We start from the raw sequence: 105,526 nt of genomic DNA on the forward strand, positions 1-105,526 counted from the left end.
GCAAGAGATTCTGATTACTCTCAAGCAAGCAGTGCCATTGATGTTCAAATAATTTGATTATTAAAAATTATCAATACAAATTAATTGCTTCAATGCTTATCTGTAATCTTCTTAATGTGTTAAAAGAAGTGAACGCGAGACCGGAAATGTAGGCTTCAGGATCATATATTAAAGCTGATGGAACAATAACATTGTTGGAAAACCATGCCATGGTCCCTGGGCTTTGAGAGGATTAATTTCTAGTTCTCTATTTGTCATTGTCCGTATGTCCTCGCCGATCCGACCTGCTATTTCTACCAGTCAACACCGGATTGTTGTATGACAAACACTGGTGAAACCCTGTTTCACAAGTTAAAGACCGTTTTGTTCTTTGGAAGATGTTCTCCTTTCTGTCCAGGAAACCTGTGAAGCAGTTTTGAAGACAGCACAGACACCTCTTTGTAAATATTTGGGGGTAAAGTTGCAGAGAGAGTTTAATAATAATGATAATGGATTGCATTTATATAGTGCTTTTTGGAGACCCTCAAAGCACTTTACAATTCCACTATTCATTCACTCTCACATTCACACACTGGTGGAGGCAGCTACAGTTGTAGCCACAGCTGCCCTTTGGCAGACTGACAGAAGCCAGGCTGCCATATCGCGCCATCGGCCCCTCTGGCCATCACCAGTAGGCGGTAGGTGAAGTGTCTTGTCCAAGGACACAACGACCGAGACTGTCCGAGCCGGTGTGGGCGTTAGAGTGGGATTAACACAAATGTGGATGTCACATTATGAAACTGTTTTTATTGCACCTTGTAAATAATCTCACTGTCTTTGATTTGATTAAGAAGTCCTGCAGTTGAGTCCTGCTTTTCCTGACAGCATTTATGGACTTTTGTTTATCAGTGTCTTTTCTTTAGACGCTCTTATTTTAAATGCTAGTTATTTGCTTAGTCATTAGGTTTGTGTTTGTGTCTCTGTGTTTGTCATTTCCTATTTTATTTCAATGGTCTCTTGTCTCTGTTGCTTTGTATTTTGTGCCACTTCCTTCCCTCATTACCAGGTGTTTGTTTATTATCCGAGTCGCTGCTTGTCATTTGTCACATCCACTCTCAATGCTGTGTGCTCCTTTGTTCTGTTTCCCTAGATTGCTAGCCTTCCTGTCATGTTTGGGTCAAATCTGAATGATTTACAACTTAAAACACTCATAAATATTGTGTTTTACATGTGATTGCCTCAAGGTATTATGATATCCTGGGCTCCGATGCTTTGGAACAACCTTCCTCTTCATATTAGACCAGCGTCTTCAGTGCAGGTCTTTAAGTCCAGATTGGCTTTTACCTCGGCGGGAAACTGACATCCTTCCTTATTATTTTATACTCTGTTTTGCTTTTCTTTGTTTCTGTATTGTTCAGCACTTTGGTCTGCCTGGCGCATTTTTTAAAGTGCTATATCAATAAACGATGATGATGATGATGATGATGATGATGATGATGATGATGATGATGATGATGATGATATCCTGGACACTATGCACTTGAACATATAAACGTGATGATCACCGCTTTCATTGAATTTTGTATGTTTTAATCAACCTTGTTACATCTGTGGTGTTCCCGGTCAAAAGGACCACCATAGAAAATGAATGGGAATCCACTGATGAATGGATAATAAAGTGAGCACTGGGAATGAAAATCTGTAGCTGCAACACCAGAGGCCACAAGAGCACACTCAAACCTCATGATACTGACTCAAGACCACAAAGAAAATTCAATTTGTTTTATCTATTAAATCCATTACTTTTATCTTAAAATTGGCTTTCACTTAAAGTAGTGGTTTTCGGTACATTTTCAATCAAAATTTAAATTACAAGTTAATAATAATAATAAGAATTTTCCAAGACCTACGACCTAAAATTTGGAAGTGAACTCTTTTAGCCAGTTATTGGAGATTATGTATCGGAATTTCAGGAGCAGGACCACGCCTCCAACAGTGACTCCCACCTGTTCCTAAAGTTGAAAGAATATTTGTCCAGAAGGTGATTGTGTGGCGCCAGCAAGCGGGTACGACATGGGCATTGTAAAACTGCCACAGCATCTGCAAAAATGCAGCGAGTGAAATGGTGATTATGTAGAAAAATAAATAATTCTTCAACCTTTAAAATGATGTAAATATTTCTAAAACGATAGGTGACCTTACTTTTGAGATTGCCCTCGTAGGAAAAAACCCCAAACCTTAAATACCCTGAATTAGTTTAGTTACTTAAAGTAGTCCTGAGTTTCTCTTTGGAGAGAAAAAAAAAGCTGTGTCCATGTTCTTCCAGTGTTCTTTGTTTCTTGCACATGTTGCTCCTTCTATCATCTCCACTTATTTATTTTTTTATTCTCTTTTCTCTGGTTTCCTGTTAATCTTTCTCCTCATTTGTTCTCTCCTTCAGTGGTGGAATCTCTGCTGACCTGCAAGACAAGAGGAAAAAGTTCCAGAACAAGAGAAAGAACCAGATCACAGACTCTTCTCAGCTCAAGACCTTCCCCTGCAAGAAGTTCAAACAGGTCAGATTTACTAAACACAACCTAAATACACCATTTTTTTTAACATTAAAAACTCTTAAATAGCGCTTTTACCTGCATCCCACTCAACTGAAGGTGAAGATGGTGACTAGCTGGTGAACATAGCATAACATTTTGGTAATGACTTGGTGGAGACCAAAATGATGCTGTTCTTGTGGCTGCTGGGCATTTAAAGCTAAGAGGCCATCTGTGCAAAAGGCTGCCCACCCCAGGCATGGTTCTGCTCAGAGGGGTTTTCTCTGTATTGCTGTAGGATCTTTACCTTGCCATGTAAAACGTCATGAGGTGACTGTTGTTTAAAAGAAACAATGTCTTGTTGTATTATTTAATGTAAAGGATTATATTTGACTGGTGCAGATTAGGCTGTGATATCCATAACTATTGCTAGGTTCAGTGAAGAGACAATAAAAGCTAGTTAGTTGTTGTTTAATGCTGATAATTAAAGCAAACAGTACAAGCTTAAAGTGCTTTTAGTGCTCAGTAGTAAGGCAAGAATAGAAAACGGCAATATAATTAGCAATTCATTTACCATCACAAGAGTTTTAAATTTTTCTGGACAGAAGCTAAAAGTGAGAAAGATTTATACTCTGTGTTGATGGAAAATTCTATTGTATTACTCCACTCTAGACTGCTTCCTGTAGTGTCAAGTTGACTGCATTGTAGTAGGTTTACTGTTTATCTTTTCTGAAATGTTTTTACCTTCAGGTTTTTTTGTGGCCAGCCAGAATCTAGCAAGGTCCTTCAGTGTGTCGGCACAAAGGGACGGATTCAGTAAGTGCTGCTACAACACAACTCAATTCAAGGGCTTTCAGAGGCTGTACCACGATATTTTCATTCACACATGGACTTCAGACAGTTTTAGAATTTAGTTCAGGATGTTTTCCTTAGTTGGGCTTTCCTCACATTCTTACATCCTGAAGAAGGATGTACTCAGCTTCACTTGATGAAAAAACAAAAAAGATTTATGAATTACACTGATATTTTACAGTTTACACTCATGTAAATTGGGCGTATTACCATTATTTTGTTTTGGCTGTGTGTGTGTGTGTGTGTTCCTTTCTTTGTCTACATAAGAGTATGTGAATGCTCAGGAGATCCCTGTCGACATGAAGTCCATCACAGACAGAGCAGCACAAACACTGCTATGGACAGAGCTCTTCAGAGGTCAGTTGAATGTTTCTCTGTCCTGTACGAATAATTGGATCTTTGTGTTTTCCTTTACCAGTGGAAGTAGTTGGGGTACTGTCACTTCATGGAAAATGTTCTTTGTATTTGTTATCTTACAGATCAGGGTAACATTAGTCCCCCCATGATATTTTAACGTTTTTGTCCCAGTAGGTTGATTCTGTGCATCTGGATGTTACATTTCAATGGTAAATGGTTTGAAATAAAACCTCAAGCAGTTAGCAGCAAAACTGGGTCTGGAACGTCAATTTATCTTCCAACACGTCACCGACCACCAACACCTAATCCCTGCCCATGATCAGGTACCCTGCTGGGATAATAAGCTAGCCAAAGGAGGAGATGCAAACTGGACCGAAAGACAGCACAGTGTAAAGATGCCCCTGAGACAATCCAGCACATAAGTAGGGTGCAAGATGCTAGCAGGCAGGGCACACTTTGAACGCCATAACCAAGTGGCCGGCATAGTATACTGTGCCAAGTATGACCTGGAAGTCCCGAGGTCAAAATGGTGGTCCTGTAGGACTTCCAGATACAAACGGATAAACTGGTGATAGCTAACCAACCGGACGTAGTAGTGGTAGGGAAGCAGAGGAAGACAGCTGTACTGATAGATGTAGTGATACTAAATGACAGCAAATCAGAAGCTGGACAAATACCAAGGGCTCAGAAAAGAGCTCGAGAAGATGTGGAGGGTGAAGGTAACAGTGGTCCCAGTGGTAACTGGAGCACTCGGTGCAATGACCCCCAAACTAGGCGAGTTTCTCCAGCAGATCCCTGGAACAACATCTGAAATCTCTGTCCAGAAGAGCGCCGTCCTAGGAACAGCAAGGGTGCATGACCTTCAAGTTCCAAGGCCTCTGTCAGGGGACCTGAGCTTGAGAGATAAAAGATGGGGAATTTTTTTTTTGATAGATGGGGAATTTTTTTTGATACAGATGCATAAAATTTTCATGGAGGTGTTAATAATTGTAAGCGTTCTCATTTGAAAATGTGGTTTTATTGTAATGCCAGGTCTAGGCATGACAATGAGCTACCTGTTCAGAGAGCCTGCCACCATTAACTACCCGTTTGAAAAAGGACCACTGTCGCCACGCTTCAGAGGAGAACATGCGTTGCGCAGGTGAGGATGATTATTTGACAAACACCAGTCAGTGTAATATGATTGGTAGCAATGATAAGATGTCAGAATAATAAATTTGATAGTCATTGATTGGTGCTTTGATATATATATACACACACACACACAATACAGTGTGTTTGTGTCTGTTTAACAAATCGACCAGTAACTTCTTATATAAGGAGGATCATATGCAATGCAAGAAAAACATTGTAACTTTTTAGATTTAACTTTTTTTCTAAACTATTAGCATCTTTGAATAGTATCTGAAAACACCTCCATACATCTGAGATTTTATAGGAGGCTCTGAGATGACACTGTATTAGTAATCAAACCTCACCAAGTTTTTGGAATGTGTCAAAACAGGTATCCCTCAGGAGAAGAGCGTTGCATTGCTTGCAAGCTGTGTGAAGCAATCTGTCCTGCCCAGGTATAAACAAATAGTCATACCTATGTGAACAAATATGAATGAGGTAAAAACAACTTTGGCTATAGATTAGGGCTGCCACGATTAGTCGACTAGTCACGATTACGTCGACTATCAAAAGCTGATTATCAGAACTGTGAGATGCTCGAGAATTTATTAAGATAAGATAAGATAACCTTTATTAGTCCCACACGTGGGAAATTTGTTTTGTCACAGCAGGAAGTGGACAGTGCAAAAGTTATGAGGCAAAAATTAGAATACAATAAGAATAAATACAGTACACAACTGTACAGAATAAAATAAAATACTATATACAGTAGAATAAAATAAAATAAATATACAATAAGATAAGAATAGAATACAAATACAAATACTATATACAACTGAGTAAAAATACAACAATGACAGATAGGATTATTGCACTTAGTATTATTGCATATGTATGGATGTGTGTGTTTGTTCAGTTAAAGTCTTTGTTGTGGAGTCTGACAGCAGTGGGGAGGAAAGACCTGCGAAATCTCTCCGTCCCACACCGTGGGTGCCGCAGTCTCCCACTGAAGGAGCTGCTCAGTGCTGTCACAGTCTGCTGCATGGGGTGGGAGATGTTGTCCATCAGGGATGACAGCTTAGCCGCCGTTCTCCTGTCACTCACCACCTCCACTGGGTCCAGAGGGCATCCTAGAACAGAGCTGGCCCTTCGGATCACCCTGTTCAGTCTCTTCCTGTCCCCAGCAGAGATGCTGCCGCCCCAGCAGACCACGCCATAAAAGATAGCAGAAGCCACAACAGAGTCATAGAATTTCTTCAGGAGTGGGCCTACCACCAGTTCCTTGGTTTTACTGGCGTTGATCTGGAGGTAGTTCAGCTGGCACCAGTCCACAAAGTCTTGGGTCAGACCTCTGTACTCCTTGTCGTCCCCATCAGGGATGAGGCCGACTATTGCAGAGTCATCAGAGAACTTCTGCAGGAAGCACTGGGTGGAATTGTGGGAGAAGTCTGCAGTGTAGATGGTGAAGAGGAACGGAGCCAGAACCGTTCCCTGTGGGGCCCCCGTACTGCAGACGACCCTGTCCGACACACAGCCCTGAGTCCTCACATACTGTGGTCGGTCGGTGAGGTAGTCCAGGATCCAGGTAGTGAGGTGATGGTCCACTCCAGAGTTCACCAGCTTGTCCTTTAGAACCGAGGGAAGAATGGTGTTGAAGGCACTGGAGAAATCAAAGAACATGATTCTCACAGTGCTTCCAGCGGTCTCCAGGTGAGCGAGGGAACGATGTAGGAGGTGAATGACGGCATCATCCGCTCCAATGCCAGGCTGGTAGGCAAACTGAAGTGGGTCCAGTGATGAGCTTATTAGGCGCCGAAGCTGAGCCAGGACCAACCGCTCCAGGGTCTTCATCAGGTGGGATGTCAGAGCCACCGGCCTGTAGCTGTTGAGGTCCTTGGGGCGTGAAGTCTTTGGCACTGGTACAACACAGGAGGTTTTCCAGAGCTGTGGGACTCTTCCCAACCTCAGGCTCAGGTTGAAGAGGTGCTCCATCACCCCACACAGTTGGTCCGCGCAGGACCTGACGACCCTCGAGCTGATGCCATCTGGACCCGCTGCCTTCTTGCCATTAAGTACTCTGGTGTCCTGTTATATCTTAGATAGCAAGGAGTTTATTAAACTTCACCGAAACAATCTGCAAATTTCATTAAAATTTAATAAACTATCATCTTGTCTTTATTTTTAGTTAGCACATACCTTAAACACTTAAAGCTGTAAGCTAATGATAGTTATATAAGAGCAGATGCTGCTGGTGCAATAAGCTGAACGTTTTACGTCCAATGGATGATGATCTGATTAGTCGACTAATCGCAAAAATAATCGGTGACTAGTCGACTATCAGAATAATCGTTTGTGGCAGCCCTACTATAGATACGTTTGCAGCATAACTGTCCTCACAGGACCTCAACTGTATAACTGAACATGTATATGATACAGTGCAAAAGTCTTGAGCCACCTATCATTTCTTTGTATTTTGCTGGGAAATTTGGAAATATGTGCAGAGATTTATTCAAACATGTTCGAGCATAAATGGAAATACAATAGATAAGTCAAAAACATAATTTGTACAATTCTAATGAGCTTGAAAATCAATATTTGGTAGGAGCAGCTTTGAATTCTCTTTGTGTAATTTCTTTAAGCAGTCTTCAGGAATGGTTCACCAGGCTTCTTGAAGGGCATTTAAAGCTCTTCTTTGGATGCCACCCTCCACTGCGAGCAATTCTGAGGCTTTGGCAAACAGTAGATGGTGAACCATGGGAGTCAGATGCATCTATCAGGTCATGTGTCAGGTCTATGCTGGATTTTTTTATGACTTTCAGATACCTGCCACTTTTTTTTTTTTTTTTTGTCCCCTAATTGTCCAATTTCCTCAAAGCTTAGCCCACTTAGCTGAGATATGCCAGGTTCTTGGTTAGCAGTTCTTAGAACTAATCTTGTTGCTGTAAAAATCGTATTTCATGCTTCTCAAACTGTTGTCTTTGAAATATAGGACTAAATAATGGATTTATGTGACAGGCTGAAAGGATGCAATCTAAAATTGTTTTGTTGCTAAGTTGTCTGTTGTGTGTAGACACAACACTGGTTCCCAGGAGTTAGGTGCCTTTTTATTGCTTGAATGATTCAAAAGTCAGTGTTAAAAGTGTCTTAAAAAACTTTTGTCCTCTGAAAGTCATTTTCAGCCAAGGACTGGACTGAAAAAGCGCACCTGAATATTAGCCGCACAAGCTAAAATTTGGGGAAAATCCTGTTTTGTACATACATTAGCCGCACCTGACTAAAAGCCGCAGGTGTTTTAATGTTTACTTACCATATGTACGAGAATGCGCACAAAGGGGATTGTCAGGAAAGAGATGGCTGTTTGGGACCACATCCCTTTTATTAATATTTTGAAAAACAAGTTACCGGTACATATTTGCATAACTTTTTACGTATATGCACAAGTACCGGTAATTACAAGTACGAAACATGTGCTGTGCTTTATAAACGAGTAACAAATGTAGTACATAACAATAACCTACAGCACACCAGAAAAAGAGATTTGGCCTACCTTTTAGGCTCAGGTGCAGTAACACGGCTTTAACAAGAAGAAAAGTCAGTCATTCACCACCATCTTTCTCTTCTTCCTGCGCACTAAAACCCATAAAGTCCTCAGGCTCAGGATGGCTTCGTCATCCACTCTCCGCTACTCCCCTTCGTTGTCACTTTCAAAACCAAAGAAATCCTCGTCAGTGTCGGAGTCGAAAACCCTCTGAAGGGCAGTGGTGGTGTCCCCCTCTCCATCATGCAGCAGTCCAGCCCTTCGAAATCCTTTGGTGATCGTGGATGCTTTTACACTTCTCCACGCTGTCAGAATCCACTGGCAGACTTGGGCAAAACTTGCTCTTCGCATGCGACCAGTTTTGGTGAATGATTTATTACCGCTCGTCATCCATGCCTCCCACTGAACGCGTAGTGCTACTTTGAACGCACGATTCACACTGATGTCGAGTGGCTGCAGGTGCTTCGTTGTGCCTGCAGGAATCAAAGCTGGAATCGAGTTTGTGCTCTTAATGGCTGCTTTCACAGAATCTGTGATATGGGCCCTCATGCTGTCCAAAACAAGCAACGCTTTTTTTTTTTTTTTTTTTTTTTTTTTTTTTGGCGAAAGAATCCTCCAGGCTGCTTCCCATAGCACTCTTGCAGCCATTCCTTCATTACGCTTTCCACCATCCACCCATTCTTGTTGACCTTAACAGAGATGCCGCTCGGGATCTCTTCTCTTGGCATAGTCATCCACTTAAAGATCACCATTGGCGGAAGTTGAAACCCTGATGCTGTGCAGCCCAGCGCACAAGTGAAATTCGTTCTCTCATGGCCAGTGGTTCTCACCGTGGTGGTTGATTCGCCTTGCTTGTTAACAGTCCTAGTGAGGGGGCAGGTCAAACGTCAATAGCACTTCATCCATGTTTATGATCTCGTCCGGTCCGATGGAATATTCGTTTATCTTTCTTAGTGTGAATTTGCGGAAGTTTGTTATTTTCCTCTGCGTAGTCGGGAGGGAGTTGCTGACACACAGTCGTCCGTGCCCTCATGGACAGTCCTTTTCGTTTCATAAATCTGTGACACCAGGATGGCCCACCTCTGAAATTTTCTATCTTCATTTCGTTGGTGACTGTTTTGGCTTTTAGTTGGATCTGCACAGTTTAAACACCTCGCCCGTTTGCTCTCTGCGTGTTCACCCAGTCTTCAATACAGTCTTCAAGTTTGGGCCATCTGCTCTTATTTCCTCTGAAAGCTTTTTTCGTCTTTTTGCACAGAGCCAGTTCGTCTCCAACGTCTCACCATTGATTCGTTTATACCAAGGGTACGTGCAGCAGCTCTATTTCCCTTGCTGAGTGCCAAATAGACTGCCTTTAATTTGAAAGCTGCATCATATGCATTTCTTTTGTTTGCCATACTGAGGGTTTTTGAATGATCACATGCCCTTCCACCAGGCAACGTAGTGCCGTACAACAGCGGAGCAACCAAAACAAATCCTCTTACGATATCACAAAAATCATGGACGATCCATAGAAAAGCCGCGGGGTTCAAAGCTTGTGCAAAAAGTAGTGGCTTATAGCCCGAAACTAACGGTAATGTCCAAAGAAACCCTGGAGAACTATTACTCAAGACCACTCATTAAGGATGCGATCAGAGTAGAGCCTTGATTTGAATGTATCGCTCCATGGAAGCAAAAAACACAAACAAAAGAAAAGATAGGAGGGTCAAGACGTTTGCACAGTACTGTATACTGGGGAATGAATGTTTGTATTCATTATTAGTACAAATACCAGATAGCGCTGTTGATATCATCACTAACAATTTTCCTTTCCAGGCCATCACCATAGAGGCAGAGACGCGTGCTGATGGCAGCAGGAGGACAACTCGCTACGACATTGACATGACCAAATGTATCTACTGCGGTTTCTGTCAGGAGGCATGTCCTGTGGATGCCATTGTAGAGGTGTGTCTTTTTCCACAACATAGACAGTCTTGGATAGTGTGGGTAGCCCCACTGCATGTTTGATTGATTGACTGATTGATTGATTAATTGAATGATTGATTTATTTTGAACATGTTGAAAAAGTACAACAACATAGAATTAAAAAGAGATAAATAAACAAAGCAAAACAAAAGGAAAACGAGCAACCACAACTACAAATAACTTTGATGTTCAAAAAGGAGCAGGAAGAAGCATAAGCTTATTTAATCCCACCCCTTTTCCACTATCTAGTAATCAATAGACTACAGAAGTACCTCCTTGCAATTAGTCAAAGGAGCTTGCAAAGAAAAGCGTCTGGACTTCTTTAAGTTGCTTGAAGACGTTTCACCTCTCATCCGAGAAGCTTCTTCAGTTCTAAGGTCAATTACATTATATGTTACATGTATTTTTTTTAAATATATATAAACCACCCAGCTCACCCCTGCGGGCAGTTTATCCTTCAAGCTCGGGTCCTCTACCAGAGGCCTGGGAGCTTGAGGGTCCTGCGCAGTATCTTAGCTGTTCCCAGGACTGCGCTCTTCTGGACAGAGATCTCCGATGTTGTTCCCGGCATCTGCTGGAGCCACTCGCCTAGCTTGGGAGTCACCGCACCTAGTGCTCCGATTACCACGGGGACCACCGTTACCTTCACCCTCCACATCCTCTCGAGCTCTTCAGGATCAGAATACTTTATTAATCCCGAAGGAAATTAGGGTTACAGCAGGCAGCACGCTAATGGCGCATGCGCACTTACAAAGGAACCTTCTGACCAACTTTACACAAACATCATGTCACAGACATGTCAGAAAGGTAGGCTGATAGGAAAAAAACAACGAAAATGAATAACATGAGGTAAGAGGAGGAGAAAAAAAACTCCACTCAGACTGAGCTCCTAGTGGGAGAACAGTTTGATAACAGAAAAAACATCTCAGCACAAAAAGCACATGACTATCAATACACCATAGAAACACAAGACAAGCAACAGGGGTGGGTAAAGGGTAAGAGAGAGCCGGTGTAGACAGGGCATCCGCTCCTGCAGCATGTCTGCGCTGGTCCAGTCGACTGCCATCTTCCCCAGTAGGGCACAAGCATCGAAGGTGTTTGGAAAGGGAGGGGGGATCTGTGTGTGTGTGTGTGTGTGTGTGTGTGTGTGTGTGTGTCCAGAGTTCAGCTGAGACAGTGTCCTTCGCCCCGCCAGGCTAGGTAAACAGTCTTCCAGCCAACCCAGGTGGCCTTGCATGGAATGGGGGGAACAGTCTAAACACAGTTGTTGTCAGGGTGTTTTGTTCAGCTCCAGCCTTGAGGCCGCAGCTGGCGCCGAAGGGGTCTCCGCATGAAGTGATGATGGTTTTTCCTTTAGTGCAAACAACTCATATGAATTTCAAAGCTGTTCTAACAATCCAACACTGGTCTCTTAATCTCCCGTTGGAGAGCCGTGAGCTTTCTATGATGTTATCCAAACTTAGGTTCCGTGATGTTGTCATTCTTTTTGCTCAAAGAGCAGGTTCTGAGAACTCACGACCGCAGTGCACTTCCCCAAGATGTGATCGAATTTGCGCTCAAAGGTGTTATTCGAGCTAGCCCCTCCAGATGTAATCGAGTATTTCACTCAGAGGTCTTGTTCTGAGTATTCGCGGCAGCCGTGCGTTCTCCAAGATCTTCTCCGTGCTGCACTCAATGAGCCCATGGTATTTCTCCAGCTTCTCGTGTTCCTTCTTTCTGATGTTGCTGTCATTCGTAACCGCTACATCGATCACTACGGCCGTCTTCTCATGTTTGTTCACCACCACTATGTCCGGTTGGTTAGCCACCACCATTTTGTCCGTCTGTATCTGGAAGTCCCACAGGATCTTAGCTCGGTCATTCTCCACCACCCTTGGGGGCATCTCCCATTTTGACCTCGGGACTTCCAGGTTATACTCGGCACAGATGTTCCTGTACACTATGCCGGCCACTTGGTTATGGCGTTCCATGTATGCCTTGCCTGCTAGCATCTTGCACCCTGCTGTTATGTGCTGGTAGGATATATATATATATATATATATATATATATATATATATATATATATATATATATATATAAACACCCAGCACGCCCCTGCGGGCGGTTTATCCTTCAAGCTCGGGTCCTCTACCAGAGGCCTGGGAGCTTGAGGGTCCTGCGCAGTATCTTAGCTGTTCCCAGGACTGCGCTCTTCTGGACAGAGATCTCCGATGTTTTTCCCGGGATCTGCTGGAGCCACTCGCCTAGCTTGGGAGTCACCGCACCTAGTGCTCCGATTACCACGGGGACCACCGTTACCTTCACCCTCCACATCCTCTCGAGCTCTTCTCTGAGCCCTTGGTATTTCTCCAGCTTCTCGTGTTCCTTCTTCCTGATATTGCTGTCATTCGGAACCGCTACATCGATCACTACGGCCGTCTTCTTGTGTTTGTCTACCACCACTATGTCCGGTTGGTTAGCCACCACCATTTTGTCCGTCTGTATCTGGAAGTCCCACAGGATCTTAGCTCGGTCATTCTCCACCACCCTTGGGGGCATCTCCCATTTTGACCTCGGGACTTCTAGGTTATACTCGGCACAGATGTTCCTGTACACTATGCCGGCCACTTGGTTATGGCGTTCCATGTATGCCTTGCCTGCTAGCATCTTGCACCCTGCTGTTATGTGCTGGATAGTCTCTGGGGCATCTTTACACAGCCTGCACCTGGGGTCTTGCCTGGTGTGATAGACCCCAGCCTCTATGGATCTTGTACTCAGAGCTTGTTCTTGTGCTGCCATGATTAGTGCCTCTGTGCTGTCTTTCAGTCCAGCTTTGTCCAGCCACTGGTAGGATTTCTGGATATCAGCCACCTCCTCTATCTGCCGGTGGTACATACCGTGCAGGGGCCTGTCCTTCCATGATGGTTCCTCGTCTCCCTCCTCTTTCTTGGGTTTCTGCTGCCTGAGGTATTCACTGAGCACTCGGTCAGTTGGGGCCATCAATATCCATATATATATCCATAGGTCCCTGAATAGGATGAGGGACCTATGGAGATATATATATATATATATATATATATGCAACCCATAACGGCAATGCTCAGTGGCTAGAGGATCTGAGGGCAGACCACAGCGACCTCCCTGAACAGGGTCCAGTAACCATCACAGTGGCAGATATCCAAGAAAGGGTCTCCAGTATGAAGAGTTGGACAGCACCAGGGCCCGACATGGTTCACGCCTACTGGCTGAAGAAGCTGACTGCACTCCACGAGCGTCTGGCAGCACAAATGAACCAGCTGCTAGTTAACGAGAGACACCCGGAATGGCTAACTGAAGGCCGGACAGTCCTGATCCCCAAGGACCCCAAGAAGGGACTGGTCCCCTCCAACTACCGACCAATAACCTGCCTCAGTACTACATGGAAGCTCCTGTCAGGCATCATATCGGCTAAGATGAACAGGCACATGGGTCAATACATGAGCGGGACACAGAAAGGAATTGGCAAGAATACCAGAGGCGCAAAACACCAGCTACTGGTAGACAGAACAATCAGCCGAGACTGCAAGACCAGACTGACCAACCTGTGCACTGCCTGGATTGATTACAAGAAGGCCTATGACTCAATGCCCCACAGCTGGATACTGGAATGCCTAGAATTGTACAAGATCAATGGGACCCTAAGAGCCTTCATCAGGAACTCAATGGGGATGTGGCGTACAACACTAGAGGCCAACTCCAAGCCCATAGCACAAGTCACCATCAAGTGCGGGATCTACCAAGGAGATGCTCTGTCCCCACTGCTGTTCTGCATAGGCCTGAACCCCCTCAGTGAGATCATTAACAAGACTGGCTACGGATACCGACTACGGAACGGAGCAGTTGTCAGCCACCTCCTGTACATGGATGACATCAAGTAGTATGCCAAGAGTGAACGAGACATCGATTCACTGATCCACACTACCAGGCTATACAGCAATGACATTGGAATGTCGTTCGGACTGGAGAAGTGTAGTCGGATGGTATCAAAGAGAGGGAAGGTAGTCAGAACTGAGGGGATTGAACTACCAGAAGGCAACATTGCAGACATAGAGGACAGTTACAAGTACCTGGGGATCCCGCAGGCAAATGGGAACCATGAAGAGGCCGCTAGAAAGGCTGCAACCACCAAGTACCTGCAGAGGGTCAGGCAAGTCCTGAGGAGTCAGCTGAATGGTAAGAACAAGATCCGGGCCATCAACACGTACGCCCTGCCCGTGATCAGGTACCCTGCTGGGGTAATAGGCTGGCCAAAGGAGGAGATAGAAGCCACTGACATAAAGACAAGAAAGCTCCTTACCATGCATGGAGGGTTTCACCCCAAGTCCAGCACCCTGAGGCTGTACGCTAAGCGGAAGGAAGGGGGCCGGGGACTGGTGAGTGTCAGCACCACAGTCCAGGATGAGACAAGGAACATCCAAGAATACATTGGGAAGATGGCCCCAACTGACCGAGTGCTCAGTGAATACCTCAGGCAGCAGAAACCCAAGAAAGAGGAGGGAGACGAGGAACCATCATGGAAGGACAGGCCCCTGCACGGTATGTACCACCGGCAGATAGAGGAGGTGGCTGATATCCAGAAATCCTACCAGTGGCTGGACAAAGCTGGACTGAAAGACAGCACAGAGGCACTAATCATGGCAGCACAAGAACAAGCTCTGAGTACAAGATCCATAGAGGCTGGGGTCTATCACACCAGGCAAGACCCCAGGTGCAGGCTGTGTAAAGATGCCCCAGAGACAATCCAGCACATAACAGCAGGGTGCAAGATGCTAGCAGGCAAGGCATACATGGAACGCCATAACCAAGTGGCCGGCATAGTGTACAGGAACATCTGTGCCGAGTATAACCTGGAAGTCCCGAGGTCAAAATGGGAGATGCCCCCAAGGGTGGTGGAGAATGACCGAGCTAAGATCCTGTGGGACTTCCAGATACAGACGGACAAAATGGTGGTGGCTAACCAACCGGACATAGTGGTGGTAGACAAACAGAAGAAGACGGCCGTAGTGATCGATGTAGCGGTTCCGAATGACAGCAATATCAGGAAGAAGGAACACGAGAAGCTGGAGAAATACCAAGGGCTCAGAGAAGAGCTCGAGAGGATGTGGAGGGTGAAGGTAATGGTGGTCCCCGTGGTAATCGGAGCACTAGGTGCGGTGACTCCCAAGCTAGGCGAGTGGCTCCAGCAGATCCCGGGAATAACATCGGAGATCTCTGTCCAGAAGAGCGCAGTCCTGGGAACAGCTAAGATACTGCGCAGGACCCTCAAGCTCCCAGGCCTCTGGTAGAGGACCCGAGCTTGAAGGATAAACCGCCCGCAGGGGCGTGCTGGGTGTTTTTTTTTTTTTTTTTTTTTTTTTTTTTTATGTATGCATGTATGCATGTATGCATGTATGTATGCATGTATGCATGTATGTATGCATGCATGCATGCATATCGAACGGTTCAATATCGATATGAGTATCGTTGCACCCCTAATATATATATATATATATAAAATGTACAAATATACAAGCTGGTTTCTTTAAAAAAAAAGTAATATGTAATAAATAGTGTTGTGTATATACAGTTGAGTTATTGCACATAGAATTGGTATTGCACAGTGGTGGTCCATAGAGGAAGTGGGAAGAAAAAAAAATTGGGGGGTGGGCTGTGTTATCGGTGCATGTGTGAGTTCAGGGTGTTTATGGCTTTGGGGAAGAAACTTTTTGAGTCTGTGGATTTTTGTGCTGATGCACCTGTAGCGCTTCCCTGGGGGAAGCAGGCTGAACATGTTGAAACCAGGGTGGGAGCTGTCCTTGATAATGTTTGCTGCTCTGCTGAGGCAGCGGGAGGAATAAATGTCCATCAGGGAGGGGAGAGGGCAGCCGATGATCTTTTGTGCTGTCTTGACCACACTCTGAAGCCTCACTCTTTCCGCCTTGGTGCAGCTGCCGTACCATACTGTGATGCAGTAGGTTAGCGGGCTCTCAATGGACGAGCGGTAGAAGGTCAGCAGCAGTTAAGCAGTTTTAATTGGCATGCAGTAGCTCTAATACTGTGCTGTCTGTAATGGGACAGCAAACATACTGTTATATAAACCAGGCACAAAAAATGAGGAAATTTGGTTGATTATTTCTGGGATTTAAAAATGTTTCTTGGGAATACATCATGTCTGGTTGGAAAGCCTGTTTATTTCCTCTTAAATTTGTCACATTTGTAAACAATTGCATTTGTGGGTTCAGCTGCAGAGTTGAGTATATGGGTTGTACCCATGAAAAACCAACTCGTAAGCATAGACCCTGCACATTAGTCAATTGTGTCTGCAGTATTTAAAGTGAAAAACAGGTTGTCCAATGGTATGCAAGTTATTGCTGAAAAACATTGTTACAACTAAGAACTATTCAAACAGAAATATTAGCTGTATATCTATATCTACCCATCTCTATCTATATATCTGTCTCTCTCTATCATTCATGTATAAGTAAAACGAGTGTTGAACACGTCACATGTACTTCTAAAGGTACTATTGACATGAAATTCTCATCAGATGTCAATAACGATCCATCCAATCCACATATACTAAGAAACCTTAGTTGTCCATAAATTATGTGTAATAATGAGAAATGTCACAGGGAAAAATACTGAACACAAGAAGAAAGACAATGGGGCCAAATAATGTCAGCTGGTTCAGTCCCAACTGATGGCCTAAAAAACTGTCTCATTACCAGTGATTTACACAAGAAATAGCTCATGATGGATCAAACCAATGAGCTTTCTCAAGACCTTTACAAGATTATTGTTGCCAAATATACTGATGTCATGTTACAGAAGAATTTCTAAAGTCCTGAAGGTTCCAGTGACCACTGGCCCATAATCCAGAAGTGGAGACAACATAATTTCGCTGTAAAGCAACCACAACCAGGTGCTCACTGCAAGACTTCAGACAGAGAAGTGAAAAGAATTATCAGTAAGGGTTGTTCAAGAGCCAAGGACCACTTGTGAAGAGCTACAATAAGACCTGGCATCAGCAGGTACACTTGTTTCAAAGAAAACAATAAGCAATGCACTTAACTGCCATGGCCTGTATGAATACTCACCATGCAAGTATCTATTGCTTAAGAAAATGCATGTTGGAGAGTACTTAAAGTTTGCTGAACAACATTCAGACAAGCTTGTGAAATACTGGGGGAAAACAGTCCAAAACTGAACTCTTTGGATGCCATAATACAGACCCTGTTTGGAAGTTAAAAGGTACTGGATATCACCCCAAAAACAACGTACCCACAGTGACGTTTAGAGATGGGAACGTCATGATGTGGGCCTGTGTTCAGCATACAGTACTGAATGAATGCAATTAATGGAAAAAATGTACAGAGGCATTCTTGATAAAGATCTGCTGCTATTTACCAGAATGATGAAGATGAACGTAGGGTGGAAGCTATAGCAGGACAATGATCCCAAACACACAGCCGAGCCAGTTGCACAGGAAGAAAATAAAGCTGCTAGAAAGAGAGCATGTTTCTCCTGTTTTGGCTTCCCTTCATTGGCTTCCTGTTAAATCCAGAATTGAATTCAAAATCCTGCTCCTCACATACAAGGTCTTAAATAATCAGGCCCCATCTTATCTTAATGACCTTGTAGTACCGTATCACCCTATTAGAGCACTTCGCTCTCGCTCTGCAGGCCTACTTGTTGTTCCTAGAGTATTTAAAAGTAGAATGGGAGGCAGAGCCTTCAGTTTTCAGGCCCCTCTTCTGTGGAACCAGCTTCCAGTTTGGATTCAGGAGACAGACACTATCTCTACTTTCAAGATTAGGCTTAAAACTTTCCTTTTTGCTAAAGCATATAGTTAGGGCTGGACCAGGTGACCCTGAATCCTCCCTTAGTTATGCTGCAATAGATGTAGGCTGCTGGGGATTCCCATGATGCATTGAGTTTTTCATTTCCAGTCACCTTTCTCACTCACTATGTGTTAACAGACCTCTCTGCACTCAATCACACTTGTTATTAATCTCTGTCTCTTTTCCACAGCATGTATTTATCCTGTTTTCCTTCTCTCACCCCAACCGGTCGCAGCAGATGGCCCCGCCCCTCCCTGAGCCTGGTTCTGGACATTTCTTCCTGTTAAAAGGGAGTTTTTCCTTCTCACTGTCGCCAAAGTACTTGCTAATAGGGGGTTATATGATTGTTGGGTTTTTCTCTGTATCTATTATTGTACGATCTACTGTGCAATATAAAGCGCCTTGAGGCGACTGTTGTTGTGATTTGGCACTATATAAATAAAATTGAATTGAATCGAATGGCCCAGCCAATCACATGACCTAAATCAAACTGAAAGTCTATGGAAAGAAGAGTTCATAGAATGGGCCCACAGAACCGTCAGGATATAAAAAAAAAAATGGGCCAAAATCACCTTTGCAATGCCTGCGACTAGTTTCTCCACACAGAAGGAGCCTTGAAGCTGTTTTACCAACAAAGGCTTTTGCACAAAGTGTTAAAACAAATTTCAGTAAAGCATGTTTAATACTTTTTTCATTATTACACGTAATATATGCACATCTGTGGTTTGAGTTTTTTGCGTTTGTAGATTGGATGGGTTGTTACTGATTTCTAATGAGTATTTCATGTCAGTATCACCTTTAGAAATATATTCTGGGAGCGGCCGGCCCAGGTCTTCCCTTCTCTCTACCCCTGCTTTCCTGTCCTCTCATCACTGTCTATTGACTAAAGTCCCCCCCCAAAAAAGAATATTTAATTAGTTACACTTTGTGAAAAGGGCTGAAATACGGGCAGAGTCATAATAAAAGTTGGCAGTAATTTTTATTGCAAAGATCTTTATCTTTTTGTTTGTGCTTTCATTATTCTTATTCTTTGCGGTCTCTTTTCTCCACGTTTTGTTTCTGTTATTTTCTTCGGTTCCTCTCCTCGTGTTTGCAGACCTGTTGTAATCCATTTTTCCTTTTTTTTCAGGGTCCTAACTTTGAATTTTCTACTGAAACTCATGAAGAACTGCTCTACAATAAGGAAAAGCTCCTCAACAATGGAGACAAGTGGGAAGCAGAGATTGCTGCCAACATACAAGCTGATTACCTATATCGATAGACATCACACACAGACATGCAGGTGTACAAATGTACAGTATACACAAACCATCTTTTGCGCCCCACACACATTTTGACTCAAACCCAGAGGAAATGGATGGTCAGTTTAGATTTAGTTTTGTTGTCCATTCTTATTTTAAACATAACATAAATATCCTCAGTATCATATTATTCGATATTTATTGTAGAACAATCAATACCCCACTGGCTATTTGTGTAAGGAGTCTAAAGCTGTCACAGCCTGGTCTAGTATATTATCATTCAATGAAGACTATACTTTGTGTGGAAATTGAATTTAATAACATGTAGACTGAGTCAAGCTATGTCAGTCTGAGCATGTACCCCGAGGGTAGACTGCAATCTGGATTTCATCTTCACTGTCAGTGTAAGGGTGCATGGATTATCATCTAGCGAGTTGTATGTTCGTCATGCTGCTTCCACTTTCAAGCAAATAAAGAACCATCTGGGAGAAATTTGTTTCAAGTGTTGAAAAACGATGTACAGAAAATGTTTCAATGCAATTTTTATTTATATAATGCCAAATACAACAACAGCCGCCTCAAGGTGCTTTATATTGTAAGGTAAAGACCCTACAATATTGCAGAGAAAACCCCAGCAATCAGACGACCTCCTATGAGCAAGCACTTGGTGACAAGCTTTATGTTAAAAGCTTCCTTTTAGGCTACGTTCACACTGCAGGCGAAAGCGCATCAAATCCTATTTGCGACCCATATCCGATCATGGTATGACAGTGTGAACGGCAAAAAATCCAATATTTTCAAATCCGATCAGGGTCACTTTCGTATGTGGTACTGAATCCGATACATATCCGATGTTTTAGAAAGAGACTGCTGTTTGAACGGTCAGGTCGCATTAAATCCGTCTTTTACGTCACTGACACAAGACAGACGCCAATTATCAGCAATTATCCAGTGTAGATGTCAGTGAAACTGTTGGGAAGACAACGTGAACATTTTATTTGTACTGTATAATCTGCAGATTCTGACGGAAATCTGCAGCTATCCTTTGAAGCACCGCTTCTCTAAAACAGCAATAAGGATAATTATTAGGTTATCTACATTATTATGTAAATAACAAAATAACTTAAAGCAAAAATTGGGAAACGTAAAGTCCGAAGTCTTTATATTAAGGGCCATCAGTCAAACAATACTGTTTGGTCTGGGTCTAAACAGAGCGCGTTGTGTGTGACGTCTTCTTTTGCGCATGCGGGCTGCTTTGAGCGTTCACACTAGAGCGCGTTTGCTGTTGCATTTTATTTGTAGTGTGAACGAGGAGACAAAAAAATCGGATTTGATCAAAAAATCGGAATTGAGCATTAAGACCTGCAGTGTGAACGTAGCCTTAGAAGGAAAACTGGCAAAACCAGGCTCAGTGGAGGCCAGTCATCTGCTGCGATCAGCTAGGAATGAGGGCAGGGGAGATGGGACAAAAAACCACTGTGGAAAACAGCCAGAGATTAAAAATAACTGATTAAATGAACAGTAGTGTATACACACAGTGTGAAAAAAAAAAAAAGGTGAGTGAAGAAGAAGTAGTCCATTCCCTGGGAATCCCCCAGCAGCCTTGATCTACTGCAGCATAAATAATCACCTGATTGAGCCCAGATTAGAAGCATTAACAAAACTGGCTGTGGTTACCAACTGCAGAACGGATGACATCAAGCATTATGCCACGAGTGAATGAGATATATATTGACTGACACGACTAGGATCTACAACAATGACACTGGAATGTCATTCAGATTGGAGAAGTGTATTTGGATGGTAACAAAGAGAGGAAAGGTAGTCACAACTGAGGGGACTGCACTAGCAGAAGGCAACATTGCAAACATTGAGGATAGTCCTAAACAGTCAGGTAAATCTGAAGAACAAGATCTGGGAAATGAACACTGTCTTGGAATTTCCTGTTAGTAAAGTCTGCAACGCAGTCAGCTGTGGCCAAAGCTTTTTAATTACAGGATGCAAGAGAGAAAACAGACTGCAAACATCACAGTTATGCAGTCAGGATAGCTCTGCCCTTGAGACGTCGCGCCGCCTCTTTTATACCTTCACACACAACTCCTGGTGCATCACTACAGTTACAACAGCTTCTTGTCTCAACCCTCGCTGGGCAGGGAGCAACTCCTGCTATCCATATTCCAGGAAGCACCTGGAATATGGTTTCCCTGGGAATTTCATCCTTCTATGCCCTAACAGTAAGCAGATAACATAGTGAAACGTAGTTAAGCATAGTTACACCAGGTCATATTGACACACAGACTCACCTAAGAAATACAAAAAGTTCCAAGCACCTACTAGTTCATATAAGAATGAACTAGAAACTTTCCATCACAACACCTACCCTCTGATGGCTGTTGGATGCCCTGCTGGGAGAATAAGGGACAACTGAATCTTTCTAATTATGTGCAGTACTACTTTAATTAACCCTTGTGTTCGTTTTATGTTAAACTATTTTGTGTTCACAGTTAAAAAAATGACTGTTTCATTACGACTCATCATAAAAGCTATAATAATAGATATATTTCCTTTCTTGTCATGTTAGATTGTTTTATCAACTAAAGTTTTTGAACTTCTGTTATTTATGATGTATGTATGTCTCATTAATATGACTTTATATGCCTTATATTTGAGTCAAAACACATCATTTCTATTTTGACTATAATAACCAGATCAAACATAGTATACTGTTTATCACAGCTGTCAAAGTGACCAGGAATATTTTAGCTGTGTATGGACCAAATGATTCCAACATTATACTAAAATGACCTCTTTTCAGGAACACCATCTATGGGTGCCTGAAAGATGGGATATAGATGAGTGGCTGGCGCTCCACAAACCTGTCAACATGTAAAATTTATAGAGTAACATGGTGGCCCAAAAAATTGTCCGACTGAACTCTACATCCATAAACTGTTGGTAGATTCATTCTCGGATCTCCACTGAAAATAAAAAAAAAAACCCTCATGTATGCTTTGATGTCTTTCTGTCTTACCTCCATGTTTACCACTATAGTTTACCATTATTTTCAAATTAGGGTTTCAGCTGAAAGCCCAAGTTGATTCTCAGGTGGGGATAAGTTCCCATTCTTTGACTGTTGACATGACAACAGATGACAACAGTCGTCATGGCGATCCTCTTCCTCACTGAATTTGTCCTCATCAGTTTTTTCTTGGTCTCGGTTGCATGGATTATATTCCATGCCATCTTCAGCTTCTGACACTTCCTCTCTAATCCATGCTCACCGTGAGTTTCCTGGTCTCTCTCTAGTCATGGGGCAGGCTGTGTGGTGGGCAGTGTAGGACCAAAATACAATACTTGGCACACAGACATTAGACTCAAAATGCAGCTGTATTGCTGGAAAAAACGAAATAACTAAAGATATCAGGAAAAGACTCACTGGCAAAGGAGCATGGATATGGATAACGTAATCGGACAACATGACAAAGAATGAAGGAAAACTGAGGGCTTAAATACACATGGAGTAGCCTTTCCCTGGTGACAGTACTGGGTGTTAAAACTCAAGCAGCTTGACAACATAAGAACAGTGTTGGTCAAGTTACTTGAAAAAAGTAATCAGTAACTAATTACTGATTACTTCCCCCAAAAAGTAATCCCGTTACTTTACTGATTACTTATTTTCAAAAGTAATTAATTACTTAGTTACTTAGTTACTTTTAAAAAACACGATTTACAACCTGAATAGGTGATAAAGCGATAGATCTTTCAGCCCAATTCTACTTTTTCTACATAATCCATCATACAAAATGTAATCAGATGGAAAAGTCTGTTTTTAAAACTTGTTTTATTAGTTTTAATCTTTTAACTTTATGCATCAAGCAAAAATTTAATTATATGCAACATTCTCTGAGTGGAAGAAATTTGTTTAATATTTAAACCTATTTTCTGCACATTCCAGCGCATAAAATATATATTTTTTTGTGTTTACACTCACTCTTTCAAATAGATGCAAGTAAAACACAGCAGAAAATAAATAAAGTCAAAGACTAGCGGTCCTTTTGCTCTATTTTCACCTGTAAAGCAGGAGTGGGGTAGGCGGAGGTTTTCCCTGGTGCACAGTAGCGTTTTTTGATACGGGCGACACGGGCGGTTGCCCGGGGCGGCATCGTGATGGGGGGCGGCATCACGGGCATCGGCAAAAAAAATTTGCTCATACTCATGCTGCCCGACATCAGCCGGCGCATATCGGGAATGGCATAGGCACCGATCGGTTTTCTATCGCCCATTTGCTGGGAGTAAGGGCGCCCTCCGTTTGCCAGGTGCGCCTGCTGCTTGCGGCACAGGGAGGAGAGGGCGGGGCGGCGGGGGATTCTCTGACTGGCTGGAGCAGCATCTAATAACCAACTTGCAAAATAAAACAAAATAAAAACAAAACAACAAACACGAAAACACCAGACATCATGATACAGACTTATAATGTGCACTGATGTTTTTTGGAAACGTCAAAAGTGAGCGCGAGAGCCCTCGGTGCGCCTGCTCGCTGCTGAAGTCAAAGTAAACTTTGTCATCTCCGCTACAGTCCAGTACATAGAGAAGAGACGAGACGAGGTTCCAGTTACAGCAGTGCAAGTAAACAAACAATATATATAAGAAGAGTAAGAAAATAAATATAAACTTTGGGACTCGGGCTAAAGGGATCAATAACAATTTAAAATGTATATTGTACAGTTTGATGATTTAAAGTCTCACACACAACCCGTCGAAAGGGGAGGGGGGGCGGCTGCTTCCAAATAGAACACATTTCATTCATAATATTGTAAATCCAATTCCATTATGTATTCATGATCTGAATCCTGGGTTGTGTGAAATCCCAGAAATACACCTTAGACAAAGTGAATCTGTGAACTAAGGTGTAGGTCTATTAGGTTATGTTTTGGCGATCCTCGAGTTTGTGGATTTGTGTTCATACTGGAGTGCAAAATTAAAACCAATGTAAGATGGACAAGAAAAGTTCAAAGCCATTAGGTGCTCAATTTAGAAAAAAGAGAAAAGAAGAGGAGGAGAAACGAGCAAAAGATGCAGGTAAGCAGATGTGTCATTGGATAATGGCAGGTCATCCTGAAACAATCAGAATCAGAATACTTTATTACTCCCTAAGGAAGTTATGTGGGTTACAGTTGCTCCAAAAAAAAGGGTAAAAATAGTAACAGACTAAACTCCAAAAAATACATTGGGTTACAGATTTTAATATTAGTTAGTCATTGTCAATTGTTGATTTGTCCTGTTCTCATTGTATGACGAATTATGATGGCTGTTTGGTAGCCGTTTGCATGTAATGCATACCCTCTCTCTCTCTTATGCGTGTGTGTTTCTCTGGTGAAATTCAGTATGGTTCCGACAACAGTTTTATGTTCATGTACAATCCTTAATATGTTTTATGTATGTGTGTGTGTGTGTGTGGGAGGGGTGGCACCAGAGGGAGTGTTCGCCCGGGGCGCCAAACAGGCTAGGACCGCCACTGCTGGTGCAGGTGTGCTGCAGCGGTCAGTGGAAGGATCCGCGAGTTTCTCTGAATTTCCCATTACGTCGTAGCGCACTTGGTGCTTGCTTGGAAGTTTAGGGGGTGGTTTTTTCGCTGTAAAAAGAAGTTTTCTTCCCACGCACAACGGACGCTAATGTTTTTGTCACTTTTTATGGAATCAACAAGTAAGGTCAGTACTTCCACGCTTTAAACGCTGCACGTTCACACTCTCTCCCGCACTCCATATATGAGCCATTGTTGATCTGCATACAGCTGTTGTCACGAACGTCGCACTCGCTTACGTCACTGTCATGAGACATTTTCGCAAAAAAAATCACGGTTTTAGTAACGCAGTAATGCAGTGTTCCTACGGCAATGTAACAGTAATCTAATTACCGTTTTTGCAATAGTAATCCCTTACTTTACTCGTTACTTGAAAAAAGTAATCGGCTTACGCGTTACTGCCCATCTCTGCATAAGAAGTGCAAGCGGTGTGTTTGTGGTCAGATATGTGGGCGGGGTTTGTTGCAGCAACTCCACCCCAAATCACTACTACACATACTGTGGCAGTAAAAATGCAAGATGGCAGTTTTCTTCACATTAGTACAGAGGGAGGAAGTGGAGCCAGGCCATCCCTCTTTTATATAAGCATAGGCAGAAATGCAGGACCCAAACCAAGCATCCAAAACGTTTTGGCTGTAGACAGTGACTGTTGTTCCTTGCTGACAACCTCCTCCATTCATAATCCATATATATTGCCAACAATCTGAACCAAAATTTTCACATTTGGATTCATCACGGCATCAAACATTTTGATAAAGTTTTTTGTTGTTGTTGTGTTTACCTTAACCTTTTCACCCTATGTCTTTCCTTAAAAATAATTTCTTGACAACCACGCTCCCATCTGACTGTCCAGATGCATCTCTCAGGTGCTGTGTCAGGTCTTTGCTGGGTTTTCTTTCTGTTTTTAGGGATATAACTTTCAAATACTGTTAATCTGTTGTAGATAGATTTTAGACTTCTTGCTTCCTCTTTTCTTCTCCATTTGTTAAATATGTTTTAAAAAAGGGAATAAATAAATAAGCAATTAGCACACAAGTAATGTAATATGTATAAAATTCCCTACTCATGAGCTGTTAATCAGTGACATTACTGTGCTACTTCCTCTAGCCAGACAGACAGGAACTTGGAATAGACGACAAGAGCAGTGCAGATAAAGGAACATGCACCAGAGAGTGCAGCAGAGAAGGAGAGGGAGAGAGGATGTAGCCTAGCTCTAGCCAGAGCAGCATCACCCTGACTAACCGCTGAATCTCAGTAATGCAGCAGAATCAATGGCCCAACTAAAGAAAGGTAAGAATCAAAGGAATGCTGAATATCTCTGACTGTTTTCTGTGGCTGCAGTTGTAGGGCAGATTGCATGCGCATAGTCGAGACAGAAAAAGAGAAGAGAGAACATAACAGATAGTTGTAAATCATATTATACCAAAAGGCTTTAGTATTGTCCTGTCCTTGTGACGCTGTACATTTTGTACCTGTGATGTATGAGTTTTTGCTACACTTGCAGTTTTCTTGCACCAGAGAGCAATTCCTATGTAAAACTACAGCAGCATCAGTGAGCTGTGTCATTGCATCTCGACAGTGTGATCTAACGCCGCAGTACCCACCCCCCACCTCCCCTACATGCTATGCTTCTCTCTGTCACTTCCCCTTTCTCTGTTCCACTAGTTTCTCTGAATGATTATTCTTCTAACTTAATCTTCTCAAGGTAAAACTTGTCAGATGCAGAGGGCTGGGTCACCAATAGATATAGTTCTGCTGTAAATAAAAAATATATTACTTTGCTATGTATAGATGGAAAGGGCATCTATTCCATCTAGATGGGCAAACAGATGACAAAAGGGGAGGGGGTGATATATTTTACCATGAACCTATTTACTGTTTTTGCTATATTTGCTGATGAACAAGGTGTTTGTCACCTTCAGTGTCAGTCTTGCAATATAACCAGAAAAATCTCTTTCCAAAAGTTCTTGAAGAAAATAACTTTTCTTAAAACAATAAAAGAATAGGAGTCACATTGCTAAATAAAAATGATCCAACCAAGCCCTGAAAAATTTGAGACAAAGTCTGATATCACCACCGGGGGTGGGAGTTGTCACCATAGTAACAGTGGATGAAAAAGCTTTTTGCAGATTGAATGGCAAGGCAAGGCAAGGCAAGTTTATTTGTATAGCACAATTCAACAACAAGGTGATTCAAAGTGCTTTACAGAGACATTAGAAACAAAAACAAATAAAAAGCATGATTTAAAATTGATTAAAACAAGCAAACAAACAAACTAATTAACAAACAAACAAAACAGTATATAAAATCAAAACAGATAAAATCAGAACAGTAGATAAAATCAGTAGGTAAATGTAAGTTTTGAAATTTAAGCTTAAAAGTGTGGATTTGTTGCTTTATTCAAATGCAGCTGAGAACAGGTGAGTCTTCAACCTGGATTTGAATAAACTGAGTGTTTCAGCTGATCTGAGGCTTTCTGGGAGTTTGTTCCAGATATGAGGAGCATAAAAGCTGAATGCAGCTTCTCCGTGTCTGGTTCTGACTCTGGGAACTGATAAAAGACCGGATCCAGATGACCTGAGGGATCTGGAAGGTTCATACTGTGTCAGGAGGTCACTGATGTATTTTGGTCCTAAACCATTCAGAGCTTTATAGACCAGCATCAGAACTTTAAAGTCTATTCTCTGACGGACAGGCAGCCAGTGTAAAGACCTCAGAGCTGGACTGATGTGGTCCACTTTTTTGGTCTTAGTGAGGACTCGAGCAGCAGAGTTCTGAATGAGCTGTAGTTGTCTGACTGATTTTTTTTTTTTTTAGGTAGACCTGTAAAGATGCTGTTACAGTAATCAAGCCTACTAAAGATGAATGCATGGACTAGTTTTTCCAGGTCCTGTTGAGACATCAGATCTTTTATCCTTGAAATATTCTTGAGGTGATAGTAAGCTGACTTTGTAATTGTCTTAATGTGTTTTTCTAAGTTTAGGTCTGCATCCATCACTACACCCAAATTTCTCTGTTAAACAGAAGGGGTCCCAAGATGGAACCTTGGGGAACTCCACATGTGATACTTGTCTGCTCAGATGTGAAGTTACCTATTGATACAAAGTATTTCCTGTTTTCTAAGTATGTTTTGAACCAGTTTAGTACAGTTCCTGAAAGACTTGTCCAGTTCTCCAGTCGTTTGAGTAATATGTTGTGGTCAACTGTATCAAATGCTGCACTGAGATCCAGTAAAACTAAATGGAAGTAACATTTTAACTAACCAGCTCTAACTTTTAATACAAATCTATTGCTGTTTTGCTTTTATTCTGTACATGTACATTTGAAACATTTTAAAATTCCATGAGCAATTTAGAATCACCGGTCATCTAACATGCATGTCTATGGACTGTGGGAGGAAACTAGAATGGCTAAAGGAAACCTATTACGTACAACCTCCACACAGAGGCCATGTGTGGTCTGAACAAGAAACCAACTTGCAGTAATTTTACCAATGTTAACTGCAGTTCCACTGTGCAGCCATTGTGTACTTTAGGTGCCAAATAGTTGTGTTGTTCAAACCTAATCAAACCATGAAAATTAAAGTCAGAATTTCTTGCCTAAACCTTATAAAACAGCTACAGAGAATAAAAGTCTTGTAGTTATAAAATAGGTCTAAAAGATCTGAAAAGATGTGACAGTTCAGATCCTGAGACTGACACAAAGTCAGAGCTCTATTACAGGGAGTGCAGAATTATTAGGCAAGTTGTATTTTTGAGGAATAATTTTATTATTGAACAACAACCATGTTCTCAATGAACCCAAAAAACTCATTAATATCAAAGCTGAATGTTTTTGGAAGTAGTTTTTAGTTTGTTTTTAGTTTTAGCCATTTTAGGGGGATATCTGTGTGTGCAGGTGACTATTACTGTGCATAATTATTAGGCAACTTAACAAAAAACAAATATATACCCATTTCAATTATTTATTTTTACCAGTGAAACCAATATAACATCTCCACATTCACAAATATACATTTCTGACATTCAAAAACAAAACAAAAACAAATCAGCGACCAATATAGCCACCTTTCTTTGCAAGGACACTCAAAAGCCTGCCATCCATGGATTCTGTCAGTGTTTTGATCTGTTCACCATCAACATTGCGTGCAGCAGCAACCACAGCCTCCCAGACACTGTTCAGAGAGGTGTACTGTTTTCCCTCCTTGTAAATCTCACATTTGATGATGGACCACAGGTTCTCAATGGGGTTCAGATCAGGTGAACAAGGTGGCCATGTCATTAGTTTTTCTTCTTTTATACCCTTTCTTGCCAGCCACGCTGTGGAGTACTTGGACGCGTGTGATGGAGCATTGTCCTGCATGAAAATCATGTTTTTCTTGAAGGATGCAGACTTCTTCCTGTACCACTGCTTGAAGAAGGTGTCTTCCAGAAACTGGCAGTAGGACTGGGAGTTGAGCTTGACTCAATCCTCAACCCGAAAAGGCCCCACAAGCTCATCTTTGATGATACCAGCCCAAACCAGTACTCCACCTCCACCTTGCTGGCGTCTGAGTCGGACTGGAGCTCTCTGCCCTTTACCAATCCAGCCACGGGCCCATCCATCTGGCCCATCAAGACTCACTCTCATTTCATCAGTCCATAAAACCTTAGAAAAACCAGTCTTGAGATATTTCTTGGCCCAGTCTTGACGTTTCAGTGGTGGTCGTCTTTCAGCCTTTCTTACCTTGGCCATGTCTCTGAGTATTGCACACCTTGTGCTTTTGGGCACTCCAGTGATGTTGCAGCTCTGAAATATGGCCAAACTGGTGGCAAGTGGCATCTTGGCAGCTGCACGCTTGACTTTTCTCAGTTCATGGGCAGTTATTTTGCGCCTTGGTTTTTCCACACGCTTCTTGCGACCCTGTTGACTATTTTGAATGAAACGCTTGATTGTTCGATGATCGCGCTTCAGAAGCTTTGCAATTTTGAGACTGCTGCATCCCTCTGCAAGATATCTCACTATTTTTGACTTTTCTGAGCCTGTCAAGTCCTTCTTTTGACCCATTTTGCCAAAGGAAAGGACGTTGCCTAATAATTATGCACACCTGATATAGGGTGTTGATGTCATTAGACCACACCCCTTCTCATTACAGAGATGCACATCACCTAATATGCTTAATTGGTAGTAGGCTTTCGAGCCTATACAGCTTGGAGTAAGACAACATGCATGAAGAGGATGATGTGGACAAAATACTCATTTGCCTAATAATTCTGCACTCCCTGTAAGATAAGCATTTGTTTAACCTTAACTAATATTTACTTCATGAATTTCTTCACAAATAAAATTTTAACCATTGAAGAGGAAATAAAATACTCAGTTCAATTCAATTTTATTTATACTCACCATATCACAACAACAGTCGCCTCAAGGTGTTTTATACAGTATTTTAAGTTAAGTTTGGGAACCACTGCCTTAGGCAGTATCATAAGGGATAGAACGCATTGTCACTGCTATGCAGACGACTGTCAGGGTTTCTGGGTCTTTGACCCAGTATTCTTAGTTCATGTTCACTGTTATATTCTGTCTGCTTCACCTCCTGTTTATTGTGTTAGCCTTGTCCATGTGCATTATGTTCCGTCTCCTTCCCGTTTATCATTAGGTCATCTATGTTCAGCTGTACTCACCAGGTTCTAATCTCTCATCACCTCAGCCTGTGTAATTATTTCCCTCAGTTAAACCAGTCCAATGTCCGTGTCTTATGTTATTGTGATTGTTGTTTCTCGCCGCTGTTAGGTTGTCCTCTGTCATTCCGTCAGGTCAGCCGTCAGTTCGCAGTCAGTCTTTCTTCATCCCTTTCAGTCATCGTCCAGCCGGCCAGCCGTTTCCTACTTCTGTTCTGTTTGTTCACTCCGTTGACAATAAAACACCAATCTTCACCTACCTGTGAGTCCAGCGTTTGGGTCCTCCTTCTTTCGTCCACGACCTCATCCTGACAGAATGACACGACCCGTGCCACGAAGACACGATGTGGACCCAGCGGACTCGGACCTCTTCGAGCGGCAGGACGCAGCGCTCTCCATTTGGGCGGAGAAGCTCAGGTGGAAACAGCGGCTCTTCTCAGAGAGGGAGCACGTCTTCGAGGGGACTCGTCTGGCTCTGGGCGGGCCTCGGAGACGCCGCGGTCCTCCACCTGCTGCCTCACCTGCAGCGGAGCATTCGCCGCGGAGAGTGGGCGTCACAGGCCAAGCTTCGGCCGCTCGCTCTCCCGCTGCTCCGCTCCTCGCTCGCCCGCCAGCCGTTCTACTCACCGGACCTTCAACCTCGCCATGGCACAGTGGCTCCGCCTACCACCTCGGCTCAATGGAGGCTCCCGTGCCAGAGGCTCATCTGTTTACCCCGCCCGCTTCCTCTACCCGGAGAAAGCGGCACACACGCCACCGTAACATGGACTATTTCCAGCCACTCCCGGCGGTGAGTCCCAGTGACTGTTTGCCACCTTCCTCAGTTGACTCTTCACATAAGATAAATAATAGACACCTCTCCGATTCATGGGGAACGTCCCTCTTGGACGACAATGTGGACTGGGTAGACTTTTTCTGCTCTGTTTCCCCAAAGACAGCTCAGTTAAAGACTGTAAATAGCGGTGGCAGGAAGACCAGAACACTCCCCAATAAACCCGTCAGTATCACTCACCCAGTCGTTATTTCCACACCCATTATTCAGCCATTTCCCACCAGCATGGGGGCCCAGCCTACGCCCACACCAGTGCCAGCCCCCAGGAGGAGGGCAGCTGTGACCCGGTCTGCCTCCACACCTGCTTCTGTTTCTCAGGTGGGGGTGACTGGTGTCCAGCCACCTTCCGTGCCCGTCCCAGCGCCCAGGTTGAGGGCAACCAGAACCCAGCTTGACCCCCCTGGAGGCTTGGAAGAGCTAACCGGTCCACCTGCCACTTCACCTCTTCATCCACCTCCTGATCCAGCTTTTCATGCCCTCGCACTATCACTGGTTAGGCTAGCTGAGGTGTCCCCTGCTCAGGCCCCAGCTTTATTAGCCCAGGCTGCACTGTTGTCCCCTTCACTAGCTCACTCTTTAGCTCAGCCATTAGCCTCACCGGCCTCTGTTTATCCATCAGTCTCCTTAGTCCAATCAGTTCACTCACCTGCTGTTCAGCTTCCAGTCCAGTCAGTTCCCTCACCTGCTGTTCAGCTTTCACTCCAGTCAGTTCAGTCACCTGCTGTCCAGTCTCCTGCTGCCCTCCAGTCAGTTCAGTCACCTGTAGCTCAGTCTCCACCTGTCCTCCAGTCACCTGTAGCTCAGTCTCCACCTGTCCTCCAGTCACCTGTAGCTCAGTCTGCCGCCCAGTGCCCTGTAGTCCAGTTGCCTCCTGTTTCCCAGTCGCCTGTCCACCATCCCGTCCAGTTCCCGGACCTGCAGCCACAGCACCCAGAGCCAGCTGTGAGCTCTCCTGCTCCTCAGCCAGGGGTCTCCGCACCCGCTGGCCCGGCCGCTCCTCAGCCAGGGGTCTCCGCGCCCGCTGGCCCGGCCGCTCCTCAGCCAGAGGCGTCCGCGCCTACTGGCCCTGCCTGTCTCCAGCCAGAGGCCTCAGCTGCACCCACGCCCGGCCCGGCCTCTGCCTCAGCTGCACCCACGCCCGGCCCGGCCTCTGCCTCAGCTGCACCCACGCCCGGTCTGGCGTCGGCCTCTGCTTCTGCTCCGCCTGGTCCGGCTCCAGCCTCAGAGCCTTCAGCCTCAGAGCCTTCAGCCTCAGAGCCTTCAGCCTCGCCTGGCCCAGCCTCCGTGCCTTCAGCCTCGCCTGGCCCAGCCTCGTTTGGGTCTGAAGCTAAACGGCCATTTTCTAGACCGCTGGCTAGGCCACTGGCCGGGCGCCATCGCCGTCGTGGGCGGCCCCCTCTTCGCCTGAGTGGCCGCCGTCGCCTTCCGCACGGCCGGCCCCCGGACCCTCTTCGCCTGAGTGGCCGCCGTCGCCTTCCGCACGGCCGGCCCCCGGACCCTCTTCTCCTGAGTGGCCGCCGTCGCCTTCCGCACGGCCGGCCCCCGGACCCTCTTCGCCTGAGTGGCCGCCGTCGCCGCCGTCGCCTTCCGCACGGTCGGCCCCCGGACCAGCGCTGTCATCGTTGCCGTTGCCGTCCGCACGGTCGGCCTCCCGAACTGTGTCCACATCGCCGCCGTTGCCGTCCGCACGGTCGGCCCCCTGAACTGTCTCGTCTCGACCGCCGCAGCCGCCCACTGGACCGGCTCAGTGGTCACTGCTGCCTTCCACGTGGCCGCCCTCCTGAACTGTCTCTGTGTGGACTCCGTCCCTCCGTCCTGGGCCCCCTCCGCCCGCCCTGTTCTGGTTTTTCGTTCTTTTGGCCGTCGGGTGCCGGCCTATGCGGGGGGGGGGGTACTGTCAGGGTTTCTGGGTCTTTGACCCAGTATTCTTAGTTCATGTTCACTGTTTATATTCTGTCTGCTTCACCTCCTGTTTTATTGTGTTAGCCTTGGTCCATGTGCATTATGTTCCGTCCTCTTCCCGTTTATCATTAGGTCATTATGTTCAGCTGTGTACTCACCAGGTTCTAATCTCTCATCACTCAGCCTGTGTATTTATGTCCCTCAGTTCAACCAGTCCAATGTCGTGTCATTGATGTTATTGTGATGTTGTTCTCGCCGCTGTTAGGTTGTCCTCTGTTCAGTTCCGTCAGGTCAGCCGGTCAGTTGTCAGTCAGTCTTTCATTCATCCATTCAGTCAGTCGTCCAGCCGGCCAGCCGTTTCCTACTTCTGTTCTGTTTGTTCACTCCGTTGACAATAAAACACCAATCTTCACCTACCTGTGAGTCCAGCGTTTGGGTCCTCCTTCTTTCGTCCACGACCTCATCCTGACAACGACAACTTTATCTATTCATGAAGCCAGATAAAACACACCAATTAGTTAAACTGCAGGAATGTCTTAAAGACATAAAGACCTGGATGGCCTCTAACTTTCTGCTTCTTAATTCAGATAAAACTGAAGTTTTTGTACTCAGCCCAGAAAATCTTAGAAATATGGTATCTAACCAGATGCTTACTCTGAATGGCATTACCTTGGTCTCCAGTAACACTGTGGAGTCATTTTTGACTAGGATAAGTCCTTCAATGCACATATTAAACAAATATGTAGAACTGCTTTCTTCCATTTTGCATATTATCTCTAAAATTATGTCTTGATGCATGCTCAATCATCCAGGTAAGGAAATCCCCAAAATTGATTCTGTTCACCATGGACGTAGTGTTCAGTGAGAGAAACTGTCATGTCTGTGTGTAGGCAGGCAGGAAGAGAGGACCCAAAATGCAGGACTCACTGAGGCAGAAGTAACTCAAAACACACAGCTTTATTGCTGGTAAGAAGCAGAACAGAAAAACACTAAGTAAACTGGAAGAACAGAATAACTAGGCAGGAAGGCTGGCTGGCAAACGGAACACACAGAGGAAGCGAGGGTGAACAGACGTTAACGACGCGACACCGAGTAGGGGAAGACACAGACACTAAATACAAGAGGTGAACGGAGCGAAGAGGAAACAGCTGGGAGACACGGCTGACGCTGATTACACTGACGAGACAGGGAGAGCACAAAGCTGAACGCACTGACATAGGACACAGACCTACAAAATAAAACAGGAAGCACACGACAGACAGAGACACAGACTCGTAAACAGGCATAATGACGTCATGGGCAAACAGCGGGACATACGGGCAGAAAAACCCAGATGGTCAAGTTCAGGGGGCCGACCCGGAGGCCGACAGCGCAGGAGGCCAAAACAGTTCAGTTCTGGGGGCCGACCGTGTGGACGGCAACGGCGGAGACGGGCAAACAGTTCTGGGGGCCGGCCACGCGGAAGGCAGTGGCGGTGACAGAGCAGATCCGGGGACCGGCCATGTGGAAGGCAGCGGCGGCGTTCAGGAGGTCATCACCGATGGCAATGACACCCAGCCGGTGGCCTGGAAAGTGGCCGGTGATGTTGAGGAGGCAGTTTGGGACCTGAAGACTGCTTGGCCCCCGCAGCACCAGGCGAGGCAGAGGCTGCAGGCGGCGTGGATGAAGACTCAGAGGCTGCAGGTGGCGTGGATGACAGAAACGTTTCGTCATTCATCCAAGTGACTTCTTCAGTGTCTGTTCACTACAGGTTTCCCCAACCCTATAAACGGTACTGTTTATAGTCAAAGGAGCTTGCAAAGAACAGCGTCTGGACTTCTTTAAGTTGCTTGAAGACGTTTCACCTCTCATCCGAGAAGCTTCTTCAGTTCTAAGGTCAACTGGTGGGGAGTCCCAGATTTAAACCTAGTGGGAGTATCCCCCCCCCCCCCCCCTTGTGAGGGGATACTCCCACTAGGTTTAAATCTGGGACTCCCCACCATTTGACCTTAGAACTGAAGAAGCTTCTCGGATGAGAGGTGAAACATCTTCAAGCAACTTAAAGAAGTCCAGACGCTTTTCTTTGCAAGCTCCTTTGACTACAATGACCTGGATGACTGAGAACCTTCACAGACGGTACAGTTTATAAGGTCATTCAGCTCCTCAGGTAGGGAACCAGTCATCTCCACTGTGCTGTAGCTCTTCCCCTTGAAATGTGTTATGGTTTTTAGCCCACTCCACATGCGCCTGATGTTTGAGACAACGTCAACCACACTGATTCATTTGTGGATGTATCCAGTAAGCAGTTTGTGTGGTCATTTACGTTATTGTTGGCAGCAGTTTGAAAAACCTCCCAGTACATAGTGTGGAAGGAGTGATGCAGGACCATGTGTGATTAGTTGGTTCAGCATTGAACCCAATCATTTCATTGTCGCTGGTTGCTCGTGCTTCAGCCTCTGCCTATTGGCTGGTAGCAGCAGGACTGAGGAGTAATCTGATTTGCTGAAAGGTGGGCTTTATAGGCACATGTGAAAGGGGTCTAAAGGTGATCCAGGATGTTATAGCCACTGTAGAACCACTGTTGAAATCAGCCACATATCTCACTGATCTAAACTGCACTACTGTAAATGCTTTATAGGCAATCATTCTGTACAATACAATAATTATAGTTCTTCAACTGTTTATAACATATTTCATATTTCTGTATAGTTTCATATTTCATATCTCTGTATAGTTTTCATATTTATATCCTGTTCATAGCCTGTACATACCTTGTACACTCAGTACAGTATAGCATATTCATAACATACCTTCATACCATGTACATTGTAACATACCCATAATAGACCCATTTTTGTAGTATACCTATATATCAATTTTATTGCTAATATATATTTTGTAATATATCTATTGCTAAAGCACTTTCTGGATGGATGCAAACTGCATATCGTTGCCTTGTACTTGTGACATGTGCAATGACAATAAAGTTGAATTCTATTCTAATTCATGTTGGAAAGCTTACATGGCAGAACTTTCTTCAGGCTGGCTTTGTCGCTTTGGGGTGTAGTACTTCTTGCCAGTGGTTGACATCATATAGCTTGGGCAGCACCCACACAGTGTCAGCGTAGGGGGAAAAAATATAAACAGCGGTACAGAACACATTTGATCATGAGGTGTTCAACATCAGGGGAGCACCTTGATGAAACACGCCATTGCTTGTTAGTCATTATAGACACGCCACCTCTCCTCCACTTACCGGACTCCTTTGTCCAGTCCTGACGATGAATGGAGAAGGAAGAATAGCCGATTCAGGGATTGAGGCATCCAACCAAATAAAGACATTGCAGTCCATAATATGCTGTGGAAAGCAGTTCATCCATTTTTTTCCCCAAAATTTGGATGTTAGCTAGAAGAATCTTGGAAAAAGGGGAAACGTGTTGTCTGTTTCTCAGCCTGACCAGAACTCTGGCTCTTTTCTCCCTTTTCCTCCAGCGTTGTTTCTGCTCAGGTATCCAAGTTAAGCCACCAGTGTGGTCCCAGATTATGAATGTTGTAGGATGTCTAAAAGAGTCTGTCTGTCATAGGTGGTTAGTTGTTGCCAAAAAAACTAGAAAATAGCACTTACAACACAAGAAGAATGCAAAATTGAGGAGGACGCTGAGTGGTAGTAGTCATCCTCACTGGCATAATCTTAGTGAGGGTGAAGTCTTCTGACATGGCCCACCAGGAGGAAGCCGACCCAGGAGGTTAATTCTCTCGCTTGATCTGGGAATGCCTTGGTGTTCTCCCCTGATAAGCTATAGGAGGTGGCTGGGGAGAGGGAGGTCTAGGCTTCTATATTTAGGCTACCGCCCCGCGACCAGGCCCTGGAAGAAAATGGAGCACCTCTTCAACCTGAGCCTGAGGTTGGGAAGAGTCCCACAGCTCTGGAAAACCTCCTGTGTTGTACCAGTGCCAAAGACTTCACGCCCCAAGGACCTCAATAGCTACAGGCCGGTGGCTCTGACATCCCACCTGATGAAGACCCTGGAGCGGTTGGTCCTGGCTCAGCTTCGGCGCCTAATAAGCTCATCACTGGACCCACTTCAGTTTGCCTACCAGCCTGGCATTGGAGCGGATGATGCCGTCATTCACCTCCTACATCGTTCCCTCGCTCACCTGGAGACCGCTGGAAGCACTGTGAGAATCATGTTCTTTGATTTCTCCAGTGCCTTCAACACCATTCTTCCCTCGGTTCTAAAGGACAAGCTGGTGAACTCTGGAGTGGACCATCACCTCACTACCTGGATCCTGGACTACCTCACCGACCGACCACAGTATGTGAGGACTCAGGGCTGTGTGTCGGACAGGGTCGTCTGCAGTACGGGGGCCCCACAGGGAACGGTTCTGGCTCCGTTCCTCTTCACCATCTACACTGCAGACTTCTCCCACAACTCCACCCAGTGCTTCCTGCAGAAGTTCTCTGATGACTCTGCAATAGTCGGCCTCATCACTGATGGGGACGACAAGGAGTACAGAGGTCTGACCCAAGACTTTGTGGACTGGTGCCAGCTGAACTACCTCCAGATCAACGCCAGTAAAACCAAGGAACTGGTGGTAGACTTCCGCAGGCACAAGCATTCTCCACTGCAACCACTGAACATCCAAGGTATGGACATTGAGGCTGTGGACAGCTACAGGTACCTTGGTGTTCATCTGAACAATAGACTGGACTGGACTCATAACTCAGACGCCCTCTACAGGAAAGGGCAGAGCAGGCTGTACCTGCTGCGGAGACTCAGGTCGTTTGGAGTGGAGGGCCCACTCCTGAAGACCTTCTATGACTCTGTTGTGGCTTCTGCTATCTTTTATGGCGTGGTCTGCTGGGGCGGCAGCATCTCTGCTGGGGACAGGAAGAGACTGAACAGGGTGATCCGAAGGGCCAGCTCTGTTCTAGGATGCCCTCTGGACCCAGTGGAGGTGGTGAGTGACAGGAGAACGGCGGCTAAGCTGTCATCCCTGATGGACAACATCTCCCACCCCATGCAGCAGACTGTGACAGCACTGAGCAGCTCCTTCAGTGGGAGACTGCGGCACCCACGGTGTGGGACGGAGAGATTTCGCAGGTCTTTCCTCCCCACTGCTGTCAGACTCCATAATAAAGACTTTAACTGATCAAGCACACACATCCATACATATGCAATAATACTAAGTGCAATAATCCTTTCTGTCATTGTTGTATTTTTACTCAGTTGTATATAGTATTTGTATTTGTATTCTACTCTTATCTTATTGTATATTTATTTTATTTTATTCTACTGTATATAGTATTTTATTTTATTCTATTCTGTACAGTTGTGTACTGTATTTATTCTTATTGTATTCTAATTTTTGCCTCATAACGTTTGCACTGTCCACTTCCTGCTGTGACAAAACAAATTTCCCACGTGTGGGACTAATAAAGGTTATCTTATCTTATCTTATCTTAAAAATGGATGAATGAATGAATGAATGGATGGATGGATGGATGGATGGATGGATGGATGGATGGATGCATGTTTAAAAAAATATGACACACAAACACACACGCTCCTATAAGCCACTATGACTAGGTAAATTAAGCCAGCATCCAGTTACTTAGCTTGTTATTGGCAGTGATAAGATTGGTGTAATAAAACAGTTATATAAGCCATCCGGTGATATTAAAATCACTCCACTGATAATAAATGCCAATGGTGAAACAAGCTTGGGTCTGCATGTTCGATGTATCAGAGGAGTTTGGAGAAATTTAAAATATTTCCTCAATTATCTGTCAGTCTATCATTATAAAAAAGAGGAGAATTTTGATGTACAGCATATAATGCTTTTGAATAGAAGAACCTTTCCTTTTGATTTGTGATTATTTATATATTTATTGTATTCATGTTTTTTATTAAAGACAAACATTCAAATTGCTGGTAGAAAGGGCAAGAGAATCTTCGATCCCAGTAACTGGTCAAAAGTAAACAACAACAACAGAGTGTTTAATTTGGGAATTTTGCTTGTGCTTGGATAGCTCTTTTAAAATGATGGGCAAGGAGTACAGAAATCTTGTTCATTTTATTGACTCATCATCTTCTGAATCTTAATAAGGCCAAAGACAAAGAAATGGTGATCAACTTCAGATGGAATGAGGAGGATGTATAAAGGCTATTATTAATTAAACAATTTTCCAAAAAGTTGCAAAATATTTTCCAAAAACCTTTGAATGAAAGTTGAACTTTAACCAAATATTAATTGTTTATATAGCAATAGCAAAAACATTCATAAACTTGAAATGTTGGAATTAGCATTACTATCCCAGAAAAAAACATTCTATGGACAGGCTCTATTTTCCGAGGAAGCTGAGGTCTTTCAACATGTGCCACAAAATTCTTCAGTTTATAGTGAAGAAGATGTTGTATTTTGATGTGGTCAGCTCGGGGAGCATCAGAGCCAGTGACACCTACAGATCAGGAAGGGCAATCACACTGAACTTTTTTGATTGGCTGCAAACTGTGCACCATTAAAACTGTGTCAGAAAGGTCACTGAACATGTCATTATTATTGTTACTCATAGACAATCAAGGCCATCCTACCAATATGTACCAATGCTGCATTACTGAGTATACAGACTTTTAGTACATATACTGTAAGCTACATGTATAAAACCAAAGAATGTAAAAAGTGATTTCTGTAGCTATGAATTTATTTCTTCTTAACATGATTTTTTGTCACATTAAATATCTTGATAAAATATAATGGTAAAATACTTCAAGTGAGGCATCTCAAAAACCTACATATACCATTTTCATGTAGAAAGTGGCATCCTGCTTTTAAAAAATGTCCTTGACCGTAGATATATGGATTAACACTTAATGAATTGAATAACTATATCCAATTAAGATGAGGCGAGTATAAATGGTGCTGCCACTCCTAGGTTTATAAGGGACACAGCAATAATAGATCATTATTATTATTTATTTTCATTATTATTTCTGTCTGGCTAGTTTGTCAGCTAAATACCTTTCTGTTTTATACTCCGTGAACATTTCTAGGACAAATTTCAGTGAAGTATTTTTCAAGCTTTAAGCTGAATGTGATAGCATAGACACAGATAAATACTGTAAAGAGTCTCAAACAAAGTGATGTATTTCCAAAACGTAATCACATCTATAATGATATGCATAAAAAAATAAATTCTAGTGGATTCCTACATGTGGTGAAATCTTGTGCTAAGTTTGCAACAATATTGTTCTTTTTTTAAGCTATATGTTGTATGTACTGAGGCCAGTATTAAACTCTGTTTCAGGCACCATGGCTGTTGGATTGAGGCCAGTGATTTTGCTGCTTTTGCTGCTCTGCTGTTGGCAACTTGCCTCAAGTAAAGAAGGAAAATCCACAAAGAAAGGAAAAAAAGGAAAGCAAGTTGTCTGTCCATCGTGAGTAACATACAGTTGTCATATATATATATATATATATATTTGGTGTCACGGTTCGATATTTTTTCGATACAAAAAAATGTTCATGCCTTTTTAATTTGTCATTTATTAAAATTATAAATATATATTTTAACTCAAAAGTACAGTTTTTAAATTTAATGTTGCTGAAACAACAAAGTAATAAAAAAAATAAATCTATCTGATCGAGAAATCACTGATCTTTGGAAAAGAGAGTTTATTACAGAGAAATGGCTCTTTCCAAAATAAAAGCTATACTATACGCTTCTTCAGGGCTATATTCTCAGCAGCATATTAAACATATCAGGTCCCCATAAGGAGAATCATGTGCTAACGGCTGTCTAAATTATTCTGTAAAGTTTGTAGCATGCATGCTTGTTGTTTTTGTCTGCTTCCACTTGTCTTTGCACTAGGATGATGTCAGAGTAAATGTGCAGTCATATTCGTTGTGTTCCCACTAGTGCTGTCAGCGTTAATCTGAAATGACGTTAACGCCACAACTAGGGTTGCCAACCGTCCCTTAAAAAACCGAATCGTCCCGTATTTAGAAACAAAAGTACACGTCCCGTATTGAGCTAATAAGGGACGCACTTTGTCCCGTAATACAGTGAGAATCAAAAGTAGTCTATAAATGTTTATGGAATTAACGCTTTGTTTGAAATCATAATTCCCAGCCCCTCTCCTGCTTTGTGACCAATGAGCTGACACCACACTTATGACAATTTGAGTATGGCAATTCAGATTACCGCTCATCTCATTGGTCGAGGAAAGGTCGCTTACGGAGAAAATACCGGAAGACAACAGATGACCACAACAAGAAGCATGGCCAACAGGGAAACAAACGCCGACACTGCGGTGCAAGTCTCGGACGACAGTACACCTAAAGCTGGGCAGACACTGTGCGATTTTTTCAGTCACGTTATTCAGCTCCTGCTCAAACTGCACGATTGACTCGCAGAGGTTAGAAGTTGGTCGGTCACGATGCAGGGTCTCACACTATACCGCCTGATGCTCTGATGCGACCTGAGTGCTCACACTGTGCCTCCATAAAATGAAGGTTATAACAGAAATTATGTCGCTCGCTCGCGCTCTCTCTCTGTCTTTCACAGACACGCACACCACCACCATCAACTTTGCTAAATTGCTAATGAAAAACATTGATCAGGCAGCTGTGATTAAGCAGCAATGTAAATCCAACTATTTTCACGGTTGTTGTGGTCGTGATAATTTTGTGATGCCACATCGAAAAGGCTCGGATGAGCTTTCCAAAGTTCTACAAGTTGTGCCTCCATCGCTTGTGTCCAGATCACAGGCCGCACAGCCGTGCTGCTTCGTCTTTTTCACCGACGTTTACGTGTTTGCCCGTGAGCAGTGTGAGCGGCTGTGGTGACACCCTCACGAGCGATTGATGATCGGGAGCTGGTCGTGAGGTGTTAATCGCTTCTCGTTACCCCACGTATACTACAAGATGCACGATCAGTGGCATGTCTAGAAAATTTTTGTTGGGGGGGCCAGGTAGGGGCACAGATTTGGAGAAGGGTGGCAGATGTAATTGGCAGATAATGTTAAAAACAATTCTACCAACCGTTAACCATAATTCAATAACCCTGTAAACCTAATAACCGAATGCGCTTTTAACTCTTATTAGAATGAGATTTTAACCACTACGGTGCAAAGTTTTTAGATACTGCGTTGATAAAGTACAAGAGATACAATCAGTCAGTGTTTACTCAGCATTCAAGGACATCAATATTTGCATAGTATTTTTACTGACATGTAGTGCACATATGTTTTGGGCAAAAACATTTTTGAATATTAAAATATGAACATTTTTGACATACAATTGGCAAATTAGCCAATGCCTGTTAAAAAAAAAAGAAGATAATCTTCTCACAAACTGGTGTTTGATTTTGAAACAGGAAAAAAGTGGGGAAACAAATGAAAAGACTAACATTTGAATAAAACCTGAAAGCAAGTAAATACTTTCTATGCTGCGTTATGGTAAACTTTGGTAATATTGATAAAGAACAACACTGGCTGATGATGAAATCCAGTCAGCTGGCATGGTGACACTGCCAGTATTAACCTGCAGGGCTGGACTGGGACAGAAAATTGGGCATTTTGACTACAGACCGGCCCACCAGGTATTAAAGCCATAAAGCCTTTGAATGAAAACAAACACTGTTGTGACAGTGATGTACACAGTCTTTTTGGTATATGTATGATTTCTATACATTTTATGTCAGATAAAAACTTTGGTTGTACGATTTAGATAATTATTTAATAAAAGCGAGATATTTTAAATGAGAATAAAAAAGAAAAGTATTTCTTTGTGCCCCCCTCTCCCTGTTAATGCCCTACCTGCCCCCCTGGCAACACTTTGCTAGACCCGCCCCTGCACAGTTACCAGCTGTCAGCTACTTAGAAAAGGATCCTGGTGTTATTTGTCTCTCAGAAACAGTTCATAACTTCCCTTCAACTCATTCATGTCACCTAAAAGGTAAACCTGTTTCTCCATCACCTGTTCAGCTCTGATGATTCAGTAAGGACATCGCCTGGTTTCATCTTCATGTTTCCCTCTCACCACATATCCAAACCGACATCATGACCAGCAGCTTTACAGCTGTGGCTCCAGCAAACATCAGCTGATACTAGAAATTAATATTAAATAAATTCTAACAACAGCTGATCAAGCTTAAACGTGCTGCTGTTGTTTAGCGCGACATCCGCTGGTTTCCTCTTTCATGGCGCAAAGTGGGCGATAAACAAACAAGAGAGACGATCAGCTGATCATTGATCAGTTTCATGATTGAAGTAGCAATAGAAGAGGCAGCTGTAAAGACAGAAAAACTCCAGCTTTGTGTCTTTTTCCATCCTAGCTGAAGTACGGGACAAACTGCGTCTCTTCTCAGCTCAATACGAAACGCGTAATATTTTCTCTGAATGAGGGACCATTCCATTTTTTAAGGAGCTGTTGGCAACTCTACTAACTAACCTTATGAATAAAATAAAGTTCACTATCAGTAACATCATAGCAACTGAACAGCTGTATAGAAACTCCTCATGCTAGCTCACGCAGTATGAGGTATTGTAACTGACTGTAAAAAGTCAGCACAATGAAAATAAACTGCACCTAAACTTGGTTTATATCTGACCCAGATAGACTGCAGGTCATAACTTCTTACCTGAAGTTCAGTTCACCTGACACTTGGACCGGCGGCTGCCTCGGGTCTCTCCTCCTGCCTCACCTTCCCTCATCCACCTGTTGCCTCTGTGGAAGCTCCGCCATAGCCACCACCAAACAACTGAGTTATTTTTACACATCGGCCAGCATGTGGCCAATCCACCACTTCTCATTGTTCATGCCGTTACAAAAAAAATAAATAAATGGTAAATGGCCTGTACTTGTATAGCGCTTTTCTAGTCCCTAAGGACCCCAAAGCGCTTTACACATCCAGTCATCCACCCATTCACACACTGGTGACGGCAAGCTACATCGTAGCCACAGCCACCCTGGGGCGCACTGACAGAGGCGAGGCTGCCGGACACTGGTGCCACCGGGCCCTCTGACCACCACCAGTAGGCAACGGGTGAAGTGTCTTGCCCAAGGACACAACGACCGAGACTGTCCGAGCCGGGGCTCGAACCGGCAACCTTCCGATTACAAGGCGAACTCCCAACTCTTGAGCCACGATCGCCCCTAATAAGTCATCAGCCCACCATGCAAACGTCCGATGGCTAGTCCAGCTATGTTAACTTGTTAATCTTTCGCCGAAAAAATGTTTTCTGCGGTGCCGTCTTTCGTGCTTGGCTCTCCTACCTTTGCTAACATGATGCGCATATTGCAGAAGCTGGTGCTGCATTCAGTTACCCTCGGATATCTGAGCTTCACTGTGAAACCATAATCGTACATTTGATAATTCATTAAATTTTATTGTTTTAGCTTCGGGGTGGCACCTGGGGTGGCCAGTCTGGTTGGGGGGGTGGCCTGTGCCCCCCCAGGCCACCCCGCTGGACACGCCACTGTGCACGATGAAGGCCAAAATTGGGCCAATCACCAAATCGGTCGCACGACTCAAAAATCATCTCAAAATGGGCCAGAATTAAGCCCAGTAAGCCCAGCATTAGAGCAGCAATGTTTGTTCCCCTCAGAGAAAGAAAAATAGGCTGCAAAAGTACAGGGAGGAATGGGAAAAGGAAAACACCTGGCTGGGAAAGTGCACGATAACACCTATAAAGCGCACTGCACTGTGTGCCGGCGCACTTTTTCCATAGGCATGCTTCTAGTGGTGGGCACATGAAGAACATGAGGGGCGTGAAAGCTCGGGGAACCCTTAACCAATTTTTTGTCCACCAGGCACAAACTCCGAAGCACATACAAACTCCAAAACACGTAAAAACTCAGAAGCACATAAAAACTCAAAACAGTACAATGACAACAGAAGTGCTCCAGGATGCTAGGGGCAGTGTTGAGCTTTTGTTACCTAGTGGCTACACAAGCCAGCAAGTACCAACGACCGGATCTGGTAATAACAGGTAAATAAACTTTTTTGTTTTTTATTATTTGACTATATGTGAATGCTTGTGTATAAATACACAAACAATACACATATGCTTTCATGCTTTCAATTGTGTAATTTAAGTCATCTAGGTAGCTCTGCTTTGGAAGTTTGGAAGTTCAGTTCATGCTAGAAATGTGTTTTGGAGTTTGTACGTGTTTTGTCTCTAGGGGCCACCGCATATATTTATATATAAACATATATAAATATAGCTGGATAAACCCCCATAATACAAAGTAACACAGTACGACATGAAAAACAGTACAACGTAATGGAACACAGGCAAACTAAGGTAATGAGTGAAGTGGAAACAAACAAAAAAAACCCCCAGAAATTAAAAGTCCAAAAACACAAACACAGGGTCATAGGACGTGACAAGTCTACGTGTACAGTAACTTGTTTATCATAAACACCATATGGGGCAGGGATAGCTCAGTAGGTAAAGTGGTCGCCCCATGATCGGAAGGTCGGCGGTTCGAATCCACTTAACGGCTACCCTGAGGTACCCCTGAGCAAGGTACCGTCCCTACACACTGCTCCCCGGGCGCCTGCTTAGTGGGCTGCCCACTGCTTCACAGAGTGAATGGGTCAAATGCAGAGAAAAACAAGTAATTTCCCCATGGGGATCAATAAAGTATCCATTATTATTATTATTACTGATTAACGTAAATATTTTTTTAAGATTTCTAAAATCCTATGTTTGTTATGTGATCTAAAATCTTACTTATAGCCACTTATAGCAACTAATAATATAATCACTTATTTGTCAGTATTGCCATTCATATATTTTAAGTTTGATGCTTTGTATATACCAGTGTCCTACATTTTGTTTCTGAACAGAGCCCATCAGTGACTTAACACTGCTAATCTGTAACAGTGAAAAAATGAAAGAAAATCTGTATGCCCATGCTAGGAGCAGAGACCATGCAATTCAATACGGCAAGTAATTCAGTATTTAGCTCAAATCAAGACTTTTTCATAAGAGAAACTGTAGAAATGAAATGTGTGTCTCTGGTTCTACCATGATGTATACAGTGACAACAGAAATCCAATAAAGCTGTAAAGCTCCATTAAGCAAAGTTTAGCATTCATTTAAAAAAATGAAATGTACGGATCCTAACACTCAACACTGAACTCAAAACCTTATAAAGATCTCTAAATTCATTGTTCTGACTTATAAGTCCAGCGTGTTAAATCCTAGTCCTTAGCAACTAGCAACTGTTGGCTAATACTCAAGTCCTGTTCCTTACATATAGTTTAAAACATTTTCAAGGCCCATATCCTCATTGGGATTTCTTTGTTCCAATTAGCCACAATCTAAACAAACAATAGGAGTGAAATTTTCCTTCAGTCTTCTATAACTAGATAGCAGAGGTGGTAAACGTACAGAAACGTAGTAGAAGTATGGATATACGAGTGTTAAAAATTACTACAGTAAACGTTGAAATACTCAGTTCAATTCAATTATATTTATACAGTGCTAAATCACAACAACAGTCACCTCAAAGCGCTTTATATTGTAAGGTAGACCCAACAATAATATATACCAGGGGTCAGCAACCTTTAACACTGAAAGAGCCATTTGGGCCTGGTTTCCACGCAAAAGAAAACACTGGGAGCCGCAAATACTTTTTGACATCTAAAATGAAGATAACACTGTATATATTGTTTTTTACCTTTATGCTTTGTTTGAACAACTAACGTGTGTTGCTTATGAAATCTATGAAGTGCTACAGAGAAAATTAACATTTTATTTATGTAATTAACACATTTTGAACTCTTTAAGAAATATAACGAAAGGAAAGACACCAACATGAATTAAAATGATCCATGTAGCAAACAAAAACTGTATATGTATATATATATATACATATATATATACATATACACACACACGTGTATATGTATATATATATATATTTTTTTTATTTTTACACATATACATACATGCATATATATATATATATATATATATATATATATAAAAAAAAAAAAATATATATATATATATATATATATATATATATATATATATATATATATATAATACACACAAGCCTAAGCAGATGTTCATTGGAGGTCTTATGATTATTGGGTTTTTCTCTGTATGTATTATTGTAGCATCTACCTTACTATATAAGGCACCTCGAGCTGACTGTTGTTGTGATTTCATGCTCTATGAATAAAATTGAATTGAATTGAGGTGAATTGAACTGAGTGAGTAGATCTGAGCAGATTTACAAAATTAGGAAATTGCTGCGGTACTTTGTGTGAGACATATGATAAGAGAAACATTTAAATAAAAATAAAAAGTGCTAAGCAGATTGATATATAGATGAACACAGGTGATGATCAGTGCAAAGTTGCAACAGGTGTAGAGAACACAATACAGGGGTCATGTGTTTGAATTAGAGCAAGTGGTGGGAACAGTCTTATGGTTATTGTTCATGAGTCCAACAGCAGAGGGGAAGAGACTGTTCGTATGGCAGGCAGGAGTTGGACCCAAAATGCAGGCACTCAGGCATGAGGTTTAAACACAAAGAACTCAGGGTACACAGGGTTTAAATACACTGGGAAGTAACGAGGGGAATGAGACACAGAAGGAGGGCACAGCTGGGAGAAATCAGGACTGACGAGACAAGCAAAGCAGGACGCATTCACATAAGACACGGACCTACAAAGTAAAACGGAAGTATCAAACACAGACGCGAACTTGACACGGTGGAGACAGCAACTAAAAAACACAGAAACATAAACCATAAGGCAGAGGACTCTAAGAACCGAAAGACACAGAGGGAAACTCAAACATGCAGACACAGACTTACACAGAACAGAGGGGACACAGAGAAACATGAAGGGCAAGGGATCGAAACTAGAAACCATAGAATAACTCACACAAGTACAATAATACAAAAATCACAAAGAACTAAACATGCTGGGTCAGGATACCCAGGACCCTGACAGCCTCAGGACATACATCCTCTGCTGGGCCTTCTTTATGACGGAGGGAATGGTGGGCTCCCACTTGAGGTCCTGGGTGATGATGGTACCCACAAAGCAGAATGTGTCCATAGTGGTGATGAGGGTGTCAGTCAGGATGATGGGGAGGAGTCGGGATGTTTGCTTCCTGAAGTCCACAATAATCTCCACTGTCTTCTCGGCATTCAGCACCAGGTTGTTGCGGCCTCACCAGGACACCCGAGTTCAGCCTCCATCCTGTAGGCAGACTCATCCCCGTCCGAGATGAGTCTGATAACTGTGGTGTCATCTGCAAACTTAATTATCTTGACAGGCTGGTGGTTGGAGGTGCACTAGTTGTTCTACAGGGAGAAAAGCAGAGGAGAAAGAACACAGCTCTGAGGGGAGCCGGTGCTGATTGTCTGGGAATCCGGGACATTCTTCCCCAGCCTCACATGTTGCTTCCTGTCTGTCAGGAAGTCAGTGATCCACCGGCAGATGGGATCAGGCATATTCCCTCGGAGAAGGTCTGGAATGATGGTGTTGAAGGCAGAAGCATCATCTGCAGACCTGTTTGCTCTGTATGCAAACTGCAGAGGGTCCAGGAGGGGGGCCTTGAGTGTCTTGAGATAGGAGAGAACCAGGCGCTCAAAAGACTTTATGACCAGAGCCACAGGTCTGTAGTCATTTAGACCAGTGATCCTTGGCTTCTTGGGGACAGGGACTTCTATGGTGGAGGACTTGAAGCAGGCAGGCACATGACATGTCTGCAGTGAGGATTTGAAAATGCCAGAAAACACTGGGGGCAGCTCGTTTGCACAGTGTCTGAGAGTGGCAGGAGACACATCATCTGGGCTGGGAGCTTTACGAGCATTCAGGCTCTTAAACTGTTTCCTCACAGATACAGACAGACAACCTGTTGATGGCTAACCAACCAGACATAGTAGTGGTGGACAAGCAGAGGAAGACAGCCATAGTGATAGATGAACCACATCCAAGATCTCTTTCCAGAACAGCGCAGTCCTAGGAACAGCAGCAATACTGCGTAGGACTCTCAAGCTCCCAAGCCTCTGATATATATGTGTGAGTGTGTGAACAAACAACATGCTTTGGTTAGCATCATGGATGTTATTTCAGTACAGATATTATGTGAGTATGGCCAGTAGAAAGAACAGAACAGATATCTGCTTGTCTGTCTGTATTGGCATACAGTGCTTCAACAGCACCTAGCATAGGAGAAAAATTGGAACAGTCTGTGACCAGGGTGTGATGGGTCTGCACTGTTGTCTTGTCGTTTCCTGACTTCAGATTTCTACAAATCCTGAATCGAGAGCAAGTACTAATGATGTTTTTTCTGCAAACCTATCTGGGCTTTTGAGAGTATTCAGGTCCATGTTGTTTTGACTGCATCACAGGACCAGTGCTTCAACTCCACATCTGTATTTAGATTCATCACAATACTTAATGAATCTGCATCCAGGATTACTATTTCATTTTGTTTTCTGTTCTGATTCTGGTTGTGATCCCTAGCCAGTGCATTGCTTGCAGATATATTTATATGCTCACACGCTCACCTCGCAGTTGTCTCTGAGGTTAATGGTAGGGCAACCAGGGCCCTGGATTTTAACCTGAGAACCCTGTGGCATTCACATCTGAGTTTGAGGAACCCACACAGTGTCGACCCTTGCAGATGGAGTTGCAGCCTCTGCCTGACTTAAAATACCTGGTGTGAAGACAATATGAATCACCCACTGTTTTGCACAGATGGTCCTCTCTATGTAGGAGAGGTTTGCTAACATGCACGACCAAGAACATTTCTCAGCCTGTCTCAGCAAAGCCACCTGCGGCAGCAGGAACTGCAAGGTTATAGATGGCTTTCTAACTAATGCTGAACTGCCAGTTAACCCTTCAGATATGTTGGCCCAGTAGGAGGCCAACTATTGCAGCAGACTTGGAAGACTTGACAGAGGAGATGCAAAGTAGCCTGTCCAGATGCACTAGGGGCTCAAGAAGGGTCAGGTCCAGGGGGGCCTAGGATCTCCCTTCTTCTGCAAGGTATCAACTGGGTTGTGGCAGTTGACTCACCCCCTCTTCCACTCACTCAGAGCAGTTCATGTGCCAGGGCCCTTGCATGTGGTGGCAGACATGTTGAGAGGGGGCCTGAGTCCTCGAGAGTGGAGACTCTGTCCTCAGGTAGTCACTTTGGAAGGGCAGAGGTCAGCCTTTTTTCATCCAGGGAGTTGACACACTGCCATCTATTCTTCTCCCTGCAGAAAAACAATGTTCCACTCAGGTGGGACAGAGTTCTCAGTTCCAAAGAGCCCCTTCAAGAGCAGAGGGACCCCCATTCTAACCCTGCATTCTGTCAAAGACTCTATCTGACTTCAACTTATCTCAGTTTATGGAGCTACAGTCACTTCCCACTGGTGGACCAGGAGGTAGCTCACTGCCAGGATACAGTATGCTCTGTCTGGGTTTTCACAGTGTATATCACATGCACTCAGACCATTAGGACAGGGGTGGCTGTAGCTCAGATGGCAGAGCAGGTCATCCACTATTTGGAATGTTGGTGGTTTAACCCCTGACTGTTTTTTTGTCTGGTAAATACTAACCCCAAGTTGCGTCACAATGCATTAATCAGAGTATGAATGTTAGCTAGAAAGCACTTAAGCACAGAAAAAGTACTTGTCTGAATCGATGAGTGAACGTGTTATATGTAACTTTAAAATACTGAACCTGGTGGTCCTCAGCTTACAGATTACAAGGACACTGAATTAGCCGGAGCACTATCAGCCGCTGCCTGCTTGTGGCACCCCCAGAAGTATGAAGTCATATGTATCCATCAAGAAACCATCATTTCTAACACTTTTAGTATTTTAGATTTAAATTATTTTATTTACATTACTTTTATCTGTCATCTGCTCAAATCATATTAATTATTGTCCAATATCATCCTCTTTAACAGGCAGTTGTCTCCAGAAGATTTGGCACAGGTTCCAGCTAACTCTACCTCCAACATTTTGAATCGTCTGATGGTCAGTTATGACCCAAGAATAAGACCTAACTTTCAAGGTAAAGTTCCAGTGTATACAACCACCATGCAGAATTACATTTGTCTTTTCATCAAGTCAAAACACATTTCCCAAAATACATGCAAAGTCTGCACTCATGACTTTTGTTTAAAGACAGACTTTGGTTTAAATATGTTGAAATGGTCATGACACTGACATTCCTGACATAAAACACATGCATAATACATACCATAAACCTTTTCAACATTCTATTGCAGATGTGCATGGTGACATTGGTCAAGTCCTATCAATCCCACCTGTTAATGATAGCTCCTCTATTGATTGTGGCACGATTGTATAAGCCTCTATTATAGTAAATTTGAATCATGCTTTTCCTTCCATATATGAAAAGTGTAGGGATTTCAAACAGTTTGTCAGTACAGACAGTGTCCCATTGTTTAATACCATATATTGATTATAAAATTATTATTAAATGGGATACCTTTAGCTAAAGGACCCCATTTTTCAAACAGGTATCATGAAAAGAAAGCTGAATGCAGACTGGACAGAATCTGGAAAGTATGTTAAATATATGATAAGTAACACATACAAATCTATCGTTATAAATCTCTTTATGAAAGTTCAGGTAAATACTTTACATTTTTTGACTCTCTTATGTCTGATAACTACCATTAGTGTGATTTATGTCTTATGATATGCCATAAAATAATCATGAATTTGAGTGAATTTTGTTTGTATATATTCTTCATTTATTTATTCACTGCTATGACACATTGAGATTTAAAACTATTTTTTGAAGAGAAACGTGAGCAAGAGGGCAGCAGAGGTTACAACAGATTATAGCACCTAACAACATAACAAGTAAAAAAACAAATCCTAGCTTTCAAAATACAGGGTGGGCCATTTATATGGATACACCGTAATAACATGGGAATGGTTGGTGATATTAAAGTCCTGTTTGTGGCACATTAGTATATGTGAGGGGGCAAACTCCTCAAGATGGATGGTGACCATGGTGGCCATTTAGAAGTTGGCCATCTTGGATACAACTTTTGTTTTCTCAATAGGAACAGGGCCATGTGACACATCAAACTTATTGGTAATGTCACAAGAAAAACAATGGTGTGCTTGTTTTCAACGTAACTTTATTCTTTCATGAGTTATTTACAAGTTTCTGACCACTTATAAAATGTGTTCAATGTGCTGCCCATTGTGTTGGATTGTCAATGCAACCCTCTTCTCCCACTCTTCACACACTGATAGCAACACCGCAGGAGAAATGCCAGCACAGGCACCCAATATCCGTAGTTTCAGGTGCTGCACATCTCGTATCTTCACACCATAGACAATTGCCTTCAGATGACCCCAAAGATAAAAGTCTAAGGGAGTCAGATCGGGAGACCTTGGGGGCTTTTCAACTGGCCCACGACGACCAATCCACTTTCCAGGAAACTGTTCATCTAGGAATGCTCGGACCTGGCACCCATAATGTGGTGGTGCACCATCTTGCTGGAAAAACTCAGGGAACGTGCCAGCTTCAGTGCATAAAGAGGGAAACACATCATCATGTAGCAATTTCAAATATCCAGTGGCCTTGAGGTTTCCATTGATGAAGAATGGACCCACTATCGTTGTACCCCATATACCACACCAAACCATCACTTTTGTTGTTCCAACAGTCTTGGAGGATCCATCCAATGTGGGTTAGTATCAGACCAATAGCGGTGGTTTTGTTTGTTAACTTCACCATTTACATAAAAGTTTGTCTCATCACTGAACAAAATCTTCTGCGTGATCTGAGGGTCCTGTTCCAATTTTTGTTTTGCCCATTCTGCAGATTCTGTGCGCCGATCTGGGTCATCCTCGTTGAGATGCTGCAGTAGCTGGAGTTTGTAAGGGTGCCATTTGTGAGTAGCCAATATCCGCCGAAACGATGTTTGACTAATGCCACTCTCCAGTGACGTGCGGCGAGTGCTACGCTGTGGGCTCTTGCTGAATGAAGCTAGGACAGCCACTGATGTTTCTTCATTAGTGACATTTTTCTTGCGTCCACATTTTGGCAAATCCAACACTGAACCAGTTTCACGAAACTTAGCAAGCAGTTTGCTAACTGTAGCATGGGAGATGGGTGGTCTCGTAGGGTGTCTTGCATTGAAATCTGCTGCAATGACCCGGTTACTGCGTTCACCAGATATCAACACAATTTAGATTCGCTCCTCATGTGTTAACCTCTTCAACATGTCAATGGCTGTGAACAAAGAGAAACTTGTAAATAACTCATGAAAGAATAAAGTTAAGTTGAAACCAAGCACACCATTGTTTTTCTTGTGCCATTACCAATAAGTTTGATGTGTCACATGGCCCTCTTCCTATTGAAAAAACAAAAGTTGTATCGAAGATGGCCGACTTCTAAATGGCCACCATGGTCACCACCAGAGATGGGCAGTAACGCGTTACTTGTAACGCGTTACTGTAATCTGATTACTTTTTTCAAGTAACGAGTAAAGTAAGGGATTACTATTGCAAAAACGGTAATTAGATTACCGTTACTTTCCCGTAGGAACGCTGCGTTACTGCGTTACTAAAACCGTGATTCTTTGCGAGAATGTCTCACAACAGTGATGTAAGCGAGTGCGCCGTTAGTGACAACAGCTGTGTGCAGATCAACAATGGATCACATATCGATTGTGGGAGAGAGTATGAGCATGCAGCGTTTAAAGCGTGGAAGTACTGACCTTACTTTGAGTTTGATTCCATAAAAAGTGACAAAAACATTAGCGTCCATCGTGCGTGGGATGAAAACTTCTTTTTACAGCGAAAAAAACCCCCCTAAACTTCCAAGCAAGCACCGAGTACGCAACGACGTAATGGGAAATTCACAGAGAAACTCGCGGATTCTTCAACTGACCGCGGCACACCTGCACCAGGGTAAACCTCCGCCTACCGCAGTCCTGCTTTACAGGTGAAAATAGAGCAACAGGACCACTGAGTCTTTGACTTTATTTATTTTCTGCTGTGTTTTACTTGCATCTATTTGAAAGAGTGAGTGTAAACACAAAAAATATTTTATTTTATGTGCTGGAATGTGTAGAAAATAGGTTTAAATGTTAAACTAATTTATTCCAGTCAGAGAATGTTGCATATAATTAAATTTTTGCTTGATGCATAAAGTTAAAAGATTAAAACTGATAAAACAAGTTAAAAAAAGAGACTTTTCCATTTGATTACATTTTGTATGATGGATTATGTAGAAAAAGTAGAATTGGGCTGAAAGATCTATCACTTTATCACCTATTCAGGTTGTAAATCGTGTTTTTAAAAAGTAACTAAGTAACTAAGTAATTAATTACTTTTGAAAATAAGTAATCAGTAAAGTAACTGGATTACTTTTTGGGGGAAGTAATAAGTAATTAGTTACTGATTACTTTTTTCAAGTAACTTGACCAACACTGGTCACCACCCATCTTGAGGAGTTTGCCCCCTCATATATACTAATGTGCCACAAACAGGACTTTAATATCACCAACCATTCCCATGTTATTACCGTGTATCCATATAAATGGCCCACCCTGTATATTAAAAAACAAAGCAGAAAAAAAAGTTGGATATGAAATTTACCATTGAACTTAAATTGTTATGATGTCCAACAGTTCTGTGAAAAAAAGTTTTACTTTAATTTATAGGAAAAAGTCAATTTTTTTCCAGTCCATTTTTTTTAAATTATTATTTTATTTTATTCATTTTTTTCTTTATCTTTTTATGTTCTGTTTTGTTGATACTTTCTATCTCCCCTGTATAATGTTTAAAAAAACCATAAAAATAAAGTATCAAAAAAAGAAAAAAGTTCAACACTTTCAACTATTCATAGTGCAAACATCTTTCAGCTTTTTCCTATAGGGGTCACCACTGCAGATCATCTTGCATTTTATCCTATCTCTGCATCTTCCTCTGTCACATCAGCCCTCTGTATGTATCCATGAGCCTCCTCTGAGGTCTCTTTCTTTTGTTCCTTCCTTCCATCCACTATCTCTTCTCTGTACATGCCCAAACCATGTCAGCCTTGTCTTGATGCATGCTCAATCAGGCAAGTAAATCCCAAAAAGTTGATTCTGTTCACATGGGCATGGATTTTTCAGTGGGAGAAACGTTTCATCACTCATCCAACTGACTTCTTCAATCTCAGCTGACTGCAGGTTTCCAACCTTATAAACAGTACATTTGCACAATGACTGAAACTACCACCACTGGCAAACAATGGGCTTTGAGGTCATTTTCTTCATTAATATGGAAATTGTCATGACCATTGATCAAAGACCACTGATCAATGGCCATGAGTACCATTCACAGAGAGTTGGGGAATGGCTGCAATCACAGCATTGTGAGATGGTGACAGATGTACCCTTTGACCCCCTCCTCGATTCAGAGATGGTGTAGCCACATTGCCACAGGTGTATAAAATCAACCACCAAACACCATTACTAGCAATAAGGAATGCATTTTCAGAGTGGGAGAAAATGAAATAGTGGCTAAAAAGAAAATCCTTGCTCGAGTGACAGCTTTCCTATCAGGCACTGTAATTCAAGCACTCACTGAAAAGGGGTGGGGGTAGGGAGAGCGAATGTCCTGTCACTGCTATGAGTAAGTCTACCCTTTGAAAGCCACTACTGATAAAGACACGAGCCAGTGAAGAATGCAGGATATGACTTTAACATTAGCAGCTCTGTTCGTGCAAGCAAATCATTAAATAGGGCCAGAAAAGGAGGGAGGCTAAAGACAAGCTTTGAAAGATGGATACAGAAAAGAAGAGATGCTATCAAACTACTTATACTTAAAGTACTCTAGAATATGTGTATGCATTGCTAGCTGTTCAACAGTATTTACAGCCTGGCAATTTCTGCTCTAGTTATCTAGATATGACATTGCTCACGAGATTGTTTTACTGTTTTTTTGGCAGTAAAATATTATACTGATAATGGATAGAGTTGGGCAGGTCAGTGGGAGGAATATACATGTTTCTTGCTGAGTTGTGTCTTTTGGTAGACAGCATGTAGAAAATGTTTTTTGTGATCTGGGTGGGGTGGGCAAGACAGTGAAACATAAGCAAAGAGAAGGAAGGCTTTAGCTGTTTTATAACTAGTTTCATAACTTCCTTGATTTTCTGTTGAATAAAGTCATATGTCAATATGGCACCGTCAGTGGAGGAAGAAAAGGTTATTGTCTTTCAGTCCAATCAGCATTCTCTACACACCAACAACATCTTGACAAGTATCATCTTATGCAAATTTTATATAGATTTTTCAATCTAAATTTCATTAAATGTAAAGAAAGACTTTTGCCATGAAGATGAATTTCAAAGTCTTCAAAAGAAAAATCCCAAAACACAGCTTGCTCTGTCATTTTGATGTCGCCTGTCATCATTTACACAACACTAATACAATGATTAAGGCCAACTGAACAATCACAATTCTTCTATTGATATGCATCAAAACATCCCACCTTAAAAGTTGCTCCTGAGTGAATGCATACTTACTGAAATGTAAATTTTCTGCGGAGGAGTTCACATGGTCACAAAAAACAGGCAGTTGTGTTTGCATGGATCCTCATACTAATTGTCTTATGATGATAATTTACGTCACTGGAACTCAAGCGGACCTTAGTGGAGACAGAAAGTATAATCCCTAATTTAGTCTGACAGCAGGATGATATATTGAGATGATATAATACTATAAGACTTTTGAGTCCTCATTAATACAAGCGCTATATAGTAAGGAATCACAATAATTCAGTAAGAAACAAATGCATGAACTAATTTGTCAGCATCACGGAGTCAGGATATTTCTAAATTTAGTGATGATTAAGTGAAAGAAGGCAGTCAGGGCCATTTGTTTAACATGGTCCCATCAATGTTTCTTATGGCAGTCAAAGTCTATAGAGTGATTTCTAAATAATAACATAAAACACCACAGAATTCTTGCTTCTGATGGAAAGATCAGTAGGATTATTTTTGTTGTGTTGTTTCTTCCATTAAATTTTACTTGGTTTTTTGATATTTTAGATTGAACAGTATGAGTCAAATCAAGTAAAATAGTGTGGGTTTTTTTTTAATTAATTAATTTATTTATCTATCAATGGGACAGTGGTGACCAGAGATGGGTAATCCGATTACTTTTTTCAAGTAAGGGATTATCATTGCAAAAAAGGTAATTAGATTACTGTTACTTTCCCGTAAGCACGCTGCGTTACTGCGTTACTAAAACCGTGATTTTTTTGCGAGAGTGTCTCATGTCAATGAGGTAAGCGAGTGCAACGTTCGTGGCAACAGCTGTGTGCAGATCAAAAATGGATAATATAACAAGAGCGGGAGAGAGTATGAGTGTGCAACATTTAAAGTGTGGAAGTACTGACCTTACTTTGAGTTTGATTCCGTAAAAAGTGACAAAAACATTAGCGTCCGCTGCTCACTGCGTGGGAAGAAAACTTCTTTTTACAGCGAAAAAAACCCCTAAACTTCCAAGCAAGCACCAAATACGCTGCCACTGGAATGTGAAATTCACAGAGAAACTGCCGTATCATTCCACTGACCGCTGCGGCCTCCGCCTGCCCCACTCCTGCTATACAGGTGAAAATAGAGCAACAGGACCGCTCAGTCTTTGATTTTATTTATTTTACATGCATCTATTTGAAAGAGTGAGGGTAAACACAAAAAATGATTTTATTTTATGTGCTGGAATATGCAGAAAATAGGTTTAAATGTTAAACAAATTTCTTCCAGTCAGAGAATGTTGCTTATAATGTTTGCTTGATGCATAAAGTTAAAAGATTAAAACTAATAAAACAAGTTTTAAAATGAGATATTTTTATTTGATTACATTTTATATGAAGGATTATGCAGAAAAAGTAGAATTGGGCTGAAAGATCTATTGCTTTATCACCTATTTAGGGTGTCAATCATGTTTTAAAAAGTAACTAATTACTTTTGAAAATAAGTAATCAGTAAAGTAATGGGATTATTTTTTTGGGGAGGTAATCAGTAATTAGTTACTGATTACTCTTTTCAAGTAACTTGACCAACACTGGTGGTGACAGAGTTAATGGGAGGGAGCCTTGTTCAACATACACTTAAAAACCAGCCACAGGTTGCTCTGGAATGTTTTGCTCTGTTTCTTTAGTGGAAATGGTTAATCAGAATAACAGTGAGTTACTAAAGATTTGCAGATTAGGTTTTTGCAGGGATATTATTTGTGGTCTAATAACTGATGGGCTGACATATGCCAACTAATGCAATAATACTAAAAGTGATCATTATAACACTATAGTACTAAGTACTACATATACCTCTCACGTATTACTTACTGCACAGGGAGATGGGTGTTTTCAGGGAGATGGGTGTTTTCAAACACAATTTTTAGTGAAAAAGTTTATTGGTTTATAATACAAATAGTTTTATATGAGTACATTAGTATGCACAAGTGTACATGTCCATCATAATTGCTATTGTTAAGTCTGCCAATTTCATTAAATACATGTGGGTTGTGTTTTGTTTGCTTCTCCCCCTGAGAATGATAACCAAATTTTTATTTTTTAAGTTAAAGAGGTAAAAGTGTGACTGAGATTGTGCAAGAGATTAGTACAAATTGCATGAACAAATAATACACACACACACACACACACACACACACACACACACACACACACACATATATATATATATATATATATATATATATATATATATATATATATATATACATACATACATACATGCATACATACTAGGGCTGCACGATTAATCGTTAGAAAATCGCGATCTCGATTCATACTTATGTGCGATCTCATTTCCAAATGACAACGATTAAAAAAAAAAAAAAAAAAAGACGACGACGACCATTGTACCGCATTTTGATCCGGGACGTACTCTGCATGAAAACAAGCGCTCACTCTTCCTGCTCAACAAATGACAAGGACGGAGCCTTATACCACGTGACACAGAAGCTGTGCCGTGTGATGCTAAAATTAGCAGGAAAAAACAACGGAGAGCACGTCAGGGATGACGAGAAAGTGACAGGAGAAAATCCGTCCCGGTCAACCACCCAAACATCAATAACGGGAACCTTATACAGCGCTTCCCTTTACCCGTCGACCTCCCACAGGCACAAAGAAATTACGGAGGCTATCACTTATCACCTGACCAACGATATGGCTCCCATCAACACTGTGCAAAACGAGGGATTTAGGAAAATGATCAACACCCTAGACAACACCGGACTCTGAGGAAGAACCACCTGTCCTCAGACATCCTGGTGAACTTCTATCGTTGCACCATCGAGAGCATCCTGACCAACTGTATAACAGTCTGGTACGGGAACTGCTCTGCCTCGGACCGGAAGGCGTTGCAGAGGGTCGTGAAAACTGCCCAGCGCATCGCCGGAGCACCACTTCATGCCATAAAAGACATCTACAGGAAGCGGTGTCTGAAAAGGGCTGGGAAAATCATCAAAGACACCAGTCACCCATCACATGGACTCTTCACCCTCCTGCCCTCTGGGAGGCGCTACAGGAGCCTCCGGACTAAGACCACCAGGTACCGGAACAGCTTCTTCCCCACAGCTGTCAGACTCCTGAACTCTGCCTCCTGACATCTGACCCACGTTAACACATGGACTGGACAGACACACACCCACAATGGACAACTGTACCCTCAAACACACAATAATAACATGGACTGAACCACCACTCACAACCACTAGCACTTTATATAGCCTCTGTAGGAATTATATCTCACTTATCTTAACTGCACTACTGTATAGCTCTGTGTAAATAATCATTCTGTACATTCGATAATTTTTAACCCTACAACTGTTTACAACTTGCATAGTTCCCATTTCTGTATAACTGTATATCTCAGATTTCTGTAAAGTTATTTATTTCATATTCTGTATAGTTTTTCATATTTATATCCTGTTCATAGCCTGTACATAGCTTGTACTCACTACAGCCTGTACATACTTATAGTTATAAAATATTCACAACATACTTCATACTGTGTACATTATAACATACCATAATAGACCCATTTCTGTAATATATTTACATATCTATATTATTGCTAATATATATTGTAATATATCTATATCACTAAAGCACTTCTGGATGGATGCAAACTGCATTTCGTTGCCCTGTACCTGCAATGACAATAAAGATGAATTCTATTCTATTCTATTCTAAACGCTACACAGTGCCGTCCCGCAACTATTTTTCTATTGTTGCACTACCTGCTCTGTACACGCAGTGTCGAGCAACGGTGGAGACGGAATTTCAAGCAGTACAACATTTTGCGGCAACAACAAAATGTGAGACATTTGTTGTTTTTATGTTCAGTCTCAACTGTTACGAAGTTGATGTGCAGTTAATAAGTGCAATAAATATTTATACTGGAAAAGAAAATCGTGATCTCAATTCTAAGCCAAAAAATCGTGATTCTCATTTTATGCAAAATCGTGCAGCCCTAATACATACATATATATACACAGACACTCATGCAGTGCAGAGAAATATTATAGAGAAATTATAGGTCACTTAAGACTTTATACACAATATAACAGTTTAAATAAATCTAGAGAATTAGTGAAAATATTAAGCTGCAACCCAACAGAACAAATAAAGGACATACTCATAAGTCTCATAATGCTAAATGAAAAAATTTGTTCTACCACTCTCAGAAACCAGATCCCAAACAACATCTGTTTGAGATACATGTGAAAGCTTGTGTACAAGAATATTATTTTTCTATGAATTGTATGCATTTATTGGATTGGATTGAAATGGCTACATGAAGAACTGTTTACTGGAAATAGTTTTGGTGTAGTTTAGCAGTATAAAATGTCTGAATTGTCAAACTGACTTCATTTATTTTTAAATTTTCATTTTTTAATGGGTGAAGAGGTTTACAATGAAAGCTTTCATATCAATGTGAAATTCAGTTCAGTTTTATTTATTTAGCACCAAATCAAAACAGTGGCCTCAATGGGCTTTATATTATAAGGCAAAGACTTCACAATAATACTGAGGCTTTTTTTTTTTTTTTTTAAGTGTCACCACAATTGAGTGAAAGGGGTGTGCTTGTAGTAGAAAATAGATAAGCCCAAAGGGAAGGAGGAGGGACTGTTAGCTGACAGCTGGCTGGGTATTTATTGCTGTGCTGTGTCTTCTTATTTCAAAAAAGGCTGAATCTTATGTAAAATTCCAGTGTAGGTGTACTGTTTGGTACCAATGCAAAAGACAAAAAAATCATTTTTTAAAGTTATAAAAATGCACAGTTTTTTTGTTTTGTTTTGTGTTTACCTGTGTTTGCATGATCACATGGGGTAACTTGCTGACCAGTAAAAGCATGTTTACTAATTTATTCAGTATGCACTCCCTTCTTTGTGTTGATAAAATGTGACTTAAACATGTTTTGATGAAGTAATTTGAGCTCTTGAAATATTTTAATCCTTCACAATTTTCTCACTTTATCCCAACACCATTCAATAACTTTTACCCAATACTACTTGGTCACTTAAATACTACATGTTATCTTCAAATTACATTTTGCTATTATATTCTAGTATCAAATACACAATTTTCAAATGGAGGCCTTATAACAGATTATATTGTTCTCTTCCAAGATGGTTGCTGGCATCCACCAGTAACCTTTCAAAACAAAATGTCTAATTTCACTGCATTGACAGTAGGTAAAGAATTAAACTGACATTACTCCACTACTGAATCTATATAAACCAACAGTTAAATAATGTCAGTTCTTCCGTGTTCTCTGGAATCAATCACAGCAAAGAAATTAGACTCTTTCTTTTGAAAAATGTTGGGAAAGAACAATACAAAACATTCTATTTAAGGCCTCTAACGTCAAGATTCAGTTAAACAACAATTATAACTAAACAATTTGAGGTAATGTTAGTTTCCATTAACATTAAATTAGGTTACTGAATTGGCAAACACCTTCCTATTAACATTACCCATTTTACCCCAATAACTAAAGAAATTAGCACTTGCAGGTCAAAACCTTTATTCAAGAGATGCAAAAATAACATTGATACAGTGACTGTCAAAAATTACGGCACTGATCATACTGTGACATCTTGGTTCAAAACAGCACACTTAGAAATATTCAACGTTCCTTACTTCAACTGAATGAAACTGAAAATACCATTTCACACGGCCCATATGGGATATTTAGACTGTATAACTGTTCACGCTACATCTCTTCACTAGTAAAAGAAAGAAAAAATACAAAGAGAAATTTAAAAATGCTGCCAAACAGACAGAGAACTTGTACAGAGCAAAAGGAAAAACAAACAACAACAACAACAAAAAACGGCTCGTCCTCATGGCAGTTGCAGTGTATATAAAAATGAACCCTGCGATCTGTTCCTGGAATTGAGCTTCAAAAATGCAGCAGAACAAGTGTGAGATTTAAATGTCTTCTCACCTAGAGCTGATCACCTCACATGCATAACAGTGAGCTTCGTTGCAGGAGCAGTTTTGTCTTAGTTGTGAGCTTTTCTTGAGAGCTGAGTTGCTTCCAACTCCATTACCACCCTTTGAATCACCTCAAAAGTGTAGCAGAGTTGTGATGGGTAACTCATATTGAAGGAATAAAAAAGGTCCAAACAGCATGGCTACTGCAAAGGTCACGTTATCCAGATCTTGAAGAACTACTATACCCTCGATGATGATGCCAACGTCAGAAAAGTCATTGCCTGGTGCATCCTCTGGAGACAGATGTTCATTGTGGTTTTCTCAATCTGTGCAGTGGCCTCAGTCAAGTCCTGGTTAAACACAAAACATTTCTTTAAGATTCCTTTTTAAACTCATCTCTTTTGAATCTACCAGTTCTAATGTTAGAGTAATTTAAACCAATGCAAGCAACATAGTAAATAGCTATAGCCAAAGAGTGGCCTGCCATGCTGCCATTCATGGTCTAACAGAGTTTCTAAGAGAGGGTGAAAAACATAATTTCAAATGCTTTACATTAGTTTTTCTTAGAAAGACACCGGCCCATCAGAAATCCAGGTTTTGTCACTCAGAAGATGTTAGAATTTAGACTTTCAGCCCCACAATTTGGTTAGCTGTTGGTCTTTTTTTTTTTTTTCAAACAAAAGCTAATGTAAATATTGGTGGGATTTTCCTTTGTTCACTAGAATGACAAATTTAAAGTTTTTTCACACTGATGTGACCCCTAATACAGGGGTGGGGCCTCAAGGGCCGGCGGCTGAGTTCACTACCAGGCCTCATGTGAACTTCAAATTATTAAAGAGGACTACTGGTCCTAACTGGTCCAATGAGGATCAAGTGGATAACTAAATGCATTTTTAAATGTTGCAAAGCCACAATCTACTCATAAAACACTCACCATGAACTCCTGCACCAAGATGTTGCAATTGTCTTTCACACAGATGCGGAGCACTTTGATGAGACTCCCTTTGAGCATTAATGTCATCCTAAAGTATTATAACAAAGAAAACAGAGATTTGTGAACTTTTCAGTAGCACAGAAGAAAATGATCCCAGACCAAAACTTAAACCAGTCAACATGCAACACCAGCATCTACAAAGCAATATCAAAAGTTCCTGTTTGACATCAACTTTATGGATATATAGTTTCCAGAACATTTATTTTTTTAAAAAGATCAATTTTTCTCAGTGGGCCAGTAAATGCATGACGAAAATTATGGCATCCTTTCGGTGGAATCAGTACTCACAGGTAATAGTTGACTGTTTCAATGGATGCAGCATAAAAATCTTTTACTGACCTAATGCAATACATATACACTTTGTAGTTAAAGAATTTTAAAGTTCTTACTGTCATCATGGCAGCTACATCCTTTAGCTTTGTGCCCTGTTCCCCCGATCACTTTGCAAACACTTTCAGCAGACTGTCAGAGAGAAACTCAGCTCCGTCAGAAACCTTGACTGTAAAGGCATGGTTGGGATGCACTGGAATGCTGCATTTCATCTGAAATGACATAAAATTATTTTGAAATAACAGCAGGCACTGTGCTTGGTTAATAATCAGTAATGTTTTGTTGAATAAAAACTGTGTTTCCAGATCTTATGGGATTAAAAAAATCCAAAGATGTTTATTTCTGATTTGCAACCCAAGAACCCACAAGTTACAACCTCATTTTAGTTCAAGTGTGCATTAATGTGAGTCCAGTAATCACCTTTCTGACAATACATACAGGTATAAGTTAAACCTATGGCAGATTTTGGATTTCTCAGTTGTATTAATAGGGTGGTCTATTTGAGTATGCATGCACCTAATAATTATAAAAAACCTATTATAATTAAGTTACAGAAACCTTAAGCGAAAATAGAATATACTTTCTTACCATAACACCTTGAACCCACAATCCATCAGCTGACTCCTGGTGAAATGCAGAATAGATGTGGTCTCTCAATGTGCATCAACAAAAACAAAAACAAAAACAAAAACAAAAGGACAGCAGGTGAGGGCAGGAGGGGTAGGGATGTAAGCTAGCATAATACCGCTGATGATATTAGCTAAAGCTGTTCAATGTCCAAAATCTCACTAACACCACGGTGCAGTAAATACACAATGTAACTGAAGAGTCAGTTGACAAATCTATTCACACAGAAAACCAAATTATGTTATGAGTGCCTCGTAATTAGGTTTAATGTGATATTACGGCTCTTGTGCCAAAGACAAATTCAAATGAAAAAGCGCCAATTCTTTGATAACAGATAAAACAGCAAATAAGCTAACGGCTCTTTTTTAGCATGTTACATGGCGGCACTTTAGACGTTTAACTACATTTGGCTGAAATATGGTAAATATTAATTCAAAAAATCAAGACATACCAAAAAACGTAGAGTTGGCTGCTCGACTTGACTGAGATGGATGCATTTTTTAAACCACGATCCAAAGCCCGCGAGATGAAATCACGCGTGGTTTCACGAGATTTAACGTTGCTATCTTATTGACTTACTTCACCTGAACATGATATGAACAATTTAATACACCCTTTCTGCATATCATGTAGTTTTTACACTATATAGTTACATTTATCTTTAAAACATGAGGCAATTGTGTTAAATACATGCAAGATGCTTACATAAATCCAAGAGATGGCCAGTCCCTTTTTTTCAGTGCATGGGGTAACTTGCTGACCAGTAAAAGCATGTTTACTAATTTATTCAGTATGCACTCCCTTCTTTTAGAATCATCTTACTTTATATTGCTTTGTGTCCTTGTGTCTATATCTCAGGTATCCCAGTTGAGTCCAGAGTGAACATCTTCATTAACAGCTTTGGGTCTATCCAGGAGACGACTATGGTAATACAGCTACAAACAATGCATATTAGATTAATGGAATTTGGCTCAAACTACTAAATGTTGGAGAGATGCAGATAAGATAAAGATGCAGATTGTATATTTTTACAAATACGCATTGCATTAATGATAGTCATTCACTGTATTCTGTTAAATGAATGAATCACCATAACTACATTAGTATTATTAATACTGAAGAATTGAGGAGACACTTGCTACATGTTACTGTTTTAGCCTGACTCAGGATACAGCTGTTTATTGGCGACATATGGAAAAAAAATAGGATTGCACAAGTATGACCAGACTTAAGAAAAATAGCAGAATAAAAAAAAGAAAAGTTTCACAATATGTTTCATTTTAAATATTAGCCATAACAAGTAGGAGTTGATGTAGTGCAAATTATTAATACAATATTTGTCTTTGCAGGACTACAGAGTAAATATATTTCTTCGACAAAGATGGAATGACCCTCGTCTACAGCTTCCTACAGATTATAAGAGTGAAGCACTAACTGTTGATCCCAAAATGTTCCAGTGTTTATGGAAACCAGATCTTTTCTTTGCAAATGAAAAAAATGCAAACTTTCATGATGTCACACAAGACAATATACTGCTCTTCATCTTCAGGAATGGAGACGTCCTGATCAGCATGAGGTGTGCTTTTAAATCTGTTTTAATCAATCTATGGGACCCATAATCCATTTTTTGCCTCATTCTTTTTAAACAATGAATACCTTTTAATATTCTGAAGAAAATAACTTCTGAATGGATTGCCATGAATTGGACAATCACTGTGATTATCCGGTCATGACTTATGTTTAAGAAATCACATTTTGGTCTCTTAAAAAAAGTGAGTGATTCTCATGAGCCTCAGCCATACATATTTAGCCCTACAAAAAGTTAACATGTTAGTATGGTGCATGAAAAGGTGGCTTGTAGTGTGTAAATCAAGAGGGTGCAAACACTTAAGGGGAGCAAGAAAGCTTTGTTTCTCTTGAAAGCTCTCATGAGTACCCGTTCGTTGTACACCCAAAGTGACCTGGAACAGTGTCATAGAAGTCATTAATACATGCAGAACTAATCAGTTGTCTGGAAAATAAAGTTATAATTTTCAGAAAAGCCCACTGACCTCAGTTTGTAGCAGAGTCTGCAGACTTTAGAGACAGTTTAAAGTTTTTGTCTTTCTCTGAGGGTCATGGAGAAATTATTGATTCATAGAAGTGACTTTAATCTTGTCTGTGTGACAGGTTTTTTGAATTTAAATTAGATCATGCAAAATATGAATATTTTATTTTTCTCACATTTGGGAAAAAGAGTGATTAGGCTTCATTGAATAGTATAGCACTACACACATGTTGTCAGTGTGCTGACAACATGTGTGTAACTGCAGGGTTATAGTATGTTTCTAATATAGGAGCACATGCTGTGGAGTATTGTCTCTGTAAATATAAATCACAGATGACAGGTCAGGGGGGAGATATCTTCACCCCCACCCGGGATTGAGTACAAAGGCCCAAGTGTGATGGAAGAAGGATCGTTGAGTGCGAGAGGAGCTCGCTACTGTAGCCGGTTACCAAGATTATGTGAGGTGCCCTCTGAAGGTCTACTAGATGATGTAAATGCAGCACTACTGACTATACCTACCGCCGCCATTACAGAGACTAACAAGTTGATCTACACTACGGCAGCAGTAATCAGTGAGATGCTTGGCTACAAGTTGAGCAGCCACAAGGAGCAGTACCCTCCATGGAGAAGATGACTAGAGGCTAAGATCAAGGTAGCATGGAGGGAAGTAAGCCAACTATCGGAGCTGCACAAATGGGCAGTGAAGAAGGTGCTTAAGAAGTACAGCAAGCTGTCCATATCTGAGGCCTTGGAAACTGTCAAGCAAAGACTCACAGCCTTGGTCAGCTGCTTGAAGAGGTACACTAGAGAGATAAGAGTTGGTCAGCAATAGGTCCTGACATGGTTCATGCCTACTGACTGAAGAAGCTGACTGCACTGCATGCATGTCTTGCAGCATAAATGAACCAGCTGCTAGTAAATGAGAGACACCCAGAATGGCTAACTTAAGGCCAGACAGTTCTGATCCCCAGGGACCCCCAGGTCCCCTCCAGCTACGGACCAATAACCTGCCTCAGCACCATGTGGGGCCAGTCCCATCCACCCAGAACCCACAGAGGGTCAGGCACCAGGGACTGGTGAGTGTCAGTACCACGGTCCAGGATGAGACAATGCACATCCATGAGTACATCAGGAAGATGGCCCCAACCGACCGTGTGCTCAGTGAATACCTCAGGCAGCAGAAACCCGAGGAAGAGGAGGAACCATCATAAAAGAACAAGCCCCTGCACGGTATGTACCACCGGCAGATAGAGGAAGCGGCTGACATCCAGAAGTCCTACCGGTGACTGGATAAAGCTGGACTGAAAGATAGCATAGAGGCACTAATCATGGCAGCACAAAAACAAGCTCTGACCACAAGACCCATCTACCACACCAGGCAAGACCCCAAGTGCAAACTGTGTAAAGATGCCCCTGAGACAATCCAGCACATATGGTGCAAGATGCTGGCAGGCAGGGCATACATGGAACACCACAACCAAGTGGCCGGCATAGTATACAGAAACATCTGTGTCGACTATGACCTGGAAGTCCCGGGGTCAAAATGGGAGAGGTCAAGGGTGGTAGAGAATGACTGTGCTAAGATCCTGTGGGACTTCCAGATACAGACGGACAAAATGGGATGGCTATCCAACTAGTTATAGTAGTGGTGGACAAGCAGAGGAAGACGGCTGTAGTGATAGATGAAGTGATACCAAATGACAGCAACATCAGGAAGAAGAAACACGAGAAGCTGGAGAAATACCAAGGGCTCAGAGAAGAGCTCAACAAGATGTGGAGGATGAAGGTAACAGTAGTCCCAGTGGTAATTGCAGCACTCAATGACCCCCAAGCTAGGCGACTGGCTCCAGCAGATCCCAGGAATAAAATCTGAGATCTCTGTCCAGAAGAGTGGAGTCCGAGGAACAGCTAAGATACTGAGCAGGACCCTCAAGCTCCCAGGCATCTGGTAGAGGACCCGAGTTTGAAGGATGAATACTGTGAGAGAGGGGAATTTTTTACAAGCCACAAAATGTTTTAGCACTGATAAAAATCACAATGTAATTTCCTTTACAAAACGAATCTCTCCATAGAACATTTTTGTTCAAAAGTCAATTTTTGTATGTGTTTATTGATATTAATAGCTATTAATAAGCTATTAAGCTTTAATTTAATTTTAAGTTTTAAGTTTTAATTAAAACTCTAAGAACCTTTGTTTTTTTGTGAAATTTGTTTAGGCAGTATGGATGTTCGAACACAAAGTGGAGGGGAAAGAGGGGCAGAGCAACACATGAGGACATTTTTCTTCATACTTGAGAAAATTTCCACCTAACAACTTGTGTAAAATGTTATGTTTTATTTGTGTTATTATTAGATAACATATTAAATATTATTTTTCATAGAATTGTAATTTTGCTATCTCGCTCTACATATCTCTGGAATAAGTAAGAAAGAGTTTAGGATGTGTTGTTAACATAAAAAGCTGGTAAATTAACTTATTTTTAAAAAAGGATTATACAGTAATAGGGCAATTTTTTCTTTGTCCTGTTGAGCCTGTTGTGTGTTTTCCGTTTACACATGCAGGCTGTCGGTGACACTGTCTTGTCCCTTGGATCTTACGCTTTTCCCAATGGACACACAGCTATGCAAGATGCAGCTGGAGAGTTGTGAGTATATTCCTGATCTAGCTGCTCTCTCCGCCCTTGTTATTTCTTGAGCTTCTCGCCTTCCTTCCAGCTGATGTTGCTGACACTTGTTATAGCTACATCTATGGCTGTCTTCCTCTGCTTGTCCACCATTACTCCTCGAGTTCATTAACCATCTGAAGTTTTTCTGTCTGAATACAAAAAACTAAATATACTATAAGAGGAACTACACTGTAAAAACTGTGACAAGAGGTTACTTAAAAAACCTATGGCAACAAAGTGACACTTAATTTACTTAAGTAGATTTAAATTTCAAGTGATTTATGTAAAATTTAGATAAAATGTTAATTAAATTTCAACAAAAAACAAAAATAGATATTATTAACATTCTCTTGTAAATATGTGTTGAATTTAGGGACAAAATCTCAAATTGAAGGTTAAAATTGCCTAATTGTAACAAAAAATTAGTTCATTTGAAATGAATCGCTGAGAAAAATTACTTTGAATTTACTAACGATCTGGCAAAGGTTTAGTAAAAATGACTAAAATATCCATTACAAAAAAATTAAAACTTTTTGTTTTTAATTAAAACTCTAATTGGATTCACTAATTTTCCAATTAAACATTATAATTAATGACTGAATAGTAAGAGAAAATCAAATTAATTTAACTTCTTTTCTGAGTAAAATGAATCAATTTCGCAAAGACAACATTCAAACAGTAATTGTTTTTATTGTGGAATTTAAAACATATATAAAATTTATAATATAATATTTTTCTGATTAATTTAGATTGTATGCACTGAAATTCTTCACTAGTGCTTGCCCCAAAATAATAGGAAGAATAGGCCATAATTGAAAATACAGTTTCAGCCAACTTCTCGAGAATGTCAGTCTTTACTTTGGAGGTGGGCAGAAGATTTCCATTCTTTTTATACTCCTCGGTGGCTCTTTCCAGTTACATTTCAGTTTCATGTGCAGACTGTGGAATGGGGAACAGCTTTGGCCAGGGCTCACAACGTTCTGTGAACTTCTGCCTTTTGAGAATAATGGTGTCCTGAGAAGATGTGGTTGCAGCAGAGTCTGCATTGGATACAACTGGATTGGATGATGAGTCATAGTCAGTTGATCAGAGGGGCTGCCGAAAACTGGCAGGATGACCAGGGTGATGCCAACAACCTTCACAGTGTCTTTGTCTTTTATCTGGTCACTTCTGCGAATAGTGAAGTAGTCCTGAAATTTTGGTTTAAAATACTGAAGACTTAAGTTGTTTGAAATCCCAAAGGTATCCTTCACAACACCTTGCAGCTCCTCTACTGTTGGTGGGATCCCTGATGGAAGAACCAACTTCTCCGTTAGGTCATCAGTGATTACATGGAGCTTTATCTCGTTCAACCTAGAATAAAATGTAAATGGACAGAGTTAAGTTAGATTAAGTAGGGTCAACTTTGTCATTTTCTGCTGCTTCAATTTCAAAACTGGTAGTTTAATTCAATACAATCATCCATCAAAACCTATTCAAAATGCATAGTCTACATACTGATCAGCTGAATTTAAGTTGAGGGATCTTCCAACAACTGAAAAGAACACAACATTAATAACAATCGCACTCTCCAAAGTAAAAAATTTTACACACACAAATTGTTAAAGACAAATTTGAATTAATACTAAAATTTTTAAAGGTGAGATTCACATATAAAACAATGAAACTCTTTATTAGATTAAAAAGGGAATAGACTCTATTTTCTGTACCGATTTGGTGACAGATCATGACATGAAATAACACTATTTGTGTATTTATATACGTATATATCTTCCCATATTTGAAAAGATGTCCTTTTAATCTACACAAGGTCATCTCTGTATCCAAACACCATTGGGTGTTAAACATAGAAATTATGAAAGACTTATGTCAGATTAAACACGTATTACTATATTATTTCCTGAATGTACCTTTGTCTTGAAGATCGTTACATTGTGACTGAGCATGGGTCTCACTGATACACCAACCAAGTTTAACTGGAAACTTGCATTATCCCTCTATGTGAGCTGTGCCTGCACTAAATTCACAGGGCTCCGACAGCATGAAAATGAAAACCAGTTATTTTGCTGGACTGAGCCACTTTAGCTTAATTACCACAACTGAAAAACACTGCGTGGAGACAAAAGCTTTGAAAAACCGTGACTGACAAAATCCCGCACAAATGATTTTAATTACATCACTCACTGCTGAGTGCAAAACTTTTTCATAAAATTTTAAAAGTAAATGAGGGAGGTTACAGCCCATCGAAATACATAATTGATATATTTTTTTAATATGGTAAAACGTGGTTAGTCAAAGCTCTTAAGTAACACAGCTGCGAAAGCTTGGAAAGTGACCTTATGCTAGCAGTCCACTTCGTGCCATTTTGTGTAAAAATACAATACTGTCATTACAGTGGTCATTATTAATCTAATTTTGACGTATCATACTGTTTAGAACTTTTACTCAAAACTGCTATATGTTACTGTTTAAAACGTGTCGTATATTTGTACAAATTAAGATAATCTTACCTCGGACAAAATGGAGATCATCCACTGCTGAAGCATGTGTGTCCTGCATGTGGCACAACGGACTACGGGCGGAAGTGTAGAATGATTGAAATGGAACTGCTTTCATTAGTTAAATCTATTAGATTTCTTCATTTTTCATGGTACTCATACATTTTTGTTAAATCTGCTCAACTAACTATTGCTTAATTTACCCCAAACAAAATTGTGTAAATTTAAATAACTGAACATCTCAAAAATGTTTAATTTTTCTTAGATTTAATTAAAACAACACATACATGTTTTTACTGATTAATAGTTACTATTACTTTCCTATTAGATACTAATTAACCCAAATCACAGTTTTTACAGTGTAGAGCTCCGATGCAGCCATAGGTATAGCTGCTTCTGACCGACTTGGTCAGCTTTGTTCACTTATTGGGGTGAGGAGTGGAAGGTAAGTGAGTAGAGCTATGCTGTAGAGATGAGACGAAAAATATATCAGCAGCGTTGAACACAGCGTGCTACTAAATTGCATTTTAATTACTAACTCTCTGCCAATTTACTCTTTGACAACTTAAAAGGTATTAAAAATAAGAATTAATGATACATTTCAAAACTTCAGCACTCTGTAGGAATGTGAAGAAGACCTGGAAAGTTTGCAATATTTTAAAATTAAAACTACAATTAAATGAAATAATTAATGAGAGAACAAAATTTCTGATGCAAAGGCTGTGATTGGGGAACTTTGAACATGGTTATAAATCTGGAACATTCCTTGTTAACCAGCTAACGCTAAATAGTAGGGGTGCAACGATAATCGTATCGATATTGAACCGTTCGATACAGTGCTTTCGGTTCGGTACGCATATGTATCGAACATTACTAAATTTTTTATTTATTTTATCAACTTTCCTTCTGACGATGCTGTCTGTGTTGAGCGCTCAGTGGATCTGCGCTCGACAGTGCAGCCTAGGCAGAGTAGTCGAACGCAGATTCACTGAGCGCAGGGCAAGCTAGCGAGACAGAAGTTAAGCTCTCCTTGCAACATGGCAAATTGAACCTCCCCCACCCTCATTCAGATCTGGCGTTTGGAACTATTTTGGTTTTCATGTGACGTATGACCCTGAAGGTAAGCGTGTCATGGACTAAAGTAAAACAGTATGTTGGATGTGCCACGCAATGCTCAATTACATGGGTGGGAACTAGTGCGTTAGTGCAGTTAGCTCATTAACGTGTTGGCCGTCCAGCCCCATGCACGGGCGATCCGCGGTAGCTCGTTAATGGAGATTTGCCGTGTTGTGGCGTTAACGTCATTTCAACAAGATTTACGCTGACAGCACTAGTGGGAACACAACGAATATGACTGCACATTTACGCCGACATCATCCTAGTGCAAAGACAAGTGGAAGCAGACAAAAACAACAAGCACGCATGCTACAAACTTGAGTCATTTAGACAGCCGTTAGCACATGATTCTCCTTATGGGGACCTGATATGTTTAATATGCTGCTGAGAATATAGCCCAGAAGAAGCGTATAGTATAGCTTTTATTTTGGAAAGAGCCATTTCTCTGTAATAAACTCTCTTTTCCAAAGATCAGTGATTCCTCAATCAGATACAGGGCTTACAAAATTGCCTGCCCGACGTCCCGGGGCTAGCGATTTTTCCAGTCGGGCTACCAAAATCTATCTCTAACCTGCCCGTCGGCCTATCGTAGGAAGGAAAAATATATGTCAATGCTTTTGCATTCTTTTGGAAATGTAGCTGGGTAATTATGTCATTGGCATCTGTGAGCCACTGTCAATATGTGACATATTGAAATCGCGTTTGAATTTGCACTTGTTTTTTGCTTTCACTTTGCAATCACACGAACTGTGTATAGAGAGCGACAGCACTGATTGGTGAGTGACGATAATTTGCTCACCAATTCCTCTGACATCGTCTCATCAATCATTAGCTTACTATGCAAACATGACAAGTGAAATCTCCCGCAGCAAGCTTAAGCATGTGAGAGGTTGATCGCGCAGAGAATCGCTGAGCTTATGTGAGTGCATCTGTAAAAGCAGCAGGATATATATTTTAGTTCTGCTGAGCCAAATAAGACAGGTCAGGGTGAAGAAGTGACAGCCAAAGAAAAGCTTAGCACAAAACGGAAAAGTTATGACAAATCAGACTATAAGGCAAAAAGAAAGTGCAGCTTTATGGTTTCATGGACAACAGAATTTCTGTGGCTACAATATGACGAGCTAAATAACAAGGGCTGCAATTAAGTGGTCCGCAGGTGCGCATTCGCTGTCAAAATAAAAAACACGCACTAGATAAGAAGTTGCAACGCGTGTTTGCGTACATAAGATTTTCAGGAGGAGGACAGACATTTGTTTAGAACTCTTAAAGATGTCGAAGAAGCTCCTTTAAGCAATTACTGTGATGTTCCTCCACCTCCAAAGAAATGTCAGGAGTCCGAACCACAAAAGAAGCACGTATTCTCAGAAAAGTAGTTGCAGGAGGTGAGCTGGCTTCAAACAAATGATGAACGCACAGAGATGTGGTGCGGAATGTGCCGTGAAAATTTAATAAATGACAAATTAAAAAGGCATGAACATTTTTTTTTGTATCAAAAAAATATCAAACCGTGACACCAAAGTATCGAACCGAACTGTGAATTTTGTGTATCGTTGCACCCCTACTAAATAGCTAAAGCACTGTCAAACATATGCATATGGCGTTGTACTATATCATTATATTAATCCCTTTACTATAGTATTCTTTTGTTTTTATGTTTTAGTTTCACTCTGATTTAATGGTATGTGGCGGTGCAATGTAAAATAAAGCATCGGGAGCTGGGATGCTACATCCTGACTCCTGTATTCTTTGGCTTGCTACTGAATTGTGGACCTACGCACACATGCAGACACAAGGAGAGCAGTACAGTGAAAAGATGGATATGGAGCTGAATAAACTACAGGGTGGGCCATTTATATGGATACACCGTAATAACATGGGAATGGTTGGTGATATTAAAGTCCTGTTTGTGGCACATTAGTATATGTGAGGGGGCAAACTCCTCAAGATGGGTGGTGACCATGGTGGCCATTTAGAAGTCGGCCATCTTGGATACAACTTTTGTTTTTTCAATAGGAACAGGGCCATGTGACACATCAAACTTATTGGTAATGTCACAAGAAAACCAATGGTGTGCTTGTTTTCAACGTAACTTTATTCTTTCATGAGTTATTTACAAGTTTCTGACCACTTATAAAATGTGTTCAATGTGCTGCCCATTGTGTTGGATTGTCAATGCAACCCTCTTCTCCCACTCTTCACACACTGATAGCAACACTGCAGGAGAAATGCCAGCACAGGCACCCAATATCCGTAGTTTCAGGTGCTGCACATCTCGTATCTTCACACCATAGACAATTGCCTTCAGATGACCCCAAAGATAAAAGTCTAAGGGGGTCAGATCGGGAGGCCTTGGAGACTTTTCAACTGGCCCACGACGACCAATCCACTTTCCAGGAAACCGTTCATTTAGGAATGCTCGGACCTTGCACCCATAATGTGGTGGTGCACCATCTTGCTGGAAGAACTCAGGGAACGTGCCAGCTTCAGTGCACAAAGAGGGAAGCACATCATCATGTAGCAATTTCAAATATCCAGTGGCCTTGAGGTTTCCATTGATGAAGAATGGACCCACTATCGTTGTACCCCATATACCACACCAAACCATCACTTTTGTTGTTCCAACAGTCTTGGAGGATCCATCCAATGTGGGTTAGTATCAGACCAATAGCGGTGGTTTTGTTTGTTAACTTCACCATTTACATAAAAGTTTGTCTCATCACTGAACAAAATCTTCTGCGTGATCTGAGGGTCCTGTTCCAATTTTTGTTTTGCCCATTCTGCAAATTCTGTGTGCCGATCTGGGTCATCCTCGTTGAGATGCTGCAGTAGCTGGAGTTTGTAAGGGTGCCATTTGTGAGTAGCCAATATCCGCCGAAACGATGTTTGACTAATGCCACTCTCCAGTGACGTGCGGCGAGTGCTACACTGTGGGCTCTTGCTGAATGAAGCTAAGACAGCCACTGATGTTTCTTCATTAGTTATATTTTTCTTGCGTCCACATTTTGGCAAATCCAACACTGAACCAGTTTCACGAAACTTAGCAAGCAGTTTGCTAACTGTAGCATGGGAGATGGGTGGTCTCGTAGGGTGTCTTGCATTGAAATCTGCTGCAATGACCCGGTTACTGCGTTCACCAGATATCAACACAATTTAGATCCGCTCCTCACGTGTTAACCTCTTCGACATGTAAATGGCTGTGAACAAAGAGAAACTTGTAAATAACTCATGAAAGAATAAAGTTACGTTGAAAACAAGCACACCATTGTTTTTCTTGTGCCATTACCAATAAGTTTGATGTGTCACATGGCCCTGTTCCTATTGAGAAAACAAAAGTTGTATCCAAGATGGCCGACTTCTAAATGGCCACCATGGTCACCACCCATCTTGAGGAGTTTGCCCCCTCACATATACTAATGTGCCACAAACAGGACTTTAATATCACCAACCATTCCCATGTTATTACGGTGTATCCATATAAATGGCCCACCCTGTACATCGCAGTTTTTTGACGTGAACAGTAAACATGGACAAGACATGCTGGAGAAGCCCTTCACTGAAGAAATCACTGAGCATTAAAGATAAGGCATCAGCTCTAAACATTCTGGTTCTAAATGCTCATCAAAATCATCTGGGGGTATTGAAGCGGCATGAGCAAGAGCATTGGCAGAAGCTGCAAGAGCTTGTGAAACATTTGTAGAAAGGGAAAATGCCATCAAGGTTTCCAAAGCAAGATTGGAGGCTAATTTAGATGCCCTGCATTTTGAAAAGTAGGCAGCAGCTGCATTGCCCAGGTAGACACATTAAAGGCCGCAGGCTGCTGTGGCTCAGGAGGCAGAGCAGGTCATCTACTGGAAGGTTTGGAATCAAATGTTTGGTGGATCGATCCCTGGCTCCCCCAAGTCTGCATGCCAAATATTGCAAGATATTAACCAAAGCTGCTCTCTGATGCATCCATCAGAGTATGAATATGCGTAAGCACTTTAATCATAGAAGAAGATCAGTGAGGAAGAAAGTGCTCTTGTGAATGTTAAGTGCTTTGACTGCACCATGAACAAATGAAAACCAATATGCAGCTAGTCCCCTGATGAAGAGTATGCATCCAGTGCAGGTGTGATGGACATGGCAAAAACTGTGGCACATATAGAACTGGTCGGTCACAATTATCACAATTTGATGACTGTCCAGAAACCTACAGATCATGAACGTCATCTTTCCTTACCACAATAAAGGATTTAAACCTTACCACCAGTTAAGAGTTGGACTTGCTTGCAGCATTAGCCCCATTGTGCAGAAGCCGCCATGCAACTTGCAGGACAAATGGATTTCTCAAGGATCAAAGTATAAGGAAGAGTATCATATATCTTATCATCCCGTCTCTTTCCTTACTCAGTTTATCTGCCTGGTGGCAGTTGGGATCATTCCTTGTCAAGACAAGGAATGATCCCAGCTTTGTACATCAAAGCAACTATTTTCCCAAGCTAGAGAGGCTTTTCTTAAAGCCTGTAAAATTCAGGAAACCAGTGTCGATGCAAAAGACTAATGTCTAGTCGGATGCAGATCAGAAGGTAACAGCTAACGATGAACCAGATAAATATTGTCCCATCCACTACAAGCCTCACCCACTGAGGAAATGCTGTGGCTTTAGATTGGAAACAACTGAAGATTAGAAGGCCTGCTTAAAAGAGCAACAAAATTGTTTCAGATGCTGCTCATCATCTGGACATCTTGCCCACACCTGCAAAGCTGCATTAAAATGTGATGAGTCCAGCTATAGATGGAACATAACCCTGACAGACCCAGCAATGTTTGCATGCTTTTCAGCATTTACTTTTTTATTATTTCACAGTTGCTGTTACAACACTTCTCGGCTGCAGTGTCCCGGCTGCCAGCCACACATACACAACAACAACAATGCAACAGGGGCCAGACTCCAAACACTTTGGAGAATGTGAGAATGTGGATGAGGGTCTGGTTTCCAAATGAACCAACTAAAGAGGAAGCCATTTGCCTGATTAAGGGAACACAAACCTCTCTTGCAGAGTCTTATTTAAGCCTTAAAAATATCGTATCAAACAGCATGAATATTCTAAGAGCATTTCCAGCAGAAGACCACATGCAGGACATCAAGTGTCCAAGCCTCTCAGTTCACTAATACCACTTGGCTGACTGGACCAGCATTCTTAAATCAACCACACAAGAGCTCTGTTGAGCAGCAAAACATCTTCAGTCTTGTTGACCCAGAATCAGATAAAAAAGGTTCAGTCACAAGTCACAGCTGTGCAGCTAGGGCTACGTTCACACTCCAGGTCTTAATGCCCAATTCTGATTTTTTTGATCAAATCCAATTTTTTTTGTCTGCTTGTTCACACTACAAATAAAATGTGACAGCAAACGCACTAGTGTGAACCCTCAAAGCGGCCCGCATGCGCAAAAGAAGACATCACACACAACGCGCTCTGTTTAGACCCAGACCAAACAGTATTGTTTGACTGTTTCGGATTTTATGTTTTCCAATTTTGCTTTAAGTTATAAAGTTATTTTGTTATTTACATATGGCCTAATAATGATCCTTGTTGCTGTTTAAGAGAGGAGCGGTGCTTCAAAGGATAGTTGCAGATTTCTGTCAGAATCTGCAGATTATACAGTACAAATAAAATGTTCACATATCTCCAACATTGTCTTCCCAACAGTTTCACAGACATCTACACTGGATGGCCAGGAAGCGTTCACGATGTCTTATTGGGCGCTTCTCCGGCACTGGTAATTGGTGTCTGTCTCGTGTCAGTGATGTAAAAGACGGATTTAAAGGCGACATGAAACTGCCATGGTGCTGGGTCGTTGACCCAGCGTTTTGGGTTTTATATGATTATTTTCCTCTCTTCTAGTTATTCCGATTTTGGTATTCTGTGTCCTCCCCTTGTGCCCTGTTTGTGTTCTGGATTTCCTGTTTTATTTTGAAGGTCTGTGTGTGTTGTCATTGTGTTCAGCTTGTATCCTCCAGTCGTCTTTGTGTATTAGGATCAGCTGTTCTTTCCTCCTGTGCGTGATTACCTGATTACCTTGTGTGTGTGCATAGATAGTGGGTGTCGGTCTGTGCTCGTTGTCAGCTCGTCTGTGTTTCATGGTGTTCTGTTCCTTGTTTGCGTCTCTCTGCCCCTCACCCCGTTTTGTATGATCTCTGGTTTGTTATTTAGTTTTTCCAGTCTAGGTTTCTTCAGTTAATTGTCATGCCTCACTGCCTGTTCTGTAACTCCATCACTTGGAAATAAACGTCACTTGCATCATCAATCTACTGCCTGCATTTTGGGTCCTCTTTCCCTCCAACACCACACGGCTCACCTCGGCAACTGTGACACAAACAGCAGTCGCTTTCTAAAACATCAGATTTGTATCGGATTCAGTACCACATACGAAAGTGACCCAGGTCGGATTTAAAAATATCGGATTTGTGCTGTTCAAACTGTCATACCATGATCGGATATGGGTCGCATGCGGTCAAAAAAGTCGTGTTCGATGTGCTTTTGCCTGCAGTGTGAACGTAGCCTAAGAATGAGGAAAAGACAACAAGAAAATAAACACGCAAACAAGAAACACATTTTTTTTCCCATTCAGGGCAACTGTGTTGGTTCTTGGTATTAGTGCAGTTTGAAACATTTTTGATGCATTTTTCAAAAGTATATAATAACAACTGATAGTCGTTTTGCTAAATTTTCCATGTTTTTATTTACCTGACCAAGTATTGGAAATACTCAGCGAAATACTTAGGTCATATCTTTTTCAATTCAATTCAATTTTATTTATATAGTACCAAACAGTCGCCTCAAGGCGCTTTATATTGTAAGGTAGACCCTACAATAATACATACAGAGGAAAACCCAACAATCATATGACCCCCTATGAGCAAACACTTTGGGAAGGAAAAACTCCCTTTTAACAGGAAGAAACCTCCAGCAGAACCAGGCTCAGGGAGGGGCGGGGCCATCTGCTGCAACCGGTTGGGGTGAGAGAAGGAAAACAGGATAAATACATGCTGTGGAAGAGAGACAGAGATTAATAACAAGTGTGATTGAGTGCAGAGAGGTCTGTTAACACATAGTGAGTGAGAAAGGTGACTGGAAATGAAAAACTCAATGCATCATGGGAATCCCCGGCAGCCTAAGTCTATTGCAGCATAACTAAGGGAGGATTCAGGGTCACCTGGTCCAGCCCTAACTATATGCTTTAGCAAAAAGGAAAGTTTTAAGCCTAATCTTGAAAGTAGAGATAGTGTCTGTCTCCTGAATCCAAACTAGAAGCTGGTTCCACAGAAGAGGGGCCTGAAAACTGAAGGCTCTGCCTCCCATTCTACTTTTAAATACTCTAGGAACAACAAGTAGGCCTGCAGAGCGAGAGCGAAGTGCTCTAATAGGGTGATATGGTACTACAAGGTCATTAAGATAAGATGTGGCCTGATTATTTAAGACCTTGTGTGTGAGGAGCAGGATTTGGAATTAACTTCTGGATTAAACAGGAAGCCAATGAAGGCAAGCCAATACTGGAGAAATCTGCTCTCTCTTTCTAGTCCCTGTATCATGGATGGATAAAGCTGTGTGTTATCTGCATAGCAGTGAAAACCTATGAAGTCTATTAGATAGATATGACACAAACCACTGCAGTGTGGTACCTGTAATGCCGACAGCGTACTCTAATCGCTCTAATAGGATATTTTGGTCGACAGCATCGAACGCTGCACTGAGGTCTCGCAGGACAAGCACAGAGATGAGTCCACTGTCAGAGGCCATAAGAAGATCATTTGTAACCTTCACTAAAGCTGTTTCTGTGCTGTGATGAGCTCTGAAACCTGACTGAAGCCATTCCTTCAAATAAGCCATTCCTCTGCAGATGATCTGTTAGCTGTTTGACAACTACTCTTTCAAGGATGTTTGATATGAAAGGAAGGTTAGAGATTGGCCTACAATTAGCTAACACTGCTGGCTCTAGAGATGGCTTTTTAAGTTTAATTACTGCCAGCTTGAAAGCCTGTAGTACATAGCCGAATATTAGAGATAGATTGATTATATTTAAGATCGAAGCTTAAATTCATGGCAGGAGTTCTCTGAGCAGTCTTATAGGAATGGGGTCTAAAAGACATTAGATGGATTGGAGAAATGAATTACTGAAGTTAACCCAGAAAGATCAATCAGAGAAAAAGAATCTAAATGAATATCAATGGTGCTGTAGATAATGTTACATCTGTGAGATGATTATAAGTCTTTTTTTTTCTCTAATGGTTAAAATTTTATTTGTGAAGAAGTTCATGAAGTCATTACTAGCTGTTAAAGGGATGGTTGGCTCAACAGTGCTCTGATTTTTTGTCAGCCTGGCTACAGTGCTGAAGAGAAACCAAAGCCCAATCAAGATGGTTTAGGAGCATAGAGTGAAGTCAAAGGGGCCAACAAGTGCTCAGTACTTTGTATGTTATATTTCATGAAAACTACCACATGTGCTGTAATATAAAGAGCTCTGTTCTTCTTCCAGTAGCTTCTGGAATCTTGATTTTAAATTACTTCCAGCAGATTTTGGGGCTGCTATCCCCATTTTAACATACTCATCTAATGGTATACTGCAGTGGGAGAAGGCAAAATTAGTTGAAACAAAGAAATTAAAAAATAAATTGAAGTCAAAATGTAAACTATTCATATTATGTATTATATTGTGTACTTTTTATGTCTATTATGCTGATGCTGTAAAATTTATGATTCTAATTTTTATGTTTTAGTTGGCTACACCACCAGTGATCTTGTGTTCATGTGGCAGTCTGACCCAGTTCAAATGGATGAGATTGCTCTCCCACAGTTTGACATCAAGCAAGAGGATATAAAATATGGAAACTGCACAAAGTACTACCAAGGAACAGGTTAGTAATCTGTAATTGAATTAAAAGACTATGTCCAATTTCTGTAAATTGAAATTTTATTATACTATGCAGGCAAAAACTAGTCTGTGCATGTATTACTTCTAGGCTAGGCTATAGTAACCCGTTATTATCAGGTCACTCTAAGAGCTTCTTGTAAAGCCTTCAGTTTGTTTAGAATGCTGCAGCAAGAGTACTGACAGGGACTAGAAAGAGAGATGATATTTTCTCCTAATTCCATCGCTTACTCTCAGGCTACCTGTTAAATATAGAATTTAAAATCCTTCTTAAATAAGGTCTTAAATAATCAAGTCCAATCTTATCTTAAATAAATAATAGTAGTATATTGTCACAGTAGGCCACTTCTCTCAGACTGCAGAATTACCCGAGTTTCTCAAAGCAGAATGGGAGGAAGAGCCTTCAGTTATCAGGCCCCTCTTCTGCAGAACCAGCTTCCCTCTCTACTTTCAACATTAGGCTTAAAATTTTCCTTTTTGACAACTCTGGATCAGGTGAGCCTGAATCCTCCCATAGTTACGCAGCAATAGGCTTAGGCTGCTTGGGGCTTCCCATGATTCATTGATTGTTTCTTCTTCGCTCACCTCATTTTCGTGTTCTGTGCATTTATCGACCATTATTATTTTTATTCATTAGCAGTGATTAAACTCTATCGCTCTCTTCTAGTGTGTCTTTTGTCACTTCTACTCTCCCCTCCCCTAAATAGTTTCTTCCTGTTAAAGGCGAGTTTTTTTGTTCGCGTTGTCACCAAGTGATTGCTCATAGGAGTTGTCTGATTGTCGGGATTGTCTAAAAAGATAATTTGCCATTATTAACTACAATGAAAATAAGATAGTTTGTCTCAAAGTAATGCAGAAAATATTGAATATGAACAGCTTATCTTATCTATTTAAGATCTGTGTGTTTGAGTATTTAATCATTCTCTGTTTCCAGGATACTACACCTGTGTCGAGGTTATATTTACGTTGCGACGGCAGGTCGGTTTTTACTTGATGGGAGTTTACGCTCCAACACTGTTGATTGTTGTTTTGTCCTGGTTGTCATTCTGGATCAACCCTGATGCCTCAGCTGCAAGGGTGCCACTAGGTGAGTACCACAAAAACACATTTTGCATTCTTTGTTTGAATCACTTTACATTTAAGTAAACTGTAACCAAATGTTTGCATTTCAGTGCTGGGTACCCTATACAGAGAAGTGTTTGGCCTAAGACTCCTCATGCTTAAATTTCAATACAGGCATTGATTATTTGTGTTTGCAGGTAACACAGCTGCTTCTTTATTCAAGACAGTTGGACACCTCAAAGGAAAAAAAACATACAAATCACTTAATAATTGTTAATTTCCACTTAGGTCTTGCATTGACCATGCTGGTTCATTGTCAATACATACTGGTGCAATTAATGGGACAATGAATTACGTTCTATTACTGTGCTTCCCTTTAAAATCTCAGCTTTGAAATAGGTTTCTTGAAAACAGCAGCTGAATTCATGAAAACACTAAGTTTATGAAAAGCATTTGTCAAGAGTTTGTTAATTTTGACAGATGATTTTCGTTTAATATTGTCACCTAAATTCTTTTACTTTTAGTATAGTTTTAGTTAACCAAAAGTCATAAGATTATTGTTGATTAAATCTAAAGTTGATTCAGTTGACTAAAATATAAAGTGTAGAGGTCTCATGTCTTTCCAGTGAGAGTAGCTCCAAGGGTCAACCTTTTGCTGTGTTTTCATGAGAAACAAGGAGCATGGGAGAAAGCTGTACCATGTACTGAAAAGAAAGAAAAGCAGATGTAGATTAAATGTCTATGTCTAACCTTAATGCACAAGGATCATTTCTAAACTTGTCTCACCTGTCTCCCCAGCTTTATCGGTTCTGATTGAATCCAGTCTCCCCAGCAATGCCTGATCTCATGTTACTTTATATAAAATGGACCCCATTAAGTTCCATAAAGCTTGCCATCCAGATTTTAGAATAGAGAAATGGTATGGCATCTTTGTGTGTACATGAGCATATTCTTATTTGTTGTGGCTACGACTGTTACTGGAAGACAAACTGATAAATTTGTCATTTATCTGTGTAGAGCCATATATTTTGTTTCTTACATTTCACCTTCACAAAGCTACTGTAAAGCAATACTTATCAAACCTAGTTCAGTAATCAATTGCTATGAACATGTGGTTATTTCAGCATATATAGCATGTAATTCGGGCAAATATAAAGCAAATCTGACTATGCTGGCCTTTACAGAATTGTAATTGGATTAATAAGACATGACATCAACAAATTTAATAACAAGATGCATGTCTCAGAGGGGCTTTAACCAGGCCATTTTCTGAGAAACATCCTCTTCCTGATGTTAAATTTGTTTTCAAGTCCTATTGAGAGCATTATTATATGCATGCATGAGATTTTCATTATGAATCAGTACCTAATTTCAGTCAAGATTCCTCGTTGCTCTGTTCCCACAAAGACAGATTGAATATTGAATGATGAGGGAAAAAAAGTGCTAGCTGTAACTGTAGACTGATCATTCACTTCTTAAAACTTTACCTCACTAAAACATATTTTAATACTACTGTTTCCCTCTGCTCAGATTGACATAATGATGCAGCCATACATTTAATACTGTGCTTGATAAAGGATCATAATGTTCAATTTACAGAACTCTTAAAGAAGGCATTCAGATGTAACTGAGTTGTAGCAAATGCGATGTTATATGTATATTCAATATGGTGTATTATAATGATCACTACTTTTAAAATTGAATCTCCTCTTTTTGATGTATCCAAGCAGAATTAAATGATCAGAAATCTCAATTACCTGGAAATGATTATTATAAAATGGTAAAATTAACATGTTAACATCTGTGCTTTTCTAGGTATTTTGTCAGTGCTTTCGCTATCCAGTGAGAGCATGTCCTTGGCTTCAGAGCTACCAAAGGTTTCCTATGTAAAGGCTATTGATATTTGGCTCATTGCCTGTCTGCTCTTTGGTTTTTCATCCCTGGTGGAATATGCTGTAGTCCAGGTCAGTTCTTGCAAACAACCACTCACACTGTACTGTAAAATACATCTTGCTATATATAAAATATCTGTGTACACATAGCTTAGTTGGAAAACCTACTTGGGGAACAAGCCTTGGGACAAGATAACAATAACTGCATCAGCAATTCAACAAAATATTTGCATACTATTTTGCAGTGTAGAGGTTTCTGTCAGAGTTTAGGGTCCAGATGCAGATGTGCAGAGATGGAATTCTAAACAAAAAGCAAGCGTTTATTTTTGGCTGCCGTTTGCTGTTTTTGCATATTTCTCCATCTCTGAGTGAAGTCCCCTCACAGTCTTTTGAGATGCAGCACCAGGCTTATAGCCTGGTTTATAGCTTGGTGCTGCAGCACACACACTGTCTATTAAACCGACCAGAATCTGTTTGTGCGTTTGCAGTTGGAGACTATCCCAGTTGCCATTGGTGAAGAGACAGGGTATACCTGGACAGATCACCAGTCTCTAGGCTATAATAAAAATGAAATGTTTATTACTTAAATTCAAAAATAGTACCTAGAACTTTTCATTCATGTTTCCCATGGAAATAAGTTGACAGAACTTAAAAGGAATCCTAGTAATGGTCAACAGTGGCTAACACAGAGCACTGCAGTCAAGCGAGCCGACATCAATTTTCTTACACTGACTGCACTAAGCTTTACAGTAGCGCTTCTTCTTTGTTGCTGATTGAAAACACAGGCGCAAGCACACACACACACACACACACACACACACACACACACACACACACACACACACACACACACACACACACACACATACAAATGAACACATTCACTTTTTTTCTCTTCAGGAAATTAAGAGAAATTAAGCTCCTGCACCATTGTTTTCCTGATTGGGTGTTCATTTATTCTTCTTTTCAGTTTGGGTGGCAATGTTATTCTTCCTTCAGCTACTCTACATCTCTGTCAAGGTTGATTTCTATCGGCAGCAATATCCCACAGAAAATAAAGGACAATTATGCTCGACTTCAAATTCTCATCAGATTCCTCTTCTTGGACATCTCATCGCAATCCACTGCACAAACATAAGGACATTTCTGTTCAAATTCAATATAATATTACATAAAAATTTATCTGTGATTGTGGACATGAAATTGCCAGTTGACTCTTCCTCTGGGTTACCTTCTCTACATGTCTGCCAACAGGCTTATTTTAATAAATAAAAATGTACATAAACAATCATCTTCAATAGTTGACATGAAATTCAGTGGAAGAATGCTTGTAAATCCCTCCCTCTTTGGGATTTGCTGACCATAACCCATCTATTAGACTGTCTTTTAATCAATTTTAACTTTGGTTTTATCGTTCTTCTATTGAGTCTGTTTTATCTCTTTGTTTGGTGGCATGGTTTGGTCAGACCTCTGTCACAGAGAAAAACTCACTAAATCAGATTTTGCCTCTCTGTACTCTAAACAGGTACAGAGGGTGGCTTTATCAGTTCTTTATAATGGTTCCCATTCTCTACGGGGTGAATATCAGTGTCTTCCCTCTGGACGGAGGTTTCTAGTTACAAGATGCAGGACAAAGCATTATAAAAACAGCTTTGTCCCTGCTGCTCTCACTAAACCTAATAAGAACTGTTTTTGGTTTGAGTCATCTTGTCTATTTACCAAATATGTGTCTGTCAGGATTAAATACGTGTGTGTGTTTTGTGAAGGGATGCCATATGCTATCTTTTTTTCTGTAAAACAAATTTACCTAAAGGTATAAATACAGTAACCTTGAACCTTGGAGGGGCTGAACTGCTGATCTTTAATAATAATATGATTAATAATAATAATAATAATAATACATTTTATTTGAATGTGCCTTTCAGAACATTACATACATTTTTAACACAATGTTATCACATTCCTTTGATGTGATGTGATCATATTGCGTTGACTGTATTGAGCAAAATTGTCCTTTAATTTTTGTGGAATATTGCAGCCAATAGAGATTAAACTTGGCACAGATTTACAGCAGTTGGATGACAGTAAGAATGTGTTGAAAGTTTCAGGTCAACTTTCAAGGATAATTTTTAATTTATTTTCGAATGTGCCTATGTGCTGTGTCTCAGTCCAGCTCTGTCCAGCGATTGATAGGATTTCAGCCACTTCTATCTGCCAGTGGTACATGCAGGGCCCGATCCTTCCATCATAATTCTTCTCCCTGCCTCCTCTTCTTTCTCAGGTTTCTGATGCCTGAGGTATTCACTAAGTACATGATCAGTTGTGGCTGTCTTTCTGATGTATTCATGGTTCTTTATTGTTTTTTCCTGAATTTTTTTTTTGCTTTTATTTTTTGTGGCACTCGGGCCTCTACAGCCGAATGTTTTGTTGTCTTGATGTCAGTGGCGTCACCTCCTTTGGCCAGCTGATTATACCAACCGGCAGGGTGTAGGCGGTGATTACCTGGATCTTTTTCTCCCCATTCAGCTGACTCCTCAGCACCTACCTTCTCTCTGCAGGTATTTGCTGGTTGCGGTTTTCCTAGTGGCTTCTTCATGGTTTCCATTTGCCTGTGGGATTCCAAAGTACTTGTAGCCGTCCTCAATGTCTGCCTTCTGCTAGTGCAATCCCCACAGTTCTGACTACCTTCCCTCTCTGCTTCTCCGAATGACATTTAGCTGTTGTTGCTTTATATCCTCGTGGTGTGGATGAGTGAATCGATGTCTCGTTCACCCCTGGCATACAACTTGATGTCATCCATTTAGAGGAATTGGCTAACAGTTGCTCCATTCCACTGTCAGTATCCATATTCAATCTTGTTAAAGGTATGGGTGATGGGTTTCATGCCTATGAAGAACAGCAGTTGGGACAGAGCATCTCCTTGGTACTTGATGGTGACTTGTTCAGTTGTCTTGAATTTGGCCTATAGGTTATAGCATTGTTGTTCAAATTACAAGGACATGGATGTGAACAGCTGTCTCCCTCAGGATAACCCTGGTTTGGGCCGTACAGTTTTATACTACAACAATAACAAGTACTATTATGGGTATCTTCTTCCGGAAGCAATGTGGCAGTCCTGTTGTCTCCTTATGAGTCTTCACTTTGTCCCCACCTCCTATCTGCTCCTTTTTCCTGGAATCACAAAGACAGACACAAAAACACCTCCCTGCCTAGCGCTGATCATTTTAATATTACTGATTCTACATGTCTAGTTCAGGACATTCTGTTCAGACTCCCTTCGGTCCAGAGAATATCCTTCTAACATTATCAAGTGTGATGTGTAAGCATGTTGCAAAACCCTCTGCGCTAAGTCAACTCTTCAATATTTCAGTCCAGACATGCCGCTGGATGAAGCTTTTGACCTTCAAACATGGAGCGCTAACTTGTTTATGAGCACACTGCATTGTGTATATAAAAACAATAAAACCAGCTTTGTTTAATCATTTTAAACCCTAACACTCTTTCTTTTTTACCAATTCCTTATGTGCCTGATCCTCTTAGCTGCTATGCGGCCTGACAGGAGCTTCCGTGTTGTGCTTTGGCAGGTTATCATTCCCTTCTGGGGATCCTTGGGGATCAGGACTGTCTGGCCTTCTGTCCTATTCTGGGTGTTTCTTATCTATTAGCAGCTAGTTCATTTGTACTGGAAGCTGCTTATGGAGTGCAGTTAGCTTCTTTAGCCAATAGGTGTGAATATATGACACGTGAAGGTCTGCCACTGTGACGGTTACTGGATCCTGTTCAAGGTGGTGCTGTGGTCCTAGCTTCCCTATCTACTGAGCATTGTTGTTATGAGCCCCATCCTTGATAATACTAATATTAATAATAATTAATAATAATCATTATTAATAAATTGATTTGTATAGCACTTTTTAAAAGATAGGCTTGCAAAGTGCTTCACATTTTGAATAAAAGTCACACACTGCAGATAAGTATACATGTTAAAACATACTGTCACACCTTCATTTCAGCCTACAGGCAATTATGGTCTATCCTTCAAACTCCACCATTAACCACCGTTACCTTCACCCTCCACATCTTGTCGAGCTCTTCTCTGAGCCCTTGGTATTCCTCAAGCTTCTCGTGTTCCCTCTTTCTGATGTTGCTGTCTTTGATGCCGCTACATCTATCACTACAGCCGTCTTCTTCTGTTTGTCTACCACCACTGTGTCTGGTTGGTTAGCCACCATCATTTTGTCCGTCTGTATCTGGAAGTCCCACAGGATCTTAGCTCGGTCATTCTCCACCACCCAGTCTCCCAGTTTGACCTCGGGACTTCCAGGCCATATTCGGCACAGATGTTTCTGTACACTATGCCGGCCACTTGGTTATGGCATTCCATGTATGCCCTGCTTGCTAGCATCTTGCACCCTGCTGTTATGTGCTGGATTGTCTCAGGGGCATCTTTACACAGCCTGCACCTGGGGTCTTGCCTGGTGTGATAGACCCCAGCCTCTATGGATCTTGTGCTCAAAGCTTGTTCCTGTGCTGCCATGATCAGTGCCTCTGTGCTGTCTTTCAGTCCAGCTTTGTCCAGCCTCTGATAGGATTTCTGGATGTCAGCCACCTCTGCTATCTGCCAGTGGTACATACCGTGCAGGGGCCTGTCCTTCCATGATGGTGCCTCCTCTTCCTCCTCATTCTTGGGTTTCTGCAGCCTGAGGTATTCACTGAGCACACGGTCGGTTGGGGCCATCTTCCGGATGTATTCGTGGATGTTTGTTGTCTCATCCTGGACCATGGTGCTGACACTCACCAGTCCCTGGCCTCCTTCCTTAAACTTAGCGTACAGCCTCAGGGTGCTGGACTTGGGGTGAAACCCTCCATGCATGGTAAGGAGCTTCCTTGTCTTGATGTCAGTGGCTTCTATCTCCTCCTTTGGCCAGCTCATTATCCCAGCAGTGGAGCAGTGTGATATGACCAAAAATATTTATCACGAAATACATTTGAAAATTTGCGATAACGATATAACTGATGATATAATTGGCACTAGACAAAACACTTTACATCTCCACAACTTTATTAGTGCAAAAAAAAAAAAAATCAATGTATTTTCACTTAAACAAGCAGCTGTTTTTTATGTGCATTAAAGTTATATAAAAATTTAACAGTGCAAATGCAAATTCCTTACTGACAGTTTAACCAAAAGGCATTTCCAGTGGAAATTGGCCGACATATCCTCAGCATAACCATTTATAATATCTACAAAACTTAAAAAGAGGTTATACACACACAATACGGTAATATTATGTTGAAGCACAGTACGCATCACTCCGCGAGGCTCCTGCCTATGATAGCTGTAATGCTCCGACAATCCATCAAGCGGTGTGGATTCATAGCTTAGCAAAGTTGCACTACAACATTTGACAGATTTTCGAGCGCTGTGTACCATATAAAATTGTCATGATCCTGGGTCCTTTTGACCCAGCGTTTTGTGTTTTCTCTTCGCGATTTTGGTTCTGTTCTCTAATTGGTGTTTACCCTGTTCCCCCCGTGTGTTCCTGTTTTATTGTGAAGGTCTGCGTCTTATGTGAGTGTTTTCAGTTTGCCTCCCTGGTCTCGTCATGTTAATCACTCCCAGCTGTGTCTCCCACCTGTGTGTAATCTCCCTGTGTTCTGAGTGTATTTAAGTTGTATTTTCTGTCTTAGCAATCGCTGGTTCGTCTGTGTTGTTTCCCCTCGGTCTCCCCGTATGTATTTCTCCGGACCTCCCTGCATCCTCATTCTGGTTTGTCTTATTAGTTTACCCAGTTTAGGTTTCCGGTTTCATGTTTTGTCGCCACCGCTGTTTGTACTTACACCCCTGTAAATAAACACTCACCTGCACCAGAGCTGCCGCCTTTTGGGTCCTTACTACAAATCCACACGGCTTGCCCCGCAAACCGTGACAGAACGAACCAGCCACCATGGACCCAGCGGCAGTCAATCCGTCCGAGGAGCTCCAGGATGACATCGGCTACAATGTGGAGATCCTCCTCGGGCTGTGGCTGGAGAATCCTCCGTACGAGCTTCGCCGCGCCGTGGAAGGTCGGCTACAATGTCTCTTTTCCGGCCTGCCATGGCTACTGAATTCACTTCCTCCGACCATACAGGCTTTTCTCCGGCACACACCTCACCTTCTCTCAGCCACTCCTGCCTCGCTGCCCGACTCGCCGGATGTGATCTTGCCCGGCCCGTCGGAGCCGTCTGCGGGGAGGAAACGCCGATCGCGCCGCAAGCGCGCCACCCCACAGCCGGACGTTCGGGCTTCTAAATCGCCGGCTGTGGTGAGTGAGGACTCTTTTTCATTTTCAGACTGCATGACTGTTCATTCAGGGGCTGCGTTTTGTGTGGCGGATGTCAACGCGAGCTGCTTATCGCCTGTGCAGCTACCGGCAGCTCGGTTAGCTCCCCCGCAGCCACTCTCAGCTCGGTTAGCTCCCCCGCAGCCATTCTCAGCTCAGTTAGCTCCCCCGCAGCCAGTGCTACTCTCAGCTCAGTCTCCTGTGCCTCCTTCAGCTCAGTCTCCTGTGTCCCCTTCAGTTCAGTCTCCAGTGTCCCCTTCAGTTCAGTCTCCAGTGTCCCCTTCAGTTCAGTCTCCAGTGTCCCCTTCAGTTCAGTCTCCAGTGTCCCCCTCAGTTCAGTCTCCAGTGCCACCCTCAGTTCAGTCTCCAGTGCCACCCTCAGTTCAGTCTCCAGTGCCGCCTGTAGCGCAGGCCCCAGTAGCTCCAGTGCCGCCTGTAGCGCAGGCCCCAGTAGCTCCAGTGCCCCCGCTACCCGTAGCTCTGGCTCCAGCAGTACCGGTTCCACTCATTCACTCCATGCAGGGAGAAAATTTAAGGTCCAGTCAGGGAGTTTCTCGCGCTTTAGCTGCTTCAGGCACCGTTCTGCACTCCAGGGCTTCCCCAGAGGCTAGGTCTCAGTCCCCAGCTGATTCTGGACCCCTGAAGATTAAGCAGCCCTCAGAGAACAACTCCGTGTCAGTGCTGTCTGAGCAGGGCCAGTGCTCAGCACAGCACCCATTGCCTTCATGTCTGCCAGAGGACTCCATGCCTGCTGGCTTTGTGATGGCTTCTGCTGGAGGGTCCAAGGGGCCCGTCCAGCCTTCATCTCGTGTCTCCGCTGGAGGGTCCGAGGGACCGCTCCGGCCTTTGTTTCCTGTTTCCGCTGGAGGGTCCGAGGGACCGCTCCGGCCGTTGTCTCCAGTCTCCGCTGGGGGGCCCGAGGAGCCCGTTCAGCCACCTGTCTCAGCTGGAGGGCCCGAGGAGCCCGTCCAGCCACCTGCTGCAGCTTCATCATCATCCTCGCCGGCTGCAGCATCATCATCATCCTCGCCGGCTGCAGCATCATCATCATCCTCGCCGGCTGCAGCATCATCATCAGCCTCGTCTGGTCCAGCCTCATCATCAGCCTCGTCTGGTCCAGCCTCATCATCAGCCTCGTCTGGTCCAGCCTCAGAGCCTTCAGCCTCGTCTGGTCCCCCCGAACTGTTTGGACTCCTGTGCTGTCGGCCCCCTGGACTCTTCTGTTTTGGGCTCTGTTTTTTCCTGTGTTCTGGTGTGCTTCGTTTCTTTTGGTTTTGGGCTCGTTTTTTGTTTTAGTCTTTTGGCCTTCTGGTGCTCCGGTTTTGTTTTGCTTCGAGCCCTCCTTCCTTGTTATCATCCAACTGTATTTCTCCAGTCTAGTCTTGCAGTCTCGGCTGACTACTTGGTCTACCAGTATCTGGTGTTTTGCACCTCTGGTATTCTTGCCAATCCCTTTCTGTGCCCCACTCATTGGGCTATTCATCTTAGCCGCTATGATGCCTGACAGGAGCTTCCACATGGTGCTGAGGCAGGTTATTGGTCCGTAGTTGGAGGGGACCTGGGGGTCCTTGAGGATCAGGACTGTCCGGCCTTTGGTTAGCCATTCTGGGTGTCTCTCGTCAACTAGTAGCTGGTTCATTTGTGCTGCCAGCCACTCGTGGACTGCAGTCAGCTTCTTTAGCCAGTAGGCGTGAACCATGTCAGTTCCTGGTGCTGTCCAGCTCTTCACACTGGAGACCCTTTCTTGGATGCCTGCCACGGTGATGATTATGGACCCTGTTGAGGGAGTTTACTGTGGTCTGCCCTCAGATCCACTTGCCACTGAGCATTACCGTTATGGGTTGCGTCCTTCTTCCATATGCTCTTCCAGTATTGTTCCCTCTCCAGCCTTGGTGGTGCTGTTCTCATAGGCTACGTTCACACTGCAGGTCTTAATGCTCAATTCAGATTTTTTGATCAAATCCAATTTTTTTGTCTGCTTGTTCACACTACAAATAAAATGTGACAGCTAACGCACTCTAGTGTGAACGCTCAAAGTGGCCCGCATGCGCAAAAGAAGATGTCACACACAACGCGCTCTGTTTAGACCCAGAGCAAACAGTATTGTTTGACTGATGGCCCTTAATATAAAGACTTCGGACTTTACGTTTCCCAATTTTTGCTTTAAGTTTTTTTCTTATTTACATAATAATGTAGATAACTTAATAATGATCCTTATTGCTGTTTTAGAGAGGAGCGGTGCTTCAAAGGATAGTTGCAGATTTCTGTCAGAATCTGCAGATTATACAGTACAAATAAAATGTTCACGTTTTCTTCCCAACAGTTTCACTAACATCTACACTGGATGGCCAGGAAGCGTTCACGATGTCTTCTCGGGCGCTTCTCCGGCGCTGATAATTGGCGTCTGTCTTGTGTCAGTGACGTAAAAGACAGATTCAATGCGACATGACCGTTCAAACAGCAGTCGCTTTCTAAAACATCGGATATGTATCGGATTCAGTACCACATACGAAAGTGACCCAGATCGGATTTGAAAATATCGGATTTGTGCCGTTCACACTGTCATACCATGATCAGATATGGGTCACATAGGGTCAAAAAAATTGGATTTGATGCGCTTTCGCCTGCAGTGTGAACGTAGCTATATTGTTCCCCTGCCACTGAGAGTACACCTTAGCTGGTTCTGTGGAGAACAGCTGGTTTATTCTCCTACCTTCGATCTCTCTAGTGTACCTCTTCAAGCGGCTGGCCAAGGCTGTGAGTTGTTTCCAAGGCCTCAGGTATGGACAGCTTGCTGTACTTCTTAGGCACCTTCTTTGTCTCACCTTTCTGCAGCTCTGATAGTTGGCTAACCTTCCGCCGTACATATATATATATATATATATATATATATATATTAGGGGTGCAACGATATTCGTATCGATATTGAACCGTTCGATACAGTGCTTTCGGTTCGGTACGCATGTATCGAACAATACAACATTTGTAATTTATTTTATCAATTTTCCTTCTGACGATGCTGTCTGTGTTGAGCGCTCAGTGAATCTGTGTTCGACTACTCCGCCTAGGCTGCACTGTCGAGCGCAGATCCACTGAGCGCTCAACACAGACAGCATAGTCAGAAGGAAGAGCGCAGGGCAAGGTAGCGAGACAGAAGTTAAGCTCTCCTTGCAACAGGCATTGAACTTCATTCAGATCTGGCGTTTGGAATTATTTTGGTTTTCATGTGACGTATGACCCTGAAGGTAAGCGAGTCATGGACTAAAGTAAAACAGTATGTTGGATGTGCCATGCAATGCTCAATTACATTGGTGTGAACTAGTGTGTTAGAGCAGTTAGCTCGTTAATGTGTTGGCCGTCTAGCCCCATGCACGGAGCGATCGGCGGTAGCTCGTTAACGGAGATTTGCCGTGTTGTGGCGTTAAGGTCATTTCAACGAGATTAACCTGAAAGCACTAGTGGGAACACAACGAATATGACTGCACATTTACGCCGACATCATCCTAGTGCAAAGACCAAAACAACAAGCATGCTACTAACTTTAGCCGAGTCATTTAGACAGCTGTTAGCACATGATTTTGCATTCTTTCAGAAATGTAGCTGGGTAATTATGTCATTGGCATCGGTGAGCCACTGTCAATATGTGACATATTGAAGTCGCGTTTGAATTTGCGCTTGTTTTTTTGCTTTCACTTTGCAATCGTGCGAACTGTGTATAGAGAGCGACAGCACTGATCTGTGAGTGATGATAATTTGTGCACCAATTCCTCTGACATCGTCTTATTAATCGTTAGCTTACTATGCAAACATGACAAGTGAAATCTCCCGCAGCAAGCTTAAACATGTGAGAGGTTGATCGCGCAGAGAATCGCTGAGCTTATGTGAGTCCGTGTGTAAAAGCAGCAGGATATATATTTTAGTTCTGCTGAGCCAAATAAGACAGGTCGGGGTGAAGAAGTGACAGCCAAAGAAAAGCTTACCACAAAACGGAGAAGTTATGACAAATCAGACTATAAGGCAAAAAGAAAGTGCAGCTTTATGGTTTCATGGACAAAAGAATTTCTGTGGCTGCAATATGATGAGCTAAATAACCAGGGCTGCACATAAGTGGTCCGCAGGTGCGCATTCGCTGTCAAAATAAAAAACACGCACAAGGGTTAGGGTTAAATTTAAAAACTGTACTTTTGAGTTAAAATATATATTTATAATTTTAATAAATGACAAATTAAAAATGCATGAACATTTTTTTGTATCGAAAAAATATCGAACCGTGACACCAAAGTATCGAACCGAACCGAACCGTGAATTTTGTGTATCGTTGCACCCCTAATATATATATATAAACACCCAGCACGCCCCTGCGGGCGGTTTATCCTTCAAGCTCGGGTCCTCTACCAGAGGCCTGGGAGCTTGAGGGTCCTGCGCAGTATCTTAGCTGTTCCCAGGACTGCGCTCTTCTGGACAGAGATCTCCGATGTTATTCCCGGGATCTGCTGGAGCCACTCGCCTAGCTTGGGAGTCACCGCACCTAGTGCTCCAATTACCACGGGGACCACCGTTACCTTCACCCTCCACATCCTCTCGAGCTCTTCTCTGAGCCCTTGGTATTTCTCCAGCTTCTCGTGTTCCTTCTTCCTGATATTGCTGTCATTCGGAACCGCTACATCGATCACTACGACCGTCTTCTTCTGTTTGTCTACCACCACTATGTCCGGTTGGTTAGCCACCACCATTTTATCCGTCTGTATCTGGAAGTCCCACAGGATCTTAGCTCGGTCATTCTCCACCACCCTTGGGGGCATCTCCCATTTTGACCTCGGGACTTCCAGATTATACTCGGCACAGATGTTCCTGTACACTATGCCGGCCACTTGGTTATGGCGTTCCATGTATGCCTTGCCTGCTAGCATCTTGCACCCTGCTGTTATGTGCTGGATTGTCTCTGGGGCATCTTTACACAGCCTGCACCTGGGGTCTTGCCTGGTGTGATAGACCCCAGCCTCTATGGATCTTGTGCTCAGAGCTTGTTCTTGTGCTGCCATGATTAGTGCCTCTGTGCTGTCTTTCAGTCCAGCTTTGTCCAGCCACTGGTAGGATTTCTGGATATCAGCCACCTCCTCTATCTGCCGGTGGTACATACCGTGCAGGGGCCTGTCCTTCCATGATGGTTCCTCGTCTCCCTCCTCTTTCTTGGGTTTCTGCTGCCTGAGGTATTCACTGAGCACTCGGTCAGTTGGGCCATCTTCCCAATGTATTCTTGGATGTTCGTTGTCTCATCCTGGACTGTGGTGCTGACACTCACCAGTCCCCGGCCCCCTTCCTTGCGCTTAGCGTACAGCCTCAGGGTGCTGGACTTGGGGTGAAACCCTCCATGCATGGTAAGGAGCTTTCTTGTCTTTATGTCAGTGGCTTCTATCTCCTCCTTTGGCCAGCCTATTACCCCAGCAGGGTACCTGATCACGGGCAGGGCGTACGTGTTGATGGCCCGGATCTTGTTCTTACCATTCAGCTGACTCCTCAGGACTTGCCTGACCCTCTGCAGGTACTTGGTGGTTGCAGCTTTTCTAGCGGCCTCTTCATGGTTCCCATTCACCTGCGGGATCCCCAGGTACTTGTAGCTGTCCTCTATGTCTGTAATGTTGCCTTCTGGTAGTTCAATCCCCTCACTTCTGACTAACTTCCGTCTCTTTGTTACCATCCGACTACACTTCTCCAGTCCGAATGACATTCCAATGTCATTGCTGTATAGCCTGGTAGTGTGGATCAGTGAATTGATGTCTCGTTCACTCTTGGCATACAGCTTGATGTCATCCATGTACAGGAGGTGGCTGACAACTGCTCCGTTCCGTAGTCGGTATCCGTAGCCAGTCTTGTTAATGATCTCACTGAGGGGGTTCAGGCCTATGCAGAACAGCAGTGGGGACAGAGCATCTCCTTGGTAGATCCCGCACTTGATGGTGACTTGTGCTATGGGCTTGGAGTTGGCCTCTAGTGTTGTACGCCACATCCCCATTGAGTTCCTGATGAAGGCTCTTAGGGTCCCATTGATCTTGTACAATTCTAAGCATTCCAGTATCCAGCTGTGGGGCATTGAGTCATAGGCCTTCTTGTAATCAATCCAGGCAGTGCACAGGTTGGTCAGCCTGGTCTTGCAGTCTCGGCTGACTGTTCTGTCTACCAGTAGCTGGTGTTTTGCGCCTCTGGTATTCTTGCCAATCCCTTTCTGTGTCCCGCTCATGTATTGACCCATGTGCCTGTTCATCTTATCCAATATGATGCCTGACAGGAGCTTCCATGTAGTACTGAGGCAGGTTATTGGTCGGTAGTTGGAGGGGACCGGTCCCTTCTTGGGGTCCTTGGGGATCAGGACCGTCCGACCTTCGGTTAGCCATTCCGGGTGTCTCTCGTTAACTAGCAGCTGGTTCATTTGTGCTGCCAGACGCTCGTGGAGTGCAGTCAGCTTCTTTAGTCAGTAGGCGTGAACTCCACCAACTCTTCATACTGGAGACCCTTTCTTGGATATCTGCCACTGTGATGGTTACTGGACCCTGTTCAGGGAGGTCGCTGTGGTCTGCCCTCAGATCCACTAGCCACTGAGCATTGCCGTTATGGGTTGCGTCCTTCTCCCATATGCTCTTCCAGTATTGCTCCGTCTCCAGCCTTGGTGGTGCTGTTCTCTTATTATTATTGTTCCCTTGCCACTGAGAGTACACCTTTGCTGTATATATATATATATATATATATATATATATATGTGTATATATATATATATATATATATATATATATGTGTATATATATATATATATATATATATATATATATATATATATATATATATATATATATATGTATATATGTGTATATATATATATATATATATATATATATATATATATATATGTATATGTATATATGTGTGTATATATATATATATGTATATATATATATGTATATGTATATATGTGTATATATATATATATGTATATATATGTATATATGTATATATATGTATATATATATATATATATATATGTGTATATATGTATATATATATATATATATATATGTGTATATATATATATATATGTATATATATATATATATATATATATGTATATATATATATATATATATATATATATATATATATATATATATATGTATATATATATATATATATGTATGTGTGTGTGTGTATATGTATATATGCACATTCAATTCAATTTTGTTATCTACAAATTTGTAGATATGATTTTCTCAAGTCAGACATTTGAGTTTGATTAGTTGGCATGATTTATATGTCAAGCGTTGAAATAAAAAGATTCCTTAATATATAGAGAACCCTAAAAACCTTTCAATTTTCTCTCCTTTCTTGTCTCTATTTCTCTTTTCTGTGCCTCACTCCTTTTTACTTTTGTTATAAAGGTGATGCTGAACAGTCCTAAACGGATCGAAGAGGAGAAAGCCAAAATGGCCACAAAAGAAAAAGCTTTGAAGGAGAAAGAAGGAAAGAAGCCTTTAACTAAACCTAACAACACCATCAATGGCACTGGTGGAACACCAATGCACGTCAACACTCTGCAGGTGATCACAACTTGGGTAACTGACTTCTAAAATCTGTAACTATAGTGTATTTTACATTGTTTGTCATAAGTGCACATCTATCCTTAAAAATCAATACAAGAAAAAAAGAAAAATTTTGAGTCTAATAAAGAAAAATATGTGCAGGTCAATACTTAAATTGTCTAATGCATATAAAGGAAATGGCAGGTCAAGATCACCTCAGGCTTCATGCATGCAGCAGTGAGTGAAAAGAATACTAAAAGTATGGATGTGCACAAAAAGCAAAAAATGATCCAGGAATTTTTTTGATTTATAAAGCAATACATGAGCATATATATATATATATATATATATATATATATATATATATATATATATATATATATATATATATATATATATATATAGCGATTAGACATCATAGGATAACTGGATATACCACACTAATGAGAATGCATGCTTACTTTGTAACCCTGGGATTCAGAGTAAAAAACTACAGTGGCTTGCAAAAGTATTCGGCCCCCTTGAACTTCTCCACATTTTGTCACATTACAGCCACAAATATGAATCAATTTTACTGGAATTCCACATGAAAGACCAACACAAAGTGGTGCACACGTGAGAAGTGGAAGATTTTTTACAAATAAATAACTGAAAAGTGGGGTGTGCGTAATTATTCAGCCCCCTTTGGTCTGAGTGCATACAGTTGCCCATAGACATTGCCTGATGAGTGCTAATGACAAAATAGAGTGCACCTCTGTGTAATCTACTGTCAGTACAAATACAGCTGCTCTGTGACAGCCTCAGAGGTTGTCTAAGAAAATACTGGGAGCAACAACACTATGAAGTCCAAAGAACACACCAGACGGGTCAGGGATAAAGTTATTGAGAAATTTAAAGCAGGCTTAGGCTACAAAAAGATTTCCGAAGACTTGAACATCCCACGGAGCACTGTTCAAGCGATCATTCAGAAATGGAAGGAGTATGGCACAACTGTAAACCTACCAAGACAAGGCCATCCACCTAAACTCACAGGCCGAACAAGGAGAGGGCTGATCAGAAATGCAGCCAAGAGGCCCATGGTGACTCTAGACGAGCTGCAGAGATCTACAGCTCAGGTGGGGGAATCTGTCCATAGGACAACTATTAGTCGTGCACTGCACAAAGTTGGCCTTTATTGAAGACTGGCAAGAACAAAGCCATTGTTAACAGAAAACCATAAGAAGTCCCATTTGCAGTTTGCCACAAGTCATGTGGAGGACACAGCAAACATGTGGAAGAAGGTGCTCTGGTCAGATGAGACCAAAATGGAACTTTTTGGCTAAAATGCAAAACGCTATGTGTGGCGGAAAACTAACACTGCACATCACTCTGAACGCATCATCCGCAGAGCACACCCTTGGCTAGGCAAGGGTCTGCCCAAGACCCCACGTTAAGCAAACAAGAGCTTTTCCATCTTCCTAATTGTCTGAATGCACCTGCTATACACTGTGAAGACCCAGGGAGCAGCCTAGCATAGAGCTACATTATGGTCCGACCCAAGAGGAAAGTAACCACAGCCCGAGCTAAATGGGAATACGCTAAAGCCCACCAAGAACCAGGTTCCATGGGGGAACTGGGCATCCAGGTCTACAAGTTGAAAGTCACTGGGAACCGCTAAGAAACGTCAAGATTAGGATGGAGTCAGTCCCATAAGTGCTGGGGGACCAATACGAACTGCCTTGATTGCTGCCACCACACCTCCCATTGTAACTGTAACTGCAGACTTGCCCACATCCAGCTGGGATTGCAGGAACCGCAGATTGGTGTAAAATATGGCCTCGTGGGGGTCCAACTGGTGGACGGCACACCAGGAGGCAACAGTCTTCAGTAGTAGGAGTAGGCAGCTCTAGTGGATGGTGCACAAAACTCCTGCAGAGTTTGCACCACTGGCTCAGGCAGCCCTAGGGCACAGAGCCTCTCTCTCTAAAGGGTCGGGCCATCTGCCTGAGCCCTGCAGGGAAGAGATGGATGGTCCTGCTCTTATGAGACTGGAGGTCCTTTTGGACAGGAAGCACCCATGCGGTCCAGTTCAGGAGCGGTGGGATTGCTGAAAACCATGGCATGTGAGGCCAAGAGGAGCCACCAGGATCCACTTCCTCTCTTCGTTCTGGACCTTTTTTCTGATATTTTTCTGAGTACATAAACCACTGACCGCAGACAATACCCCAGTAAGGTCCCCAATGCCACAGCAAGGTTTCACTGAGCGTGTCATGACCCCTTGACCAATGTGCCAATAAGCCTGGATGCCCTCCCAATATTGTGGCCCAACTCTGTTCTCTGGGAACTAGCTACTGGCTAAATACAAGACAAGTTGTATTTATCAGGGGAGAAGCACAGTCTCCAGTCAACGGCTCCCCTGGAGCTAGGGCTAGAGAGGAGCTGCTAAGAGGCTAATCTGCAATAAGCCACAATCAGGGGGAGGTAGAGACACCTACCTAGGCCCTGCTCCCCCCTCACACGTGAGGCAGCCACTTTCCCAACTGCCCTAGGCATATCAGAAAGTGGAGGGCCAGTGCACTTTTCCCCAAAAAACAAGAATGGGTCTCTCCAGTTTATGCAGGCAAGACAGAACAGTCTATGAATGACTGAGGACTTTCTCTGGCCAGCATAGCATGCTTGCTTATCGCTTAAAGGCAGCACATAATAGCAGAAATAGCACTTAATGTCTAACTTCACGGCACCATGAGGAATACACTGAGCTCTCTCTGCAGCCTGGAGACAAAACTCTCACTTGCTGGTCTGACAGTTTCAGACCTGAACCCGTGAGACCACAGGAAATACGCCAGAAGGATTACAGCAGGACACAGCGACACTGAGTGGGCAACTCATTAGACTGCGATAAATAGACTAGAGATAACTTCAGTCCAGCACTTGACCAGTATGCATTGCCAATTTCCATTTTGAAAATGTTCCTTTTGATGGATCAGATTTTCTGTAGTAGTGCACAAATTCTCCTCTTAAGTTTGTTGTAATAAATCCCAACTTACTTGGGAAGTGGTATATGCCTCTTCAGGTCTGGTTTTCTATGTCTATGTTTATTCATGAGACCCCTGGTCTTATTTCTCGAACGCTGTTTTTGAAAACTGTTTTCACACATGAATTATGGACACCTGGAGGAGAATCTGGACATGAACATTGTCTTAAGCCAAGTTTTGTCACTTGCTGCATATGCGTAACAGAGCATTCTATGCATTTAATGCATTCTCACTACTGCAAACGTTCTATTTGGTTTTAATAAAAGGTGGTGATTGCTCTATTTTCGCATTAGCTCATTCAGATATTATATGGACTCTATATATGGGAATTGATTAATTGTTGTCTAAGCCAACCAATTTGATTCTCATTCAAATGTTTAGAAAAGTTAAAGACTGTGCTACATGTGTGAAAATAGCTGAAAGGCTCCATGTAACACCCTAGAGGGAAATTTCATTTCAAATCATCAAATGTTTAGAACATTTTAATTCATTAATTCAAACAATGCCAGAGATTTCAGTGTGCAACAAAATGGCCTGAAACTGGCCATTTTTCAAAGAAAAAAAATATCTTGATAAGTATTTTGAAATATAAAGATAAAACCCCACTGCACTCATTATATATGTTATGCATGTGTCATAAATTTTTTATGCAAATGAGAGACTATTTAGCAAAAGGCCTGTCTCTGTTTGAGATGGAATGACTTAATAGCAATATCTGTTTTATAAGAGCAAAAAGAAATCTATTAATGTTGTTCAGTCAGCATGTGTCTTTTACCAGGTCGTTGAAACCCGCTGTAAGAAAGTTTGCACTTCGAAGTCTGACCTTCGCTCCAGTGACTTCAGCATCGTGGGATCTTTACCTCGAGACTTTGAACTTTCTAACTTTGACTGTTATGGTAAACCAGTTGAAGTTACAGGGGCCCTCAAATCCCAAAACAAAGCCAACAAGAAACCACCACCACCTAAACCTGTCATACCGGCAGCTGCTAAGCGCATTGATCTTTATGCAAGAGCCCTTTTTCCCTTCTCTTTCCTCTTCTTCAATGTTGTCTACTGGTCAATCTATCTGTAAGAGGAAGAAGAAGAAAGTGATTTGTATCTTGGGTACAGAGCGGACAGTGCTGACATTAAAAGTACACTTTTCTTTGATAAATCATATAGTAAATTTATATATAGGTCATTCCATTAAAAAAAAATCTGTTTAATCAGATAAAAGTTCCCACCTTACTCTATCAGAAACAGCTTTCATGTACAATATTTTTAGTATTTTCAAGGAAGCAATGAATAATATTACCTTCATCCTGTCAATATTTTCCAAGGTACATGGATGCTTGAAATTTCATTTGTAAGTGTCAACTCAACCTATGGGTTAGATATCGGGTTAAAGCAAGTTATATCATGGAAGGTCTCCTTTTTACCTACATTTTCAACCTGTTCACATCTGCTATACAGGTATACAACACAAAAACTGGTGGGTTGTTTGTTTGTTTGGTTTTTTTAACAATGGATATGTGCCATAAAACAAGCTATTGCATAAATCCACCATATGTGATGAAATTAGAAATGCCTGCAACTAGAACATGTTTCCAACAAACTAACAGTAATCTCTGAGCAGTCTTACTCGTTCAGCAGTGTTGATGCTCCAAGGAAACCATGCCTATCACAGCTTTATTCCAGTCGATCAAAACAGACTGGAAACTGTCAGTTTGTCTGGTGTCAAAAATACAACCATTATGAAGGCTGGATTTATTATTGCCAGAAGTTCCTACACAAGATTGCACGTCGTTGCTAACTAACAACTCTTTTTTTCTGTTTAGAGCCATGTTTGCAAAGCTGCAAAAACCAGTGTGGTTCCCGGGTATAACTGCAAATTTTCACAAATATAAAACTTAGCGTCCTATTGCTTGAGTTCCCTTAAAGCCTGTATATTAAGTAGGCACTGCATGTTTGTCTTTGTGTAATACAGGACATTGTGCTAGTTATAACCTAAATTATGCAGTTTAAAATATAACTGTATCCTGTGCATTAGAAATAAATGCTTTTTATTGAGGGTAACATTACTGGTCACACTTCATGCTAAAGGTATAGTATTCTAGAGTGGCCAATGTGGATGAGAATCGAGGAAAAGAAGGTTCTCTACAAGAACCGGTTCCTAGTAGTCCAATTCCTTGGAATTGTTAGTCTGCCTGCCTGTCAATCCCGCTTATCAGTTCTGGCATGTATTCTACAATTAGCTGATTTCAGTTATGGAGGAGCAAATGTAGGGCAGTTTCCAGCGTGGATACGAACATAATTTTTATTTTTATTGCAAAAAAAGGAAGTGCAAACTGCATCCAGGACAGAACAGGTTGTTGCTAATATAACAGCATGCAAATGCTAAGCTATCCAAGATCCCAGAGCGATGCTAAGCTGAGTGAATGCTGATCCCAGCCCATGGCTGAGCCATCACTTGTGAGCTGCCGTGAAGCCAGCTGCCACTGAACTTCATCCAGTAACAAACAGATGAGCAGTTAGGCTGCAGGCTTCGTTTCTACCTGTTTTTATTTATATATTTATATTTATTTATATATTTATATAGCCCAAAATCACAACAATCTGTTCATGTTTCTGAAGTAGAATCAACATGGAGATCACTTAAAAGTCTCTTTGTGCTTGTTTTCATTTTTTTTGTGCTGTAGGCTTTGTGTTCATACCTAAATACTAAGAGAAATATTATATGTGTCCTCATTAGGGCAGGGATTTGTGTTGATGTGTGGGACTGTAAATTCAGGTTTATATTGGCAAATGGTAATTATGAGACAATATGTTTTCGTTCATTTGACCGAGAAATGCAGTTATAATGTAACAAATAGTGTAACAAAGTACTTCCTCCTTCTTTTGAGTAATGACCCCTGATCGTAACAAAGAGTGGAAATACCTCCAACATCCACAAATATTTGACCCACCGGATGTAATTAATTTGCATGAAAGTAATGTCTTTGACATGGTGCTTAGAGATGTTGGTGACTCTGAAAATGAGAATGGATACGGGAATCGAATCGATAAGTGAAATCAATCATGAAATCCCATCCCTAGTGGCGAATAATAAATAAAATAAATTCCATGATGAAAATATAATCCAAAGGGAATAAAAAATGTAAAAATATTCTTCTGCAATTTCCCTGTTGTTTCAAGTTTGACAGTAGAAGCATGATTAAATTTATTTATACAGTGGGGCAAAAAAGTATTTAGCCAGCCACCGATTGTGCAAGTTCCCCCACTTAAAATGATGACAGAGGTCAGTAATTTGCACCAGAGGTACACTTCAACTGTGAGAGACAGAATGTGAAAAAAAAATCCCTGAATTCACGTGGTAGGATTTGTAAAGAATTTATTCATAAATTAGGGTGGAAAATAAGTATTTGGTCACCTCAAACAAGGAAAATCTCTGGCTCTCACAGACCTGTAACGTCTTCTGTAAGAAGCTTTTCTGTCCCCCACTCGTTACCTGTATGAATGGCACCCGTTTGAACTCATCATCTGTATAAAAGACACCTGTCCACAGCCTCAAACAGTCAGACTCCAAACTCCGCCATGGCCAAGACCAAAGAGCTTTCGAAGGACACCAGGAAAAGTATTGTAGACCTGCA

General features: G+C 41.9%; 2 protein-coding genes across 3 annotated transcripts; both read left to right on the plus strand.

Annotated features, from left to right (window-relative positions):
- Positions 1-3,226: 3,226 nt before the first annotated feature.
- Positions 3,227-19,904, plus strand: LOC113024704 (NADH dehydrogenase [ubiquinone] iron-sulfur protein 8, mitochondrial-like). Its single transcript, XM_026171982.1, has 6 exons — positions 3,227-3,323; positions 3,627-3,716; positions 4,749-4,857; positions 5,221-5,284; positions 10,183-10,311; positions 19,301-19,904. Exons 1-6 carry the CDS (start codon positions 3,242-3,244, stop codon positions 19,430-19,432), a joined length of 606 nt encoding a protein of 201 aa, XP_026027767.1. The 5' UTR covers positions 3,227-3,241; the 3' UTR covers positions 19,433-19,904.
- A 6,211-nt stretch (positions 19,905-26,115) lies between these two features.
- LOC113024705 (glycine receptor subunit beta-like) lies at positions 26,116-105,126 on the plus strand. 2 transcript variants are annotated; one of them, XM_026171983.1, is made up of 11 exons: positions 26,116-26,283; positions 40,679-40,808; positions 51,309-51,415; positions 65,660-65,727; positions 66,151-66,377; positions 69,411-69,493; positions 81,887-82,024; positions 82,973-83,125; positions 84,916-85,064; positions 98,743-98,916; positions 102,676-105,126. In XM_026171983.1, the coding sequence occupies exons 1-11, from the start codon at positions 26,265-26,267 to the stop codon at positions 102,967-102,969; spliced, it is 1,542 nt and encodes a 513-aa protein (XP_026027768.1). In that variant the 5' UTR covers positions 26,116-26,264; the 3' UTR covers positions 102,970-105,126. The 2 variants fall into 2 exon arrangements, with proteins under 2 accessions (XP_026027768.1, XP_026027769.1); XM_026171984.1 differs by having other exon boundaries at positions 98,743-98,901.
- Positions 105,127-105,526: the final 400 nt, after the last annotated feature.

Source organism: Astatotilapia calliptera, chromosome 6, assembly GCF_900246225.1.
Source record: "Astatotilapia calliptera chromosome 6, fAstCal1.2, whole genome shotgun sequence".
Lineage (NCBI taxonomy): Eukaryota > Metazoa > Chordata > Actinopteri > Cichliformes > Cichlidae > Astatotilapia > Astatotilapia calliptera.

Excerpts from the sequence above, each read along its gene's own strand:
- LOC113024704 (XM_026171982.1), top strand. The coding sequence starts at position 3,242 with ATGTTTTTACCTTCAGGTTTTTTTGTGGCCAGCCAGAATCTAGCAAGG. Across the intron at positions 3,717-4,748 it reads ATGGACAGAGCTCTTCAGAG|GTCTAGGCATGACAATGAGC; the intron begins GTCAGTTGAATG and ends TTGTAATGCCAG. Across the intron at positions 10,312-19,300 it reads CTGTGGATGCCATTGTAGAG|GGTCCTAACTTTGAATTTTC; the intron begins GTGTGTCTTTTT and ends CTTTTTTTTCAG.
- LOC113024705 (XM_026171983.1), top strand. Across the intron at positions 51,416-65,659 it reads AATAAGACCTAACTTTCAAG|GTATCCCAGTTGAGTCCAGA; the intron begins GTAAAGTTCCAG and ends TCTATATCTCAG. Across the intron at positions 83,126-84,915 it reads AGCTGCAAGGGTGCCACTAG|GTATTTTGTCAGTGCTTTCG; the intron begins GTGAGTACCACA and ends GTGCTTTTCTAG.